This window comes from Hippopotamus amphibius, chromosome X (genome assembly GCF_030028045.1).
Source record: "Hippopotamus amphibius kiboko isolate mHipAmp2 chromosome X, mHipAmp2.hap2, whole genome shotgun sequence".
Lineage (NCBI taxonomy): Eukaryota > Metazoa > Chordata > Mammalia > Artiodactyla > Hippopotamidae > Hippopotamus > Hippopotamus amphibius.
The window spans coordinates 81,288,045-81,432,223 of record NC_080203.1 but is presented as its reverse complement, the minus strand read 5'-3'; the positions used below and the strand labels follow the sequence as shown (position 1 = coordinate 81,432,223).

Below are 144,179 nucleotides of genomic sequence, written 5' to 3'. Positions count from 1 at the left end.
AGACCTAAAAAAGTCATAAAACCCCTAGAAGAAAACATAGGAAAAAACCTCTTTGACATTGGTCTTGTCAATGATTTTTTTGGATATGATACCACAAGCACAATCAACAAAAACAAAAATAAACATGTTGGACTACATTACACTAAAAAGCTTATGTGCAACCAAAGAAAGACCAACAAAATGAAAAGGCAACCTACAGAATGGGAGAAAATGTTTGCAAACCATATATTTGATAAGGGGCTTATTTCCAAAATATGTAATAATGTCTACAATTCAATAACAAAAAAACATCATCATCATCATCATCATCATCATCATCATCATCATAATCACAGTAATCTGATTTTCAAATGGGCAATGGACTTGAATTTTTCCAAAGAAGACATCCAAATTGCCAACAGTTATGTGAAAAGGTGCTCACTAATTATGAGGAAAATGCATATCAAAACCACATTGTGATATCACCTCACATCTGTTACAATGGTCATTATCAAAAAGACAAGAGATAAATGCTGGCAAGAATGTGATGGGAAGAACACTCTTGAACACTGTTCTTGAGAATGTAAATTGATACAGCCACTATAGAAAACAGTATGGGAGTTTCTAAAATAATTAAAAATACAGCTACCATAGGATCCAGCAATTCCACTTCTGGGTGTATATCCAAAGGAAATGAAGTCACTATCTCATAGAAATACCTGCATCCCTATATACATTGTACACTATTTGAGATAGCTGACATGGAAACAACCTAAATATCTGTCAATGGATGAATGGATGAAGAAAATGTGGTATTTTAAAATATATAATGGGATATTATTCAGCCATAAAAATTAAAAAAAAATATTCTACCATTTGCAACAACATAGATGAACCTAGGCATCATTTTGCTGAGTGAAATGTCAGATAGACAAAGACAAATACTGTATGATCTCTGTTACATGTTGAATCTAAAGATGATAAGCTCATAGAAACAAAGAGTGGAATAATGGTTCTCAGAGGCTGCAGGGAAAGGGGGAAATGGGTTATAATGGTCAAAGGGTTTAAACAAACTTCCAGTTATCAGATGAATAAGTTCTGGTGACCTAATGTACAGCATGCTGACTACAATTAATGATACTGTATTGTACACCTGAGAGTTGCTAAGAGAATAGATCTTAAATATTATCAACACACACACACACATACACACACACACAATTGGTAACTATTTGTGCTGATGGATATGTTAATCAATAAATAGCATTTACAAACATAAACTCAAAAATGCTCAACAAATTTTTAGCAAGTCAAATCAATATATAATAGTAAGCAATGAAAAATAATTTATTTCATAAATGTAAAACTAGTTCAATATTCAAAAGCAATGTAAAATATCATATTAACAGTTAAAAAAAGAAAAAAAAACACATAATTGTATATAAGCATTTTATAAAATTCAATACCACTTAGTGCAGAAATTGTCACCAAAATTTAAATATAAAGGAATGTCCTCAATCTGATAAAGAGCATCTACAAAATACAAACAGTTAACATTATCCTTAATGGTGAAAAAGTCTATGCCTTCTTCCTAAGTTTGGGAAGAGGGCAATTTAGTGCACTCATCCACTGCTATTATATAATACATAATACTGAAAGTCCTAGCCAGTGCATTAAGGCAATAAAATATGTACAGATTGGGCAGGAAGAAATTAACTTGTCCCTATTATCATATGGCCTTGTTGTCTACATACAAAAACCCAAAGGAGCTACAGAGAGAGAGAGACAGAGAGACAGAGACAAGAAAGAAAGAGAGAGAGAGAGAGAGAGAGAGTGCAGAACCAATAAGGGAATTTAACAATGCCACCGTATAAAAGTTCAATGCTCAAAATTCAATTGTATCTCTATACATTACAAATGAACATTTCACATTTTCAAATACAATAACATTTATAATAGGTGCAAAATAAAATAAGATCTTTAAGTATAAATATAATTAAATATGTAGGAGCTATGTGCTGAAAACTACAAAATGCTGACTAAAGAACTAAAAAAAAAAACACACACACAAGTAAATGGAGACACATTTTTTCACGGATTGTGAAACTCAAGAAAGATAAGATTTCAATTCTCCCCAATCTGAACTATAGGTTTACTACAAGTTCTACAAAAATCTCAGCAGGATTCTTTTCTACATATTGACAAGCTTAATCTAAAATTGATAAGGTAAGTCAAAGGAAATAAAGTAGCTATAACAATTTTTAGAAGAGGAATAAAGTGAGAGAAACCACTCTACACATTTAAAATCTTATTGTATAGCTACATTAATCGACAGTGAATAGAAAAGAATAGTGTTCTAAAATAGACTCATACAAGTACAGCCAACTGCATTTTAACAAAACTTCAAAAAAATACGAGAAATGATAGCTTCAAACAGTGGTGATTAGCCATCCATAAGCAACAACGAAAAAACAAACACCACCCCACCCCCCAATCCTTGTTCTAAACTTCATACCTTATACAAAAGGTAACTCATTATATACCATATATCTAAGTATAAAATATTCAGAGGATGTGACTATGAAGACTACTATTAAGAAGTTATTTTGAACAACTCTGCCTCATGATTGTGGTGGTAGTTACATCAATCTATCTGTCTATCTATACATGTAATAGAAGTTGATAGAAATCCACACATGCACACACACACACACAGAGGCACAAGTCAGAACAGAGCAATGAAGCAGAGTTCCTGTTGCTCCACATCCTCACCAGCATTTGCTGTTGTCAGTGCTCTGGATATTTGATATTTTAATAGTATCTAATTGCATCTCATTGTTTTCTTAAATTTGAATTTCCCCAATGACATATGGTGTGGAGCATCTTCTCACAAGCTTATTTGCCATCTGTATATCTCTTTGGTGAGGTGTCTGTTAAGGTCTTCAGCCCATTTTTAATCAGTTTGTTTACTTATTATTTGGTTTTAAGAGTTCTTTATATATTCTGGACAAAAGTCCTTTATTAAACATGTCTTTTGCAAATATTTTCTCTCAGTCTGTGGCTTGCCTTTTCATTCTCTTGATGGTGTCTTCTGCAGAGCACAAATTTTTAGTTTTAAGGAGGTCCAGCTTATCAATTCACTTTTTCATGGATTGTGCCTTTGTTGTTCTGTCTAAGAACTCACCACCAAACCCAAAGTTGTCTAGATTTTTTTCCTATGTTACATTTAGGAATTTTATACTTTTGCATTTTAAATTTTGGCCTGTGATTCATTTGGGGTTTATTTTTGTAAAGAGTGTCAGTTCTGTGCCTAGATTTATTTTATTTTTTTGCATGTGGATGTCCAGTTGTTCCAGCACCGTTTGTTGAAAAGACTATCTTTGCTCCATTGTATTGCATTTGCTCCCTTGTCAAAGACCAGCTGACTATATTTATGTGGTTCTACATCTGGGCCCTCTTTTCCATTTATCTAAAATTTTCTGTTCTTTCACCAATACCACACTGTCTTGACTACTATAGCTTTATAGTAAGTGTTGAATTCAGGTAGTGTAATGGAGCAGGATCTTATGGGGCCTTCCCAGGACAAACCTCCCCCCTGCCCAAGTCCTCTGATTGCCTCTTGTCTATAGAAAAACTTTAGGCAAAAAATAAATTTAATTAGAGAAGCTTATAAAAAATGCAGAAGAAAAGAAAAACAGTCAAACAGGACAAAATAATAATAGTTGTCATTAAACAAAGTCAAGGACATTTAGTTCCTCCTCAAGGGCTATAGATAATATTCTGAGCCATAACCTCTGAGCTGTTTTACAGATACTGAAAACTCCTAGCAGGTAGAATAAGTTAACTACATGATAACTAGACTGTAGCCATTATATAAGCTGCTCCATCTTGCACAATTTTGAGAACTGGCCTCAAGGAAATGGGAACAAACAAACCCTGGAACTAAAGAATAACTGTACTTAAAACAATCAAGATGATGCTGATCAGGCCACTGCATGACCTATTAAAGATGATTGTTGGAGCTGACTGTGCTATTCTGCACCTAGCCCACTTCCTTCATCTACACACCCCTGAAACTCTCCTTTAAAAGCTTTCTCTCCATGATCAATACTGTGGAGTTGACTTCTGGACATGAACCTGCCTTCTCACCAGGTTGCTGGCCTCCTGAATAAAGCAATCTTTCCTTTCTTACCAACATTTTTCTCTTCAGTATTGGCTTTTGAGCAGCAAGCAGCCAAACCTGAGTTGTTTTTTTTTTTTTTAATTTATTTATTTATTATTTTTTGGGGGGTACACCAAGTTCAATCATCTGTTTTTATACATATATCCACATATCCCCTCCTTCCCTTGACTCCCCCATACCCTCCCTCGAGTCCCTCCCACCCTCCCCATTCCAGTCCTCTAAGGCATCTTCCATCCTTGAGTTGAACTCCCTTTGTCATACAACAACTTCCCACTGGCTATCTATTTTACAGTTGGTAGTATATATATGTCTGTGCTATGCTCTCACTTCGTCTCAGCTTCCCTTTCACCCCCCACCCCCTCCCAAACCTCCAGTTCTCCAGTCCATTCTCTGAAACTGCATCCTTGTTCTTGTCACTGAGTTCATCAGTACCATTTTTAGATTCCATATATGTGAGTTAGCATACAATATTTGTCTTTCTCTTTCTGACTTACTTCACTCTGTATGACAGACTCTAGGTCTATCCACCTCATGACATATAGCTCCATCTCATCCCTTTTTATAGCTGAGTAATATTCCATTGTATATATATATGCCACATCTTCTTTATCCATTTGTTTGTTAATGGGCATTTCGGTTGCTTCCATGTCCTGGTTATTGCAAATAGTGCTGCAATAAACAATATGGTACAAGTTTCTGTTGGGATTATGGTTTTCTTTGGGTATATGCCCAGGAGTGGGATTACTGGATCATATGGTAGTTCTATTTGTAGTTTTTTAAGGAACCTCCAAATTGTTTTCCATAGTGGCTGTACCAACTTACCTTCCCACCAACAGGGCAGGAGAGTTCCATTTTCTCCACACCCTCTAATACATTTGTTGTTTCCAGATTTTGTGATGATGGCCATTCTGACCGGTGTGAGGTGATACCTCATTGTGGCTTTGACTTACATTTCTCTGATGATGAGTGAGGTTGAGCATCTTTCCATGTGTTTGTTGGCCATCTGTATGTCTTCTTTGGAGAAATGTCTATTCAGGTCTTCTGCCCATTTGTGGATTGGGTTATTTGCTTTTCTGGTATTAAGCTTCAAGAGCTGCTTATATATTTTGGAGGTTAATCCTTTGTCCATTGTTTCGTAGGCAACTATTTTTTCCCATTCTGAGGGTTGCCTTCTAGTCTTGTTTATGGCTCCTTTCATTGTGCAAAAGCTTTTAAGTTTCTTGAGGTCTCATTTGTTTATTCTTGATTTTATTTCCATGATTCTAGGAGGTGGGTCCAAAAGGATCTTGCTTTGATGGATGTCATAGAGTGTTCTGCCTATGTTTTCCTCTAGGAGTTTTATAGTGTCTGGCCTTACATGTAGGTCTTTAATCCATTTGGAGTTTCTTTTTGTGCATGGTGTTAGGAAGTGATCTAATTTCATTCTTTTACATGTTGCTGTCCAATGTTTCCAGCACCACTTATTGAAGAGGCTGTCTTTTTTCCATTGTATATTCATGCCTCCGTTGTCAAAGATAAGGTGCCCATATGCATTTGGGCTTACTTCTGAGTTCTCTATTCTATTCCATTGATCTTCCTTTCTATTTTTGTGCCAGTATGATACTGTCTTGATCACTATGGCCTTGTAGTGTAGTTTGAAGTCAGGAAGCCTGATTCCACCAACTCCATTTTTCCTTCTCAAGATTGCTTTGGCTATTTATAGTCTTTTGCATTTCCATACAAATCATAAGATTTCTTGCTCTAGTTCTGTGAAAAATGCCATTGGTAATTTGATTGGGATTGCATTGAATCTGTAAATTGCTTTGGGTAGTACAGTCATTTACACGATGTTGATTCTTCCAATCCAGGAACATGGTATGTCCCTCCATCTGTTTGTGTTGTCTTTGGTTTCTTTCATCAGTGTCTTAAAGTTTTCTGCATACAGATCTTTTGCCTCCTTAAACAGGTATATTCCTAGGTATTTTATTCTTTTGGTTGCAATGGTGAATGGGAGAGTTTCCTTAATTTCTCTTTCTGCTCTTCTGTTGTTAGTGTATAGGAATGCAAGAGATTTCTGTGCATTAATTTTGTATCCTGCTACTTTACTACACTCATCAATTAGTGCTAGCAGTTTTCTGGTAGAGTCTTTAGGGTTTTCTATATATAATATCATGTCATCTGCAAAGAGTGACAATTTTACTTCTTCTTTTCCAGTTTGGATTCCTTTTATTTCTTTTTCTTCTGTGACTGCTGTGGCTAAAACTTCCAAAAGTATGTTGAATAATAATGGTGAGAGTGGACACCCTTGTCTTGTTCCTGTTCTCAGAGGGAATGCTTTCAGTTTTTCCCCATTGAGAACAATGTTGGCTTTTGGTTTCTCATATTTGGCTTTTTTATATTGAGGTAATTTCCTTCTCTGCCCATTTTCTGGAGAGCTTTTATCATAAATGGATGTTGAACTTCCTCAAAAGCTTTCTCTGCATCTATTGAGATGATCATATGGTTCTTATCCTTCAATTTGTTGGTATGGTGTATCATGTTGATTGATTTGCGTGTACTGAAGGATTCTTGCATCCCAGGGATAAACCCCACTTGATCATGGTGTATGATTTTTTTAATGTGCTGTTGGAGTCTGTTAGCTAGTATTTTGTTGAGGAATTTTGCATCTATATTCATCAGTGATATTGGTCTGTAATTTTCTTTTCTTGTGACATCTTTGCCTGGTTTTGGTATCAGGGAGATGGTGGCCTTGTTGAATGAGTTTGGGAGTGTGCCACCTTCTGTGATATTTTGGACGAGTTTGAGAAGGATAGGTGTTAGTTCTTCTCTAAATGTGTGATAGAATTCGCCTGTGAACCCATCTGGTACTGGGATTTTGTGTACTGGGAGATTTTTAATCGCTGCCTCAATTTCCATACTTGTGATTGGTCTGTTCATGGTTTCTATTTCTTCCTGGTTCAGTCTTGGAAGACTGTATTTTTCTAAGAATTTATCCATTTTTTCCAGGTTATCCATTTTATTGGCATATAGTTGCTTGTAGTAGTCTCTCATGATCTTTTGTATTTCTGAGGTGTCCATTGTTCCTTCTCCTTTTGCAATTCAAATTCTGTTGATTTGCATCTTCTCCCTTTTTTTCTTGATGAGTCTGGCTAATGCTTTATCAATTTTGTTAATCTTCTCAAAGAACCAGCTTTTAGTTTTATTAATTTTTGCTATTGCTTCCTTCCTTTCTTTTTCATTTATTTCTGCTCTGATCTTTATGATTTCGTTCCTTCTGCTCACTTTGGGGTTTCTTTGTTTTTTTTTTCTAATTGTTTTAGGTGTAAGGTTAGGTTGTTTATTCTACCATTTTCTTGTTTCTTAAGGTAGGACTCTATTGCTATAAACTTCTCTCTTAGAACTGCTTTTGCTGTGTCCCATAGGTTTTGGGTTGTTGTGTTTTCATTGCCATTTGTTTCTAGATAATTTTTGATTTCCTCTTTGATTTCTTTAATGATTTCTTGGTTGTTTAATAGTGAATTGTTTAGCCTCCATGTATTTGTATGTTTTGCAGTTTTTTTCCTGTAATTGATATCTAGTCTCATGGTGTTGTGGTCTGAGAAGATGCTTGATATGATTTCAATTTTTTTGAATTTGCCGAGGTTTGATTTGTGACCCAAGATGTGATCTATCCTGGAAAATGTTCTATGTGTGATTGAGAAGAAAGTGTATTCTGTCATTTTTGGATGGTATGTTCTGTAAATATCAAATAAGTCTAGATGTTCTAATGTGTCATTTAAAGCTTGTGTGATTTTATCTATTTTCTGTTTGGATAATCTGTCCATTGATGTAAGTGGGGTGTTCAAGTCTCCCACTATTATTGTGTTACTGTTGATGTCCCCTTTTATAGCTGTTAGCATTTGCCTTATGTATTGAGGTGCTCGTATGTTGGAGGCATAGATATTTACCATTGTGATATGTGCTTCTTGAATGGATCCATTGATCATTATGTAGTATCCTTCCTTGTCTCTTTTAATAGTCTTTACTTTAAACCTAATTTGTCTGATATGAGTATTGCTACTCCAACTTTCTTTTGACTTCCATTTGCATGGAATATCTTTTTCCATCCCTTTCCTTTCAGTCTATATGTATCCCTTGGTCTGAAGTGGGTTTCTTGTAGGCAGCATGTAGAAGGGTCTTGTTTTTGGATCCATTCAGCCAGTCTGTGTCTTTTGGTTGAAGCATTTAATCCATTTACATTTAAGGTGATTATTGACATGTGCATTCCAATTACCATTTTCTTAATTGTTTTGGGTTTGTATTTGTAGGTGTTTTCCTTTTCTTGTGTTTTCTACTTAGAGAAGTTCCTTTAGCACTTGTTGTAAGGCTGGTTTGGTGGTGCTGAATTCTCTTAACTTTTGCTTGTCTGGAAAGCTTTGGATTTCTCCCTGAAATCTGAATGAGATTCTTGCTGGGTAGAGTATTCTTGGCTGTAGGTTTCTCTCTTTCAGGACTTTCAGTATATCCTGCCATTCACTTCTGGCCTGCAGAGTTTCTGTAGAAAGATCAGCTGTTGTCCTTATGGGTTTTCCCTTATATGTTGTTTGTTGCTTTTCTCTTGCTGCTTTTGATATTTTTTCTTTGTGTTTAATTGTCGTTAGTTTGATTAATATGTGTCTTGGTGTATTTCTCCTTGGGTTTATTCTGTATGGGACTCTCTGTGCTTCTTGGACTTGGTGAATTATTTCCTTTCCCATGTTGGGGAAGTTTTCCCCTAGAACCTCTTCAAATATTTTCTCAGACCCTTTCTTTATTTCTTCTTCTTCTGGGATGCCTATAATTCGAATGTTGGTACACTTAGTGTTGTCACTGAGGTCTCTGAGACTGTCTTCTATTCTTTTTATTCTTTTTTCTTTTTCCTGCTCTGTGGCATTTATTTCCCCCATTCTATCTTCCAACTCACTTATTAATTCTTCTGCCTCAGTCATTCTGCTGGTTATAGCATCTAGAGTATTTTTAATTTCAGTTATTTTGTTATCCATTGCTGTTTGTTTTTCTGAGTTCTTATGAACTGTTTCTTGTACTTTCTATTTTTTTTTATTGAGTTTTTGTATCATTTTTACTATCATTCCTCTGAATTCTTTTTCAGGCACTTTTCCTATTTCCTCCTCATTTATTTGGTCTTGTGGGTTTTTTCCTGCTCCTTTGCCTGCATGATGTTTCTTTGTTTCCTCATGATTGTCCAGACTTTTGGGGTTGCTTGTCCTGGCGATAGAGGTGTTTATAGAAGACTGTCCAAGCCTCAGACTAATGTCCAATTATTAGATTAAACAAATACTAAGTCTAGGAAACACATACATGTATAAGACACAGAATTACTGAATCCATCTGGACATAAGGCTCTGGAAAGTCCTGACAGAACCCCAGTATGCTATCAGATATTCAAAGAGAAACCAAACAGAAACTGGCAACTGAAACAGAACAAATCAGAGACAAAAGCAAAAGCAAACAGACAAGTAACACCTTACACATACAAACTCTAATCCAGGGAGATTTTGTAAGCTAGGATCAAATATAGAAAAGAGCTAGAGTACCACCAGACAGAATGGAGATTCTCAGAATGAGATTAGACAGTTGTACTAAGAACTAAGATAAAGACAAAAACCTAATATTAAATACCAAGGTGGTGCGTCATCTGGAGATTTGAGCAAGGAGTCTGAGCAGATCGATATTGTTGCTTATAAATTTGTTAAGATAAAATAAACTTAAAATGGCTGGAAGAAAGGGGAACAAAAGAGCATAGTGTGGTTGGAAACATGGAAATAAAAAGAAAGGAATAGAAATGTATAAAAGATAGGGATGAAAGGAAAGTATGAGAGATATATTGTCTGTACTACCAAAAACTTAGCTAGATATAGAAGTATATAAAAAAGCAAAAAAATGAAAATAGAATAAAAAATATCATTAAAAATTGTTATAAAACTTGTAGATCCCTTAGGACTAAGATCGTAATTAATAAAGAAAAAAAAAGAGAGAGAGAAAAAAAAAATCCAGAACTGATCCCAGAATGGACCAGTTCAATAGGATTGATACTAATATTTCTGTTTCCTCAGAGTCTCAGCTGTAAGTGTGCCTCTACTTGCATGGTTTTTTTTGCATTATTCTGTGACCAGCAGAGGTTCCTTTATTGTTCATCTGTAAGTGTCGGTGTGTGGGGAGGGAGAGGGTATGATAGTGGCTCCTTCCCCTGGGAGTGAGTGAGCAGTGGCACACTGTTGATTCAGTCGGGCTTGAAGGTGACTGTTGCAGAGGGACACTGGTGGCTCAGATGTAAACAGAAAGTCTTAGAGTTGGGTCTCTCTCGGGTTTTTGTTTATTTGTCTGTTTTTTTCTTCTCAGCAGCCTCCCTGCTGCTGGAGTTCCAAGGGGTTTTAATCTATCCCCACCCAAGTGCCTGAGGGTGCTTGTTATCCCTGAGCGCCTTAGGTGGCCCACAGGGTGTCTCTCCACTGCCTGTTGCAGAGGCACCAAAAGAGAGAGAGAGGCTATGCGCACAGCTCCTCACCCCCATCCGTGAGCCTGCAGCTTCCAGCCACCTTCATGGCTGGGCAGCTCTCAGGGGCAGGCACTCCTTGCCATGGACCTTTTTCCTCCTGTCCTCTCGGTCTTTCATCTTACTGGCAACAATATTTCTCACCCTGAACCAGCTCTCCCATTCCCACGCTCCTGCTCCCAGACCCTCTGTTCAGCTGTGAATTGACATCTCAGTCTGGGAACACTGAGCTGCAGGGCGGACCCTCCATTTGTTTCTCACTGCCTCCCATCTGCCACAGCTCCGCTGCTTCACCCTCTTTGAGCCGTCATAGATGCCTCCCTACTGGTTATGTTGGGCTCCTTGCAGTACTTTCTGGTGTCCGAGGCCATCTACTGGCGTTCAGCTGGTTCTCTGTGGGAATTATTGTGTCCTTTGGTGCATTCCCAATGCATCTGTGGAGAGGGATGCATTCCACATTCCTCTACTTCGCCGCCATCTTTTTCTTTTTCGAAACCTGAGTTTAATAACAATAGTATCAGTCCTCCAAACTTGTTCTTCTTTTTCAATATTGTGTCCACTATTCTGGGTATTTTGCCTCTTATGTAAACTTTACAATCAGCTTGTCAATATCCACAACATAACTTGCTGGGATTTTGTTTGGGATTGCACTGAATCAATAAATCAAATTAGGAAGAACTGACATTTTGAGAATATTGTGTCTCCCTATCCATGAACATGGAATATCTCTCCATTTACTTAATTCTTATTTGATTTCTTCATTAGAGTTTTGTAGTTTTCCTCATAAAGATCTTGTACATATTGTGTTAGACATATATCTAAATATTTCCTTTGAGGGGGTGCTAGTGTAAATATTATTGTGTTTTTAAATTTTAAATTCCACTGTCATTGCCAGTATCTTGGTTCTTTTTCTTTCAGTTTATTTTTCTTTGTTGTTCTAATTGGATAATTAATATTGTTGTATTTTCATGTTCACTGATCTTTTCTGTCTTCATTGTGCTCCTGAGTCAATCCATTAAGTCATCAAAATTACTGCATCTTTCAATTTTAAAAGTTAGTTGGTCCTTCTATTTATTTGCTAAGACTTAAGCTGTTTTTTTTTTCCATTTGCTTCAAGCAAGTTCAGAATTGCTCAATGAAAAATTTTTATGATGGCTGCTTTAACATCTTTGTGAGATAATATCAACATCTATGTCATTTCATTGGCATCAGTTGTCTTTTCTCATTTGCAGGTATTTTGGTTCTTCTTATGAACATGATTTAGTTTTTATGGACATTTTATGTATTATATTCTAAGACCTTGGATATTTTCAATACACTCTGTTTAGTACGCCTCCTCTGACATCACACCAGTAGGAGAAGGAGAGTCATTCTTTCATTACTGACAAATGGGGAGTAGAAATTCAGGTCTCCCACTCAGCCTTCCTTGACACCCTAGAGTAAAGTGGTGATTCCTTACTGCTGGGAAAAGGTGGGAGTTTCAGTTCTTCACTGGGGCTCTGATGGTACCACCCTGGCTAGGAGGAGGAGTGGAACCATTTTATTGCTCCCCATGTGGCCTCCACTGACATCTCTGGGTGGGGAGATACTTTGTTACTTCTAGATGGTAGTTAATGTTTTGGATACCCAGTCATCCTTCACTGTCACTGGTGGGGAATGGGAAGAGTGCCTTGTTATTACTGGGGAGGGGTGGAATTCTTGCCTTTTACTAGGCTTCTACTGATACCATGTGGGGATGCTTGTTACCACAAGGCAGGAGTTAAAGGTCCCAGTCCTCATTTGGTCTTCTCTGATACCACCCTGGCAAGAAGGGAAGGGATACTTCATTAGAGCAGGGCAAGGGTAGAAGTCCTGGCTCCCCACACTGCTTTTATTGACAAGGATGGGGATGGGGCCACTGTTATTTCCACAATCAAGGGCAGTTATTAGCTAGAAGGTTTCTATCTTGCTAGCTTGCCTCTTTCTTTGCCTTTTAGCTGGAAAGAGTAGGGTTTCCTTGGGGGATTTATTGGCATTTATTGCTTATTTGCATTTCTATGTCACTGGCTTTTCTCCCACCCAGTCTGAGATATATGCAACAAAAAGGAAACCCAGGAAACTCACTTCTGTATCACTCATCAGGTTCCATAGCCCCTAAATGGTCTGACTTCTTCTCTCCACTTTTCAGGGCTTTTTCATATTTGTTTTAAATATAATGTCGAGGGATGTTAGCTGTACTTAGGATGGGGGGTTAAAGAAATGCATCTCTTCCTCTGTGGTATGGAACCTGAAACCCTTTTGTAAAGTTAAATTTAGATGTTGCTTGCTTTCACAGCCTGAAGACTCTGCCCAGGAACCTGACATCTTAGAAACCATCTGTATTTGAGCATAAGTTTTCACTTGATCCTGTAATTGGGATGGTTTTTAGGGGATTAGTTAATATAGATTAGGAAGAATACCAGTTGCAACCTCAAAGGGCAAAGAGTTAAGTTTAAGAGAAGGATGGGGAGGCAGGAAGCAAACAGTTGACAGAAATTTTAAAAGAGCCTTATAGCAGAGTAAATAGATTACCTGTGGCCATGATAAGGAAAGTTATAAGTAAGAGAGATATTTTTTTTAGATTATGTTCAGGCTGTACTCCAGAACAATTAATATCTCTAGGGATGAGATCTATGCTTCAGTATTTTTAGATCTTTCCAAGTGATTCCAGTATAAACCTCAGGTTAAGAACCACTGCTGTAGAGGTGTTGGACTAGAGTAGAAAAATTCAATTAGTGTTAAAAAGAAACACATCCCATACAAAACAGTGGGAAGACAGAATCAGGAAGAGATTAATCAGTGATTGTCAACAACTAAGGTTTCTTAGAGAAAGAGTCTCTAAGCAAACCCAGGTCTTTTAATCTTTATCCATGTGTGTTGTTTAATATATCATATTTTTCAATATTCCCACTGATTTACTACTTTAACAAGAGATTTAGTGTTACCTACAGCACATAAAGGAGAAGAAAAGTGCATCATGGTCTTTGTCGTTCTTACTTATGGAAAGCTTACTTTCTCCAATGCATCTGGAGGATCTGAAAATAATCCCTAGTGGCACATTTAATCAATATTCAGTTAAAATGTCAAGGGAATGATCAAGAGATGATTCCAAAATGGAATGGAAAGCATCAAGAAAGCCCATATTAAAAAAAAAATAATAAGCCTCTGTTATTTACTCAGTCATATTCTAGTCCTCATTTTTGGTTATCTTCTCTGTCCTTCCTCTCCTTTGAGATCTCCTGCTACCAAGAGTCTACAGCAAACGTAGATCTTGTATGTTTATCACACATCAGTGTTGGAAGGCTCTTAGAGATCACTGAGTCCAATCTCCTTTGTGAACCATAGGGAAACTGAGGCCAAGCAAAGTACCCTTTTCTTACTCCAGGAAGGGGATGATGAAGGTGAAATAAGAATTCATATCTCCAGCATGCTCTTTCAATGACAACATTGTGGCCAAGGAGACAGCATGATCAATGTGGTCCTTCTGATTATATAAGAATGATTAATATATCATGAGTTGATAATACTTTAACACTGTTATGTGGTACTTAGAAACTGCTAGGGAGATTCTCTGATGTACCCCCCCCCCAGCTGGGAACCATGAGAGATCCAGTGGGATAAGTTATATTCTCTTTCCTGAGGTCTATCTTAGGGAGGCAGCTGAGGCATAGGAAGTATTTGTGCTTCAGAGTCAGACAGACTTAGACTGGAATTCTAGCACATCATATACTACTGTATAACCATAGAAAAATCATTAAATATGTGATCTTGAGTCTCTTCTTTTGTAAAATGAAAGTTATAAAGAGTACATACCACCTAGGGACATCATGAGTGTTGAATGAAACAAAATACAAAAATGAGAAACACAAGAGAGCTAACCACTAAATATTGGTTGTATTTTACCCTTCTATTTCACTTTTGCACTATTCCTTAGGAAGGAGACATTAAGGAAGGGAATTTGCTGGCACTAGAAACCACAAGGAAAAAAAGGCTTTGGGAATAATAACCATGTGACTAGGCAGCTGCTCTCACTGGGGATCCATTTTGTTTAGGCAGGCAGCATTTGAACTACCCACCACCACCACCACCACCACCACCACCACACACATGCACACACACACACACAGCTTCTAAGGCCTTAAAGGACTAACTGCTTGGTATACAGAGACTGGCCAATCATAATGTGAACGTAAAGTGAAAGATCATCATACCGGCAGAAATATGCAAGTGTTCCTAATCCCTAATAAAAGGGTTATTAACAATCACCTAATAATCCCCTATTTGACAGTCTGATGACTTGTTTGCTGCTTTAATCCACTTGTTCACAGAACTCTGATTTCCCCATATCCTTCTTGGGTAAGGAGTAGGAGTTCACTGCTTTACACAAGCACACACTGACATCAACTCCAACAGATATGTGCTAACCCTTCCTGTGCCTTAATTGCCATCCATAAATTAGAGGGTTAAATCTCTCCCACTGTACCAACATTCAAAATTTTATTGTGTAAGAATGGGAGACCTGGTTGGCCAAAAATGTCTTTTCTGACACAAAGGCAGAACAGACTTACCACAAGCCCTGTCTTCTTACCTGCCAAGTAATTCCCAGTTACTCCTCCCCTATTCTGTGGTGGTTCCTTCAAAAAACTCTTCTATAGCCTGTGATGGTATCTCCCAATATCTCTTTTCTTATACCCACCCCTGAAAGTATAGTAGTTTCCTTTGTCCTTCCTCTTTTGGTTTTGAATGATACCTCCTGTAAGTTCCTTCTAGATGCATCCTTTCTCTTTCCTTCAGGCTATGTAGAAAGCTCAAAATGAAAAGAACTAAGTAGAACTCTAGTTCCGTCTTTTTCTCTTGTCCTAATTGAGTAATTGGGTCATGTGTGTGTGTGTGTGTGTGTGTGTGTGTGTGTGTGTGTCAGAGAGAAAGAGAGAGAGAGAGAGAGATTATTTCTGGCAATGCAGGTGTTTGGAAAGTAATCAAATTGTTAAAACAACACCAGTTTACTCAGATAAATGATCACAGAATATTTTTAAAAGTTTTATTGAGGTGTATTTTACATATGATAAAATTCATCCATTTCAAGTGTGCATTTCAACAAATTTTATTAACTTTACTGAGTGTTGCAGCAATCATCACAGCTCAAATTCAGAACATTTTCATCCCCAAATAAGATCCCTCATGCCTATTTACATTTACAGATTTTCCTTAACTTACAATCATGTTACATCCTGACACATTCATCATAATTTGAAAATATCCTAAGTGTAAAATGCATTTAATACTCTTAACCTACCAAACATCACAGCTTAGCCCAGCCTACCTTAAATGTGTGCAGAACACTTATGTTAGCCTACAGTTGGGAAAAATCATCAAACACAAAGCTTATTTTATAATAAAGTGTTGAATATCTCATGTAATTTATTGAATACTGCACTGAAAGTGAAAAACAGGATGGTTTTATGGGTAGATTATGGTTATAAGTGTATCCATTGTTTACCTCTGTGATTGCATGGCTGATTGGGAGCTGTGGCTCCCAGCATTACAAGAAAGTATTAGAGCACATATTGCTAGCCCAGGAAAAGATCGAAATTCAAAATGCGAAGTATGGTTCCTACTGAATGCTTATCACTTTCACACCATCATATAGTCAAAAAGTTGTAAGTTGAACCCTCATAAGTTGGGGACCATCTATAATCCCTTTTCTTACCCCAGCCTCAGGCAACCATTAATCTACCTTTTGTCTCCATTAGCTTGCCTATATGGACATTTTATAAAAATGGAATCACACAATATGTGGTCTCTTGTGTCTGGCTTTTTCACTTAGCTTTCTTTGAGGTTCATTTATGACATATTGTGTGTCAGTTCAATCCTTTTTATTACTGAATATTCCATTATATGTATACTTGACAATTTGTTTATCCATTCATCTATTGATAGACATATAGGTTGTTTCCACTTTTTTGATACTATAAATAATGTTTTATGAATATCTGTGTAAAAGTTTTGTGTGTGTATATATTTTTAATTATTTTTGGGTACATATATAGTGGAATTATTGGATCATATAGTAATTATAACCTTAATTTTTAGAGGAATTGCCAGGCTGTTTTCAAAAGTGGGTGTACCATTTTATAATCCAACCAGCAATGTATGAGAGTTCCTATTCTTCACATCCTTGCCAACATGTATTGTTGTCAGGATTATAGCATATTAAAGATGGGAGAAACTTGATTTCTCTATCACTTAAATAAGATTATAGTAAAGCACAGCATTCAAAGTTAAATATTGGGTTGGCCAAAAGGTTCGTTCATATTTTTCCATAAGATGGCTCTAGTAGCGCTTAGTTGTCTTTAACTTCTTTCAAAACAATTTTGTTAGTTTGTATGTGGCAGCTGTCATAGCGTGCTTGTAAAAAAAGACATCAAAATTCGTGAATTTTTGTGTAGCCATTTTAATATTGCAGATGGAAGATAAAAAAGAAACATTTTCAGCATATTATGTTTTATTATTTCAAGAAAGGTAAAAATGCAACTGAAAAGCAAAAAAAAAAAATTTGTTCAGTGTATGGAGAAGGTGCTGTGACTGAACATGTCAAAAGTGGTTTGCGAAGTTTTGTGCTAGATACTTCTCACTGGACACTGCTCCATGGTCAGGCACACCAGTTGAAGTTGATAGGGATCAAATTGAGATATTAATTGAGAACAGTCAGCTTTATACCACGCGGGAGATTGTGGACATATGCAAAATATCCAAATCAAGCGCTGAAAATCATTTGCACCAGTTTGGTTACGTTTATCACTTTGATGTTTGGGTTCCACATAAGTTAAGTGAAAAAAACCTTCTTGACCATATTTCTGCACAGGATTTGCTACTGAAACGTAATGAAAATGTTCTGTTTTTAAAACAAACTGTGATGGGCGATGAAAAGTGGGTACAGCACAATAATGTGGGATGGGAGAGATCATGGGGCAAGTGAAATAAACCACCACCCACCACACCAAAGGCTGGTCTTCATCCAGAGAAGGTGATGTTGTGTATATGGTGGGATTGGAAGGGAGTCCTCTATTATAAGCTCCTTCCAGAAAATGAAATAATTAATTCCAACAAGTACTGCTCCCAATTAGATCAACTGAAAGCAGCACTTGACAAAAAGCATCTAGAATTAGTCAAAAGAAAACACATAATATTCCATCAGGATAACACAAGACTGCATGTTTCTTTGATGACCGGGCAAAAACTTACAACTTGGCTAGGAAGTTCTGAGTCATCTGCTGTATTCACCAGACATCACATCTTCAGAGTTCCATTTATTTTTGTTATTATTTATCCTTGCTCAAAAAGATAAAAAGTTTTGGGAAGATGGAATTATTAAGTTGCCTGAAAAATGGCAGAATGTAATGGACCAAAAGGGTGAATACATTGTTCAATAAGGTCCTTGGTGAAAATGAAAAATGTGCCATTAATATTTACTGAAAAACCCAAGGGCACTTTTAGGCCAACCCAATAGTATCTCTTTGTGTGTTTTTTTTTAAATCCAATGAGATTGTAAACATAGATTATGAAATGACCAAGTAGTACTTTTAAGAGATAATATTACAGATGGTCTAAACAGAATATGCTTGCATTTAAAGAAATATTATGGTCAAAATGAAAATACACACAAACAGAAAGATTTTGCAGACCTCACAAGACATGTGCATGTCTTAGGGCATGGAACGCTGTCTTAAGAAATATTAGTTTAGAACACAAGAATTTCTAGTAGATCTGTAGCCCAGAAAAAAAGATAAACATCATAAGCAATTCAAAAACATAGAAGGAGAGCTTGGACTATAACCCAGATTTCTTGGGTGGCAAGTCAGTGGATCCTACTAACCCTGGTGCTGGATCCACTGATAAAAAACACATTTCCTTGCTGTACTCACTGAGCAAAGACACACCAGCCAAATGAGGCACCTTGTTATTTGAAAGTAGGGGAATAAACAAGGTATTTGGAAGTATTTTTCTTTATTGGCTAATATTAAATATTTCCCAGAAAATCAGAAATAAAACATAACTCTGCCAGTAGCCACACATGCATATGGCTCAAGATTTAACAAAATCTCTATAAATAACTGATTTAGGAGGGAAAAGTAATTAAAATTTACCTACATTCAATGTAAAACACTAGAGACCTTGGTAGTGAGGTGAGCAGGTGGTTAGGTGCATAAGAGATTATCTTCCCAGTATAGTAGGGTTTGTGTTGTGGAAAGGGTGCTACAGTATTGACATTCTTACCCAGCCTGGGTCTGAGAATCTTGGAGGAGAAAGTTGCTCTCCTAGGCTCCTCCCTGTCAAAATCCAAATTCAGGTATACAGAGAAGAAAATACTGCACCAAAAAACTAAACTCATCCCCAGCAAATACCACCCCCCCCAAACAAGAACAACTTTCTTTTGCTAGTTCAAATATAGACAAGTCAATTATTTTCTAGTCTTAGGGGCATGTTAAAAACATTTCTGTCATGTGTTCTTTGCGCTTCCACTGACCAATAACCCCCAAATAGAAAATATACATGAAAGCAAGACACTCAAAGATGCCCATACTTTAAATGCAATGAAGTCTTTAAAAACACTCCTCAGGAACAAATAATTGAATGTGACATTTGTCATGGCCAAGCAACAGTTATAAAGAAGAAAGGCATGCTTCACTTCACCTCTACCCAAGGTTTCTTAAAAAGCAAAATAGAACATTTCCATAGTCCAATTGCTAACTACAATTTTTTAACCTTAAGAATGAAAGTTAGAACTGAGGTGATGCTAGATATGACTTGGGATGGTCACACAACATTCACACCATGAGGACCTTGCTCCTGGTTGGCACATCTGTGCAATGGGGTAGCCCCAGCAACCAAGGCTGGTGTCTTAATTGCTACAGAAAAGTTATTGCTAAGAAGTTATTATAGGCTGGGTATTTTAGCCAGGAAGTTTCTTGTCTTGGGTGGGGCTCACAATGAGCTTTGCAGTAATTGTGTTTATGGATATACTATTGAGGAATTTTGCTATATGGCTGCTGGTTTTTTCTGCAGTGTTGCCCACAGTGCCACTATGGTAACTGTACCATCTTAAAGCAGTTGTTAAGGGAAAGTTGTTATGGGAAAGCAGTGGAGAAAGCCTTGGTCTGGGGATCAGAACTGGGTCATACTGATCTCTGGCCTCACAAGCTACATGTGTAATATGAGCTGTTTTTCTCTTCTTCAAAAGGGATATAAGAACACCGTATTCAGAGGTTTGTGAGGATGAAATGAGACCATAAATATAAAAGAGCTTTGTAAATTATAAAGTCTACAGTAGGCACAGTGAAGAGGGCTGTAACATTTTATTATAATATTATTGTCATTATAACTGTGACAAAATCACTACCTTTTCCATAGATGCAGCAGTGTTAGACTTGGGCTTGAACTACTGCCAGGCATATGGTGACCTTTGAACACCTAAGGCCTGCTCAAGCTGAACCATCTTCTGTTTGGATACTAGTTCTTGCCTTACCAGAAGCTGCAGACATAACTAATTAGATCCAGTGAAATAAGAATAAATTGTCCCAGAAAGAAAAGAACAGAGAACCTAAAGGTCAAGGCCTAAATCCTTGGCTCACACATATTTGTCAATACCTGTATTAGGCCAGGCTGCTTGGTACAGGCTTATAATTCAACTGCTTCTAATCCCCAGTCCAGTACAATGGGGCCTTTTCACTTTTTCCCGGGTGCTTTTAGCATCCTGACCAATGGGTTGCCTCGGGGGTCCTTAATCAGTGTTTGTAGATGAACTGTCCCCAAAGATTCATTTAATAAAATCCTGAAAGCAGAGGTCTTGTCATAGAAAGCATTCATTTGCCAGGGCTAGGACCTAATGAAGTGCACAAGCTGTTTAATGTACCTAACCACCAATTACTTGTGGGACAGGAACTAGCTGTACAGGCCTCAGAAAGATAACCAGATAATAAAGAAGAATACAGCCTCCAAGTTGTTTGTTCCTTCCTGGTCATGAAATCTATAGATGTCTTTTTGTAAAGCAAAAACACACTTCTGAAAGAATCAAATGGGAAAGGGTGGTGGGAAATCTGGAAGACAACTGACATGTCAATAGGATGAGGCTGTGGGGCTCCTTTCCTCTCCCCACTCAGCTACCCCTAAATATATTGGAGAGTATCTTTGGAGGACTGCTGGCAGGTAGTTTGGGGAAATCAGGCCCCGGAGAGAAAGTCACCTTGGCTCAGAAATTTTCTCTAAGGTTCCAAGAAGGCAAATTCCAGCCCTGCTCCCTGCTGGAGGTGGAGAGTTATAGCACTTCAAGTAAAGGGTGAGGCCCAGGAGATCCACAGGGAAATTATTTGCCCTGCCCTGTGCTGCAACACAGAACCATCACTCTTCAAACATGAATAAGACTTTCCAGCTGACCCAGGGAGTGTGGTGAGTCTAGAGGGACCTGGAAGAAGGGAGGGGAAACCCTTTAGGCTATAGGAGGTAAGAGCTATAGGGAGAGTAAAGCCAAAAAAAAAAAAAATCCTCTCCATCCTGGATGTGGATGAAGTCATGTACAATTTTTCAATGGAAGACTACACTGTTACCTCTGCAGCACTTAGACTATGGGGCCAGCTGCTTTTTCTGGTGGTGGAGATGAACTGCCTTAGTCAATCTCCTGTCTCTTCCCTATGTTCCTTAATAATCTTTTAAGGGTTATTTAGGCAGTCTAGTGAATAGAATCAACCAGTGACCTCCAACACTTCTGCCTGTCCTTCTGCCATAGGCAAGAGAAGTTTCTGCTCTATCTTCCCTTCCCTGGGCTCTATTTTCAGCCATGGAATCCACACTTCAGTCTAGGGTGGGAGTGCGGAGCAGGCTGCCTTTCCCAAATATGAATTGCTTTGGGTAAGTTACTACTCCTGTCTAGGATTCAGGTTCCTCATTTTTAAATTAAACATGTGTGAATGAAACTTTTTTAGACTGTAAAACAATAAAGTATTATAATTGACAGATTTGCTCAAATATCTGCAATCTACTTGGGAGAGGGTTTTAAAGATGGGATATTTGCCCCCCTCCCACCTTTAAATAAAGTTGAAGTCTCAAGTCATTGCCCAAACTAAGATCAGAGACTCTTAAACTGAACAGAAGAATGTAGGAGGGAGGACAAGTAGTATGGATGCTCCTACTGGCTCCACCCTTTATCCCTTCTCTCTTACCCCGCCAGGGACAAAAGGAGGTAAGACAGATAGATAGGAAGAGTCTTGTCTGACCTTGCAACTCTTCTCACTTTTTGATCTCCTGAGAGACAGTGCTGGCTGAATGGCAAGTCTCTTACCTTTCCACTGGGGTCAGATCTGGCAGAGAATATACATCCAGCTTGGCTACAGGGTAGGAGAAGGGGAGCTGATGGGAAGGGGAGAGAATAGGTTTGGCATGGTGGGCAAGGATGTTACCTCATTCACATTCAGGCATAAGGGCCTTATTTGTCCCTCCACCCCTTTTCCTTCCAAAAAGAGTTGTTTTCTGGAACAGATATGCCAGAAAACCTGCAACTTCAAAACATTGTCTTCCAGAAAATGAAGATTTCAAGATATTGGAGAGGCCCCTAGCCTTGATAATGACCCTATGCATCATTGAGTAACTTAAGGTCAGTCACTTCCCATTTCTGGTCCTCAGTTTCATCATCTGCAAACTGGGGACGGTAATCCTTGCCTTACCCCACTCAGGGTCTGTATAAAGACCCAATGAGATGATTGCTGTGAATGCACACTGCAAACTGTAAAGTGCAGCACATATATGTAGTCAATTCCAGCATTTCCACCCTAAGATAACTATCTCCAGTCTTGGTTTTTATAAGTTAAGTCACATCCAACATTCTGGGCTATATAGGTTGCTCCTAAACAAAGGAGATAGTTGCTATACTCATCTGGGCAATTTTTCTTTCAAAATCTGACCCACAGTGAGGGAGTGGGTATCAGTCCAAGTAGCCCATTATGGATGTAAGGGAGACTTAAAAACAATCCATGGTGCCCACATCTGAGCCTTGATGTTCTCATCTGCCCTGTGGCATCAGCCACGGGGAGAGAAGTTCTACTTTATTTAGAGAAGCATGTGAAACTGGTGGTGAGGGCTCAGCAATTAATTGGTTTTTCTCTAAACCAAGAAAACACCAATGGTCCCTGAGCAGCCCTAGGGCAGACATCAATGAAAACTTTAGATCCTAAATGTCGCCCCTAGATCTCAGGGATTTCATGGTCACCCCAAAGATGAAAGCTCTGAGTTCTGAGTTTGGCCCTAGGGATCTAGAGGCTCAGCCTTGGGCTTAAGAAGACCAGACACCAGGAAGGGACAAAAAAGGCAAGAAAAGAAGAGAAATAAGATCAAAGGAACTTTAGGAAGTACCATTTTAAAGGTCAAAAAGACACTGAGTTGGATCCTCACTAAAGAAGGTAAGAAACCTATAAGTGGAGACGAAGACCCTAGGGGGCAAAGGGGTTAGCTCCATGATTGTCACAGCCACATAAGTCTAAGAGATGTGTGGGGAATCAAGGTTTCAGGACTCTCCTAAGATTTGTGGTAGGGGTGTGTGTGTGTGTGTGTACATGTGCATGTGAGTATGTGTGTGTACTGAGGAGGGGGGCAGTGAGGAGGAGCTAAAGGGGAAGAGTTTGATTTTGTCCCTAAAGTGCTAGGTAGATGTATCAATAGGGTACTGAGAGGCTCCTCCTTCAGGTTCACCTGACCAAAGATGCAGGCAGTAAAACTACCCTATTCATTGTCATCTCATCCTCTCCTCTCTATAATCAAGCTGAGCTAGGAACATGTCTGGTAGTCTCATGACTGGGGAATCTGGCTCTCCAGGCTAGCTAGGATAGGAAAGCAAGAAATGATGCTGATCAGTCTTGGGAAATTGATGAAGAATCAATTCTCTGGGGGGATGGGATAGGATGTGCCCCATCTGTAGAGTACAGGCTATTGTGTATATCACATCCCATGCCCCTGCTGCTGTTATGGTGTAGGAACAAAGAAGGAGAGTCCAGGGAGAACCATTTGGCTGCCAGGAGCCCAAGAGACCTAGGGAAGGAGCAGAGCAAGTTAGAAACCTATGGGGCAATCTCACTAGCTCCTTCCTCTCTCCATCCCTCAAAAAATGGTTTAGGCCAGTGGTTAGGGTACAATAGCAGAAAAACATCACTGTCTGGGGTGATGACAGTTCTACCCTACTCTACATTGGTGAGACAATTCCTCATGAAACTAGGTTCAGTTTTAAGCCTCCCTCCCACATTTTAAAGGAATCCAAAGTGGTACTTTCCAGAGAGGAGATGCTATCTTTAGACTTCTTCAGGGCTATCACAAGACACAGGAAACAGGTGAGGTCTGTGTGGCCCAAGGAGCAGAGCAGGATCCAGGGATCATTACTATAGGGAGACAGAAAAATTTTCTTTACATTGAGCTCAAATCTACCAGTCATAGCTGCAATACACGTTGGGCAGTAGTGAGCTCTCTGACACTGTAGGTATGTGAGCAAGGATGACACAGACACTTTGTGCGGCTATTATAAAAGGGACTCAAGCATGGATTGGAGGAGTTGCAAGGGAGGTTGGACTAGATAACCTTGAAGGTATCTAGGCTGACTGGTTTAATAGGAGTCTTGGCTTTCACCTACATATTGTTTATATTTTCTTAGGTAAGATATAGGGAGGAGGAGTCATTGGGGCACCTGAACAGTATTATAGCTGGAGAAATACAGAATGGGTGGTGCAAGTAGTTGGTTAGTTGAAAAATAGGAATCTACCCTCATGCTTCATACTGCCCCTTGTTACTTATTTAAGCTTTTGAGAAAGTAACATTGGCTATGGAATAGTCACATTGATAGAGTTGGACAAGCTTTGTATTGGAGCTCTAAAGCCTGGGCTGAAGCCCAGTTCTGCCACTGAAATGCTCTGTGACTTTGAGCAAATCACTTTCCCTCTCTGTGTCTCAGTTCCTGCCTCTATAAAATGAGCTTAGCAAACCCTGACCTGCTTACCAAAAAGGGATGTTATGCAGAGAATGGACTTGAGGACATGGGGTGGGGGGGGGGCAAAGGGGAAGCTGGGATGAAGTGAGAGAGTAGCACTGATATATATACACTACCAAATGTAAAATAGATAGCTAGTGAGAAGCTGTTGCATAACACAGGGAGATCAACTCGATGATGGGTGATGACTTTAGAGGGCTGGGATAGGGAGGGTGGGAAGGAGTCGCAGGAGGGAGGGGATAGGGATATATGTATAAATACAGCTGATTCAATTTGTTGTACAGAAAAAACTTGCACAACAGTGTAAAGCAATTATATTCCAATAAAGAGCTTTTTAAAAAAGGGATGTTATGAAGACCAGACAAGTGTAGTGTATATGTACGGATGTTTTCGTTTGGCCAACTGGAAAAACCCAAATGAACTTTTTGGCCAACCCAATGTAAATTGTGACTGGGAACATGGGAGGGAAAGAAAAACTAACATGGTTTAAACACTCCTAATGCATTAGACACTGTAAAAGGCACTTGCACGTGCATTTCTCATTCAACACTCAGAATACAAAGTGAATAGTATTTCCTACTTTTCACAGATTAAGGACCTGAGACTCAAAGAGGTGAAGGAATTTACAAAGTTCACATAGCTAGTAAGAAATGGAGGTAGATTTGAAACATAGGGCTGCCAGACGCCAAGGTTTGTACATTTTCCCACTGTACTTTTGAGCTTGAATACATGAAGGGAGATAACTGAATATAACTATTAGAAGTGGGGCCTTGAGAGAGCTTGCAAAAGGCCAGGATAGAGAAACTGGTGTCATGTCAACCTGGCCAGTTCCTTGACAACTGTGGGCTCAGATATGTGATATATGACTGACTGGCTCAAAAGATTAGCATTACCACTGTTGTCCCTCCATGCACCAGGGTTCCTTGCTTTCTGTTCCTCTACCCCTAGCCCTGTACTGAACAACAGTACTCCAGGGGATCATTCCTTTGGGGGTGGTCCCCAGTTTTTGATCTTTCTGCCCTAGCTTTCCAGCTCACCTCAGTAGAGTTAAGTGCTGGGGACTTCAAAGGTCACAGTGAGCTCTGGTCTGTCTCCAGAGCTTTCAGCTGCATTCCTCACCAAGGTCTCAGCTATAGTATAGGAAGCAGAGCCAGAAAACTTTTGCAGGTCCAGCTCTGTGCATTCGATGGGAGTGTGGACCCAGTGGGAGTGGCTCTCTGAAGCGCAGGAAGCTAAGGTAAAAGACTCCTGTGTGGGGAAGCCACGAGTCGAGCTGCAGTCGTCATCCAGGATGGGGTTAAGTGGCTGTGTCTCAAAGATGCTTTCACTCAGTGGGGACTCAGGACTGGTCTCCTGGCCAGGTGGCATGGGGAAGAGAGATTCCTCCTCTACTGCCTCGTCAGCCTCATACTGCAGCGAACCTCCTGCAACTTGAAGCAGAAAGCCACTGGGTCACCCAAAGGTAGGGGCTCCTCTCAGCGGGGCACATGGTCCTGAGCATAAATCAGGAAAGATCTGGGAACTAGTGCTCCCCTTCCCATCCCTGGGGACCAGAGCACCTAGCACCAGGCTGAGGTGACACAGTTGAGAAACACATTTATATTGGGGTATCAGATTGAGGCTATCTGGTGGTGGATCAGGGAAAAAAGTCAGTTTCTCCATAGAAACAGAAATCCTTTGTGGGAAGCAGGATTTTAACAACCCCCACCTCAGATTCAGCCATGCTCTTTATTCCCTGGTGTTATGCCTGTGTATATGTTGTGTTATATGGCAAAAGGCACTTTGCAGGTGGAATTAAGATTATGGACCTTAAAATAGGTAGATTATCCTGGATTACCCAGGTGGGCCTAATGTAATCACATGTGTCCTTAAAAGGGGAAGAGGGAGGCAGAAGAGTCAGAGAGAGTATCAGAATTGTGAAATGAAAAGGACTTGACACCATTGCTAGTTTTGAAAATGGAAATGGGTCATAAGCCAAAGAGTGGGTGGTGTCTAGAAACAGGGAACGGTCCTCAGCTGACAGTCAGCAAGGAAATGGAACCTCAACCCTGTAACTGCAAGGAACTGAATTCTTCTGCCTTTCTGAATGATCATGGAAATTGATTCTCCTCTGGAGCTTCCAAAAAGGAATGCGGCCATGGTAACACCTTGATTTCAGCCTAGTGAGACTCTAAGTTGAGATCCAGCCAAGCTTACAAAGCTTCTGATCTAAGGAAATGGTGAGATAATAAATAGGTGTTGTTTTAAGCCATTAAACTTGTGGTAATTTGTTATGGTAGTGATAGGAAATTCATACACCTTTCATGCAGAAGTGTGATTCAACATCAGGTTACAAACTGAGAGCCTATGCGATGTGTATTTGTTTGACCCCTGCATTGTGGTTGTGGTAGTTTTTAATTAGAACTCATTGCCAGAACTTAAAACTATTTCATACAAAAATCCAGAGTTTTAGCTTCCCTTGAAAATTTAGAACTTGAAACACTGAATATTCCTACATGGTAACAAATAGCTGAAGCTCAGTAGTAGATTCACCTTCAGATGGGGGATGAACTATTCAGTTTGTCACAGTCCCTACTCCTCCTTATTGCACATTATGCTGGATCCAATTCACATATTAATCTCACCTATACAACCCCAGTATTCATGTAAGTCAGTGACTCCTGATAAACACCTTCCCCAAATGAGAAAATGTATAACCCTATTTCCCCTGTGAAGACCCTGAGGGAGCTGCCTGCCCTCGTATCCCCAGAGAAGGGTACTGCATTATGGTCTTGAGGACAGAGGAGGAGCAGAGAAGGGTTACCCATTTCTCCTCTCCTGAGGCAGAAGCAAGGAGACAGGCAGCCCTCAGATGTTGCCTCATCTTCTTTCTGGGCCCTGGTGCCCAAATGCTTCATTTCCCATGTTTCATGCCCATTCCCAGGGACTGGGCAACAGCTCTTATCTGAGAAACTGGCCTCCAAAGTCAGAGTCAGGATGGCCCACCCTGAGCCATAATGTTCCAGGAGACATCACAGAGTAGAGGAGAGAGAATTAGAATTTGAGAAGGGTCATAAAGGGATATCAGTGTTTCCCTTGTGCCCTGCATCCCCTGAAATTCTAGATTCACTTCTACTTAAGTGAGTGGTAGAGTCAAACATATCTGCTAGGCTCTTTGAAGTTTATCTGGCAGGCCCTAGATCCAAACTGACCAAGGCAGGCCTATATAAGCAGGATCTTTCCAAATAAACAGAGAGGTTGAAAAAAGTTGTGTTGCTTTGGGCCCAGTATCCAGTGGGCTGAGGAGGAGTCCTGAGCACCTGTGTATCTAGTAGAATGTATCCTCTTCCTTCCTTACTAAATCAACTCTGCTTACTAGCCTGGGTTCCTATTTTGGTGTTTCTGCCTAGCTCTCAGCTCCCTTGATGGCACTGAAGCTGTGCCGAAGCTGCACCGAGCCTTAGTACTCTTAACTAAAGATCTAGACCCTTATGTGGTCTTGGCCAGCCACCAACCTACCTCCCCCATATTTGCCCTCAGTGACCTGGGCTTTCTGTTCCACATTCTCGGCTAATGGCTGGACTTGTGCTAAAAAAAGATCATGATGTTACTCCTGACTTTAAATATGACCTTCCATCTAAAATTTCACATGACCATCTCCTATGGGCTGGGCCAGACCTCTTTGGTTATCATTATCTTCTGAGGAAAAATGTCTAAGTTTGCCAGTTCCTCTGAACACTGGGTTCTCAGTTACCCACATTTGATATATTAGTATACCGATAACTGTTGCCCGAGACCTCACCATTTTTATTACAGTCATGTCTCATTCCAGCCAGCCTTCCTCCTTTTCTGACGTGCTCCAGAATCTCTACCTATTAGTAGAAATGGCTAATTGGAAAAGAACTTAGAAATCAACTCCATCTCTCATTTTAAGGATTAAGGAGAAAAAGGCCTAAGAAGCTAAATAATTTGTCTAAAGTTACACACTGATTTAGAGATAGATATAGAACCTAGGTCTCCAGATGCCTTTCCCAAGGGTTTTCCCATGATATTTTCATCCTTCATGAACCCCCACACCTTAATGAACCAGGTTCCATAAACTCACAGTGTCAGCCTCAATCATCTCTTAAGTCCCGTGCATTCTATTGCCACCTTCAGATAATCTCCCCTTGGAGATTTTTGGCACCTAGGGAGGGTCCATTAACTCTCAACCCCAGAAAATTCCTCTCTTCTGCTATTCAGAACCTTGCTGCTGATTCATGTAATACGTGAAGCAGCTACCCTTACCACGCTGGCAATTTCTGTTGAAGAACTGCTTGCAGTAGAGGAAGAAGAGCCCCAGGAAGGCCAGGGTAAACACCATGAGCAGACTGCTCACCAGTGCAACAAGTGTGGCCTCCTGAGGGGATACTGTGGGTACATCTGCCTTCACTAAGCTCAACTGGAAGGCACCTGTGAGACAAGAAAGTGGGGGAGGTCAGTCACTGTAGGTAGTCAATAGTTGCCCTGACACTGGGCCTGGACTTCCTCAGGTCAGCACCCTCTCCCCAGGGTCTTCCTCAATTAGGGCTGCTAAATTGGTTCTACTTCTGTGTAGTGCAGGGAAAAGTATAAAGAACAAAGTAGGGGAACTTGCATATGCTGCTGGTATGGTATAAATTAGTAGTTATTTTAAGATGCACATATCCTATGGTCTTTCCATGTCACATTCAGTTATGTAATCTAGACAAATAGAAACAAACTAAAATGTTCATCAGTAGGGCACAGGATACATACATCATGATATAATTCTATGATGCAGTATTATTATATAGCATTTAAAATAAAAGACCTGTATGGATCAATATAAATAATCTAGAGGGGAAAAGCAAGTTAGAGAAAGACAGTATGTAGCTTGATAGCATTTATATAAAAAATTATAAAATATAAAAAATAGCATATATTGCCTATGAATATATAAAAATTATATCAAAAAAGAATATAAGTATCAAAACGTGGGTGGAGAGTATGGCAGAGTCATAGTGCTCACTAATTATCCACATGCTTCTCTGCATTTCCCATACATCTTTGTAGTAAGGCCATTAGAGTACTTCTGGCCAATGGACTGTGAGTGGAAGTAATGTGTGTCACTTGCAGACTGAAGTAGTTAAGAGCCAGTATGTCTCCTCTATCTCTTACCCTGTCCCATCAACCTGGAAGCCACATGGTTTGATGGTATAATTACAAGATGGAGAAAGACCTTTGCATAGTAAAAAATAAACTTTTATTGCATTAAATCACTGAGATTTGGGGGTTTGTTACTGTAGCATAGCCTACCGACAAGATATACACAACTTCATGATAGTGGTTGCCTCTGGGGAGGTAATGATAGAATGTAACTCAGAAAGGATCAAAAAATGAATTCCAGTAAACCTGTGGAATCTTCAATTTTTTAAAAAAAATCTGAAGCAAATATACAAAATCTGAAGATTCATTAATTATTGAGGCTGTGTAACTGAGCATTTTTATTTTTATATTTTTATGTATTTAAAATATTTCTACATATTTGAAATACTTCATGTTTTAAAAAGATATCATTCAATTAAAAAATAAGTGAGTAGACATATAGCTAGTAGATAGACAAAAATGATACACAGATAAATGGATAGTGATATGGGCATAGACTAGATCCTAGTACTTCATTCAGCCTTTTACTAGTCCAAACCATTAGGGACTCCTATAAACTTCAAATAAATAACCCATGTGTACAAATGTTATAATTTACAAAGTGCTTTCTAATCTATTATCTCATTAGAACTAGGCAGCATCCCACATGGTATTTAAGAACAATGATTTTCATGACTTACATTTTTTTTCAGAGGAAGGAAATTAGGTTCAATGAGTTTTCATGATTTGTAGAAGGTTACACAGATGATATATTGGGAAATTATTATTCAAATGTAATCAAATTCCCTTGCCCATCTACCCTATAGGAAGGAGTATGAGGGGGTAGGGGAAGTCTTTACTACCCTATCTTGCTGTCACCCAATGGATTGGGGAAGAAAAGGGAGAAGAAAACTAGATACACACACTGAACCTCAGAGGTGGGGGTCTGCTTTGTGCATGGGATACACTCTTGATCCTGCAGGCCTCCAATACGTGTCTTTTGGTAGAACCTGTGGTCAGAACAATAAGAAATGGCAAGGTGATCAAACAAGCAATGTACTTGGATTGGTCCTTCTTGAGCCATAGGCAGCTTCTAGGAGTCTTGCCTTACAGGAAGCCATCACTCACTCTGACTCCTCGTGAGTTCCCTGCCTCTATGTCTGATTCTGATTCAGAGTCCCAGACATTCCACCTCTTCCCCAATTCACCAAAACCTATAGCCAAAAGGTGAACTAGTTTCACAAGAGAAGGAAACACCGCTTTGATACCAACTGCTTCCTAATTTCTTTTAGGTCTACAGTGAGATTTACCTTTAAACTTGGGCCTGAGCTAAGCATGCCTGCAAGATAAAAAAAGCTGTTTAGTATTCATCTGTAACTGACTGTATGCTAGGCACTTTATAGGGGGATCTCAAGAAGATACTCCTTCTCCTTCATGGAAGCTTAAACTCTTCATGATATCAACAGTTAGAAAACTTCAATTAGGCTCTGAGAGGTAAGGATGAGAGAGGCCTCCAAGGGCTAGAGAATGCCCAGAAGAGCTTGGCCTCATATAGCAGGCTCACCTGGGCAGACAGTCCCCACAGATGGCATTAGAGGTAGCTGTACAGTTGGCCTTCTGGATACGATTGATGACAGCACAGGTGATGCAGGTCTGACATCTATGGTGGCCCCAGCTGCTTTTGTATCTGCGGGGAGGGCAGGCTGTACAATATGCATCTCCACCCTCTCCATAACCACAATCCTGCAGAGAAATGGGAGTCACTAACATCACTCTACATAAACTTGGAAAGAGGATTAACTATGGGACAAGTGAGCCTTGTATTGAGTAGCATTTTACAAAGTGCAAGTTGCAACCCATTACTGAGTTATGACATCAATTTACAAGGTTGCAACAAGCATTGAAAATTGAAATAGGACAAAATAAAATAATGATACCAAGTAGAGTGCAGAACATGTACTAAAGCTAGGTATTTATATCAGTCAGCATAGGCTAGGTTATGCTATGGTAAAAAAGCAAACTCCAAATCTCACTGTCTTAAAAGAACAAAAAATTATTTCTCACTCAGACTGTTTTGCCTACCAGAGATTTCCTGGGAGCTCTGCTTTACATTATCCTTACTGGGTTACACAGAGTAAGACAGAGGCTTCCTCTTTGTGCTACCACGATTGAAGCATCAGAGAAAAGAGAACATTTGTGATCTGTGCAGTGGCTCTTAAAGTCTTCCCCCAGAAATGACCCATTTCATTCTGCTCACATGTCCTTCACCACACATATTGCCTGATCATTAGTAACTACAAAAGTAAAAGAAAGTATAATTCTATAATGTGCCAGAGGTGGGGAACTGGAAATAGTTGACAATGAACTCTAATCACTACCTACCTCAGTATCGTTTTGTAGAACTTTTACAGATGAAATATGTGTTGGATTGTGATGAAAAACTTATTTCTTACATTTTACTGAAGTATAGTTGACTCACAGCCTTATATTAGTTTCAAGGGGTAGAAGAGAGCAATTCAATATCTTTATAGATTACACATCATACACAGTTATATTATTGACTATAATTTCTGGGATGTACATTACATCCCTGTGATGTATTCATTTTATGACTGATAGTTTGTACCTCTTAATTCCCCTCACATATTAATATTTTGCCCCTACCCTTACCCTCCTCACCTCTGGTAACCACTTGTTTATTCTCTGTATCTGTGAGTCTCTTTCGGTTTGGTTATATTTGTTTATTGGTTTTTTAGATTCCACATATAGGTGAAAAAATACAGTATTTGTTTTTCTCTGTCTGATTTCACCTATTACTCCCACCCCCCCCAACAACTACTAGTTTGTTCTCTACATCTGTGATTCTGTATCTGCTTTGTTACATTTATTTGTTTGTTTTGTATTTTAAGATTCCACATATAAGTGAAGACATATGGTGTTTATCTTTCTCTCTCTGACTCATTTCACTTAGCATAATACCATCTCGATTGATCATTGTTATTGTAAATGAAAATATTTCATTATTTTTATGGCATATATATGGCATATATATACATCTTCTTTATCCATTTATCTGTTGATGGACATTTAGGTTGCTTCCATATCTTGGCTATTATAAATAATGCTGCAATGAACACTGGGGTGCATATATCTTTTTGAATTAGTGTTTTCATTTTCTTTAGATAAATATCCAGGAGTGGAATTGCTGGATCAAGTGGTAGTTCTATTTTTAATTTTCTGAGGAAACTTTATACTGTTTTCCATAATGGTTGTACCAATTTATATTCTCACCAACAGTGCATGAAGCTTCCCTTTTCCCCATATCCACTCCAACATTTGTTATTTCTTTTTTTTTACTTTTTAAAATAATTATTTATTTATCTTTATTTTTTAAGCTCTTTATTGGAGTATAATTGCTTTACACTGTTGTGCCAGTTATTGAGGTACACCAGAGTGAATCAGCTGTATTTATACATATATCCCCATGTGCCCTCTCTACTGTGACTCCATCCCACCCTCCCCATCCCAGCCCTCTAAGTCATCACCTATCATGAGTTGATCTCCCTGTGTTATGCAGCAGCTTCCCACTATCTATCTATTTTACATTTGGTAGTGTATATATGTCAATTCTACTTCCTCACTTCATCCCAGTTTCCCCTTCCCCCACCCCCCACTCCATGTCCTCAAGTTCGTTCTCTACATCTCCATCTATATTCTTGCCCTGTCACTGGGTTCATCAGAACTTTTTTTTTTTTTTTTTTAGATTACATATATATGAGTTAGCATACAGTATTTGTTTTTCTTTTTCTGGCTTGCTTCGCTCTGTATGATGGTCTTTAGGTCCATCCACCTCACTACAAAAAACTCAATTTCATTCCTTTTTATGGCTGAGTAATATTCCATTGTATGTATGTGCCACATCTTCTTTATCCATTCATCTGTTGATGGGCATTTAGGTTGATTCCATGTCCTGGCTATTGTAAATAGTGCTACAATAAACATTGTGGTACATATTTCCTTTTGGATTAGGGTTTTCTCTGGGTATATAGCCAGTAGTGGGATTGCTGAGTCATATGGTAGTTCTATTTTTAGTTTTTAAGGAAACTCCATACTGTTTTCCATAGTGGCTGTACCAATTTACATTCCAACCAAAAGTGCAGGAGGGTTCCCTTTTCTTTGCACCCTCTCCAGCATTTATTGTTTGTAGATTTTTTACTGATGGCCATTCTGATCGGTGTGAGGTGATACCTCATTGTGACTTTGCCTTGCATTTCTCTAATGATTAGTGATGTTGAGCATCTTTTCATGTGTTTGTTGGCCATCTGCATGTCTTCTTTGGAGACATGACTATTTAGGTCTTCTGCCCATTTGTGGATTGGTTTATTTGCTTTTTTGGTATTAAGCTGCATGAGCTGCTTGTATATTTTGGAGATTAATCCTTTATCCATTGCTTCATTTGCAAATATTTTCTCCCATCATTTGTTATTTCTTGTCTTTTTGATGATAGCCATTCTGAAAGGTATGAGGTGATATCTCATTGTCATTTTGGTTTGCATTACCCTGATGGTTAGTGATGATGAACAGCTTTTCATGTGTCTGTTGGGTATCTATATGTCTCCTTTGGAAAAATGTCTATTCTGGTCCTCTGCTCATTTTTAACTTGGTTGTTTTTTTTATTTTGGATGTTGAGTGCTATGAGTTCTTTGTATATTTTGGATATTAACCTCTTATTGAATATTTCATTTGAAAATATATTCTCCTATTCAGTAGGCTGCCTTTTAGTTTTGTTGATGTACTTTGCTATTCAAGTTACAGACAGTGTTACAGACAATGTTACAGAAATACAATCATAAGAGAATACTATGAACAATTATATGTCAACAAATTGGACAACCTAGAGAAAATGGACAAATTTCTATAAACATAAAATCTTCTAAGACTGAATCTTACTCTTGGAAATGTCCAAGAATGTTTGAATGAAGATGATATAGAGGAGAGATGAGTGATCCAGCTGGATCTTGTCTCAGGTCTGCTATTGACTAAGTGTGACTCTGGCCAGCCTCTCTCCATTTCCAGGCATCAGAGTCCCAACACCTGAGGATATTGAAATAGATGGTCTCTAAATATTCTTCCAGCTCTGACATTCTAACATATGAACAAGGCTCCTTAACAAGGGGTAGTAGTTATTTGTTAGATGTGGAAGAAGCTGGCTGGTTGTTCACTAAACTCATTCTCCTTTCCTCCTGGGAATACCACTAGTCAACATTTCCTAACCCCACTGTATTTCTGTAGGGCCATGTGCCTAATTTCTAGCCAATGGAAAATGGATAAAATGATGTTTGCATCTCACAGGCCTGGCCCAACAACAACAACAAAAAAAAACTGCCTTTTTTCTTTATACTTATTTTATAATTAAAATCTCCTTAATTTCCTTTGTACTATGATTTTCTGGTGCATAGGGACACCCAGAGAGATGCTGGAATCAATGTATTAAAAACAACAGAGGACATGAGGGAAATGGAGGAGACAGTAGCTTTGAGCTTTCATTCCCTCACAGAAGTGTAGAAACACAAACAGAAACTGTCAGAATCAATGTTTTCAGAACTCTGGGAAACAGTCAAATGTTTACAGAAATGAAGCAAATGCTGAATCAAGTAAAAGGCATCTTGAAAATGATAGAAAAGCTTTGTGCTATTTTCACTTGCCCTTACTGCACCTCTCTCTCTAGCAACAGTCCTAAAGTGAAGGCAGTCTTAAAGTAGCAACAGCCTGTTCTCCTAGTGTGAAACTCTCACCCTTAGTTCCAGAGTGAGCCAAGAAAAACTTATCCAAAAATTATTGTATATGTCCATTTCAACCTGTTATCTGAAGGACAGATACAAGGTGCTCATCTCTGTATCACTGAATTCAGAATGTAGGCTGGAAAGTGGGTGGGCATTTGTTAAAAAAAAAATTTGCAAAGCAAACTAATCAAGCAGAGATGCCTGGGGCAAGAAATTATGGGTGGAGACCTATAATAGACTGCTTAAGTCTGGGAACAAAAGCTGGAGAAGAGTCTTTGGGAAATTCGGACATTCAAAAGCAACAATCTATATGGGGGGATATAGGAAAGCACATGCATGTCTGGGGTAAGACACATGATTAGAAAAAAAAATGCAGAACACCCAAAGCTTACACACCAGACTGACCCACAGTCCAAGTGCCAGTTTGGCTAAGTGTTGAGGGAGTGCTTCAGCACAGAGCCAATCTGCAAAAACTGAGACAGATATGTGGGGGTTTTTGTTGTTATTGTTGTTGTTTGTTTTTTAACTACTGGCATTCAAGGAAATACCTGTCAAAATATTAACGGAACAAGATCTAAATGAACACAGACTTCAGTGATCACATATGACAAGGAATACAGTCTTTGCACAAATAGTTTTGTTAAAACACCTGAACAAATGGACTATTCTAGCCATCATCAAATAAAGTAACAGCAACAGAAAACAGCTAAATATGACGAAGGGGAGAATCTGATTTCCAGAGTAATCACTTTATAATTAAAAGTCACTTTATAATTAAAAGTCATAAAAAGAAACAGGAATGTATGGCTCATTTAAAGTAACAGATAAAAGTGACAGGCACTGTTCTTGAGGAAGTCCAGACATCAGACTTACTAAATGACTAAAAAGTACTGTCTTAAATATGTTCAAAGAAAAACATGGGCAAAGAACTAAAGAAGATAAGGAAATAAATGTATGAAAAAAATGGGAATATCAATAAAGAAAATTTGTAAAAAAGAAACAAACAGAAATACTAGAATTGAAAAGTAAAATAACTGAAGTTAAAAAATTGACTAGAAGAGTTCAACAGCATATCTGAGTAGGTAGAAGGACAAAAGAGGAAACTTGAAACATGACAGTTGAAATTATCAAGTCTGGGGAGCAGAAATTTTAAAAGAATGAAGAAAGTAAACAACATCTAAGAGATGCCATCAAGTGAACCAATATACACATTATGGGAGTCCCAGAAGTAAGAGAGAGAGATAAAGAAGCAGGAAGAATATTTGAATAAATAATGGCTGAAATTTCTCAAAATTGACAAAAGACATGAATAACACATCCATGATGCTCAATAAATTTCAAGTTGGAAAAACTCAAAAAGACCAGTATCGATATATAAACAAGATGTGGATAGCCAAAGATAAAATAAAATCTTGAAGCAGAAGGAGAGAAACAATTTGTCAAGTACAAGGGATTCTCAATAAGATTCAAAGTTGATTTCTCTTCAGAACCTGTGGAAGCTGGAAGGCAATAAGATGATATATGTTAACAAAAAACAAAAAACAATAAAGCTATTAACCAAGAATTTTATATCCAGCAAAAAATCCTTCAAAAATGAGGAAGAGATTAAAATATTCCTAAAGAAAAGAAGCTAAAGGAGTTTAATACTACTAGACTTGTACTCAATAAATGCCAAAGTGAGTTCTTCAGGTTAAAATGAAAGGATGCTGGGTAGTAACTCAAAGTCATAAAAGAAATCAATATCTCTGGTAAAGGTAAATGCATGGGCAAATACAGAAGGCAGCATTATTGAATTTTTGCTTTGGAACTCTGTCTTTTATTTCCTATATACTTTAAAAGAAAAATTAATAATAATAACAACAACAACAATAATCTATGTTATTGGGCATAGAATGATTAAGATAAAAAAGTGACAAAAATAACATAAAGGAAGGTGATATCAAATTGCATAAGATTGAAGTTAAGTTGGTATCAAATCAAACTACGTTGTTAAAATTTAGTATATAATATATAAAATAGATAACTAATAAGGATCTACTGTATAGCACAGGGAACTCTACTCAATACTCTTTAATGGCCTATATGGGAAAATAATCTAAAAATGTGTGGATATATGTATATGTATAACTAATTCATTTTGCTGTACACCTGAAACTAATGGAACTTTGTAAATCAAATATACTTCAATAATTTTTTAAAAAATAAATAAAATTTAGTATATTAAAGGGAATCCACATGGTAACCACAAAGAAAATATGCAAAAAAAAAACAAACAAAAGAAATGATAAGAGAATTCAAACTTTTACTGCAAAAAATCAACTAGCACAAAAAAAGCAATAAGGAAGAAAATGATGAACAAAAAATGGTATAAGAAATATATAAAACAAATAATAAAATGCTGGAAGTACTCTCTTATCAGTATTCATCTTTATGTATATGAACTAAACTCTCCAAAAGTACAGATTGACAGATTGGTTAAAAAGAACATAATCCACCTGTATACTATATGAAGAGATTCATTTTAGATCCAAGGACACAAGTAGGTTGAAAGTAAAAGAATGGAACACATATTCAATGCAAATAATACTGAGAAGAGAACTGGGATGTCTATACTGATATCAGACAAAATAGACTTTAAGTTAAAACTTTTACAAGATAAAAGGAAGGCCATTATATATTAATAAATGGTCAATACATCAAGAAGACATTATATATTAATAAATGGTCAACACATCAAGAAGATATAACAACTCTGAACATACACCAAACAACAATTCCCCCCTCCCAAATCTATGCAGCATTGAGAAAATTTAAGTGAGTAATAGTGGTTCTACAAAAATAGTTGGAGACTTGAATACCACACTTCAGTAATGGATTGAATATCTAGAGAGAAGTTCAATAACAATGTAGAGGGCTTTAACAACAGTATAAAACAATTAGACATAACTGGCATATATAGAACACTACACCTAACAAAAGAAGAATAAACATTCTTCTCAATTGCACATGGAACATTCTGTGAGTTACACCTATATGTTAGGTTATGAAACAAGTTTCAATGAATTTTAAAAGACTGAAATCATACAAAGTGTCTTTTCTGACCAATAGACAATGATAATATAAATTAACAGTAGAAAAAATTAGAAAACACACAAACATGTAGAAATTAAATATCACATTCTTAAAAAACTAATGGGTAAAAGAAAAAAATCTTAAGTGAAACTCTAAATTACTTAAAGCTGGATGAAAATAAAAACACCACATACCAAAATTTATGGGACACAGTAAGGCAGTAGTAGTCTGAAGGAAATTTATACCTGTAAATACCTATATTAAAAAAGAAAAAAGAGAGGAGATGTCAAGATGGCAGAATAGGAGGATGTGGAATTTGTTGCTCCTCACAAGTTCACCAAAAACGCATCTACAAATTGAACGGTTCTCAAAGAACTCCTGCTGAATTGTAGCAGTAGATTTTAGACACCTAAAAGAATGAAAGAAAGAAGAAGGGGAAAAAAAAGAGGAACCAAAAAAGAGACCAGCAAACCTGGTGGAAAACTGAAGATGAGGAGAGATCCTCACCTTAAGAAAAACTAAAAATAGAACTACCATATGACACAGCAATCTCACTACTGGGTATATACCCTCAGAAAACCATAATTCAAAAAGATGCATGTACCACAATGTTCTTTGCAGCACTATTTACAATAGCCAGGTCATGGAAGTAACCTAAATGTCTATCAACAGATGAATGGATAAAGCATATGTGGCACATATATACAATGGAATATTACTTAGCCATAAAACAGGAGGAAATTGAGTTATTTGTAGTGAGGTGGATGGACCTAGAGTCTGTCATACAGAGTGAAGTAAGTCAGAAAAACAAATACCATATGCTAATGCATATATATGGTATCTAAAAAAAAAATAGTACTGATGAAAATAGTGGCAGGGCAAGAATAAAAATGCAGATGTAGAGGACTTCCTGGGTGGTGCAGTGGTTAAGAATCTGCCTGTCAATGCAGGGGATATGGGTTTGAGCCCTGCTTTGGGAAGATTCCACATTCCACAGAGCAACTAAGCCCATGTGCCACAATTATTGAAGCCCATGTGCCTAGAGCCTGTGCTCCACAACAAGAGAGACCACTACAATGAGGAGCCTGTGCATCACAATAAAGAGTAGCCCCCCTCACATTAATTAGAGAAAGCCCGTGTGCAGCAACAAAGACCCAATGCAGCCAATAAATAAAGTAAATAAATAAATAAAGTAAATAAATAAATAAATAAATAAATAAATAAATAAATAAAAGATGCAGATGTAGAGAATAGACTTGAGGACACTGGGTGGGGGGAGAAGCTGGGACAAAGTGAGAGAGAGCATTGACATATATGCACTACCAAATGTAAAATAGATAGCTAGTGGGAAGCTGCTACATAGCACAGGGAGATTAACTCAATGCTTAGTGATGACCTAGAGGGGCTGGATAAGGAGGGTGCGAGGAAGGCTCAAGTGGAAGGGGATATGGGGATATATGCATAAATATAGATGATTCACTTTGTTGTACAGTGGAGACTGGCACCACATTGTAAAGCAATCATACTCCAATAAAAATCTGAGGCAAAGAAAAAAAAAAAAAAAGACTCCCTCACAGAATGGAAATCAGCTGAGACAGGGAAGGAATTTCAGGGGATCAATGGAGAATGCAGCAGACTGTCTGTGGAAGGCCAGACAAAGTAAACACTGCACATATGATCTACACCACAGCTCTGTACATTCTAGCCTGAATCATGAGTTTTCTGTTGTGAAGGGGAGTTGGTGCTGGAAAGAGGGGCTTGGAGTGCAGACCCAGGGGGAGAACAGTGCTTGGCTGTGAAACGACAGCCTGAAGGGACAGGAGCAAGGAGCACCAGAACCATGAAAGTCTGTGAAAAAGCCTGAGACACCATAGCAAGGCATCATCATTGAGCAAGGGAAGTGCAGGTGTAGAGATGCCATTATAACCCTATTCCCCACCCACTGACTTCTTCGGCCTCTATGGGCATTGGGAGGGGCTCCCACCTGAGCAGGACCACCAACCCCTTGGGCCAGGGTTGCTTCCACCCCCAAACTTCCTTGGGAATCAGTTCTGGGCACCCTTGCCTGGAATGAGAGCCTGCCAAAGCTGAGAGGTTCAGAGGGCTAAAGCATGGAGTTGGAAGAATAGACCTGTGAAGCATGGGGTTGGAAGAATAGGCCCAGGGAGAAAATCACAGGTGGCTTCACAGAGACAATAGAAGGGAATGAAGTGAGGGGACACGCAGCCAGGAATGCTCCTAGAGGAAGCATGGTCTGCCTAGAAAGCAAGGCACCATTGTTGAGAGGTGCATGGGGGGCAGGGCTAACAACACTGCCATACATCAGCTCCTGCCACTGCAGGTACTGAGAGTGCCCAAGTGTGCACCAAGCAGCTGCTGCTTTTGCTCCTTCTCACCTGGACAAGGATCAGACATCACTGGGACAAGTGCAGAGGTAGGGTTAAAATCAAAACAGCCTGAGGGGTGGTATAACTAAGGAAGAGAAACACAAATCTTTTCATTCAGGAGCAGGAGCTGTGAATTAAATCCCTAAGGTCAGCTGGGCAAATCCTGCATTTCTGGAATATCTGAATAGACAATGAGTGTGTCAGAGTCTGAGACCACTCTAGTCTTTGTAGCACTGGACTCTGTGGACAAATGCACAAGGGAACCAAGACAAAACAGACTCTAGGCTGGCCCCACAGAGTCCACAGCAGGTCCAGACACCTATCTAGAGGTATTGGAAGGCCTCCTGGAGAGGCAGACCCAGGAAAATATATTTATTACTATTATTTGTTGGTTTGTTTTCTTTTGTTCAGTTGTGGGTGTTGTTGCTTTTATTATTTTTTATCTTTTATTTTTATTTTCTACTTTTTAATTTTTTTAATTTTTTATCTTATGTTATTTCCTTAATATATATAAAGTTTTTATTTTATATTTTTCCTTTACTTTTTTGTTGCTCTGTGGCTTTTGTCTTGTTTTTGTTCTTCATTTTATATATATATATATACACACACAAATACATACATACATATTATATATAAATACATACATATATAACTTTTTTCTCTTTTTTCAATTGTTTTTAGGTGTATAGTCTATATTTTGTTTGCTTTTTTTTGCTGCTGTTATTGTCGTTGTTGATGTTGTTTGCATGCCTGTTTCTGTTTTATTTTTCATTTCTTGTTTTCTTTAGTATAATTCTTATCAACTATTCTCATATTAGAATTCTCTTGCTTGGTTGTTTTTACTCTTGTTTTTTCTTTTTCTTTTCTCTCCGTGTGTGTGTGTGGGTGTGTGTGTGTGTGCTGTGTTGCTGTTGCTGCTGTTTGTTTGCTGCTGTTCTTGTTATTTGCAGTAAACTTTGTTTTTTGTTTTGTTTTGTTTTTCTTTTTTGTTTTCTCTATTTTTTATCAGGTCACACTGTGGGCTTGCAGGCTCTTGGTTCTCTGACCAGGGGTAAGGGCTGGCCCTCTGGGGTGGGAACATAGAGTCTAGGACACTGGAACACCAGAGAATTCCTGGACCCAGGGAATATTAATCAGCATGTGCATTCCTGAAGGTATCCATATCAACAAGACCAGGCCCCACACAACTGCCTGTAGGTCCCAGGCCCACCCATCAGTAGACAGGCTGCCTAAAGTCATAATAACCTCACAGACACACCAAAACACACCACCTGATGCAGCCCTGCCCATCAGAAGGAAAAGACTCAACACCACCCAACAGAGTGCAGGCACCAGGCCCTCCCACCAGGAAGCCTGCACAAGCCCCTGGACCAACCTCACTCAGCAGGTGACAGTCAACCAAAACAAGAGAACTATGACCCTGCAGCCTGTGGAAAGAAGACCATAAACACAGTAGGTTAGACAAAATGAAATGACAGAGAAATATGCTGCAGACAAAGTAGCAAGGTAAAATCCTGCAAGAACAAATAAATGAAGTGGAAATAGGCAAGCTATCTGAAAAAAAAAATTCAGAGTGATGATAATAAAATGATCCAAGATCTAAGAAATAGAATGGAGAAAATACAAGAAACATTTAACAAGTACATAGAAGATCTAAAGAGCAAACAATTAATGATGAACAACAAAATAACTGAAATGAAAAATACACAAGAAGGAATCAACAACAAAATAACTCAGGCATAAGAATGAATAAGTGAGCTGGAAGATAGAATGGTGGAAATAACTGCCAAGGAACAGAATAAAGAATGAAAAGAATTGAGGACACTTTCAGAAACCACTGGGGCAATATCAAACACACCATGACTTGAAATTACAGGTCCCAAGAAGAAGAGGAAGAAAAAGAGCAAGATAAAATATTTGAAGAGATTATAATTGAAAACATCCCTAACATGGGAAAAGAAATAGTCAATCAAGTCCAGGAAGTAAAGAGAGTTCCATAAGGAGAAACAAGGAGAAACACACTGAGACACATATTAATCAAACTAACAAAAATTAAACACACACAAAAAATATAAAAGCAGCAAGGGAAAAGCAAAAACTAACTTACAAGGGAATCTTCATAAGGTTAACAGCTGATTTTTCAGCAGAAACATTGCAGGCAAGAAGGGAGTGACAGGACGTATTTAAAGTGATGAAAGGGAAAAACCTACAACCAAGATTATTCTACCAAGCAAGGATCTCATTCAGACTTGACAGAGAAATCAAAAGCTTTACAGACAAGCAAAAGCTAAGGGAAATCAGCACCACAAAACCAGCCCTACAACAAATGCTAAAGGAACTTCTCTAGGTGGGAAACATAAGAAATGAAAAAGACCTATAAGAACAAACCCAAAACAATTAAGAAAATGGTAATAGGAACATACATATCTATAATTACTTTAAATGTAAATGGATTAAAAACACACACTAGCTAAATGGGTACAAAAACAAGACTCATATATATGCTGTCTACAAGAGACCCACTTCAGACCTAGGGACACATACAGACTGAAAGTGGGGGGATGGAAAAAGATAATTCATATAAATGGGAATCAAAAGGAAGCTGGAGTAGCAACACTCATATCAGACAAGATAGACGTTAAAATAAGGGCTATTTACAAGAGACAAGGATGGACACTAAAATAATCAAAGGATGAATGCAAGAAGAAGATATTAAAATTGTAAATATCTATACACCCAACATAGGAGCACCTCAATACAGAAGCAAATGCAAACAGCCATAAAATGAGAAATTGACAGTAACACAATAATAGTAGGGGAATTATTAACACCCCACCTACACCAATGGACAGATCATCCAAATAGAAAATAAGTAAGGAAACACAAGCTTTAAATGACACAATAGACCAAATAGACTTGATTGATATTTATAGGACATTCCACTTGAAAGTGGCTGAACACACTTCTCAAGTGTTCATGAAACATTCTCCAGGATAGATCATATCTTGGGTTATAAATCAAGCATTGGTAAATTTAAGCAAATTGAAATCATGTTAACCATCTTTTTGGACCACAGCGGTATGAGATTAGAAATCAATTACAGGAAAAAAAAAACTGTTACAAATACAAACACAAACACATGGAGGCTAACAAAATGCTACTAAATAACCAAGAGATCACTGAAGAAATTAAAGAGGAAATCAAAAAACACCCAGAAACAAATGACAACAAAATACAATGACCTAAAACCTATGGGATGCAGAAAAAAGAGTTCAAAGAGGGAAGTTTATAGAAATACAGCCCTACCTCAAGGAACAAGATAAATCTCAGATAAACAACCTAAGTTTATGACTAAAGCAACAAGAGAAGGAAGCACAAACAAACTCCAAAGTTAGTAGAAGGAAAGAAATCATAAGGATCAGAGCAGAAATAAATGAAATGGAAACAAAGAAAACAATAGCAAAGATCAATAAAACCAAAAGCTGATACTTTGAGAATATTAAAAAAATGATGAATCTTTAGGCAGACTCAGCAAGAAAAAAAGGGAGAGGACTCAAATCAGCAAAAGTAGAAGTGAAAAAGGAGAAGTTACAACTGAAAACATAGAAATACAAAGGATCATAAGAGAGTACTACAAGCAACTATATGCCAATAAAATGGACGACCTGGAAGAAATGAACAAATTCAGAGAAAAATACAACCTTCCAAGACTGAACCAAGAAGAAAGAGAAAATATGAATACTCCGATCATAAGTAATGAAATTGAAACTGTTACTAAAAATCTTCCAACAAACAAAAGACCAGGACCAGATGGCTTCACAGGTGAATTCTATCAAACATTTGGGGAAAAGCTAACATCTATCCTTCTCAAACTCTTCCAAAAATTGCAGAGGGTGGAACACTCCTAAACTTATTCTATGAGGCTACCATTATCCTGATATGAAAACCAGACAAAGATATCACACAAAAATAAAATCACAGGCCAATATCACTGATGAACATAAATGCAAAAATCCTCAACAAAATACTAGCAAATAGAATCCAACCACACATTAAAAGGATCATACACCACGATCAAGTGGGATTTATTCCAGGGATGCAAAGATTCTTCAATATATGCAAATCAATCAATGTGATACACCATATTAATAAATTAAAGAATAAAAACCATACAATCATCTCAGTAGATGCAGAAAAAGCTTTTGACAATGTTCAACATCAATTTATGGTAAAAACTCTCCAGAAAATGGACATAGAGGGAATCCACCTCAACATACTAAAGGCCATGTATGACAAATCCATAGCAAATATTATTCTCAATGGGAAAAACTGCAAGCATTTCCTCTAGGATCAGGAACAAGACAAGTGTGCCCACTCTCGCCACTATCATTTTATTGTCTTTTTTTTACTGCATTGGGTCTTTGTTGCTGCACATGGGCTTTCTCTAGTTGTGGCAAGCAGGGGCTACTCTTCATTGCAGTGCATGGGGTTTTCATTGCAGTGTCTTATCTTGTTGCAGAACACAGACTCTAGGTGCATGGGCTTCGATTGTTGTAGCACATGTGCTTCAGTAATTGTGGTGTGCAGGCTCATTAGTTGTAGTTTGTGGGCTTAGTTGCTCCACAGCATGTGGGATCTTCCTGGATCAGGAATTGAACCCATGTCCCATGAATTGACAGGCAGATTCTAATGACTTTGCCACCAGGGAAGTCCTCATCACTATAATTCAACATAGTTTTGGAAGTCTTAGCCATGGCAATCAGAGAAGGAAAAGAAATAAAAGGAATCCCAAATGGAAAAGTGATAAAACTGTTAATGTTTGCAGATGACATGATACTATACATAGAAAATCTTAAAATGCCACCAAAAAACTGCTAGAGCTCATCAATAAGTTTGGTAAGTTGCAGGATACAAAATTAATACACAGAAATCTCTTTCATTCCTATATACTAACAATGAAAGGACTGAAAGAGAAATTTAGGAAACAATCCCATTTACCATCTCATCGAAAAAAATAAAATACCTAGGAATAAACCAACCTAAGGTGGCAAAAGACTTGTGCTCAGAAAATGATAAAACACTTATGAAAGAAATCAAAGACGACACAAACAGATGGAGGGACATACCATGTTCCTGGATTGGAAGAATCAACATTATGAAAATGATTATACTACCCAAAGCAACCTACAGATTCAATGCAGTCCCTATCAAATTACCAATGGCATTTTTCAGAAAAGTAGAACAAAAAATTCTACAATTTGTTTGAATAGCCCATGCAATCTTGAGAAAGAAAACGAAGCTGTAGGAGTCAGGGTCCCTGACTTCAGCCTATACTACAAAGCTGTAGTAGTCAAGACAGTATGGTACTGGCACAAAATCAGAAATATAGATCAATGGAACAGAATAGAAAGCCCAGAGATAAACCCAAGCACCCATGGTCACCTAATCTATGACAAGGAGGCAAAAACATACAAAGGGAAAATACAGCCTCTTCAATAAGTAGTGCTGAGAAAACTGGACAACTACATGTAAAAAAAAATGAAATAACACTCCTGAACATCATACATAAAAATAAACTCAAAATGGGTTAAAGACCTAAATGTAAGACCAGAGACTATAAAACTCTTAGAGGAAAACATAGGAAGAACACTCTGACATAAATCACAGCAACATCTTTTCTGACCCAACTCCTAGAGTAATGAAAATGAAAACAAAAAAAATAAACAAATGGGACCTAATTAAACTTAAATGCTTTTGCACAGCAAAGGAAACCATAAATAAGATGAAAAGACAATCTTTAATGGGAGAAATATTTGAAAATGAAGCAACTGACAAAGGATTAATCTGAAAAATATACAAGCAGCCCATGAAGCTCAATAAAAAAACAAAAAACAAAAAACAATCCCATCAAAAAATGGGCAGAAGACCTAAATAGATAATTATCCAAAGAAGACATACTGATGGTCAACAAATACATGAAAAGATGCTCAACATCACTAATTATTAGAGAAATGCAAAGCTAAACTACAATTAGGTATCACCTCACACTGATCAGAATGACCATCATCAAAAAATCTACAAGTAATAAATGCTGGAGTGGGTGTGGAGAAAAGTAAGTCCTCATACACTGTTGGTGGGAAAGTAAATTGATACAGCCACTATGGAGAACAGTATGGATGTTCCTTAAAAATCTAAAAATAGAGCTACCATATAATCCAGCAATTCCACTACTGGGCATGTACCTAGCGAAAACCATAATTCAAAAAAGACACATGCACTCCAATGTTCATAGCAACACTATTTATAATAGCCAGGACATTGTGGTACACATATACAATGGAATATTAACCATAAAATAAAGGAAAGAAATTGCGTCATAAATAGAGATGTGACTGGACCTAGAGAGTGTCATACAGAGTGAAGTAAGTCAAAAAGAGAAAAACGCATATTGTATAAAAATGCCTGTATGTAGACTCTAGAAAAATGATATAGATACTCTTATTTGCAAAGTAGAAATAGAGACACAGACGTAGAGAAAAAATGTATGGAACCAAACGGAAAAGGGGTGGGGTGGGAGGAATTGGGAGACTGGGATTGATACATATACACTATTAATATTATGTATAAAATAGACAATTGATGTGAGCATACTGTATATCACAGCAAATTCTACCTAATACACTGTGGTAACATAAATGGGAAGGAAGTCCAAAAGGGAGGGGATATCTGTATGTGTATGGCAGATTAATTTTGTTGCGCAGTGGAGGCTAACACAACATTGTAAAGCAAATATACTGCAATAATAATAGAAGAATTAAAAAGATATTTGAAATCAATAATCTAAATTTACACCATGAAGAACTAGAAAAAATAGAGCAAAGTAAGGCCAAAGTTAGCAGAAGGAAGGAAATAATAAAGATTATAGTGGAGATAAATAAGTTAAAGTAGGATAACAATATTATCAATGAAATGAAAAGCAGATTCTTTGAAAAGATGAACAAAATTGGCAATCCTTCTGCTATACTGACAAAGAAAAAAGAGAGGAGACTAGAATCAGGAATGAAAGTGAGGGTTTCCTGACAAGATGGCAGAGTAGGAGGACCTGAGCTCCTCTCACAAAAACACCAAAATCACAACTACCTGTTGAATAACCATCAACAATAAAGGACTGGAACCTAGGAAAAAAGATATTTTACATCCAAAGACACAGCAGAAGCCACAGTGAGATGATGTGATTCTGTACCCACCAGGGTGGTCAACCAACAAACTGGAAAATAATTATATTGCAGATATTCTCCCACAAGAGTAAGAGTTCTGAGCCCTACATTAGTTTCCCTAGTCTGCTGGTCTGATATCAGAAGGAGGAGCTCCCTGAGCATTTTGCTTTGAAGGCCAGTGGGGCTTACTTTCAGGAGAGTCAGAGGGTTGTGGGAAATAGAGACTCCACTCTTAAAGGGTGCACACAAAATCTCACACATTCCAGGATCCAGGGCAGAAGCAGTAATTTGATAGAAGCCTGGGTCAGACCCACTTGCTGATCTTGGATAGCCTCCTGGAGAGGCCAGAGGCAACTGGAGCTCATCCAGGAACATAGACACCAGTTGCAGCAATTTTTATGAGCTGATTCTACAACAAACATGCTGGTGCTTGCTGGTAAGTGCCATTTTGGAATCCTTCTTCTAGCTTATTAGTGCAGGGACACAGCCCTGCCTGCCAGGTTGCCAGCACCAGTATTGGGACACCTACAGCCAAGCAAATAGCTACTAGACAGAGACACAGACCCAATGATGAGCAGGATGGCTGCCTTAAGATCCCTTGATCCAACATCCAACCTGGAGCCCAATTCAGTCTACAAGAGGGCCTGCATACCAGTGTATCAGCACTAGACCTGGCAACCCAAGGGCCTTGTAGCCAGAGATGCCTGAATCTGACTATGTTCACCACTGGACTGGTATTAGCTCTGAGATCAGCTTCACCCACCAGTTGACAGAAACCAGCCCCAGGTCACACTGAGTCCCAGGCCTGCCCACTGGGGATCCAAAACACCAACACTAGGATCCCCAGGGTCCTGCAGCCAGAGAACTTGGTGCCCAGCTCTGCCACCAATGAGATAGAACTAGCCCTGGGAACACCTGGGCCTCAGCCCTGCCCAACAATGGGCCAACACCAGCTCTGGGATGGCTGGGCCTTGTAGCCAGATGCCTCAGGGCATGATTCTCTCCACCAGTGGGCCAGCACTAGCCCAGGACAAGAGTTCACACACCAGTGGGTGGGCAACTGCCCAGAGATACCTTGGACTCCTAGCCAGGTGGCCCATGATGTAGACCCACTCACCAATGGGCCAGCACCAGCTTTGGGACACCCCAGACCCAACACCCAGTTATGTCAGGATCAGCCTCAGCCCAGCAGCAGAACAATAGATCTTGAAAATCAGTCCTGCAGTAACCCAACGCAGAAAATGTCTCCACCCACCAGGGGGCCAGCACTAGCCCTGGGAAAACAGGGGGCTCTGCAGCCAGCTACCTGGTGACGTGGCCCTACCCATCAGTGGCAGGCAGCCTCTTCACAAGGAAGGGCGTAGCAACCAACTGGACTGTGGGTGAGAAACACCCACTAGGCCACCCACAGTAGTCATCCTGCCACTACAGAAGGACCTACACAGCCCATATGGGGGACAACCAGATGTCTGATGATCAGAAAGGTGTGCAATGCTGGGGTACATAGGACATTTCCCACAAAAAAGTTTACTTCTCCAACTTAACCAACCTATCAAATACATAGAAGTTAAAAGAGAAAATTATGCAAAATGAATATGTTCCAAATGAAGGAACAAGACAAAACTACAGGAGAACTAAGTGAAATGGAGAGAGACAATCTATCCAATAAAGAGTTTATGGTAATGTTCATAAAGATGCTCAAAGAACTCAGAAGATTGTATAAAGAGAGTGAAAAGTTAAAAAGTTTTTAACAAAGAGTTAGAAAATATAAAGAACAACAAGCAAGATGAAAAATGCAATAATTGAAATGAAAAATACAATAAAAGGAATCAACAGTAGATTACATGGCACAGAGGACCAGGTCATTGACCTGGAAGTCAAAGTAGTGGAAATCACTGAAGCTGAATAGAAAAAAAAAAAAACAGAAAAAAAAAGAATTAAGAAAAATGGAGAAAGAAGATTGAGCTCAAGATGGTGAAGTACAAAGACATGAGCTCACCCCTTTTTACAGAAACACCAAAATCACAACTAACTGTTGAACAACCATAGAGAAAAAAACACTGGAACCTACCCAAAAATATACCCTACAGCCAAAGACAATGAAGAAGCCACAGTGAGACAGTAGGAGGGGCACAACTGTGGTAAGATGAAACCTCATACCTGCAGGGAGGGCAACCTACAGACTGGAGAGCAATTGTACAACAGAGGCCCTCCCACAGGAGTGAAAGTTCTAAACTCCACATCAGGCTTCCTAGCCAGGGGTCCAGCAATAGGAGGTGGAGCCTGCAGAGAATCTGGCTTTAAAGCCAGCAGTATTTGATTGCAGTAATTCCATGGGACTGGGGGAAACAGAGAATCCACTCTTGGAGGGTGCACACAAAGTCTCATGAGCACCAGAACTCGGGGAAAAAACAACAACAACAACAACAACAGTGACCTTATAAAAGACTGGGCCAGACCTACCTGCCAGTACTGGAGGGTCTCCTGCAGAGGCAGGGGATGGCTGTGGTTCACTTCAGGGACAAAGACAATGGTAGTGGCAGTTTTGGGGAGTACTCATTGGTGTAAGCCCTCCTGGAAGCTGCCATCAGCCCCAACCAACATCCTGTTGGCTCCACTGCTGGGACACCTCAGGCCAAACAAGCAACAAGGCAGGAAGATAGCTGCACCCATGAACATAAGCTGCCTAAGGTTTTCCTGAGCATGTTCCCCCAGAAGGACAAAACACAGCTCCACCCACCAGTGGAGTCCCTCCCATCACAAAGAATGCATAAGCCTCTTAGACAGCTTCATCCACTAGAGGGCAAACAGCAGAAGAAAGAAACTACAGTCCTGCAGGAGTGGAAAGGAAACAACAATCACAGAAACTTAGACAAAATGAGATGGCAGGGGATTACATTCCAGGTGAAGGAACTAGATATAACTCCAGAAAAACAACTAAATGAAGTGGAGATAGGCAACCTGCCAGAAAAATAATTCAGAATATTGGTAGTGAAGATGATCTAAGACCTCATAAAAAGAATGGTGGCAAGGATCGAGAAGATGCAAGATATGTTTGACAGACCTAGAAGATCTAAAGAACAAACAAACAGTGATGAACAACACAATAACTGAAATAAAAAAAATACATTAGAAGAAATCAATAGTAAATGAGGCATAAGAACGGATAAGGGACCTGGAAGACAGAATGGTGGAAATCAGTGCCATGGAAAATAATAAATAAAAAAAGAATGAAAAGTAATGAAGGAAAAAGATGGCGGTGAAGTAGAGGGAAGTGGAATGCATCCCTCTCCACAGATGCATTGGGAATGCACTGAAGGACGCAATAGTTCCCACAGAGAACCAGCTGAACACCAACAGACAGCCTTGGACACCAGAAAGGACTGCAAGGAGCCCGACATAACCACTAGGGAGGCATCTACGATGGCTCAAAGAGGGTGAAGCAGTGGAGCTGTGGCAGACGGGAGGGAGTGAGAAACATATGGAGGGTCCACACCACAGCTCAGCGTTCCCAGACTGAGATGTCAATCCATAGCTGAACAGAGGGTACGGGAGTGGGAGCGTGGGAACAGGAGAGCTGGTTCAGGGTGAGAAACATTGTTGCCAGTAAGGTGACGGACCGAGAGGACAGGAGGGAAGAGGTCCGCGGTGAGAAGTGCCTGTCCCTGAGAGCTGCCCAGCCATGATGGCATCTGGAAGCTGCAGGCTCAGGGGCGGAGGGGAGGAGCCCTGTGCTTAGCCTCTCTCTCTCTTTTGGGCGCCTCTGCAGTGGGCAGTGGAGAGACGCCCTGTGGGCCACCTAAGGTGCTCAGGGATACCAAGGACCCTCAGGCACTCAGGCGGGGCTAGATTAAAACCCCTTCGAACACCAGCAGAAGGGAGGCTGCTGAGAAGAAAAAAAGAAAAACCCCAAGAGAGGCCCAACTCTAAGACTTTCTGTTTACAACTGAGCCACCAGCATCCCTCTACAACAGGCACCTCCAAGCATTACTGAAACAACAGTGCGCCACTGCTCACTCACTCCCAGGGGAAGGAGCCATTATTGTACCCTCTCCCTCCCCACACATCAACGCTTACAGACGAACAATAAAGGAACCTCTGCTAGTCACAGAATAATGCAAAAAAACCCAAGGCGAGTAGAAGGACACTTACAGCTGAGACTCTAAGGAAACAGAAATACTAGTATTGATTCTATTAAACTGGTCCATTCTGGGGTCAGTCCTGGATTTTTTTTCCCTCTTTTTTTTTCTTTATTAATTACGATCTTAGTCCTAAGGGATCTACAAGTTTTATAACATAATTTTTTAATGATATTTTTTATTCTATTTTCATTTTTTTGCCTTTTTATATACTTATATTTCTAGCTAAGTTTTTGGTAGTATGGACAATATATCTCTCATACTTTCCTTTCATCCCTATCTTTTATACATTTCTATTCCTTTCTTTTTATTTGCATATTTCCAACCACACTATGCTCTTCTGTTCACCTTTCTTACAGCCATTTTATTTTATCTTAACATACTTATAAGCAACATAATCAATCTGCTCAGACTCCTTGCTCTAATCTCCAGATGATGCACCACCTTGGTATTTAATATTAGGTTTTTGTCTTTATCTTAGTTCTTCGTACAACTGTCTAATTTCATTCTGAGAATCCCCATTCTGTCTGGTGGTACTGTAGCTCTTTTGTATATTTGATCCTAGCTTACAAAATCTCCCTGGATTAGTGTTTGTATGTGAGTTGTTATTTGTTTGTTTGTTTGCTTTTGCTTTTGTCTCTGCTTTGTTCTGTTTCAGTTGTCAATTTCTATTGGGTTTCTCTTTGAATATCTGATAGCATACTGGGGTTCTGTCAGGTATTTCCAGAGCCTTATGTCCTAATGGATTCAGTAATTGTGTGTCTTATACATGTATGTATTTCCTAGACTTAGTATTTGTTTAATCCAATACATGGTCATTAGTCTGAGGCTTGGACAGTCTTCTATAAACACCTCTATCGCCAGGACAAGCAACCCCAAAAGTCTGAACAACCATGAGGAAACAAAGCAACACCATGCAGGCAAAGGAGCAGGAAAAAAACCACAAGACCAATTAAATGAGGAGGAAATAGGAAAAATGCCTGAAAAAGAATTCAGAGGAATGATAGTAAAAATGATACAAAAACTCAATAACAAAAAAAGAGAAAGTACAAGAAACAGTTCATAAGAACTCAGAAAAACAAACAGCAATGGATAACAAAATAACTGAAATTAAAAATACTCTAGATGCTATAACCAGCAGAATGACTGAGGCAGAAGGACGAATAAGTGAGTTGGAAGATAGAATGGGGGAAATAAATGCCACAGAGCAGGAAAAAGAAAAAAGAATAAAAAGAATAGAAGACAGTCTCAGAGACCTCAGTGATAACATTAAGCATAACAACATTCGAATTATAGGCATTCCAGAAGAACAAGAAACAAAGAAAGGGTCTGAGAAAATATTTGAAGCAGTTATAGTGGAAAAGTTCCCCAACATGGGAAAGGAAATAATTCACCAAGTCCAAGAAGCACAGAGAGTCCCATACAGAATAAACCCAAGGAGAAATACACCAAGGCACATATTAATCAAACTAATGACAATTAAACACAAAGAAAAATTATTAAAAGCAGCAAGAGAAAAGAAATGAAAACATATAGGGGAAAACTCATAAGGATAACAGCTGACCTTTCTAAAGAAACTCTGCAGGCCCAAAGGGAATGGCAGGATATACTGAAAGTCCTGAAAGAGAGAAACCTACAGCCAAGAATACTCTACCCAGCAAGAATCTCATTCAGATTTGAGGGAGAAATCCAAAGCTTTCCAGACAAGCAAAAGTTAAGAGAATTCAGCACCACCAAACCAGCCTTACAACAAGTGCTAAAGGAACTTCTCTAAGTAGGAAACACAAGAAAAGGAAAACACCTACAAAAACAATCCCAAAACAATTAAGAAAATGGAAATTGGAACACACATGTCAATAATCACTTTAAATGTAAATGGATAAAATGCTCCAACCAAAAGACACAGACTGGCTGAATGGATACAAAAACAAGACCCTTCTATATGCTGCCTACAAGAAACCCACTTCAAACCAAAGGATACATGTAGACTGAAAGGAAAGGGATAGAAAAAGATATTCCATGCAAATGGAAGTCAAAAGAAAGCTGGAGTAGCAATATACTCATACCAGACAAATTAGACTTAAAAGTAAAGACTATGAAAAGAGACAAGAAAGGACACTACATAATGATCAAGGGATCCATTCAAGAAGAACATATCACAATGTTAAATATCTATGTTCCCAACATATGAGCACCTCAATACAGAAGGGAAATGCTAACAGCCATAAAAGGGGAAATCGAAAGTAACACAATAATATGGGGAGACTGGAACACCCCACTTACATCAATGGACAGATCATCCAAACTGAAAATAAATAAAGACACACAAGCTTTAAATGGCACATTAGACTATCATGACTTAATTGATATTTATAGGACATTCCATCCAAAAACGACAGACTACACTTTGTTCTCAAATGCACATGGAACATTTTCCAGGATAGATCACATCTTGGGTAAAAAATCAAGCCTTGATAAATTCAAGAAGATTGAAATCATATCAAACATCTTCTCAGACCACAACGCCATGAGACTAGATATCAATTACAGGAAAAAAACTGCAAAAAATACAAACACATGGAGGCTAAACAATTCACTCCTAAACAACCAAGGAATCACTAAAGAAATCAAAGAGGAAATCAAAAAATATCTAGAAACATAAGACAATGAAAGCACAACAACCCAAAACCTATGGGATGCAGCAAAAGCAGTTCTAAGAGGGAAGTTTACAGCAATACAGTCCTACCTTAAGAAACAAGAAAATTATCGAATAAACAGCCTAACCTTACACCTAAAACAGTTAGATAAAGGAGGACAAAGAAACCCCAAAGTGAGCAGAAGGAAAGAAATCATAAAGATCAGAGCAGAAATAAATGAAAAAGAAAGGAAGGAAGCAATAACAAAAATAAATAAAACTAACAGCTGGTTCTCTGAGAAGATTAACAAAATTGATAAACCATTAGCCAGACTCATCAAGAAAAAAAGGGAGATGATGCAAATCAACAGAATTAGAAATGAAAAAGGAGAAGTAACAACAGGCACCTCAGAGATACAAAAGATCATGAGAGACTACTACAAGCAACTATATGCCAATCAATTGGATAACCTGGAAGAAATGGATACATTCTTAGAAAAATACAATCTTCCAAGACTGAACCAGGAAGAAATAGAAACCATGAGCAGACCAATCACAAGTATGGAAATTGAGGCAGTGATTAAAAATCTCCCAACACACAAAAGCCCAGGACAAGATGGGTTCATGGGCGAATGCTATCAAACATTTAGAGAAGAACTAACACCTATCCTTCTCAAACTCTTCCAAAATATTGCAGAAGGCAGAACACTCCCAAACTCATTCTACGAGGCCACCATCACCCTGATACCAAAACCAGGAAAGGATGTCACAAGGAAAGAAAATTACAGACCAATATCACTGATGAATATAGATGCAAAAATCCTCAACAAAATACTAGCTAACAGACTCCAACAGCACATTAAAAAAATCATACACCATGATCAAGTGGGGTTTATCCCTGGGATGCAAAGATTCTTCAATATATGTGAATAAATCAACGTGATACATCATATCAAAAAATTGAAGGAAAAAACCATATGATCATCTCAATAGATGCAGAAAAATCTTTTTACAAAGTTCAACATCCATTTATGATAAAAACTCCCCAGAAAGTGGGCAGAGAAGGAAATTACCTCAACATAATAAAAGCCACATATGCTAAATCAAAAGCCAATATCGTTCTCAATGGGGAAAAACTGGAAGAATTCCCTCTAGGGAACAGGAACAAGACAAGGGTGTCCACTCTCACCATTATTATTCAACATAGTTTTGGAAGTTTTAGCCACAGCAATCAGAGAAGAAAAAGAAATAATAGGAATCCAAATTGAAAAAGAAGTAAAATTGTCACTCTTTGCAGATGAGATGATATTATATATAGAAAACCCTAAAGACTCTACCAGAAAGCTGCTAGCACTCATTGATGAGTTTAGTAAAGTAGCAGGATACAAAATTAATGCACAGAAATCTCTTGCATTCCCATACACCAACAATGGAAGAGCAGAAAGAGAAATTAAGGAAACTCTCCCATTCACCATTGCAACAAAAAGAATAAAATACCTAGGAATAAACCTGCCTAAGGGGGTAAAAGATCTGCACACAGAAAACTTTAAGACATTGATGAAAGAAATCAAAGACGACACAAACAGATGGAGGGACATACCATGATCCTGGATTGGAAGAATCAACATCGTGAAAATGACTGTACTACCCAAAGCAATTTACAGACTCAATGCAATCCCGATCAAATTACCAATGGCATTCTTCACAGAACTAGAGCAAGAAATCTTACGATTTGTATGGAAACACAAAAGACCCCGAATAGCCAAAGCAATCTTGAGATGGAAAAATGGAGTTGGTGGAATCAGGCTTCCTGACTTCAAACTATACTACAAGGCCATAGTGATCAAGACAGTATGGTACTGGCACAAAAATAGAAAGGAAGATCAATGGAACACAATAGAGAACTCAGAAGTAAGCCCAAGCACATATGGGCACCTTATCTTTGACAAAACAGACATGAATATACAATGGAAAAAAGACAGCCTCTTCAATAAGTGGTGCTGGGAAAATTGGACAGCAACATGGAAAAGAATGAAATGAGAACAATTCCTAACACCATACACAAAAACAAACTCCAAATGGATTAAAGACCTACATGTAAGGCCAGACACTATCAAACTCCTAGAGGAAAACATAGGCAGAACACTCTATGACAGCCATCAAAGCAAGATCCTTTTTGACCCACCTCCTAGAATCATGGAAATAAAATCAAGAATAAACAAATGGGACCTCATGAAATTTAAAAGCTTTTGCACAGTGAAAGAAACCATAAACAAGACTAAAAGGCAAGCCTCAGAATGGGAAAAAATAGTTGCCTATGAAACAATGGCCAAAGATCAACCTCCAAAATATACAAGCAGCTCATGAAGCTTAATATCAAAAAAGTAAATAACCCCATCCACAAATGGGTGGAAGACCTAAATAGACACTTCTCCAAAGAAGACATATAGATGGCCAACACACACATGAAAAGATGCTCAACATCACTAATCATCAGAGAAATGCAAGTCAAAGCCACAATGAGGTATCACCTCACACCAATCAGAATGGCCATCATCACAAAATCTGGAAACAACAAATGTTGGAGAGGGTGTGCAGAAAAGGGAAGTCTCCTGCACTGTTGGTTGGACTGTAAGTTGGTACAGCCACTATGGAAAACAATTTGGAGTTTCCTTAAACAACTACAAATAGAACTACCATATGATCCAGTAATCCCACTCCTGGGCATATACCCAAAGAAAACCATAATCCCAAAAAAACATGTACCATAATGTTTATTGCAGCACTATTTACAATAGCCAGGACATGGAAGCAAGTGAAATGCCCATCAACAAACAAATGGATAAAGAAGATGTGGCATATATACACAATGGAATATTACTCAGCTATAAAAAGGGATGAGATGGAGCTATATGTCATGAGGTGGATAGACCTACAGTCTGTCATACAGGGTGAAGTAAGTGAGGAAGAGAAAGACAAATATTGTATGCTAACTCACATATACAGAATCTAAAAATGGTACTGATGAACTCCATGACAAGAACAAGGTTGCAGGTGCAGAGAATGGACAGGAAAACTCGAGGTTTGGGATGGGGTGGTGGGTGAATGGGAAACTGAGACTAAGTGAGAGCGTAGCACAAACATATATATACTACCAACTGTAAAATAGATAGCCAGTGGGAAGTTGTTGTATAACAAAAGGAGTCCAACTCGAGGATGGAATAAGCCTTAGAGGACTGGGACAGGAAAGGTGGGGGGACTCAAGGGAGGGAGGGAATACGGGGATATGTGTATAAAAACATATGATTGAACTTGGTGTACCGCCAAAAAATATTAAATAAATAAATAAAATTTAAAAAGAAGGAAAATTACAAAAAATAAAATAATGAAGACACTCTAAGAGACCTCTGGGACAACATTAAACACACCAACATTATTATTATATGAGTCCCAGAAGGGGAAGAGAAAGAGTGAAGGGACCTGAGAAAATATTTGAAGAGATAGTAGCTGAAAACCTCCCTAACATGGCAAGGGAAACAATCACCCAAGTCCAGGAAGTACAGAGAGTCTCAGGCAGGATAAACGCAAGGAGGAACATGCCAAGACACATAGTAATCAAATTGACAAAAATTAAAGGCTAAGGAAAAATATTAAAATCAAGAGATAAAAAATAAACAACACATGAGGGAACTCCCATAAAATTATCAACTGATTTCTCAGCAAAAACAATGTAGGCCAGAAGGGAGTGGCATGATACACTTAATGTGATGAAAAGGAAGAAACTACAACCAAGAATACTCTACCCAGCTCTCATTCAGATTTGATGGAGAAATCAAAAGCTTTGCAGACAAGCAAAAGCTAAGAGAATTCAGCACTACCAGTCTAGTTTGCAACAAAAGCTAAAGGAATTTCTATGGGTGGAAAAGAAACTTATGCTAGAAACAAGAAATTTTACGAATGGAAAAGCTTACCAGTAAAGGCAATTATACACTAAAGGTAGGAAATCATCTGCACAAAAATATAATAACAAAACCAGAAATTTTGAGAAGAGGAGAACACAAAGGCAAGATATCAGAAATGCATTCGCAATTAAACGGCTTACTGAATAAACAATTTAAAGTTACACCTAAAGAAACTACAGAAAGAAAAACAGGCATACCCCAAAAGTAGTAGAAGGAAAACAAATCATAAAGATCAGAGCAGAAATAAATAAAATAGAAACAAAGAAAACAATAGCAAAGTTCAATAAAACTAAAAGCTGGTTCTTTGAGAACATAAATTAAAAGGGTAAAACTTTAGCCAGACTCATCAAGAAAAAGAGAGAGTGGACTCAAATCAATAAAATTAGAAATGAAACAGGAGAACTTACAATGGACACTGCAGAAATATACAGCATCATAAGAGACTACTACAAGCAACTATATGCCAATAAATTGGACAACCTGGAAGAAATGGACAAATTCTTAGAAAGGATTAAATTTCAAAGACTGAATCAAGAAGAAATAGAAAATATGAACAGACCAATTACAAGTAATGGATTGAAGCTGTGATTAACAATATTCCAACAAAAAAAGTTCAGGATGAGATGGCTTCAGAGGTGAATTTTATCAAACATTTAGAGAAGAGCTAACATCCATGCTTCTCAAATGCCTCCAAAAAATTGCAGAGGAAGGAACAGTTCCACACTCATTCTAAGAGGCCACCATCACCCTGATAACAAAACCAGACAAAGATACTACAAAAAAAGAAAATTACAGACCAATATCACTGAAGAATTTAGATGCAAAAACCCTCAACAAAATACTAGCAAACAGAATCAAACAACACATTAAAAGCATCAAACCCCATGATCAAGTGGGAATTAACCCAGGGATGCAAGGATTCTTCAATATATGCAAATCAATCAATGTAATCCACAATATTAACAAATTGATGAATAAAACCATATGCTCACCTTGATAGATGCAGAGAAAGCTTTTGACAAAATTCAACATCCATTTATGATAAAAACTCCCCAGAAAGTGGGCATAGAGAGAACCTAACTCAACATAATAACAGCCATATATGACAAACCCACAGGAAATATCATTCTCAATGGTTAAAAACTGCAAGCATTCCCTCTAAGATCAGGAACAAGACAAGGATGTCCACCCTCACCACTACTATTCAACATAGTTTTGGAAGTCCTTGCCACAGCAATCAGAGAAGAAAAAGAAATAAAAGGAATCCAAATCAGAAAAGAAGAAGTAAAAATGTCACTCTTTGCAGATGACAATACTATGTATAGAAAATCCCCAAAATGCCACAAGAAAATGACTTGAGCTAATCAATGAATTTAGTAAAGTTGCAGGATACAAAATTAACACATAGAAATCTTCTGCATTCCTATACACCGACAATGAAAGATCAGAAAGAGAAATTAAGGAAACAATCCCACTCACCATTGTAACAAAAAGAATAAAATACCTGGAAATAAACCAGACTAAGGAGGTAAAAGACCTGTACTCGGAAAGCAATGAGACACTGATGAAAGAAATCAAAGATGACACAAACAGATGGAGAGATATACCATGTTCTTAGATTGGAAGAACCAACATTGTGAAAGTGACTATAGTACCCAAAGCAATCTATAGATTCAATTCAATTCCTATTAGATTACTAATGCCATTTTTTACATAACTAGAACAAAAAGTCCTAAAATTTGTATGGAGACAGAAAAGACCCCGAATATCCAAAGCAAACTTGAGGGGAAAAAAAAAAAACAAAAAAACAGTGCTGGAGCAATCAGACTCCTTGATGTCAGACTATACTACAAAACTACAGTAATCAAGACAATATGGTACTGGTGCAAAAACAGAAAAAAAAAAAAAAAAAGATCAATGGAACACAGTAGAGAGCCCAGAGATAAACTATGATCAGTGAATCTATGACAAAGGAGGCAGGGATACACAATGGAGAAAAGACAGCCTTTTCAATAAGTGGTGCTGGGAAAACTGGACAGCTACATGTAAAAGAATGAAATTAGAACACTCCCTAATACCATACACAAAAATAAATGCAAGATGGATTACAGACCTAAATGTAAGGCCAGACACTATAAAACCCTTAAAGGAAAACACAGGAAGAACATTCTTTGACATAAATCACAGCAAGATCTTTTTTTGACTCTGCTCCTAGAGTAATGGAAATAAAAACAAAAATAAATAAGTGGGACCTAATGAAACTTAAAAGCTTTTGCACAGCAAAGGAAACTATAATCAAGTGAAAAGAGAACCCTTAGAATGGGAGAAAATATTTGCCAATGAATCAGCAGACAAAGGATTAATTGCCAAAATATATAAATAGTTCATGCAGCTCAATATCAAAAACCAAACAACCCAATCAAAAAACAGGCAGAAGAGCTAAATAGGCATTTTTCCAAAGAAGACATACAGATGGCCAAGAGGCACATGAATAGATGCTTAACATCACTATTAGAGAAATGCAAATGAAAACTACAATGAGGTATCACTTCACACCAGTTAGAGTGTGCATCATCAGATAATCTACAAACAATCAATGCTAGAGAGGGTGTGGAGGAAAGGGAAAGCTCTTGCACTGTTTTGGGAATGTAAACTGATACAGCCACTATGGAGAACAGTATGAAGGTTCCTAAAAATGGAATTACCATATGACCCAGCAATCCCACTACTGGAAATATAGCCAGAGAAAACCATAATTCAAAAAGACACATGCACCCCAATGTTCATTGCAGCACTATTTACAATAGCCAGGTCATGGAAACCACCTAAATGCCCATCAACAGATGAATGGATAAAGAAGATGTGGTATATATATACAGTGGAATATTACTCAGCCATGAAAAGGAATGAAATTGGGACATTTGCAGAGACATGGGTGAACCTAGATTCTATCTTACAGATTGAAGTAAGTCAGAAAGAGAAAAAAAATCATACATTAATACATATATGTGGAATGTAGAAAAATGGTACAGCTCAACCAGCTTGCAAGGCCAAAATAGATTCAGAGATGTAGAGAACAAACATGGATACCAAGGGGGGAAAGCGGGGCAGGTTGGGTTGGGATGAATTGGGAGATTGGGATCAACATATATACATTACTAATAAGAAAAAAATCAAACTGTACACTTTGAGTATATACAGATTATTGTATGTGAATTACATCTCAATAAAAGTTCTTTTAAAAAAAGGAAAAAAAAAAGAAATTAAATGACCAGCAATTTAAAACAATCTTTTCTATCTATAGTCTGCTACATCAAAACCTCATGGTAACTGTAATCCAGAAATGTGTAATAGATGCACACACACACACACACACACACACACACACAGAAAGTAATCCAAATGCAACACTAAAGCTATTCATCAAATCAAAAGAGGAAGAATAAAAGAGGAAGGGAAGGAAAAATACCTAGAAAAATAAATTCACAACAATTAACAAAATGGCAATAAGAACATACATATCAACAATTACCTTACACTTAAATGGATTGAATGTTCCAACCAAAAGACATGGAGTGGTTGAATGGGTACCAAAACAATACCTGTATATATGCTGCTTACAAGAGACCCACTTCAGATCTAGGGACACAACTAGAGTGAAAATGAGGTGATGGAAATATATATTCCATGCAAATGGAAATCAAAAGAAAGCTGGAGCAGCAACAATTACATCAGACAAAAGAGACTTTAAAATAAAGACTGTTAGAGACAAAGAAGGGCAGTACATAAAGATCAAGGGAACAATCCAAGAAGAAAATATAACAATTGTAAATATACATGCACCCAACATATGAGGTCCTCAATATAAAAGGCAGATGAAAAGTAACACAATAATAGTGAAGGACTTTAATACCCCACTCCCACTTTCATCAATGGACAGATCATCCAGATAGAAAATCAACAAGGAAACAGAGGCCTTAAATGACACATTAGGTCAGATGGACTTAATTGATATTTATAGAGCATTCCATGTAAAAGCAGCAGAATACACATTCTTCTCATGTGCACATGGAACATTCACCAGGATTGATCACATGCTGGGCCACAAAGTGAGCCTTAGTAAATTTAAGATAACTGAAATCATCTCAAGCATCTTTTCTGACCACAATCCTATGAGATTAGAAATCAATTACAAGAAGAAAAAAAATTGGAAAAAACACAAGCACATGGAAGCTAAGCAATATGCTACTAAGCATCCAATGGGCAACTGAGGAAATCAAAGAGGAAATTTTAAAAAAATACCTAAAGACAAGTGAAAATGTAAGCACAACAATCCAAAACCTATGAGACACAGCAAAAGCAGTCCTAAGAGGGAAGTTAATAGCAATACAATCTTACCCAAGGAAGCAAAAAAAAATCACAAATAAACAACCTAACCTTACACCTAAAGCAACTACAGAAAAAGAACAAACAAAACCCAAGTTAGCAGAAGGGAAGATATCATAAATATCAGAGTAGAATTAAATGTCATTGAGACCAAGAAAACCATAGAAAAGATCAATGAAACAAAAAGGTGGTTCTTTGACAAGATAAATAAAATTGATAAACCTTTAGCCAGACTCATCAAGTAAAAGAGGGAGAGGGTCCATATCAATAAAATTAGAAATGAAAAAGAAGTTACAACTGACACCACAAAATACAAAGGAACATAAAAGCCTACTACATGATACTATATGCCAATAAAATAGACAACCTAGAAGAAATGGTCAAATTCTCAGAAAGGTAAAATCTACCAAGACTGAATCAGGAAGAAAAATAAATTATGAACAGACCAATCACAAGTACTGAAATTGAAACTGTGATTAAAATACTCCCAACAAACAAAAGTCCAGGACCAGTTGGCTTCTTATGTGAATTCTATCAAACATTTTGAGAAGAGTTAACACCTATCCTTCTGAAACTCTTCCAAAAATTGGCAGAGACAGGATCACCTCAGAATTCATTCTATGGGGCCACCATTACCTTGATAACAAACCCAGACAAAGATACTATAAAAAGAGAAAATTACAGGCAAATATCACTGATGGACACAGACACAGAAATCTTCAAAAAAATATTAGCAATCCAAATCCAACAATATATTAAAACTATCATGAACCATGATCAAGTGGAATTTATCCAGAGATGCAAGGAGTTTTGAATATCTGCCAATCAATCTGTATGATACTCCACATCAAAAAATTGAATAATAAAAAATATATGATCACCTTAATAGATGCAGAAACAGCTTTTGACAGAATTCAACACCCATTGATAAAACTTTTCTGAAGGTGGACATGGAGGGAAAATACCTCAGCATAATAAAGGCTGTATATGACAAACATACAGCTAACATCTTACTCAATGGTGAAAAACTGAAAGCATTTTCTCTAACATCAGGGACAAGACAAGGATGTCCACTCTCACCACTTTTATTTATTCTACATAGTGCTGGAAGTCCTAGCCATAGCAATGAGAGAAAAAACAAAAAAAAGAAATAAAAGTAATCCAAATGGAAAAGAAGTAAGTCTGTCATCATTTGCAGATGACAGGATACTATACGTAGAAAATCCTAAGATGCTACCAGAAAGCTACTAGAGTTCATCAATGAATTTGGTAGTTGCAGGATACAAAATTAATACATGGAAATCTGTTGCATTTCTGTACACTAACAACAAAAGATCAGAAAGAGAAATTAAAGAAACAATCCCATTTACCATCACATAAAAAAGAATAAAATACCTAGGAATAAATCTATCTAAGGAGACAAAAGGCCTGTGGTATGGCAACTATAAGACACTGATGAAAGAAATTGATGATAATACAAACAGATAGAAAGATAAACCATGTTCTTGTATTGGAAGGATCAATATTGCTAAGATGATTATGCTGCCCAAGATAATCTACAGATTCAATAAAATCCCTATCAAATTACCAAGGGCATTTTTCACAGAACTAGTTCAAAAGATCTTTAGATTTGTAGGAAGACACAAGTCATCCTGAACAGCTCAAGCAATCTTGAGGAAAAAAATAATAAACAGAGAAGGAGGAATCAGGCACTCTGACTTCAGACTATACAGCAAAGCTATAGTCATCAAAACATTATGGTACTGGCACAAAAACAGAAATATAGATCAATAGAACAGGATAGAATTTCCAGAGATAAACTCACACGGCTATAGTCAATTAATCTATAACAAAGGTGGCAAGACTACACAATGGAGGAAAGATAGTCTTTTCAATGAATGGTGTTGGGAGAACTGGACAACCACATGTCAAAAATGAAACTGAAACATTCTTTAACACCATACACAAAAATAAATTCAAAATGGATTAAAGACCTAAATGTAAGAATGCATACTATAAAACCCTTAAAGGAAAACATAGGCATTACACTTTGACATAAATTGCAGCAGTGTCTTCTTTGATCCATCTACAAGAGTAATGAAAATAAAAAAATAAATAAATAAACAAGTAGGACCCAATTAAACTCAAAAGCTTTTGCACAGCAAAGGAAAGCACAAACAAAATGAAAAGAGAACCCAAAGAATGGGAGAAAATATTTGCAAATGATGTGACTGACAAGGGATTAATCTCCAAAATTTACAAAGAGCTCATGATACTCAATATCCTAAAAAACAAATAACCCAATCAAAAAATGGGCAGAAGTCTTAAATAGACATCTCTCCAAAGACAAGCAAATGCCCCAGAGGCACAAGAAAAGATGCTCAATATCATTAATCATTAGAGAAATGCAAATAAAGACCACAATGTGGTTATCACCTCACACCAGTCAGAATGGCCATCATCAAAAATCTAGGAACAGTAAATTCTGGAGAGGGTGTGGAGAAAAGGGAACCCTCCTGCACTATTGGTGGAAATGTAAATTGATACAGCCACTATGGATAACAGTATGGAGGTTCCTTAAAAAGCTAAGAATAGAGCCACCAGATGATCCAGCAATCTCACTCCTTGGCATATATCCAGAGAAAAAACATTGTTTGAAAGGATATATTCATCCTAATGTTCATTGCAGCACTGTTTACAAAGCCAAGACAGGGAAGCAATCTAAATGTCTACCCACAGAAAAATGGATAAAGAAGATATGATACATATATACAATGGAATACTAGCCATAAAAAAGAACAAAATAATGCCATTTGTAGCAACATGGATGGACCTGGAGATTTTCATACTAATTGAAGTAAGTTAGACAGAGAAAGACAAATATCATATGATACAGCTTATATGAAGAATCTTAAAAAATGATACAAATGAACTTATTGACAAAACAGAAACAGACTCTCAGTGAATGAACTTGTGGTTACTAGTGGGTAAGGGTGGAGAAGATAGAGTGGGAGGTTGGGATTGAAATGTACAGACTGCTATATTAAAAATAGATAACCAACAAGGACCTATTGTAAAAAAAATAATTAATTATAAAAATAAAATCAGGATTAGTTTAAAAGACCTCTGGGATAACATAAAGTGCACTAACATTTGCATGATCAGGTTCCCAGCAGAAGAGAGAGAGAAAGAATCAAAAAACATATCTGAAGATATAACAGCAGAGAATTTCCATAACCTGAGAAAGGAAATTGACATCTAGGTCCAGGAAGCACAGAGAGTTCTAAAGAGGTTCAATCCAAAGAGGAACACAGCAAGACACATTGCAATTAAAGTGGCAAAAATTTAAGATACAGAGAAAATATTAAAAGCAGAGGGAAATCAAGTTGTGTACCAGGGGACTCCCATAAGGCTATCAGCTGCCTTTTAAGCAGAAACTGCAAGCCAGAAGGGAGTGGCACAATATTTTTAAAATGATGAAAGGGGGAAAAAAAACTACAACTAACAATATTATACCTGGTAAGAATTTGATTCAAATTTGATAGGATTACCAAAAGTTTTACAGACAAGCAAAAGCTAAAATTTCATCCACAGCAAATTAGCTTTACAAGAAATGTTAAAGGACATTCTCTAAGTAAAAAAAAAAAAAAAAAAAAAAAAAACGCCACAACTAGAAATATGAAAATCATGAACAGAAAAATCTCATTGTTTAAGGAAAATATACTGTGAAGGTAATAGTAAATCAACAACACATACAGCTAGTCTAAAGATTAAATGAGAAAAGTAGTAGAAGTAACTATATTAACAATAAGTAATTGAGACAAACAAAAATAAGATGTGAACTATGATGTGAAAAACAGTAGATGTGGGAGGAGGGTAGTAAAAATTATTTTGTTTAAAAACATTTGAAATTAAGAGACCAGTAGCTTAATGTAATCATGTATATACAGAAATTTCTATCTGTTAACCTCATGGTAACCACAAATCAACAATCTATAATAGAACACAGACAAAAAAGAAAAGAGGGGAAGGAATCCAAACATAACACTAAATATTGTCATCAAATCACAAGGGAAGAGAGCAAAAGAATAAAAGGGGGGGAAAAGAAATACAAAGGCAACATCAAATCAATTAACAAAATGAAAATAATTACACAGTTCTCAATAGTTACTTCGAATTTAAATGGACTAAATGCTCTAATCAAAAGACACAGAGTGGCTGAATGAATACAAAAAGACCCATACATATGCTGCTTTCAAAAGATTCACTTCAGAGCTAAAAACATACAGAGACTGAAAGTGAGAGGATGGAAAAAATTATCCCATTAAAAGGGAAATGAAAATAAAGCCAGGGTAGCAATACTTATATCACACAAAATAGCCTTTAAAACAAAGACTGTACCAAAAGTTGAAGAAGGACATTACAAAATGATTAAGGGATCAATCCAAGAAGATATAATGATTGTAAATACACATGTACCTAACATAGGAGCCCCTAAATACATAATGGAAATATTAACAGCAGTACAGATATAAATTGACAGTAACACAGTAAGAGTAGGGCACTTTAACACCCAACATACATATATAGACATGTCATCCAGAAAGAAAATCAATAAGGAAACACTGGCCCTAAACATCACATTGCACCAAATGACTGTAATAGATCTACACAGAACATTCCATCCAAAAGCAGCAGAATACACATTCTTTTCAAATGCCCATGGAACATTCTCCAGGGCTGAATACATGCTAGGCTACTAAACAAGCCTTGGTAAATTTAAGAAAATTAAAATCATATCAAGCATCTTTTCCAACCACAACACTATGAGACTAGAAAACAACTACAAAAAAAAAAAGCTGCAAAAATCACAAACACGTGGAGGCTAAACAATAATGCTACTATACAACCAATGGGTCACTGTAGAAATCAGAGGGAATCAAAAAATACCTGGAGACATATAAAAACATGATGATCCAAAATCTACAGGATGTAGCAAAATTAGTTCTCAGAAGGAAATTTATAGTGATAAAAGCTTAGCTCAGGAAACAAGAAAAGTCTCACGTAAACAATCTAACCTTACACCTAAAGGGACTAGAAAAAGAAGAACAAACAAAACCCAATGTTATTAGAAGGAAAGAAATCATAAGTATCAGAGCAAAAATAAACAAAATAGAGACTAAAAAATTAGACAAGGTCAATGAAACTAAGAGATGGTTGTTTGAAAAGATAAAATTGATAAATATTTAACCAGATCCATCAGGAATAAAAGAGAGAGTGACTAAATCAATAAAATCAAAACTAAAAAAGCAGAAGTTATAACCAACACTATAGAAATATAAAGAATCATAAGAGACTGCTATGAAAAACTATATCCCAATAAAATGGACAACCTGGTAGAAATGGACAACTTCTTAGAAATTTACAATCTCCCAAGATGAAACCAGGAATAAATAGAAAATATGAGCAGACCAATTACAAGTAATGAAATTTAATCAGTAATAAAATCTCAACAAACAAAAGTATAGAACCAGAAGTCTTCACAGGTGAATTCTAGCAAACATTTAGAATTAACACATATCGTTCTTAAACTATTTGAAAAAACTGCAGAGGAAGGAATGCTGCCAAACTCACCCTGATACAAAAATTTGACAAAGATATCACACAAAAAAAGAAAATTACAGGCCAATATCATTGATGATGAACATAGATGCAAAAATCATCAACAAAATATTAGCAAGCTGAATCCAATAATACATTCAAAGGATCATACACCATGATAAAGTGGGATTTATTCCAGGATGTGAGGATTTTTCCATATCTACAAATCAATCACTGTGATATGCACTGTAACAAATTGAAGAGTAAAAATCATATGATCATCTCAAAAGATGCAGAAGAATCTTTTAACAAATTAAACATCCCTTTATGAAAAAAAATCAATAAGATGGGTAGAGAGGGAACATACCTCAGAACAATTAAGATGATATATGATAAGCCCACAGCTAACATCATACACAATGGTGAAAACTGAAAACTTTTCCTTTAAGATCAGGAATAGTTGAGGATGCTCACTCTCACTACTTTTATTCAACATAGTATCGGAAGTCCTGTACACAGCAATCAAAAAAGAAAAAGAAATAAAACTGGAAAGAAGGAAGTAAAACTGTGACTGTATACAAATGATGTGATTATATATATATATATACACACACACTCACACACATGTATATACACATACATCAAAAATCTTACAAATGCCACCAAGAAACTACTAGAGCTCATCAGTAGATTCAGTAAAGTTGCAGGGTACAAAATTAATATACAGATATATTTGTTGAAAGCTTTGATTTTTCTTTTATAGGCTTTGGCCTTTCTGCTAGTAGTCGTTTGGCATGTTGGCCTGACTCTTTTAAATCATGCTATCCCTACTGAAATTGTGTTAGCCTTTGCTCTAATTCCTTTTGGAACCAGTCTGTTCCCATTGGAACTGTGCTGCTAAGCCTTTGGTCCAATTCCTTTGAAACTGGTCTGTTCCTATTAGAACTGTGCTGTTTAGGACTTTTTCCCCTTTGCTCTAGAGAAAAAACAAACAAACAAACAAACAAAACTCTAAGAAATGGGATCCCAGTCATATAAATGCTTTGAGTATATCCCTACTTCAGGGATTCTGGCCAGCTTAATATTTAAAAACTGCAGTCCCTCCTCATGTGCATTTCTTTTTTTTTCCCCAAGAACTTTTATTGAGATACAATTGATACATAATAAATTGCATATATTTAAAGTGTACAATATGATATATTTTTCTTATTAGTAATGTATATATGCCAATCCCAATCTCCCAATTGATCCCATCCAAACCTCTCCTGCTTTCCCCCCTTAGTGTCCATATGTTTGTTCTCTACATCTCTGTCTCTATTTCTCCCTTGCAAATCAGTTGATCTGCACCATTTTTCTAGATTCACATATATGCATTAATATATGATATTTGTTTTTCTCCTTCTGAGTTACTTCACTCTGTATGATAGTCTCTATGTTGATCCATGTCTCTACAAATGTTCCAATTTTGTTCCTTTTTATGGCTGAGTATTATTCCATTGTATATACATACCACATCTTCTTTATCCATTCATCTGTTGATGGACATTTAGGTTGCTTCCATGCTCTGGCTATTGTAAATAATGCTGCAATGAACATTGTGGAACATGTATCTTTTTGAATTATGGTTTTCTCTGGGAATATGCCCAGTAGTGGGATTGCTGGGTCACATGGTAGCTCTATTTTTAGTTTCTTAAGGAACATCCATACTGTTTTCCATTGTGGCTCTACCAATTTACATTCTCACCAACAGTGCAAGACAATTCCCTTTTCTCCACACCCTCTCTAGCATTTATTGCTTATAGATTTTCTGATGATGCCCCTTCTAACTGGTGTGAAGTGATACCTCATTGTAGTTTTGACTTGCATTTTCCTAATAATTAGTGATTTTGAGCAGCTTTTCATTTGTCTCTTCTTTGGCTCTTGTGCATTTCTAACTAAATGGGTCAACTTAATTCAGAACACCAATGGCCATTATGGGGAAATTTTGAACTACCCAAACATATTTTATTAAAACAGAATTGAAAGCCATGGCTCTAAAATTGTCAAAACTGAATAGCACACCTATTTTAATTGGTATTTTGAATCTTCCAAATGTGATCACAGGAGTCTAAAATTGCCTTGCTGCAAAATACGATTTTTAAAGTAACTGAGGTAAACAAACTATTGAAGAAAGACAAAATGGCTTTTGAGGCCTCTCTTTCCCCTTCTCCATCTTTCATCCCTGGATATGCAGCAGCTATCTTATGCTCAAGCCCCTCCTCTGGTGCCATCTTCCTCCTTCCCTTATGAACTGCCTCCACTTCTTCTATACCCTCAGATTCCTCTTTCTAATTCTCTCACTGAACTTCCCATTTTTCTTAAATCTCTCCCTGCTCCTTCTTCCTCTGAACCTACTAGAACCTGCCCCTTTAAAGTTAAGTCTTCTGAGGATCCAAACAAACCTCATTGCTTTCTTTCCCTGGACCAAAGCCAAGTTGTGAGCTGTAGTTGAAGAATTTTATAAAGTAACTGAGGGACCCCCCCCCCACCAGGTTTGCTGATGAATTTAACATAGTTATTCAAACTTACTAGTCTGGTTTTTCAAATATGTATCAGTCCACATGCTTGTTGGTGAGGGTCAAGCCAGACACTGGATAAACTTACCCAGTGGGAAAATCTTGAAAGGGATTTACAAAAGCAACCCCCTAACTTTTGTCAAGAAGTTAAAACAATTGCTGGAGAACTCCAGTGAGCAATAACAGTAGCTTTTCCTAGGCCTATTGATTGAAACAAAATTCAGGCTTGCAGACAAATATCTAGTGAACCTGCTCACGATTATTATAATGTACTTAACACTATTTTCAAAGGAAATTCTGGGCTTCCTTTGGATGTTAAATACAATTGGGTAGCCTTTAACTCTGTGTTTATTAATGGGCTGAAACAGGATCTTTCTCTTTTAGTTATAAGGACCAAGGAATGGGAAACTATGTCCACCCTAGATTTAGGTAATCTGGAAAATCAGCTTGCTTGCACCTTAGATGAGTCACCACAAAGAAAAACTGCTAAAATTCTTAATTTTCAACTCTGGCAAATGAAAGTCCCTAAACAAAACAAAAAACCTCTTAGTTTCAGCTATTACTGCAAAGAGCCAGGACACTGGTAAAAAGATTGTCACAAACTTAAGCACTTTAGGTGCCTTCAGCCCTCTAACCAGACTTTCCAATGCCCTCCCATTTCTCAAAAAATGGGGCATTAAGGATCTACAGGGGCTCCTTCCAATCCTTCCTCTTAATTGGCTCATATAAACAACTCTCCATACTGGGAATAAATCTCTTACTGTCCTTATTGACACTTGGAGTCACACTGTCAGTGTTCAACCCCACTGCTACTCCTGCCTCAGAATACTAAAATAGTTCAAATAATGGAGATTTCTAGTGAATCACAGATGGTTCCTGTCTCTGAAACTATTCTGTCTTGATTAGGCCCTTTGAGAGATACCCACACTTTTCTCCTTAGTCCCTCCACCCCTATCCATTTATTAGGCTGAGACTTAGAAAAGTATCATGCTGGAATTTACTTCTACCAGAAGGGGAAAATAATTTTAGAATTTGACAATATCAATGAAAATAGTCAACCAGATGAATTAAATGACCTTTTAACATCTCTCATTTTCTCTCTCTGATAGTACTTGAGCTGATTCTGAAGACACTGATCATTTGTCCCTATTGAGCCAACTCCCACCTTTCTTATGGGCAAAATCTCCAACCAATGTTGCCAAAATACACAGTGCACCTCCCACCAAGACTCTAATAGATCCCTCAAACCCCCCCCCAAATTAATTAATACCCTATAAGTAAAGAAGCTCTTCAAGGTATAAAGCCCATAATAGAAGATTGCAAGGCTCAGGGACCCATTATCCCTTGCAGTAATTTCTGTAATACTCCTATTTTACCTTTGAGAAAACCCAAGGAGGTATGTCCAGGACCTCTGAGCAATAAACAACATTGTTATCACTCAACACCCTGCTGTTCCTACCCCCATACATTACTAGCATCGATTCCTACAGAAAGCAAATTTTTCACCATAATTGATCTATGCAGTACATTTTTCAGTATTCCAGTTGATAAGGCTAGCCAATCTTTTTGCCTTCTCCTGGGAAAGACAACAATGCATCTGGATAGTAATGCCCCATGGTTTCCCAGAAAGTCTCTCTCTCTCTCTCTTTTTTTTTTTTTTTTTGGCCTCGCCACGTGCTCTGTGGGATCTTATTGCCCCAACCAGGAATTGAACCCATGCCCTCAACAGTGAAAGTATGGAGTCCTAACCAGTGGACCGCCAGGGAATTCCCAGAAAGTCCCTCTTAATTTTCACAAATCTTGAAAGCTGATTTGAACAATACAAAGTTTTCTGCACACTCAAAGTTATTACAATATATAGATGATTTGTTTCTATACTCTCCTGCTCAAACCTCTTCACATGAAGATAGCATCCATGTGTTAAAACTTTTGGCCTTAAAGGGACCATAAAGTCTCCAAAGAAAAATTGCAGTTTACTCAAACTCAGGTTGCATATTTAGGACACCTGATCTCTGAACAAGGACTCCATTTGGATCTATGTTGGTTTCATGGAATCCTGAGCTTCACCAAACCTAAAACTAAGTGTCAATTATGAGATTTTACTGGGTTAGCTGGCTACTGTCAAAATTGGATTTCAAATTTATTTCTTATTGCCCAGCCCTTATATGCTTTATTAAAAAACAGCAAACCTGACCACATTATTTGGGGAGATGAAGATGATATAGCTTTTGGAGCCTTAAAGAAAAGCTTTATAACACTACCTGCACTTGGACACCCTAATTGTCAGCTTCTGTTTTTCTTCTTTGTATGTAAGAAAGAAGGAGATGCCCTTGGAGTACTCATCCTAAAACATGGGGACTGTCATTAACCCATACAGTTTTCTAGTCAATAGCTGGACCCAGTGGCATGGGTCCCCCTTGCCTCAGAGCCATTCCTGTCATTGCCCTTCTGGTTAAAGCTACTGAGTAAATAATCATGGTACTCCATGCAGTAGATGCCCTCCTGAATTCCTATCACATTCAATACTTAACCTCACCTCTTATGAAATTGTTAACTGCAAAAGGATTTGCAAAATACTGAAAGTTAGGTCTTCACACAACTCTTTCACATTGTCATAACTCCAAATCTGCTATTTGTCTCTCTTTCTTCACTGACAAAACCCTTTAGGACCATTTAACACTGACATATCACCTTTTGACTCCTTGTAATAATTTACAGGAGACTCTTCTATCCAATGTAAATTTTTCATGGTCTACTGATGGTTCCTATTTAGAAGATGAAAAAGGTAAAGATCATGTTGGGTATGCTATTACAACTCCTCTTTAAGTCAATGAGGCAGTACCTTTACCTTTGGGAGCTACTTCAGTCCATCAGGCTGAATTATATATTCTCACTTGGGCTTGTAACTTTACTCAAGGGCAAAACTTCACTTATTTATACCACTAGCTGATATGTCATTGGGGTAGCCCATGACTTTGGGATGGTGTAGAAACACTGAGATTTTTTTTTTATTTCTAATGCATAAAATATTAAAAGTGGTTCTTATACACAAAATCTATTAGATGCCATACTCTTGCCAGCTGCCTTGGCTATTATAAAGATCCCTGGGCATTCCAAGCTTGACTCCTTAGAGGTTAAAAGAAACGACCTAACTGATATTTCCACCACAAACACTGCTATCAAAGGAACTAATGGCCAAAACTTTGTCATGATCCAAAGGCATGGTCCCCAAAATAACAATCTTGAAAAAATGACTAGAATTTCCCAACCATTGGCCCCCCCAAAAGGAAAAACAATATTGGGTATCTAGTAACTTTTGTTTCAATACAGGGAGAACTCTGGTTTCAGTCAAACAACAAATCAGACCTAGCAGAATTTCTAAGATTCCCACTCCTTACCACTGTATATGCATTAAACCATTGATACACTGACAAAATAATAGCATTCATGAACCAATACTGGTGGGGAAATATTAATCAGGCCACAAAAAGTACCTACCTTGCTTGACTGACCTGTTCAAAACACAATCCAGGAAAACCTGTTCACACTGTTCCTGGACATTTTGAATTGCTTAATGGGCCATTTGAGGTTTGGTATATGGATTTAACACGGCCACCCCCATCTCATGTACATAAGTATGTTTTAGTCATGGTCTGTATCTTTTCTCAGTGACTGAAGCTTTTCCTTGTAGGCAGGCCACTGCTTCTTCTGTGGCTAAAATTATGTTAGTCAAGATTATCCCTACCTGGGGAACACCTCTCAAACTTCATAGTGATTAAGGAACCCATCTTACTGGTCAGATGCTTCAACAAGTCTGTGTTATTTGGCCAGTTTTACAAAACTTTCACTCTGATTACCATGTTCAATTCTCAGGGTTAGTCAAATGCACTAATGGTGCTATTAAAACAAACATGGTTATCAAAGGGGAAGGAGAGTGGAAGGGATAAGTTAGGAGTTTGTGATTAAAATATACACACTGCTATATATATATAATATATATAACCAACAAGGACCTACTGTATAGCACAGGGAACTATATTCAATATCTTGTAATAACATATAATGGAAGAGAATGTTAAAAAAGAATATATATATATATATATAAAACTTTGCTGTGCATCTGAATCTAACACAACTTTGAAAATCAACTATATTTTAATAAAAATTAAATACAAAGATTCAATAGGCAAAATATGTAGAGGCCCTCCAAATATCTTGGCCAAAAGCATAAAGCATTGCCATTTCTCCCTCTAAATCTCAGATCTACCCCCTTTAGAACTCATAAACTCTCAGCCTTTGAGATAGTCACAGGACACTCAAAGCACCTGAACCCCATGTCTTTTGATTGGCAGCTGATAAAAGGAGATATACTTCAATAATGTAAAGGCCTAATTGCTTCTATTAAAAATAACCATCCTCTGGTACAGCAATCTTTTCACAATGTTCTCCTTAAGCATCACCTTGCAACCTGGGGATTTTATCTATTGGAAAAGACACCCTTCAAAAGAACTTTCTTCAACCTCATTGGAAGTCCCCTATCAGGTACTGCAAACTCCAGGGAATTCACATGCCACAACTAAAGAAAGCACCAAACCCTGATTGGACCTGCACACCATCTGGTGCCCTGAAAGTAAAAATTTCCTGGAATTGAAGCAGACATCATTTGATGAGATAGCTTTCCCAAGATGCCTGGACTAGGCCTATTAGAAGATTTAGAATTCACTCAAGTCTCTCTTTCATCTGGACTATTAACTGATTCTGGATTCTTATCCAAATTCATGACCTCTAAATTTGTAACCTACAGGCTGTATTATTGATAAAACATCTGGTTACAAATAGATATTTTGAGATAGCAATATTGTCTAAAAAAGTTCTGTGAAGTTTTGCCATTTTTGCCCAAGGTTCATCAGTTATTGCTTCATGTTTATTCCTGGACTATGTCTTCCCACAGTGTTGTTCAATTCTTTCAGCATTGAATGTGCTCTTGCTGTATTCACTATTCTAAGATACAGACTTTAGATTAAAAATGCCTGCAAAATCTCCCTTCTACCCCTCTTTGTTACTTGAATGTGACCTCAATAAGTTTCCAATCTGTGCACTTTCCCTCTGATATGGAACATGACACCCAGGAAAGGTCCTTCCTGGCATCAAGGGACAAAAGGTCACTGAATTCACCAAAAAACCTGACTCCTGATCAGTGATGCTTTCAGAGAAATTTCTTTTTTTAAATTTTATTTATTTATTTTTTATTTTAAATTTATTTTTAATTTATTGTCAGTATTGGGTCTTCGTTGCTGTGTGTGGGCTTTCTGTAGTTGTGGTGAGCAGGGGCTACTCTTCATTCCAGTGCATGGGCTTCTCAGTGCAGTGTCTTCTCTTGTTGTGGAGCACAGGCTCTAGGTGCACTGGCTTCAGTAGTTGTGGCATGTCATCTCAGTAGTTATGGCTCATGGGCTCTAGAGCGCAGGCTCAGTTGTTGTGGTGCACAGGCTTAGTTGTCCCATGGCATGTGGAATCTTCCCATACCAGGGCTCAAACCCGTATCTCCTGCATTGGCAGGTGGATTCTTAACCACTGTGCCACCAGGGGGGCACTCTTTTTTAAAAAAATTTATTGGAGTATACTTGATTTACAATGTTTTGTTAGTTTCAGGTGTACAGCAAAGTGATCAGTTATACATATACATATATTTGTTTTCAGATTCTTCACCCATATAGGTTACTACAGATTACTGAGTAGAGTTCCCTGTGCTATACAGTAGCTCTTTGTTGGTTATCTATTTTATATATAGTAGTGTATGTATGTTAATCCCAAGCTCCTAATTTATCTCCACCCCCACCTTTCCCATTTGGTAACCATAAAGTTTCTTTTTGAAATCTGTGAGTCTGTTTATGTTTTGTAAATAAGTTCATTTGTATCATTTTTTTAAATTAGATTCCACATGTGAGTGATATCATATATTTGTCTTTTTGTCTGACTTACTTCACTTAGTATGAAAATCTCCAGGTTCATCCATGTTGCTGCAAACAGCATTATTTCATTCTTTTTTATGGGTGAGTAATATTCCATTATATATATATGTACCACATCTTCTTTATCCATTCCTCTATTGATGGACAGAGGTTGCTTATGTCTTGACTATTGTAAATAGTGCTGCAATGAACATTGGGGGTGCATGTATCTTTTTCAATTATGTTTTTTCTCTGGATATATGCCCAGGAGTGGGATTGCTGGATCATGTGGTAGTTCTATTTTTAGTTTTTTAAGGAACCTCTCTCTGTTCTCCATAGTGGTTGTATCAATTTACATTGCCACCAACAGTGTAGGAGGGTTCCCTTTCCTCCACACCCTCTCCAGCATTTATTGTTTTTAGACTTTTTGATGATGGCTATTCTGATTGATGTGAAGTGTTACCTCATTGTAGTTTTGATTTGCATTTTTCTGATAATTAGTGATGTTGAGCATCTTTTGAAATTTCTTAATTAAAAGAAGAAAATGAAAATTAATAAGCAGAAACCATTTAAAATAGAGTTGTGAGGCCAGAAAGGATAGCTCTTACACCATACCATTCAATGTCAATTGCAGACCCAAAAGGAAGAGATGTATATTTACATCTCAAACAGGAAGCAGGGTAATACTTTACTACCCAGAAGGAGGAAGGAAGAATTTCTCTTTGTTGGCAACAGCCCAGCCAATGAGAGACTGTCACAACTCAGCCAATGGAAAGTCACTACATTTTGAACTTCCAGTTTCCTCCAGTGGACATTTTGTTTATAATAGCCCCTCCCAACTGCCTCTTCTCCTCTATGAAAGAACATTACTTTCTTTTGTTCTCCAGAGTTGCTGGTGGCTAACCCACCATAGCTTGCATGTCTCAATTGGATTTTCTTTTTCTGTTCCTGAATAAACCAACTTTGCTTGTAAAATAATTGGCTGTTTTATTGTTTTAGGTTGGCAGACCTTAGCTAATACCTTACAGCCTAACTTGCAAAAATCCCTTCCACCCAAATCCAGCTCTCTGTTGAATACTAGGGATCTGACAGGCCCCATGGAGGGAGTATCTGACCTTAATGCTGGCCATTTTATTTACAATCTGGGTTATGATGAAGGCAATGGCTTCTTAGAGCTTCTGCTACCTTACATTAAGCACTGGAATAGTGATGGATGCCATATCTGTTTTACAGGGTGAACTGAGGATCAAAGTAATACAAAATACTGTGTAATGATATAATGCCCTGTTTCCAGGAGGAGACCTAGCTTTAACCCCCATCTCTAACAGTGACCAAACCATATAACCTCAAGCAATTCACTGGGCCTGAATGTTCTCATCAATTAAATCAGAGATAATACTACCTAACTCATGGTTTATTAAGATTAAATGAGTTGAGCAAATGAACAAAGAAAGCAGCTCAAATTATTGGGGAAAATTTGGCCTTTTTAATATGTTATGTCAAATAACTGGATAGCCATGTGATAAACAGTAAAATTTGATCCATATTTCACACTATATACCAGAATAAATTCCAAATGGATCAAATATTTTAAATATAAAAATGAAAACCTGCAAGTGCTAAAAGAAAATATAGATGAATTCCTCTTTAATGTAAGAATAGAGTAATATTTCTTTTTTTTAAATTTTATTTATTTATTTATTATTTTTTGGGGGGTACACCAAGTTCAATCAACTGTTTTTATACACATATCTCCGTACTCCCTCCCTTCCTTGACTCCCCCCCCTCGAGTCCCCCCCACCCTCCCTGCCCCAGTCCTCTAAGGCATCTTCCATCCTCGAGTTGGACTCCTTTTGTTATACAACAACTTCCCACTGACTATCTATTTTACACTTGGTAGTATATATATGTCTCTGCTACTCTCTCGCTGCGTCTCAGCTTCCCCTTCACCCCCCGCCCCCTCCCAAACCTCGAGTTCTCCAGTCCATTCTCTGCATCTGCATCCTTGTTCTTGTCACTGAGTTCATCAGTACCATTTTTAGATTCCGTATATGTGAGTTAGCATACAATATTTGTCTTTCTCTTTCTGACTTACTTCACTCTATATGACAGACTGTAGTTCTATCCACCTCGTTACATATAGCTCCATCTCATCCCTTTTTATAGCTGAGTAATATTCCATTGTATATATATGCCACATCTTCTTTATCCATTCATTTGTTGATGGGCATTCAGGTTGCTTCCATGTCCTGGCTATTGCAAATAGTGCTGCAATAAACATTATAGTACAAGTTTCTTTTGGGATTATGGTTTTCTTTGGGTATATGCCCAGGAGTGGGATTACTGGATCATATGGTAGTTCTATTTGTAGTTTTCTAAGGAACCTCCAAATTGTTTTCCATAGTGGCTGTACCAACTTACATTCCCACCAGCAGTGCAAGAGAGTTCCCTTTTCTTGACACCCTCTCCAACATTTGTTGTTTCCAGATTTTGTGATGATGGCCATTCTGATCGGTGTGAGGTGATACCTCATTGTGGCTTTGATTTGCATTTCTCTGATGATGAGTGATGTTGAGCATCTTTTCATGTGTTTGTTGGCCATCTGTATGTCTTCTTTGGAGAAATGTCTATTTAGGTCTTCCGCACATTTGTGGATGGGGTTATTTGCTTTTTTGGTATTAAGCTGCATGAGCTCCTTGTATATTTTGGAGATTAATCCTTTGTCCATTGTTTCATAGGCAATTATTTTTTCCCATTCTGAGGGTTGCCTTTTAGTCTTGTTTATGGTTTCTTTCGCTGTGCAAAAGCTTTTAAGTTTCATGAAGTCCCATTTGTTTATTCTTGATTTTATTTCCATGATTCTAGGAGGTGGGTCCAAAAGGATCTTGCTTTGATGGATGTCATAGAGTGTTCTGCCTATGTTTTCCTCGAGGAGTTTTATAGTGTCTGGCCTTACATGTAGGTCTTTAATCCATTTGGAGTTTCTTTTTGTGTATGGTGTTAGGAAGTGTTCTAATTTCATTCTTTTACATGTTGCTGTCCAATTTTCCCAGCACCACTTATTGAAGTGGCTGTCTTTTTTCCATTTTATATTCGTGCCTCCTTTGTCAAAGATAAGGTGCCCATATGTGTTTGGGCTTACTTCTGAGTTCTCTATTCTATTCCATTGGTCTTCCTTTCTGTTTTTGTGTCAGTACCATACTGTCTTGATCACTATGGCCTTGTAGTATAGTTTGAAGTCAGGAAGCCTGATTCCACCAACTCCATTTTTCCTTCTCAAGATTGCTTTGGCTATTCGGGGTCTTTTGTGTTTCCATACAAATCATAAGATTTCTTGCTCTACTTCTGTGAAAAATGCCATTGGTAATTTGATCAGGATTGCATTGAGTCTGTAAATTGCTTTGGGTAGTACAGTCATTTTCACGATGTTGATTCTTCCAATCCAGGAACATGGTATGTCCCTCCATCTGTTTGTGTCGTCTTTGATTTCTTTCATCAATATCTTAAAGTTTGCTGCATACAGATCTTTTACCTCCTTAGGCAGGTTTAGGAATAGAGTAATATTTCTTAACTGTAACTCAAAGTCCAGAAGCAATAATGGAAAAATAGATGAATTTAATTTACTTACATATTTTTTTCAGTGTAAAAGATTCATAAGCAAAATCAAAAGACAAATGAAAAACTAGGAAAAATATATACATCTTATATAACAGAGCAAAGATCAATACTCTTAATATATAGAACTGGTAAAAATAACAAAACAGCAACAGCCCTATAGAAAAGTAAACATACATTTCACAGAAAAAAAAAAAGAAATATAAATGGTTCTTATCCAGATTAAAGATGTTCCACCTAACTCATAATAATAAAGGAAATTAAATATAAATTTTTATTGAAGTACCATTTTTTAACCTATTGGATTGAAAAAAATCCAAAAGTTTGGCAACATGGCCTGTTGGTAAAGCTTGGGGAAACAGGCTTATTATTGGTCATGATATAAAATGGCACAGCCTCTATGGAGGGGAATTTGGCAATATCTAAAAAAAATGCATAAGCATTTACTCTTTACCCTAGCAATCACACATGTAGTAATCTATTTTCCAGATACAATGGCATTTGTAAAAAAATACAAAAAGATTCATGCATGAGGCTACTCATTATAGGATCGTTTGTAATAGCAAAATTGTTCATCAAGAGGAGACTGGTTGAATAAACTATGGAAGATATACAATGGAGTATTTTGCAGATATAAACTATATACAGTGCAATGGAATGATCTCCTAGACATACTGTCGAGTGAAAAAAAAAAACAAGGTAGAGAAAAGCAATGCTATCATTTATCTAAATTAGAAAGTGTAAGCTTGGTCCAAGTACACATCCACACATTTCTGCTTATATTATGAAAAGAAACAATAGAAGGATAAACCATAAAACAAAAATTAAAACAAATAAGCAAACACCAAGAGGTGATATTTTCCTCTATCAAATAGAAAAAAGTAAAACTAAATTACCATAAAGTCCTGATATGTTAGAAATTTAATGTTACAAAGGAAGACATAAAATTAATAGATAGAAACATACATTATTTATGTGTGGTTAGGTTTCTAGGAAATTAGTAAAAAAAAAAGTGTCATCTGCTAATATATTACAGGAATCTTAAAACTGTGTGCATTATTTAGCTTGATAATTATACTTCTAAAAATATATGTCCTGAGGAAAAGTGTTGATTTTCTCTAAAGATTTATTTACAGTGATGTTTACAGTTCATATGAGTGAACTTTAAAACTAAATGAAAGAAATTATAAAAACAAGACTGTGAGTCATTGATGACAAAGAAGTCATTTTCTTCCTTATTAACAGAACACATTTCATTTTGGGTAGCAAAATGACTAGCCTTAAAAACTGATTCTTGATTGGTCTTAGTTCATTATGACAATCCCCTTTTGGTTTGCCAGGTACTCATGTCCTAGCATCCCTTACAGTTCTGAGATACTTATAATGCTCAATTCTGGCCCATAAGATACAAAGGGACATCTGTTGGGGAGCTTCTAGGAGAATACTTCTTCCCTTAACAACATTAGGCTAGATGGGACATCTTTCTACAAAGCTCTCATCTGAAAAAGAGTTCCTCATTATGATGAGGTTCTGCCAACCCTTCTAATCTTCTAGAATCTCATAGAATTGTGGAACTGAAGAGCCAGTGTGGATCTTGGATACCACATTTTCCAAGCCTTATATATCCCAGGAGAAAAAGATGGTGGCGAAGTAGAGGGACGTGGAATGCATCCCTCTCCACAGATGCATTAGGAATGCACCAAAAGACACAATAATTCCCACAGAGAACCAACTGAACACCAGCAGATGACCTCGGACACTAGAAAGGACCACAAGGATCCTGACATAACCTGTAGGGAGACATCTACAATGGCTCAAAGAGGGTGAAGCAGCTGAGCTGTGGCAGATGGGAGGGAGTGAGAAACACACGGAGGGTCCACAACGCAGTTCAGCGTTCCCGGACTGAGACATCAATTCACAGCTGAACAGAGGGTCCGGGAGCAGGACCATGGGAACCAGAGAGCTGGTTCAGGGTGAGAAAAATTGTTGCCAGTAAGGTGACAGACTGAGAGGACAGGAGGGAAGAGGTCTGCGGTGAGGAGTGCCTGCCCCTGAGAGCTGCCCGGCTGTGATGGCAGCTGGATGCTGCAGGCTCATGGGTGGGGGGGAGGAGCCATGGGCATAGCCTCTCTCTCTCTTTCAGCACCTGAAACAGGCAGTGGAGAGATGCCCTGTGGGCCACCTAAGGCACTCAGGGATAACAAGTACCCTCAGGCCCTTGGGTGGGCTAGATTAAAACCCCTTGTAACTCTGGCAGCAGGGAGGCTGCCGAGAAAAAAAAAACCAAGAGAGGCCCAACTCTGAGACTTTCTGTTTACACCTGAGCCACCAGCGTCCCTCTGCAACAGGCACCTCCAAGCCTGACTGAAACAGCAGTGTGCCACTGCTCACTCACTCCCAGGAGAAGGAGCCACTATTGTACCTTCCCCCCAAACACACACCAATACTTACAGACCAACAATAAAGGAAGCTCTGCTGGTCACAGAATAGTACAAAAAAACCCAAGGCGAGTAGAAGGACACTTAGAGCTGAGACTCTAAGGAAACAGAAATATTAATATCAATCCTACTGAACTGGTCCATTCTGGGATCAGTTATGGATTTTTTTTTCCTTTATTAATTACAATCTTAGTCCTAAGGGATCTACAAGTTTTATAACCTAATATTTTAATTCTATTTCCTATTCTATTTTTATTTTTTTGCCTTTTTATATACTTCTATTTCTAGCTAAGTTTTTGGTAGTATGGACAATACATCTCTCATACCTTCCTTTCATCCCTATCTTTTATACATTTCTATTCCTTTTTTTTATTTGCATATTTCCAATCACACTACATTCTTCTGTTCCCCTTTCTTCCATCCATTTTTAGTTTATGTTATCTTAACATACTTATAAGCAACACTATCGATCTGCTCAGACTCCTTGCTCTATTCGCCAGATGAGGCACCACCTTGGTATTTAATACTAGGCTTTTGTCTTTATCTTAGTTCTTAGTATAACTGTCTAATTTCATTCTGAGAATCTCCATTCTGTATGGTGGTACTCTAGCTCTTTTCTATATTTGATCCTAGCTTACAAAATCTCACTGGATTAGTGTTTGTATGTGTAAGGTGTTATTTGTTTGTTTGTTTGTTTTTGCTTTTGTTTCTGATTTGTTCTGCTTCAGTTGTCAATTTCTGTTGGGTTTCTCTTTGAACATCTGATAGCATACTGGGGTTCTTCTGTCAGGTCTTTCCACAGCCTTATGTCCTAATGGATTCAGTAATTGTGTGTCTTATACATGTATGTGTTTCCTAGATTTAATATTTGTTTAACGCAACATTCGGACATTAGTCTGAGGCTTGCACACCTCTATCACCAGGACAAGCAAACCCAGAAGTTTGGACAACCATGAGGAAACAAAGAAACACCATGCAGGCAAAGGAACAGGAAAAAAAAAAAAAACAAGACCAAATAAATGAAGAGGAAATAGGAAAAATGCCTGAAAAAGAATTCAGAGTAATGATAGGAAAAATGATACAAAATCTCAATACCAAAATAAAGTACAAGAAACAGTTCATAAGAACTCAGAAAAACAAACAGCAATGGATAACAAAATAACTGAAATTAAAAATACTCTAGATGCTATAACCAGCAGAATGACTGAGGCAGAAGAACGAATAAGTGAGTTGGAAGATCAAATGGGGGAAATAACTGCCACAGAGAAGGAAAAAGAAAAAAGAATAAAAAGAATAGAAGACAGTCTCAGAGACCTCAGTGATAACATTAAGTGTACCAACATTCGAATTATAGGCAACCCAGAAGAAGAAGAAAAAAAGAAAGGATCTGAGAAAATATTTGAAGAGGTTCTAGTGGAAAACTTCCCCAACATGGGAAAGGAAATAATTCACCAAGTCCAAGAAGCACAGAGAGTCCCATACAGAATAAACCCAAGGAGAAATACACCAAGACACATATTAATCAAACTAATGACAATTAAACACAAAGAAAAAATATTAAAAACAGCAAGAGAAAAGCAACAAATAACACATAAGGGAAAACCCATAAGGATAACAGCTGACCTTTCTACAGAAACTCTGCAGGCCAGAGGGAATATACTGAAAGGATATACTGAAAGTCCTGAAAGAGAGAAACCTACAGCCAAGAATACTCTACCCAGCAAGAATCTCATGCAGATTTGATGGGGAATTCAAAAGCTTTACAGACAAGCAAAAGTTAAGAGAATTCAGCACCACCAAACCAGCCTTACAACAAGTGCTAAAGGAACTTCTCTAAGTAGGAAACACAAGAAAAGGAAAACACCTACAAATACAAACCCAAAACAATTAAGAAAATGGTAATAGGAACACACATGTCAATAATCACCTTGAATGTAAATGGATTAAATGCTCCAAGCAAAAGACACAGACTAGCTGAATGGATACAAAAACAAGACACTTCTATATGCTGCCTACAAGAAACCCACTTCAGACCAAGGGATACATATAGACTGAAAGGAAAGGGATGGAAAAAGATATTCCATGCAAATGGAAGTCAAAAGAAAGCTGGAGTAACAAAACTCATATCAGACAAATTAGACGTTAAAGTAAAGATTATTAAAAGAGAAAAGGAAGGACACTACCTAATGACCAACGGATCCATCCAAGTAGAACATATCAAAATGGTAAATATCTATGTCCCCAACATTGGAGCTCCACAATACAGAAGGGAAATGCTAACAGCCATAAAAGGGGAAATCGAAAGTAACACAATAATATGGGGAGACCTGAACACCCCACTTACATCAATGGACAGATCATCCAAACTGAAAATAAATAAAGACACACAAGCTTTAAATGACATGCTAGGCCATCTCAACTTGATATTTATAGGACATTCCATCCAAAAACGACAGAATACACTTTGTTCTCAAGTACACATGGAACAATTTCCAGGATAGATCACAGCTTGGGTCACAAATCAAGCCTCGATAAATTCAAGAAAATTGAAATCATATCAAGCATCTTCTTTGAATGCAACACCATGAGACTAGATATCAATTACAGGAAAAAAACTGCAAAAAATACAAACACATGGAGGCTAAACAATTCACTATTAAACAACCAAGAAATCATTAAAGAAATCAAAGAGGAAATCAAAAAATATCTAGAAACAATTGACAATGAAAACACCACAACCTAAAACCTATGGGATGCAGCAAAAGCAGTTCTAAGAGGGAAGTTTATAGCAATACAGTCCTACCTTAAAAAACAAGAAAATTATTGAATTGACAACCTAACCTTACACCTAAAACAATTGGAAAAAGAAGAACAAAGAAACCCCAAAGTGAGCAGAAGGAAAGAAATCATAAAGATCAGAGCAGAAATAAATGAAAAAGAAATGAAGGAAGCCATAGCAAACATTAATAAAACTGAAAGCTGGTTCTTTGAGATGATTAACAAAATTGATAAACCATTAGCCAGACTCATCAAGAAAAAAGGAGAAGATGCAAATCAACAGAATTAGAAATGAAAAAGGAGAAGTAACAACGGACACCTCAGAAATACAAAAGATTATGAGAGACTACTACAAGCAACTATATGCCAATCAATTGGATAACCTGGAAGAAATGGATAAATTCTTAGAAAAATACAATCTTCCAAGACTGAACGAGGAAGAAATAGAAACTATGAACAGACCAATCACAAGTACAGAAATTGAGGCAGTGATTCAAAATCTCCCAACAAACAAAAGCCCAGGGCCAGATGGATTCACTGGCGAATTATAGCAAACATTTAGAGAGGAGCTAACACCTATCCTTCTCAAACTCTTCCAAAATATAGCAGAGGAAGGAACACAGCCACACTCACTCTATGAGGCCACCATCACCCTGCTACCAAAACCAGGAAAAGATGTCACAAGAAAAAGAAAATTGCAGACCAATATCACTGATGAATATAGATGCAAAATTCCTCAACAAAATACTAGCTAACAGAAACCAACAGCACATTAAAAGAATCATACACCATGATCAAGTGGGGTTTATCCCTGGGATGCAAGGTTTCTTCAATATAAACAAATCAATCAATGTGATATATCATATCAAGAAATTGAAGGATAAAAACCATATGATCATCTCAATAGATGCAGAAAAAGCTTTTGACAAAGTTCAACATCCATTTATGATAAAAGCTCTTCAGAAAATGGGCATAGAAGGAAATTACCTCAACATAACAAAAGCCACATATGCTAAACCAAAAGCCAACACTGTTCTAAATGGAGAAAAACTAAAAGAATGCCCTCTAAGAACAGGAACAAGACAAGGGGGCCCACTCTCACCATTATTATTCAACATAATTTTGGAAGTTTTAGCCACAGCAGTCACAGAAGAAAAAGAAATAAAAGGAATACTAATTGGAAAAGAAGTAAAATTGTCACTCTTTGCAGATGAGACGATATTATATATAGAAAACCCTAAAGACTCTATCAGAAAATTGCTAGCACTAATTGATGAGTGTAGTAAAGTAGCAGGTTACAAAATTAATGCACAGAAATCTCTTGCATTCCTATACACTAACAACGGAAGAGCAGAAAGAGAAATTAAGGAAACTCTCCCATTCACCATTGCAACAAAAAGAATAAAAGTCCTAGGAATAAACCTGCCTAAGGAGGCAAAAGATCTGTATGCAGAAAACTTTAAGACACTGATGAAAGAAATCAAAGACAACACAAACAGATGGAGGGACATACCATGTTCCTGGATTGGAAGAATCAACATCGTGAAAATGACTGTACTACCCAAAGCAATTTACAGATACAATGCAATCCCGATCAAATTACCAATGGCATTTTTCACAGAAGTAGAGCAAGAAATCTTATGATTTGTATGGAAATGCCAAAGTCCCTGAATTGCCAAACCAATCTTGAGAAGGAAAAATGGAGTTGGTGGAATCAGGCTTCCTGACTTCAAACTACACTACAAGGCCATAGTGATCAAGACAGTATCATACTGGCACAAAAATAGAAAGGAAGACCAATGGAATAGAATAGAGAACTCAAATGTAAGCCCAAACACATATGGGCACCTTATCTTTGACAAAGGAGGCACAAATATACAATGGAAGAAAGACAGCCTCTTCAATAAGTGGTACTGGGAAAACTGGACAGCTACATGTAAAAGAATGAAATTAGAACACTTCCTAACACCATACACAAAAAGAAACTCCAAATGGGTTAAAGACCTACATGTAAGGCCATACACTATAAAACTTCTAGAGAAAAACATAGGCAGAACACTCTATGACATCCATCAAAGCAAGATCCTTTTGGACCCACCTCCTAGAATCATGGAAATAAAATCAAGAATAAACAAATGGGACCTCATGAAACTTAAAAGCTTTTGCACAGCAAAAGAAACCATAAACAAGACTAGAAGGCAACCCTCAGAATGGGAAAAAATAGTTGCCAATGAAACAACGGACAAAGGGTTAACCTCCAAAATATACAAGGAGCTCATGCAGCTTAATACCAAAAAAGCAAATAACCCCATCCACAAATGGGCGGAAGACCTAAACAGACATTTTTCCAAAGAAGACATACAGGTGGCCAACAAACACATGAAAAGATGCTCAACATCACTAATCATCAGAGAAATGCAAGTCAAAGCCACAATGAGGTATCACCTCACACCGATCAGAATGGCCATCATCACAAAATCTGGAAACAACAAATGTATTAGAGGGTGTGGAGAAAATGGAACTCTCTTGCACTGTTGGTGGGAATGTAAGTTGGTACAGCCACTATGGAAAACAGTTTGGAGGTTCCTTAAAAAAGTACAAATAGAACTACCATATGATCCAGTAATCCCACTCCTGGGCATATACCCAAAGAAAACCATAATCCGATAAGAAACATGTACCATAATATTTATTGCAGCACTATTTACAATAGCCAGGACATGGAAGCAAGCTAAATGCCCATCAACAAATGAATGGATAAAGAAGATGTGGCATATATATACAATGGAATATTACTCAGCTATAAAAATGGATGAGATGGAGCTATATGTAATGAGGTGGATAGACCTAGAGTCTGTCATACAGAGTGAAGTAAGTCAGAAAGAGAAAGACAAATATTGTATGCTAACTCACATATACGGAATCTAAAAATGGTACTGATGAACTCAGTGACAAGACAAGAACAAGTACACAGATGCAGAGAATGGACTGGAGAACTTGAGGTTTGGGGTGGTGGGGGGTGAAGGGGAAGCTGAGACGAAGTGAGAGAGTAGCATAGACATATATATCCTACCAAGTGTAAAATAGATAGCCAGTGGGAAGTTGCTGTATAACAAAGGGAGTTCAGCTCGAGGATGGATGATGCCTTAGAGGACTGGGATGGGGAGGGTGGGGCGGAGTTGAGGGAGAGAGTGGATATGGGGATATGTGTATAAAAACAAATGATTGAACTTGGTGTACCCCAAGAAAATAATAAATAAATAAATTAAAGTGCAAAAACAAAAACAAAATCAAAACAAAACAGCATTAGGCTACTTTGTCTCTACCCCTTCTACCTGACTTTAAATATGATGTGAAGATGTGTAATGCTTTGTTATGGTATCTAAGAGGCCACAAGCATGAGGAAAAAATAGCAGGGTACCTAGGATGTAGAATAAAAAGAGCCTGGGTCCTTGGCAATATTGTTGATCTGCCCAACCAACCACAAGGATCCCTGCTTCCAAATTTCATGACATAAATGTGTTTATGGTTCAAGTCACTGGTAAGTTTTATGTAACCTTTTTTAAACTATAGTCACCATGTTTAATATTTGTTATTCCTACCTTATTCATATTACAACTGAAAGTTTGTACACACTTACCAACTTCCCCTTAGTTTCTCCACTGCCCAGCCCCTGTCAACCACTTTTCTCTAGTCTGTTTCTATGAGTTTGACCTTTTTTTTTTTTTTTTTTTTTTTTTTTTTTTAAGTTTCGACATGTAAGTGAAACCACACGGTATTTGTCTCTCTCTGTCTGACATTTCGCTTGGCATAATATCTCAAGGTCCCTCCATACTGTTGAAAATGACAGAATTTCCTTCTTTCTCATGGCTTCAACATTCTGTTGTGTATATAAACCACATCTTCACTAACTCACCTGCTGGCAGTCACTTAGGTTGTTTCCATATCTTGACTATTGTAAATGATACTGAAGTAAATACATGGGTGCTGATATCTTTTCAATATCTTGTTTTTACTTTCTTTGGATATATACCCAGAAGTGGAACTTAGTACATCCTAATTGAATCAATGATTAACTAATTTGCCCACAGCAAAGCTGGGACGCAAAATCATGTGTATCCGGCTCATGTTTATTTTTACTGAACCATTGTGACTTTGAACAAGTCACATATCCTCTTTGAGTCTTAGTTTCATCATCTAAAATGGTGCTCATAATACCTTCTTGGTGGGACTGAGAGCCAAATGAGACAATGTACATGAAAGCTCTTTACAAAGTACGGACTGCTATACAAGCACAAGCTGTTTATATATAAAGCTATTGCAGGAACACAATATTGCAGTTCACTCATTTTTTCTGCGCTTTCTGTTGGTGCTGAAATAAATGACAATCAAAGAGGTGCTTAGACAAATGCATATTTCATCACAGGCCACTTTTTGAGAGTTTTGTAACAGAAGATTGACAGAAGTTCAGGTGTGTAAATATGGATGGTTTTAAGGGTAATGGCCACGTACATGATAGGAACATTTCTAAAAGCTTATTCTTATAAGAGTTCCAAGACTTTTGATCATGATGATCAATGTGATATTTAAAACAGATTTTGTCAAGCCAAGTAGCTTATTCCATTGGGTCCATCCTAATGTCCAGCATGACCTAACTTCTGATGACCTTTCCTTGGTCTTGGGATTCCTTATTAACCATGTGGGCACCTCGCTGTGGTACAGAATGCTATATGTAAAGAGTTAAAATTAGAATTAGTGCTTGTCTGTTAATATACCTGGGCCTTGGTCTTTTCACTTGTGAAATAGGGAGGTAGGAAGGAGGTGGGCTAAATAATTGCTACATTTTGTTTCAGTTAGAGGACCCTGTCACTTTCCTAGCTAAAGCCATCCAAAGGGTTCCTGGTGCACTTTTAAAAAAAATAAAATTCCTCATCATAAACTTAAAGATTACCCCTGGTTTGGCCGATACCTCCCCTCTGTGACCTCATTATGTACTACTCTACCTCTCACTCACCAGTCATCAGCTTCACTTACCTTCTTCCCCTTCCTTGAACATACCTAGTTCATTCCCACCTTGGAGCTCTGCACTAGCTGTATCCTCTCCCCAGAAGGCGCTTCCTTAGAGAGGCCTTCCCCTGCTACCTGATCTAAGTAGCCACCCAGTCACTCTGTATCAGATCACTGCAATTTAATTCTTGTCATACTTCCATATCTATGTATGTATGTATCTTGTTCATTGTTTGTTTCACTAAAAGGTAAGGTCTATGAAGGCAAAGAATTTTGTCTGTTTTGCCATATCCATAGAGTCTACAACCATGCCTGCCAGTTTGTTGGTGTTCAATAAGTGATTGCTGGATTAATGAACAACTGCATAAAATGTGTGAGTGTGAAAAAAAAAAAATCTGCTGGCTGTCTGCTTCCAGCCTTTGTGTCCCCAACTGAAGCCTAAATTTAACACCACCCCCAGGTTCTGGGACCAACAGGGACCTGAAGCAGGAACAGTTAAGCAGCCCCAGCTCTGCAAACCAGGGCTAAGTATAAAATCCCTGCCTTGTGAGTTGTTTTCTGCTGACCCTTACTACTAATTGGGATGCTAGACACTCGCTAGTTCCCCATCAATGAATCCTCTCTTGCAGTTTCCTCAATGGCCCAGTCCCTCTAGATAGAGGCCACATTTCAGCCTACTCTTTTCTTCTCTCTTTCCCATTCCCAAGACCTGTTATCTTTCTCCTGAACCCCAAATGAGTGGGCCCTGTTTTTTTTAAATAATTAATTAATTAATTTAATTTTGGCTGCATTGGGTCTTTCTTGCTGCACTTGCTACATGTGGGCTTCCTCTAGTTGCTGCAGGTGAGGTCTACTCCTCGTTGCAGTGCTTGGGCTTCTCATTGCTGTGGCTTCTCTTGTTGTGAAGCATGGACTCTAGGTGTGTGGGCTTCAGTAGTTGTGGCTCATGGGCTTAGTTGCTCTGCGGCATGTGGGATCTTCTCGGACCAGGGATTGAACCCGTGTCCCCTGCATTGGTAGGCGGATTCATAACTGTGCCACCAGGGAAGTCCTGTGGGCCCTGCTTTAATTGATACATGTCCCTAATGCTAAACAGCCTTCCTAGGTCTTTGCATTACACACCTCCTCTTGAGATACCCCACTATCTCATGGAATCCTCCTCTGCCCTTGATGCTGTCAGCTTGACTTCTTAATGGAGCTGTGACTGCTACTGTCATAATCTTTGGATTCCATGTTTTATCTGCTAAACTGATTAGCCACAGATGGGGCTGACTCACCTAATCTTGGACTTGCTTGTTTGCCAGTCTCATTCCTAAGATGTGACACAAATAAGTGTCCTGACCAGGGGGACTTACCTTGGAGAGCTCTTGTCCAGGCCCACATAGTTGGCAAGTGACACACTGTCCCCATTGGTCCCAGTACTCATTTTCTTGGCAATCCATGGTGGGAAGGCTATGGGTACAGAACACAACAATTAGGGAATTAATGGAAAGGGATTTCAAGGTAAGTGGTGGCTTCCATGTCAGTTGGTTTATGGCCTCTTAATCTAGTCTCTGGTCCTGGGTTATAAGCATTGAGGAAGCCAACCCAAAACAGCTAATGCATATATAGCACTGACTGAGTGCCAAGAACTCTTAAGTGGTTTACATATAATAATTCAATCTTTAAAACAACAATACAAAGAATTATTAGCCTAATTTTGCATATGAGAAAAATGAAGCACAGAGGCCAAGGGATTCGCCAAAGTTCACACAGTTAGTAGCTATAACACTTGCTGAACTGGAAAGAGAATAAAACAAGGAGCTGGCTTCTGCCTAGGGAACAAAGAATAACCACAATCTCTCGCACGTTACCAGCTATTAATAGTTTAGAAAGCACTTTCATACCTATTATATTTGAGATAGCAATATAGAGATTATCATCCTTCTTTTGTGGTTGAGAAAGCTGAAACATGGTTCCCTGTTGCCAGAACTATCTTAAGTAACTTTGAGGACAACCAGCTGTCATTTCTTCTGTCCTTGACAGGGTGGGAGGGGAGAATGACCAAGCATGAAGAAATGTCCTGGTACACTAAGGTGAAGAGAAAAGGAAACACCAGTCGGATAACAGTTCTCATAATACAAATGGCATAGAGCGGTGGCACCAGCATTGGCCAGAGAGTTGAAAGATATGGGTTCTATCCTGGATACAGGGTGACCAATCATCCAGATTTGCTTAGGACTAAGACTTTCAGGACATGGGACTTTCAGTGTCAAAATTGGGACAATCTCAGGTAAATTGGGATGGTCAGTCAACTTACTTGACTCTTCTTTCAACCTATGATTCTGGATGAAATACTTTATTTTTTCTGGCCTCAGTTACTTAATCTGAAGAAAGAGTGAAATATTTTCCTCACCTACCTTATATAGCTCTTGGAATGATTAAATGAGCTAAGGTCCATTAAAGCATTCTGAAGGGTTTGAAAAGCTATACAAAATAAGACAGAATTAAGTATGTAGAGAGATAGTTTTCTACAAAGATGAAATTTAAGGTAAGTAACTAATACACGGGGCTTGCATTGTTCAAAGAGGAAGGTGGGGTGAGATTCTTTTGTTCACTCCTTAATCTCATACCAAGGTGAACTTCAGGTGGCTTCTCAAAGTACTGAAAGTCCTCAGTGCTTACTTCCAGTCAGAAGAGAAGAGAGTGTATATGTGTACCTTGAGAGACCAGCACTTCTCCCTTCAAAAGTTTCCAAGAGTGTCCGGCATTGTTGCTTGAATGCACCATTTCTCACCATCAACTGGGTCATTCATTCCCATTCCTTCATTCAGAAGAAAGTTGGCTACAAAATCCATTTTTGCACAAGCTGAAGATGCCCCCGCCTATGTTGTTTTGATTACTGGCCCATTAGTGTCAGCCTCAGTAAGCACGCTCCCCTCCCTACCCTGTCTTCTCATTAAGAACAAAAACCATCAGTGGTCTCACAGCCCTCCTGGCAAGGGGATTAATTGTCATGGGCACGGGGTGAGCATACTGGTCTGGACAACTCCCCTGTATCCTTCTCTTGCCACAAAAACAGAAAAAGAAATTGGCAGGAGCCAAAGAGCAGTCCTGCCCTTGAGATAAGCTCCTGATATAGGCATCTGAAATCTCCATAACAGCTGTTTCCGGCCTTTGGGTGTCTGAGACATCCTATTTTGTTTGGTATCCAGAGCCCCTTCCATCTAATACACATCATGTGACATGAATTTTAACATGTCCCTCTAACCTTGGCTTTGAGACCTGTGTCTAGGTGAATTAGGCATATTGCCAAATCCCCATATCAGGCCCCAGGGGGTGAATGTAGGACTTTCCTCCTTCTCTGTTGTCAGACTGTTTATCCAACACATACAAATTAAACTGTTTCACTATAAGTTTAACAAACTGCATGTTTTAAAGAGAAGAAAGCCACAGATAGACTCTGATCTGTTCTGAAGAAGTCACAGCATATGAGTAAAATTGTCTAATAATGGTTAAATTATTACCCAGGGACAAACTCAAGACTTCATGTCAAATTTTTCCCTGTGGTCAGCAGTGTCTTGTGGTACATGTATTGCCTTTTTATTTTATTTTATTATATTTATTTTTTTCTTTTTGCATTTCTTTTTTTTTTCCAGCTCTTTTTTTTTTTTTTTAAGCTCTTTATTGGAGTATAATTGCTTTACACTGTTGTGCCAGTTTCTGCTGTACAACAAAATGAATCAGCTATATTTATACATATATCCCCATAGCCCCTCCCTCTCATGGCTCCTTCCCACCCACTCTATCCTATGCCTCTAAATCATCACTAATCATAGAGCTGACCCGTGTTATGTAGCAGCTTCCCACTAGCTATCTATTTTACATTTGGTAGTGTATGTATGTCAATGCTACTCTCTCACTTCATCCCAGCTTCCGATTTGCCCCCCACCCTGTATCCTCAACTGTGTTCTCTACATCTACATCTTTATTCTTGCCTTTTCACTGGGTTCATCAGTACCATTTTTTTTTTTTTGATTCCATATATATGAGTTAGTATATGGTATTTGTTTTTCTCTTTCTGGCTTACTTTGCTCCATATGACAGAATCTAGGTCCATCCACCTCAGTACAAATTACTTTATTTTGTTCCTTTTTATGGCTGAGTAATATTCCATGGTATATATGTGCCACATCTTCTTTATCCATTCATTTGTTGATGGGCATGTAGGTTGCTTCCATGTCTTGGCTATTGTAAATAGTGATGCAGTGAATATTATGGTACATGTTTCTTTTTGGATTATGGTTTTCTCTGGGAATGTGCCCAGTAGTAGGATTGCTGGGTCATATGGTAGTTCTATTTTGAGTTTTTTAAGGAACTTCCATACTGTTCTCCATAGTGGCTGTACCAACTTACGTTCCCACCAACAGTGCAGGAGGGTTCCCTTTTCTCCCCACCCTCTCCAGCATTTATTGTTTCTAGATTTTTTGATGATAGCCATTCTGACCAGTGTGAGGTGATACCTCACTCTAGTTTTGACTTGCATTTCTCTAATGACTAGTGATGTTAAGCATCTTTTCATGTGTTTGTTAGCCATCTGCATGTCTTCTTTGGAGAAATGTTTATTTAGGTCTTCAGCCCATTTGTGGATTGGGTTATTTGGTTTTTGGGTATTGAGCTGCATGAGCTGCTTGTATATTTTGGAGATTAATCCTTTGTCCATTGCTTCATTGGCAAATATTTTCTCCCATTCTGAGGGGTGTCTTTTTGTCTTGTTTATGGTTTCTTTTGCTGTGCAAAAGCTTGTAAGGTTCTTTAGTTCCCATTTATTTTTCTTATATTTTAATTTTTTAAATATGAAAATAAACCACAATTCACACAATTTGAAAAATTTGATGATTACCAAAAATATCCCAAATCCAGAAAAATGATATTTTAATTGACTAACAACCTGACATACCAGTATAATACATTTTCCTAGATTCTTTGGCATTTGTTTATTTTTGATTTTATTTCCATTATTCTAGGAGGTGGGTCAAAAAGATCTTGCTTTGATTTATGTCATAGAGTGTTCTGCCCATGTTTTCCTCTAGGAGGTTTATAGTGTCTGGCCTTACATGTAGGTCTTTAATCCATTTGGAGTTTATTTTTGTGTATTGTGTTAGGAAGTGTTCTAATTTCTTTCTTTTACATGTAGCTGTCCAATTTTCCCAGCACCGCTTACTGAAGAGGCTTTTTTCCATTGTATATTCTTGCATCCTTTGTCAAAGATAAGGTGCCTATATATGTGTGGGTTTATCTCTGGGTTCTCTATTCTGTTCCATTGACCTATATTTCTGTGTTTGTGCCAGTACCATACTGTCTTGATCACTGTAGCCTTGTAGTATAGTTTGAAGTCATGGAGCCTGATTCCTCCACCTATGTCTTTCCTTCTCAAGATTGCTTTGGCTATTCAGGGTCTTTTGCATTTCCAAACAAATTGTAATATTTCTTGTTCTACTTCTGTAAAAAATGCCAGTGGTAATTTGATAAGGATTGTGTTGAATCTGTAAATTGCTTTGGGTAGTAAAGATATTTTCACAATGTTGATTCTTTGAATCCGAGAACACGGGATGTCCCTCCTTCTGGTTGTATAGCTTTTGATTTCTTCCATAAGTGTCTTATAGTTTCCTGCATACAGGTCTTTTGCCTCCTTAGGCAGGTTTATTCTTAGGTATTTTATTCTTTTTGTTGCAATGGTAAATGGGATTGTTTCCTTAACTCCTCTTTCTGCTCTTTTGTTGTTAGTGTATAGGAATGCATAAATTTCTGTGCATTAATTTTGTAGCCTGCTGCTCTACTAAATTCATTGATTAGTGCTAATAGTTTTCTGGTAGCATTTTTAGGGTTTTCTATATATAATATCATGTCATCTACAAAGAATGACAATTTTACTTCTTTTCCAAATTGGATTCCTTTTATTTCATTTTCTTCTCTGATTGCTGTGGCTAAAACTTCAAAAGCTGTGTTGAAAAATAGTGGTGAGAGTGGGCATCCTTGTCTTGTTTCTTGTTCCTGTTCTTAGAGAGACTGCTTTGAGCTTTTCACCATTGAGAATGATGTTGGCTGTTGTGTTGTCATATATGGCTTTTATTATGTTGAGGTAATTTCCTTCTATGCCCACTTTCTGGAGAGTTTTTATCATAAATGGATGTTGAATTTTGTCAAAAGCTTTTTCTGCATCTACTGAGATTATCCTATGGTTTTTTTTTTTTTTTTTTTTAATAGTGATATCTTTTTTTTTTTTTTTTTTTTTTTTTTATTTTATTTTTTTGGGGGGTACACCAGGTTCAATCAACTGTTTTTATACACATATCCCCATATTCCCTCCCTTCCTTGACGCCCCCCCCCCCGATTCCCCCCCACCCTCCCTGCCCCAGTCCTCTAAGGCATCTTCCATCCTCGAGTTGGACTCCCTTTGTTATACAACAACTTCCCACTGACTATTTTACAGTTGGTAGTATATATATGTCTGTACTACTCTCCTGCTTCTTCTCAGTTTCCCCTTCATCCCCCGCCCCCTCCCATACCTCGAGTTCTCCAGTCCATTCCCTGTATCTGCTTCCCTGTTCTTGTCACTGAGTTCATCAGTACCATTTTTAGATTCCGTATATTATCCTATGGTTTTTATCCTTCAGTTTGTTAATATGATGTATCACATTGATTGATTTGCATATATTGAAGAATCCTTGCATTCCAGGGATAAACCCCATTTGATCATGGTGTATGTTCTTTTTAATGTGCTGTTGGATTCTGTTTGCTAGTATTTTGTTGAGGATTTTTGCATCTATATTCATCAGTGATATTGGCCTGTAATTTCTTTTTTTGTGACATCTTTGTCTGCTTTTGGTATCAGGGTGATGGTGTCCTCATAGAATGAGTTTGGGAGCAGCTCTTTCTTGGAGTACAATTGCTTTACACTGTTGTGCCTGTTTCTGCTGTACAACAAAGTGAATCATCTGTACCTATACATATATCCCTATTTACCCTCTCTCTTGAGCCTCCTACTCACCCTCCCTATCCCACCCTGCTAGGTTATCATTGATCATCTTCTTGGAGCAATGTAATAAAAAAATAAGAAAATAAAAAGACAGCCCACATAATGGAAGAAAAAATCTTGTAAATTATAGAGAACTGATATGATATATACATAGAGAATAATAGATCTTACAACTCAACAATAAAAAGACAAACAACCTAACTAAATATGTGCAAATTATTTGAATATACATTGCTCCAAGATGATATAAACATGGCCAACAAGGACATAAAAAGATGCTCAACATCTTTAGCAATTAGGGGAATGCAAATCAAAATCACCATGAAATCCCACTTCACACCCACTAAGGTGGCTATAGTAAAAAAAGGGGATGAATAAGTGTTGGCAAGGACATGGATAAATTGCAACACTTATATATTGCTTGTGAGAATCTAAAGTGGTGCAGTCACTTTGGAAAATGATTTTGCAGTTCCTCAAAATATTAAATATAATGTTATCATGTGACCCAGCAATTCCAATCTTTGGTATATACCCAAAAGAATTGAAAATATATATCCACAAAAAAATTTGTACATGGATGTTCCTAGCAGCATTATATATAATAGCCCAAGAAAGGAGAAACAACTCAAATGTAAATCAACTGATAAGTGGTTAAACAAAATGTGGTCTATCAATACAATTAAATATTATTCAGCCAGAAAAAGGAATGAAGTACTCAATGAGGACTACAACATTGATGAACCTTAAAAATATTATGCTAAAGTGAAAGAAGCCACACAAAAGGAAAAATATATGATTCCATTTATATGAAATGTCCAGAATAAGCAATCCACAGAGACAGAAAGTAGGCTAGTAGTTGCCAGGGGCTGGGGAAAGGAGAGAATGGGGAATAACTGCTTAATGGGTATGAGTTTCATTTTGGGGTGACGAAATGGTCTGGAACTAGATAGTAGTGATGATTGTACAACTTGGTAAATATGTTAAAAAACAGTGAATTGTGTACTTTAAAAATGTGAATTTTATGGTATGTGAATTATATCTCATTTTCTAAAAAAACCTGGTACTTCAGCTTTTTCTTTATACTGTGAACTACCTTGCATCATTCTAATAGACATTGCTTAAGTTTTTCCCAAAATTAAAATTTTAAAAAGCTACTATGAATTTTTTTTTAATCCAGATTTATCTAGTAAGTGCTGTTTGGGTATATTGATTGAGTTTAACCAGATGGGCAGACAAGTGACAAGATGACTAGAATATTTCCTTATTTTGTCTGCCTTGGTAATGTGACAGCTCACCCTGTCCACCCCCCATCCTGACCTCCTTCCCCCAGAAAAAATAACCTAGAAAAATAAAAATGCAAGTTGACAGGGAAAAGGAGAAGTAATGAAGCTGACATTAATAATAATTCCCACATGAGCTCATTGTGCCCTGAAGAATTGATGTTGTCCAAGTTTCTGCTGGATGTTAGATATTCAGGCTATTGCCAGTGCAGCTGCCTCTGGCTACTGCTTGCAACTGCTGCTATTCTCAACTTGCACATGCCTGTGGGATGAAACATGCTCTCTCCATCTGGGACAGGTGGGCAGAACAGGATGACAGGTCTAAATTAAGAACTCAAGACTTCATGGAAGATATATGCTCTGCCTAGGCAGTGCAGGAGGTGTGGGATTAAAGAGGATGAGGAAGACAGCAGCTGGTCCATGCCTTGCCAATTTCTCTTTTTGTGAGACTACCCAATAGCCCACATGCAGAGGACTGGCAAAAATAAAAGTAATTACTCAGTCTGACCTTGAGAACAGTACTTTCTTAGAAAATCAAGCTTCTAATCTGTGCAGTGCCCTCATCATTTCCAGATGTTTGGTCTATAATTCAGATGTTGCTTTATCATTTGGTGCTGGCACTCAGCCTTCTCTTTCCTGGCCTGGTCCAGGGCCACTTCTATTCCAACTTTCTCTTGCCCATAATCTGCTTCCAAACTATCAAATATCTTATCTTCCTTCTGCCAAAGTATTTGTGAATTCTGCATTCCTCTGAATGGTGAGTGGTCCCAGGTCCAGCTCTGCCATCAGAATCATGTTCCTCCCCACTGCCAGACTGAACGTCCCCAATCATACCATGAGGGTTTGGCCAATCTCTTTGACTAGTGGTTCTCAGTATACGCTGCACCTTGGGAACTTCAAAAAAAACACTTATACTTGGGTCACATTCCTGAGATTCTGATATGTTTGGAATTTTTAAAATTCACCAGGTGATTCTCATGTGCAACCAACTTTGAAAATAACTGTTTTAAGGGCTTTTTTTTGGCTTTTGTATGTTTCACCTGAATATAAGGTGCATTCAGAAAAAGGTCTTTCTCTTCCCCCACATTCAGAGGGAAGTTGGTGAGGGAGTTACCTGAGCCTACTCATTTTTTTCTGGAAAGAATGGTTGATAGAGTTTAAGGGGCTGAGGGTAGAATGGTTCTTTTAAAACATGTTAGATCACATCATTTCCAACCTCAAAATCTAATGATGGCTATTCACCTCACTCAATAAAACTAAAGTCCTTATAATGGCCAATGATGCTTTAGATGATCTGACTACCTCCCCATCACCTCTTTGACCCCATGATCTACAATTCTTCCTATTATTCTCTTAACTCCAGCCATGCCAACCTCCTTGCGCTTCCTCAAACTAACCAGGAAATGCTCCCACATTGAGGCCTTCATACTCGCTGTTTCCTTAGTCAGGCATGTTTTCCCCAAGATATCCACATGGCTACCTTCCTCATCTTCTTCAGTTCTTTGATCTTAAACTATCTTCTTAAGTGAGGCTTCTTGACCACTCTTTTAAAACTGCAACTTCCCTCCATATTCCCTATCTCCTTCTCCTGCTTCATTCTTCTCAATAGCACTTACGACCATCTGACACACTTAATATCTTATTTACTTCTTTATTGCCTGTTTCTACCCCAACTAGAATGTAAGCATGAGATTACCTGCTGTGTTCACTACTTCATCCCCCATGCTTAGAACAGTGCCTGACATACAAGAGACACTAAATAAACATTTGTTGGATGAGTGAATGGTAAAAATTTACAAAATAATGGTAACAATCTTCTGTCTGAGTGAAAGTTTTCACAGTTTGAAAGGGTTTCATATGAATTAGCTCAAGTTCCTTCCAATAACCCTGAGAATAAGACATGGATTATTATCACCAGTTAATAGATTTTAAAAACCGAGGCTTAAAGAGAAAAAAAAAATGCCTCTAAATTTATTTAACTAGTATTAAATAAAGCCAGAACTCACAGATAATTTAAGGCTTATGAGTTTGGCATGCTTTCCAAGGCAGTATTGCATTCTAAAATAGGGAATGTAGGTCCTCCTAGGCTGTTACTTAAATTTACTATTTCATCAAAAATCTTTTAGGTTGGGACAAAGGTATTTTCTGAACATTAATCTGTGCTTTAAAGAATGGCTAGACAGGGTTTCTGCTCAAACCCTAGGAGATAAGGGCTAGGACAAAGATGGTAGCAATAGGAAGAGAAAGGAAGTGATGGTGGGAGATACAGATCTTACAAAGTAAATCCATAGGACCTTACAATTACATAGATATAAGAGCTAAGAGCAAGACATAAGTCAGAGAAGATTCTGAGGGTTTCTGCCTGGCAAACCAGGAGAACCTCAGGGCCACAAAAAGTGTGAAAGGGGAGTTGCTTGTCAGAAAAAAAAAGACAATGCACTCAGTTTTTCAAATTGTTTTAAGTATGGAATGTTGGAGGGAACAAAGGAACATGTCAGTGGTGGTGCCCAGCAGGCAATTAAAATATGTAGAACATAGGATGGAGCTAGAGATAATTCAAATGCATTAAAATACCAGCTCGTGGATGCACATCAGAATCATCTGGGGTACTTTAAAACATACCTTTACCCTAGACTAATTAAATAAAAACTTCTGGATAGTTGAGCACCATTGGCCTAAGTAAATCATAGAGGCTTAGATGAGCAAAGAAAACCACCAAGAACAAAACACTAAGGGACATACATATTTGAAGCTGGAAGAGGAAGAAGAGCCAACAGCAATCAGGAAGGGGAATCTAGGGAAGAAAGAATAGAACCTGGATGCGATAGTACAGGACAAAGTTTTAAGAAGTAAAAGATGAGCAATAGCGTCAGCTATTGGTACAGGGAGGTGAAGGAGCATCAGAACTGGAAATGCATTATTTTGTTGGTATGTGACAAAAGTAAATTGTCTTTTAACATTCAAGTATATCACAATATGTGCATGGAATCGAAATAATTCAGAGACCACAAATGGTTGTTACAGTTTTTAACAAGCTTCTCTTTCCATTTCCAAAGTGGCTGAAGAATTTCAACTATTAGTGATAGCAACATATGAGTCAGGATTAGTATATTAACAGAGAAGAATGAAGGGAGCTTTACAAAATTAAAGAAGTCACACCTATTTACCTTGTTCTTTATTCCGGTGCACAGAGCAATTAAGATGCTGGGGTAGAAAAATAAAAGAAAATTTTATTAAAAATAATTGTGATGGGTGATGGCTTAGAGGGCTGGGATGGGGAGGGTAGGAAGGAGTCGTGGGAGGGAGGGGATATGGAGATATATGTATAAATACAGCTGATTCACTTTCTTGTACAGCAAAAACGGGCACAACAGTGTAAAGCAATTATGTTCCAGTAAAGAACTGAAAAAAATTATTGTCACTGTACATACAGAATTAATATCCAGTTGGACCATTTTAATTCAGCCAGAAGTAAATGTTAACCATGTGAATTAAAATCTTTCTCCTTCAAAACATGTGGAAGCACACATATCCATAACAAAAAAACACAAATCTAAAAAAGATAAATATAACAAAAAACTGTAAACTGAGGGGCAAGTAAATGCTAAAAAATATATAAATATTTGGTTAGTGTCTGGTAACTGTTGAAAAAAACATGTTAAATGGAGGAGAGAAAAGAACTGTACAGCCAAGAATATTGTGATATAATTAAGACCAGCAATCTTCAGGCTGATTATGAGAGGAAAATATCACTTTAATGATTGCTGAAAGTCTTCCCAAGTGGGAGCAAAGGTACAGAAACTACCCTGGATGATATTCAAGGGAAAAATGAGATAATGTATGTGAGAGTGCTCTGGAAACTCCAAATTGTGCTACACATGTGAGGGGTTGCTATGACTGTTGTTCCTATTCCACCCAGAGTTTGGGAGCAAAGGGCATTGGAGAGAGGCCACAGGCCAAACAACCAATACCCCAAACCCCTGCTTTTGTTTTGCAGTGTCCCTAGCCAAAGTGAGTCACATTCATGTACCGACCACCACAAGATACAATGAAATTATGGTATCAGCAAAAATTAGTTATCTCACCAGCAGTACTAGGTGACTTCTCAAGTTCTCTAGGTGACTGAGTTCTCCCAGCTGAAAATTGGATTCATGGTATGATTTCTTTACAGGTCTAGAAACTGGATAAAACAGTCAAGTGCTCTAATTTCTGATTTTTTAAATGTTCTTTGGTGGTGCCCTGCATTCTCTCTACCCTGTCCAATTTACCAAACTATCTGGAATAGCTGTATCTCTCTGAAGATGTCAATAAGAACAGTGCCTTTTTTCCTATAGCAATGTAAATTCTATCACGTACATTATTCCTTCCTCTAAGCCAGAAATATTCTAAAGAGGCAGACATACAAACTGACAAGCATTTTTAAGCATAGCTAGGGGCTACTTATCCTTCCAATATGAATGGGAGATTCAGTCCATAGAATGAAGCCTGTCTGTACAGGATGAAATATTGATGCCAAAATATTTCTTGCCTTTTATTTTTTAGGCCGCCTAAGAAAAAGAAAGTTGGCAAGGTAGTGGGGAAACGGTGAAACTGATACAACAAGAAGGCTATGATCACATATGTAAATGCACATTCTATAAAACAATTTTCAGAATTGTATAATCTTAAAGTTAGATGGGAGTTTAAAACTCATCTTAGTCCCAGCTGCCTATTACCCAGTAAAGAAATACCACCCTTATCTACTTGAACTCCTTTAGTAACAGGTACCTCAGTACTCATAAGACAGCACATTTCATTATGTTTTTTTTTTTTCTCCTCTTTGGTAACTGCCTAAAACTTCAAACCATCAGATAATTGAAAACATATTGTCATGGAATCCTAAAATGATTCTTCAAGACAACCTAACCTCATTCCCTTGATGATCCATATGTGAAGACTGAGACCCCTCTAGGAGGGATAGAACTTCCCTCAATTCCCAGTTGGTCAGTGGCAGAGCCAAGACTAGAATCCAAAGTCTCCAAATTCAGGGCCCAGTGCCAAAATTAAAAACAAACCAACAACAACAACAAAACCCCACTGACCTTGGAGTAAGAAAAACCTGGTTTCCAGTTTTGGCTCAGACACTTACTAACTAAATGATCTCTAGCAAGTTTCATTTTCTTTGGGCCTATTTGGCCACATGTACAATTAAGACAAGAAGACCTGGATCTTCCTTAGTTGGGGTGAGGGGTCACTGGGATTATGGATTTGAAAGTACCTGGCACATAGTGGGAACTTAAGAAATAATAAATTACAAAGGAACTTGTCACATTCACCTATCCTGTACCTTTTATAGTGTTTTCCATCACTTTGAAGTTACCACCATCCCCTCAACTTATATAGCTCAAAACCTCAGAGTCTTATTTGACTTGACAGCATGCTATAAGAGAAATGATGTAAGAGCTGGGATGTTTGACCTGGGAATGAAAGATGAATGGGGATGTGGTCTTTGGTTTTCAGGTCTCTGAGGAACTATCAAGGAAGAGAATGAGCAGACTCCTCTGAGTGGCCCCAGGGAGAATGACGAGAACCTCTGGAAGCCACAGGGAGACTGAGTTCAGCTTAACAAAAGGAAGAACTTTTGCAGAGTCAAGGCATTCTATGAAGGTAATAGACTCTCTCAGAGATCAGTAAGTATATTCCCTCAGAAAGTATTTAGGCAGAGACTAGCAAAGATGTTATATGGTGAAGTTAATTCGGTTGAAAGAAAATTATGATTCATGAAAACCTACTATGCATCAGATATTGTGCTAGATACTTCACAGGGATTATTTATTTTAATCCTTCCAACAAAACTATGACATGGATACTATTCTCTCCCCAGACTGAGTTTTGGATAAGTTCAATATTTCTCACTGGTCTTACTACTGGTATTATAAGTGGGTAGGAAGAACAATGCTTTGTTGTATCAAACTGGTTGGAACTTCGTTCTTTGTGTAAAAAATCACACTCCCAACACATATTTCTAAATGTCCTATGATACCCTATGATATCATATTGATTCTGGCTGGGAATGATGGGTAAATAATATGCTTAGGATCAAAAACAGCATGTGAGTAACAGACCCAGGACTTGAGTAAACTGTGTCTAATTCAGAAAGTGGATATCCTTTCTATTTGTACCATCCACAGAAATAGATGGAATTGGGATTGGAATACACAACCTTCTAAAGTATAAATGAATCCCAAGAGATACTGATTCTCTTATTCCTTTTTTTTCAGTCTCATACAATTTATCAACTTCTAAGTTCTGTCTGCAGATCCAACTTCTGTGATATCTTGTTAAATTCATTGCCTCCTTTCTATTCCCATAGTCACCACCTCAGTTCAGGGTTTCATTCTCTCTGCATCTGGTTTATCCACCTCTCATGTTTTCCTATGCCAATTCAGTTAACTCATGTTTACCAGATTATTCTTTCTGAAACACAGATTTGTCTTTTTTTCTTTAGCTCAGAAACTCGCAATGATTTTCCAGTGTGATGAATCAAACAGAAAATCTAGCATCCAAAAGTCTTCCACAGTTTGTCATCAATCTACCATGGTAATTTTAACTTTCAGTTTCCACCTAATTGTACTCTAAAATCCAGTTCAGCTGGAGTTCTTTTCACACACACTGAGCTTCCCTGCCTCCAAACAGTTGTTTCTGTTTTTTCTCTGTTTGGACTGCCTTCTCTCCCGTCTCCACCTGTTGAAATCCTATCTGTGTTTTATGGCCCATCTTACATAATAATAATAGTTAACATTTATCGAGTGCTTATTTTGGTCCAGCCACTGTGCTAAGTGTGTGCAAGTATTTCACATGGATTATCTAACTTAATCCTCACAAAAACTTAATAAAGTGAGCTCTATTATTATCTCCATTTTAGACTAGATTAAAACAGAATTCAGAGACGGGGAAGTAATTATGCTTGTCCAGTGTCACACAAGTTAATAAATGGTAGGGTTGGGATTTGAACTCAAGTAGTCTGGCTCTGGAGTCTTGAAAGGTATTACAATGTCAAAAAACAAACAATCAAAAAACACTTTCTGATTTTCTCTGGCTCAACTAGATGTGATCCTTACCTGACAACATCAAAGCATTTTGACTGGACCTTTAAAGCTATCTTGTATTATATTTATTTGTTCTTATACCCATGATGAGGTCCCAGTGGGCACTTACTATGTCTTAGGCATATCTGTCTCACACAGTGGTAGGTGCTCAGTGAGTCTGTTATGTTGAGTTGAAGGTATGCTGGGGTGAAAGAGGGGACAGGAGAGTTGTGTAGGGGAAAATGCACTATATTCTCCTGCCTTAGCCTCCCTGCATGGTGTGATACTAGTTAACACTGCCAATACCTGTCCAAACCAGACCTTGTAGTCTCTGCTTCCCCAGCCTAGTTTCTGGTGGGTATCTTCTTGTCGCCCAGTTCTCACAGCTGCCTTGGCTTTGGCCAATGTTTGAAGTAAGGCAGGATCAAAATATCACTGCCCCGGGCTCAGTTTCCAGGAGTGAGGGATCATATGAAACCCAGCCGGCTGGGTGAGAGTGCAAACTGAAAGCCCCCAAATAGAGCCTGCAAGCTCTTTACACAAGCCCTGACTTGCCCAGGGGCCACGTGGGTAGGCCAGCAGCTCAACTTCCCAAAGGATGCCTCACAAATCTGATCCAACTCCTCCCTCCCTTCCCTAAGCTCCTAGCCTCCTTCTTTTCCTTATCTCCCAACCACAGATACTCAGGGTGGTTGGATGGATCCAGACATGTTCCCAGAGGCCATAGGGATCCAGTAAATGCCTACCCCAGGGGAACTGGCTCACCAAGGCCATCAAGGTATTATCTCAGGTTCCTGGCACCTTGCACAGTACTCTCTAGATACAGATGGATAGGCAGACAGACAGCCACAGGACCTTTCCAGCCATTCTGACTTTGTAGCACCTTAGCAGGGTCATCCTAACCTGATCCTGAACTCCCATCCCTATGCCCCACAGGTCCCAGCCACCTTGCCATGCTAGAGGGTGTTCCCACACTCACCCTGTAAATGAATGGATGGATGGATCTTGCTCCAGTAACGGAATTCCCGGACAAACGTACCTCAGCGCAGGCCAGACATCCCTCCAGTTCTCAGCCCCCAGCCTCCATACCACACTCACAGTGGATGAAATCCGTTACAATCAAAGCTCTCCTCTGACTCATTTCACATCCACGTGTAGCAACAACAGCCAGAACCTATTCTCTGTTCCTTTCATGCTGCGCCTACTTCTCCTCCCCCGTGAAGCAGCTATTGGACCACTCGAGTGTCTAGGCGTGGCTACACAAAGAAGTTCCACCCCGACAGGGAAAGTGGGGGAGGAGTTGGGGAAGGGTGGGTGAATAGTGACTAAGCCACGCCTTTGGCAGGAACTGAAAAGTTCCAGAGACTAAAGCAGGGAGAGAGGGAATGGAAGCAGGAGAGATTGTGGAGCTGAAGTTAAGATATGTGGTGTCAGGGAAGGATTTGGGTCTTCGTGGCAAAGTGTCACTTCACCATATAAGCCTCACTCATCCAAGTCTTCCCCTGTCCACTCCACTCTGTTTATTTCCTTACTGGCACTGAATGGTAATCTGTAAAAAAATAATTGATTAATTTGCTTGATTGTTTACTGTCTATCCTTTCCCTTCCACTAATTGGTAAGCATCATGAGCTAATACTTAATAACTCTTATGGAACACTTTCTGTCTGCCAGGCACTCTTCTCAATATTTTACACGTATTAACTTGTTTAATCCTTCTAACTACCTTAGTTTTATTCACAATTTAGAGATAAGAAAACTGAGGCATAGATTGATTGCCCAGTGTCAAACAGCTAGTAAGTGAGAGGGCCAGGAAGGAGTCTGGTACACAGCAGAAAGAATAAATAAATTAACTAGAGAACCAGGTGTAAACAAAATGGGAGAGGTCAGAAAGACTTTGAATATGTTGAGCTTAGCCAAAGAGCCCCACAGATGAAGAAATGTGAGCTGGGAGCAAGAGGGCCCTTTAGTCTGGGGGTACACTCCCAACTGACACAACCCTGCTGCCTTTTATTTTTTTAAACACAAGTCCTTTCCAGCTAAGGTGGGAACATTCTTCAAGGTCAGGATTAGGGGCTTTTTAACAACCTTAGCCACAAGAGCTCAAGATATCCCTCTCTCCTGCTCCCTATGAACCATGCTTCTTTTTTAATTTAATTTTATATTTTTAAAATTTTTATTGGATTATAGTTGATTTAGAATGCTGTGTTAGTTTCAGGAGTATAGCAAAAAGAATCAGTTATACTCTTTTTTGGATTATTTTCTGAAATAGGTCATTATAGAGTATTGAGTAGAGTTCCCTGTGCTATACAGTAGGTCCTTATTAGTTATCTATGTTATACATAGTAGTGTGTATATGTCAATCTCAATCTCCCAATTTATCCCTTCCCCCCTTACCCCCTGGTAACCATAAATTTGTTTTCTACATCTGTAACTCTGTTTCCATTTTGTAGATAAGTTCATTTGTATGCTTTTCTTAGATTCCACATATAAGCAGTATCATATGATGTTTGTCTTTCTCTTTCTGAATTACTTCATTCAGTAGAACCATGCCTCATTTTAAAACTCCTCTGTCACTGGTATCTTTATTATTTGCCTTGTGTCCAACCCTTCTACCCACAAACATATTTGAATTCTCCCCACTGCAAAATAAAATAAAATCTTCTCCCACACTGCCTCCTCCTCAAATAACAGCCTCATCTCTCTTCCTTTCTCAGCCAATTTTCTGGCCAGAGTAGTTTCCACTCACTGTTTCCATGTCTTTACTTTCCATTAGCTTTGGCTTCTAGCTCAATGCTCTTTCCTTGAGGTCACAAGTGACCTTTTTACTGACACGTTTAGGGAACATTTTCACTCATTTTCTTATTTATTTGCAGCTTTTTCCAGTGCTAGCCACTCTTTTCTTTGGAAAACATTCTTGTGTTGGAAAACACCACTCATCTCTCCTGGTTTCTCTCTATTTCTCTAACCCCTCTTTCTCAGATTGTATCACTGGATATTCCCCAGTATCTCACTCCACAATGTTGGTGATGCTGGGGCCCTCACAACACTTTATACATACAATCTCATTTATCCCACAGAACAACTCTTTGAATTATTATTTTCCTTATTTTATACATGTGGCAACTCTGGACCAGACAAATTAACTGAATTGCCTGAGGGCACACAGCAAGTACAAGCTTAACAGAACTATAACCAGAACCTGACTCTAAGCATGCTGCATCATGCTGTCTTGCTCCAGTGAGTAAAGACATGGCACAACAACAGAGTGGCTTTGTAGTCTGAATTGGGATCCCAGATCTGTCACTTAAAATTTGCATGCTGTGTGATCTTAGACAAGTACTTTAACCTTTCAGAGATTCAGTTTCCCTATGTATAAAATGTGGAAAGAAACAAGATTGCTGGGAAGATCTGAGAGGAATATTTGTAGACTTTCTAACCCAGTTCCAGACACAGGAACTCAATAACTGAGATCTGTTAGAATGATAGTGATAATGATGACTATAATTATTAATCTTTTCCCCCCTAATTTTCCTACTCTTTATTATTAGTCTAACTTTATTAGTCTACTTTCTTATCACTAGTTCCTAATTTTATTTGTTTTTGCCTGACTCAATCCTTCTCTGAGAGAATGTAATTTTGGCTGAGGCAATTAGCCGAACCCCTGTGTTTTCTCTGCACACTACCTTCTCAGGCCTGGATTGGAAGCTCAGCACACACTGACCAGAAGGCTGTGTAACTCTGACTCTTCTACACATGTATTTGCTAATAATATTACTTTAAAACAATAGGTAGCATAGTCCTATAGATTTCCTTACACATGTATCTCATTCAATCCTTATAACCACGGGAAGGTGCCATTACTATTATTATACCAATTTACTAATTGGAAAGGGCAGAAATGTCATCCCTTGGATGTGTACTATATGCAGGCACTGAGAGAGGCATTTTACATGTTATCTCACTAACCCTTCAAGAGCACTTCCATGATCTGGTGATTATTAGGTCCATTTTAAAAATGAAAAAAAAATTAAATTGGGTATATAAAATATTAAGTGACATCCAAATGAGCACAGGATTGCTAAGCAGAGGTGTTGAGATTTGAACTCAAATTTTCTAAGGCCGTCCCTGAAGCTCTTTTAATTATACCATGCTACTTCTCACCTATAGACAGCCTTGTGGGGACAGAAAACTATCCACTGGAAATGCAAAAACAGATTTAGGTACCTCATTCTAAAACTCTACTTACAGAATGAGGGCCATAGGGCTTTGAAGCAGCATTTCTGCAAAATATTAGGATTGTTTAGCTCAGTTCAATTTCAAAAGGAATCCACAGCATGATATGCCTGGCACAAAATAAACAAATAATAAATTAATTAATAAGTACATAAATGGGAAAAGAATAAGTTATTGTGGTGAATGGCAACATTAAAGGATACACAATCACATAAAATATTCATAATCACATAAGAGATTTATCTAGTGTCCAGAGGGCAGGTTCTAAAATTCTTATTCTCCTTAGCATCAGTGAGACATCCAGACACTCATTGTATTGCCACCCTCAACCACTATATTTGGTTGTAGAAGACTCAAGAGGATTTGGTCACTTTCTGCCAATATCTGAAGGGCTGCCACAGGGTAGAAGGAACAGATGAGATTTGTATCTTAAGGGGGCAAGGTGAAGACATATGGGTAGAATACACAGGCAGATTTATACTCAGTGTAAGGAATGGTTTTCTTTTTCTTTTTTTTTTAATTTTAGTTATTTATTTATTATTTTTTGGGGGTACACCAAGTTCAATCATCTGTTTTTATACACATATCCCCATATTCCCTCCCTTCCTTGACTCCCCCCCACCTGCCCCAGGAATGGTTTTCTAATAATCATAGTAAAGGGTCAGGTCAGTCTCTAGGGCTCCAGATAACAGTCTCTCCCATTTATCTTCACTAATATAATATTACCAGCCTAGAGTCAGGCAGCTAGGGTCATTTTCTTCAGTGTCTGCCTCCAGCTTGTCAGGATTCAGAGTGAATCCAGCCATCTCTCAAGATGTCTCCCTAGCAGGGCTTTGTGAGCTTTGGCTGTGCTTCCACTCAGTGAGGTGCAAGCTGGCCTCTTATGGGAAAGCTCAAAGCTAACCAGGCAGGCTGGAGGAGGAATTGGATGCAGGCTTAGGTGTATAATCTACAGTCAGTGTTACTACTGAGCCTCAGAGAGTAGGTCTCTCCAGAGGTATCCTTAGAAACCAGTCAGCACCTAGAAATGGTGAAGTCAATTTTAGGGCCTGGACTTAGAGATAGGGGTATGGCAAAGAGAAGAAGTTGCCAGAAAAAATAACTGCCCAGTCTTCTTGGATTTCCAACTATTCTTGAGTCCTCTATATTGCTCCCAAGCTACTATCAGGCCCTGCTCTAAGTGTTTTATGCATCTTAACTAATTTAATTTTCATAAGAGCCTTATGAGATAGGTACTATGATTATCATCCTTATCTTTCAGATGAGAAACCAAGATACAGAGAGGCCAAGGAGCTTGTCATGGTAATACAGCCAGAAAGAAGCAATGGATTCAAGAACTCTCACTCAGGTCCCTGGCAGCAGAATCATTACTACCTGGAAACTTGATTTTTTCAATGTAAATTCTCTAGTCCCAACCCAAATCTAATGAATCAGAAATTTCCAGGGTTAGGCCCAGAAATCTGTGTTTTAACAAGCCCTGTAGGGTGATTCTGATGCCCACTCAAGTTTGAATACAACTGTTCTAAAGCACTAAGTGAAATAATTTCTCTCCTTCCCAATTAGAGGTTCTTCCCATCTTCCCTGCACAGCTATTCTAAACTTCTACATTTCCCCTGAAGTCCCTACTTTGGCACCTACTTATCAATCCAAAAAAAGGACACCTATCCTTATCATGAAGAAAACAGATGCTATTCGGTATTAAGTCCTTCTACCACTTTCCCTTATGCCAGTAAGTCTCTCTTTCCATCCATCCTGGCCTTTCCTATTGGTGGAGAAAAGGAGAGCATGAGCCTCTTCCCGCTCTTCTGTCCCCTATGGACCATGCTTTTATTTTTAAACCCTCTCTCACAGGTACTTTTATTATTCACCTTTCCTCTGTTTCCAGCCACTCTACCCACAAACATATTTGAATTCCTCCCGGTGATGGAGGGGAGACCCTTCTCTCTTGACTACTTCAAGAATTACTATGCCTCTGGGTTTATTTCAAGAGATTTCAAGATTCTCCAGCAATAACTCCACGCATACCTCGACCCAACCACTTCCCTCTAAAAACCTCATCACCCACATCCCAGCCCTCCACCTATGGAAAACTAGCCTCACTAAGCTCAGAGGTCTTCCCACTGGATCCACCTAAAAACCAATCTTCAACACCAGAACACCATTTGTTGTCATGTCACCCTTGCTGGGGAGCCTCTACACTTAGGAATGGAGAAGAAGCATTCACTCACTTCCTTTATCGCTTCTCTTCCCAAGAAACTGCATGACAGTTTCCCACTGCATATGGCATAAACTTTGAATCCAATATTCTGATAATAACAGTAATAGCTATAATTCTGAGCATCAAGTGCCTAGAAATATGTTAAGAACTTTACCTGAATTATTTAAGCCTCAAGGGAATCTTTTTGTTAAGGACTGTTAGTGAGATATGATTGACACACAATAAACTGCATATATTTAAAGGGTACAATTTGATATGTTTTTCTTATTAGTAATGTATATATGGCAATTCCAATCTCCCAATTCATCTCACCCCAAACCCTCCCCGCTTTCCCCCCTTGGTGTCTATATGTTTGTTCTATACATCTGTGTCTCTATTTCTGCCTTGCAAACCGGTTGATCTGTAACATTTTTCTAGATTCTGCATATATGTGTTAACATATGATATTTGTTTGGCTCTTTCTGACTTATTTCACTCTGCATGACAGTCTCTAGATCCATCCATGTCTCTATAAATGTCCCAATTTCATTTCTTTTTATGGCTGAGTAATATTCCATTGTATATATGTACCACATCTTCTTTATTCATTCATCAGTTGATGGACATTTAGGCTGCTTCCATGACCTGGCTACTGTAAATAGTGCTGCAATGAACATTGGGGTGCATGTGCCTTTTTGAATTATGGTTATCTCTGGGTATATGCCCAGTAGTGGGATTGCTGGGTCATATGGTAATTCTATTTTTAGTTTTCCAAGGAAACTCCATACTATTCTCCATAGGGGCTCTATCAATTTACATTCTCACCAAGAGTGCAAGAGAGTTCCCTTTTCTGCACATCCTCTCCAGCATTGATTGTACATTTTCTAATGATGCCCATTCTGACCAGTGTGATGTGGTACCTTATTGTAGTTTTGATTTGCATTTCTCTAATAATTAGTGATGTTGAGCAACTTTTCATGTGCCTCTTGGCCATCTGTATGTCTTCTTTGGAGAAATGCCTATTTAGGTCTTCTGCACATTTTCTGATTGGGTTCTTTATTTTTTTTGATATTGAGCTGTGTGAACTGTCTATATATTTTGGAGATTAATCTTTTGTCTGTTGATTTGTTTGCAAATATTTTCTCCCATTCTGAGGGTTGTCATTTCATCTTGCTTATGCTTTTCTTTGCTGTGCAAAAGCTTTTAAATTTCATTAGGTCCCACTTGTTTATTTTTTTAAGCTCTTTATTGGATTATAATTGCTTTACACTGTTATGCCAGTTTTTGAGGTACACCAAAGTGAATCAGCTGTATTTATACATATATCCCCATATCCCCTCCCTCCTGTGACTCCCTCCCACCCTCCCTACCCTAGCCAAGCCATCACCCATCATGGAGTTTATCTCCCTATGTTATGCAGCAACTTCCCACTACCTATTTTACATTTGGTAGTGTATATATGTCAATGCTACTCTCTCACTTTATCCCAGCTTCCCCTTCTCTCCCCCCACTCTGTGTCCTCAAGTCCATTCTCTACATCTGCACCTTTATTTTTGCCATGTCACTGGGTTCATCAGTACCATTATTTTAGATTCCATATATATGAGTTAGCATACGGTATTTGTTTTTATGTTTCAGGCTTATTTCGTTCTGTATGACAGACTCTAGGACCATCCACCTCACTACAAATAACTCAATTTCATTCCTTTTTATGGCTGAGTAATATTCCATGGTATATATGTGCCACATCTTGTTTATCCACTCATCTGTTGATGAGCATTTAGGTTGCTTCCATATCCTGGCTATTGTAAATAGTGCTGCAATAAACATTGTGGTACATGTTTCTTTTTGGATTATGGTTTTCTTGGGGTACATGCCCAGTAGTGGGATTGCTGGGTCATATGGTAGTTCTATTTTCAGGTTTTTAAGGAACTTCCAAACTGTTTTCCATGGTGTATGTACCAACTTACATTCCTACCAACAGTGCAGGAGGGTTCCCTTTTCTCCTCACCCTCTCCAGCATTTATTGTTTCTAGATTTTTTGATGATGCCCATTCTGACTGGTGGAAGATACTTCATTGTGGCCTTGCTTTGCATTTCTCTAGTGATTAGTGATGTTGAGTATCTGTTGATGTGTTTGTTAGCCATCTGCATGTCTTCTTTGGAGAAATGTCTATTTAGGTCTTCTGCCCATTTGTGGATTGGGTTATTTGCTTTTTTGGTATTGAGCTGCATGAGCTGCTTGCATTTTTTGGAGATTAATCCTTTGTCTGTTGCTTCATTGGCAAATAGTTTCTCCAATTCTGAGGGTTGCCTTCTTGTCTTGTTTATGGTTTCCTTTGCTTTGCAAAAGCTTTTAAATTTCATTAGGTTCCACATGTTTATTCTTGATTTTATTTCCATTATTCCAGGAGGTGGGTCAAAAAGGATCTTCCTTTGTTGTATGTCACAGAGTGTTCTGCTGATGTTTTCCTCTAAGAGTTTTAAAGTGTTTGGCCTTACATGGAGCTATTCAATCCATTTTGAGTTTATTTTTGAGTATGGTATTAGGAAGTGTTTCCTTTTCACTCTTTTACATGTAGCTATCCAATTTTCCCAGCACCACTTATTGAAGAGGCTTTTTTTCCATTGTATATTGTTGCCTCCTTTGTCAAAGATAAGGTGCCCATATGTGTGTGGGTTTACCTCTGGGTTCTCTATTCTGTTCCATTGATCTATACTTCTGTTTTTATGCCAGTACCATAGTCTTAATCACTGTAGCCTTCTAGTATAGTTTGCAGTCAGGAAGCCTGATTCTACCAACTCTGTCTTTCATTCTCAAGATTGCTTTGGCTATTCAGGGTCTTTTGCATTTCCATACAAATTGTAAGATTTCTTGTACTAGTTTTGTGAAAAATGCCATTGGTATTTTGATCAGGATTGCATTGAATCTGTAAATTGCTTTAGGTAGTATAGTTATTTTCACAATGTTGATTCTTCCAATCCAAGAACATGGTGTGTCCCTCCATCTGTTTGTATCATCTTTGATTTCTTTCATCAGGGTCTTATAGTTTTCTGCATACAGGTCTTTTGCATCCTTTGGCAGGTTTATTCCTAGGTATTTTATTATTTTTGTTGCAGTGGTAAATGGGAGTGTTTCCTTCATTTCTCTTTCTGATCATTCATTCTTAGCGTATAGGAATGCAAGAGATTTCCGTGCATTAATTTTGTATCCTGCTACTTTACTAAGTTCATCGATTAGTGCTAGCAGTTTTCTGGTAGCATCTTTAGGGTTTTCTATGTATAATATCATGTCATCTGCAAAGAGTGACAATTTTACTTCTTCTTTTCCAATTTGGACACCTTTTATTTCTTTTTCTTCTCTGATTGCTGTGGCTAAAATTTCCAAAACTATGTTGAATAATAATGGTGAGAGTGGGCACCCTTGTCTTGTTCCTGTTCTTAGAGGGAGTGCCTGCATTTTAATCACTGCTATAAATTAATTATTCTCAGTGTATGGGCTCATCCAAGGTATACATGTAGACTGAGACAAGAGAAAGGCCAATGAGTGAAATCTCTATGCACAAGGACTTTTTCGGTGTATGGAAAAGAAAAGCCTACAGAGGGGACTGAGATGGAGTGATCAGAAAGTTAGGAGGAGAAGCAGGCACAAGAAGTATGGCAGAAGCCAAAAGAGTATAGAATTTCATGAAGAAGAAAGTGGACAACAGAGTCAAAAGCAAGATTATTGCAAATAGACCTTTGTATTCAACTTATTCAGCTATAAGGAGGTTGTTGATGATCACTTCCAGAGCACTCCTAGAGGAGTGGTGAGAGTACGAGCTGGCATGCAGTGAGCTATAGAGTGAGGAAATGCAGAGATTGAGATGAGACTCCTTTGTTGGGGTACTTAGCTATAAAGGGAAGGGGAGAGACAGTGTAACAGAATGAAAGAGATTCAGGCTACAGAGATTTTTTTTCTTCCAACTGGAGTGGGATAAATAGTTTGAGGAGTGGGTGAAAATTATTGAATACCTGATGTGGGGAATGGGAAAGGGGGCTGAGCTGGGACACATTAAAATGATTGTCAAGTGTAGCAATGAAAGCCTAGCTAATGATGAAGTGCATAGATTTTTGTGGGGCCCTTATATGCCTTGCTGCATGGTATCTATAGCTTCACAGATACACTGTGAGAAGGGAGCACACAGCAAGGGTTCTAAAGCTTTTCCCACTCAAACACTCCTAAAGAGTGTGACAGGAACAATAATTAACAATTTCCGAACACTTACTATCCTCCAGGCACTGTTATAAATGGTTTACATATGCTCATTCATTTAATCCTTACAACAACTCTAGGGTTTAAGAGTCTGTTCTATTCTCATTTTACAGATAAAGAAACTAAAATGCAGAGGTTATCTACACTGCTAACAAACTGAGGAATCAGGATTCAAACACAGGTGGTCTGAATCTGAGTCCACACTTGTAACTACAACACTATAATGGTGGCTTATTACAGGGCAGTGAATATCAACCCAGGCTGGAGTGGGTATGGAACAGAATCTCTGGGAAGGAGTTATATGGATTTTAAATATTCTTTCCTCACTTCACCCTTCCCCTCCAGATCCACCATCCTGGATATTCTGAGATAACCCCTGGCTGAGAATCATTTATAAGCATGAGTGTATGTAAATACAAAGGGATTACATCATTAAAGTAATGGTTAATATGATATGTTGTGGGGTCTAGGCTCCACAGGGAAAGAGGTAGAGCCATACAGGATTAATTGACTAGGAAGAAGTACCAGGGCAATCAGACTGCTGTTGGAGGAAGAAAATACATTGAGTAGGAGCCAAGAAAAAAGCTAGAAGGATATAAGATTGTGGTCCAAGTAAGAAAATGTTATTTAATATTCTGTAAGTGGATCAATCCAGATGATGACAAGATCCAAGGGGTACCCTGAAATCAAGATGATATTTGTTTTTCTTTTTTAATAGCCATATCACACTGCTTATCCTTACAGAATTTTCTGATAACAAAGACTTCTAAGGTAAACATTTTACACACATACTGGGCTATACCATACCTCTTTCAACCTGAACTTAGATAATTGTGCTTTTGGATTCAGATGAAGAATTTTACTTTACAATCATTACTATATTTGTCTTAATTAGATCAGTTTGTGGACATATTTTTTGACCCTCCTTTGTCATCAAGCTTATTTGCTCTCCCTTCCAGCTTTGTTACGTGCCCATATTGGACATACATACCTTCCAGACATGCCTCCAAGTAGGAATTAAATGAATATTAATTGAGCAAGTTGATTAAAGAAAAATCTGTCAGTACCCTCTATGTGCAAACCACTATATTAGATGCTACTGAAGGGTACAAAATAAATACTCAATCCATTAATTAACAAATGTCATGATAAGCTTCACTCTGGGAGAAATGTCAAGAGATGAGGCACTGACATTTTCTAAGTGCCTACGATGTGCTAGCCAGTAAATTAGGCAAATTACTTATTACAGCTCATTTAATTGTCACGGTAACTATATGTGATGTATATGGAAACTAAGGCTCACAAGGGAATAACATTTTAAAGTCACAAAGAAACCTAAGGCAGCACAGGGACTTGAAACTAGTTTTTCTGGCCCTAATGTACACCTTTTTTCCATTACAGCACAGGAGGGAAGGTAAAATATCTGCATTTGGGCAGCTCACAGCCTAACGGTAAAAATAATTGTTCTCTAATTACTTCATTTGAAAGTTTTAAGGGATAAATTGTCTCTGCCCTAAAGGAAGTGACCACCCATTTTTGCCAAACTAAGAGTCAAGTGTAGTAATTAAAACACTGATAATGGAGTCAGACAGCACTGAATTCATCTATTAGTTATAAGTTAAGTGCTTACTATGCATTGTGGACAATACATAGAAATAAACAAACATATGAAACCCCTGGTTTTATAGAACTTATAGTCTGGTAGGGGATGGAAGCAATAAATAAGCCAACAAATTAAGATATCTTCAGAATGATATCAAGTACAGGAATGAAAGAATGAAAGAAAGGAGGGAGGTGGGAGAGAGAGGGAGTGAGAGAAGAAGAAGAAGGAGGAGGAGGAGCAGGAGGAAGGAAGGTAGGTAAGGAAGGCAAGGAAGGCAGGAAGAAAGGAAGAAGGAAAGAAGAAAAAGAAAGGAGAAAGAAAGCAGGGTCAGGGAAAAAAAAGAGTGATTGGGTATGTGTATATGTATGCCATTTTAGAGGCAAAGAAAGCTTCAAAGTTACATCTGAATTGAGATTCAAATATGTGAAGGAGTCAGCCATGAGAATAAATCTGGGAAAATAGAGTTTCTTACAGAGGGAATAGCAAGTGTAAAGACTGTGAGGTGGGAACATATTTGAACTATCTGAGGAACAGTAAGAAATATTATATTGAGCAAGTTAATTAAACCCTGTTCTCATCATCATGTGTTTGTTAAATTCATGGCTCTCTTCTCTGACTCTAGTGTACTGGCTCAGCAAGAAAGACAGTGGACTGGGGCAGGATGAAGTGAGGGGAGGAGTTGTACAGAGATATTCATAATGCAAGCAAGAATCTATTTTTCCTCTTTTGTAAAGTGGGGATAATAATAGTACTTACAAGGGTTAGAGTAAGCAATAAATAAGATAATGCATGTTAAAAGTTTGATCCAAATCTGGCAAGTGGCAAGTGCTCAAAAAATGATACATGCCATCATTGTTATTATTATCAGGCTGACCATGCCTAGTTTTGCCACACAAGTGGCAAGGTTTGAATTAGAGACATGACTCAGGGTAGGAGGCTCTCTTGTGAAGCAGGCCAAGACCAGAGCATTAGCAGAGATGAGGCAGCCAGAAGTAGGAAGTAAGATCTGCATCCTTCACTGGCACAAACAGACTGGAGTGATATCATATAGAATGACCCATATTTGGGATGGGGAAGAAAGACTGGAACATTGGCAACAGGGTTGAAGACCAATACATCATGATGGTTCTTAGGAGGAAGTACACTTGCCTGAGAGTTAAGGAGGCTTTATCTTCTCATCTGTAAAATAGGAATAATAACTACTGCACTGAATTGCTAAGATTAATGAAAGCACCTTGTGCACACCTGACATGTAAGAGGGGCAGAAAACATATATATATATATATATATATATATATATATATATATATATATAGTTTTCTTCCTGCTTCTTCCCATCCTCAGGATAGAAAACAAAGGCCAATTTTCTACTGTCAAGAACTGCTGTGCATGAAGGAGCATCTTGGGGCAAGAGAACTCTGTTTATACCATATATGCCCCACAGATGCAAATCATAATTGCTAGATGACATTTAGCGCAACTGCTTCATACTTCCTCTGTTCTCATCCTCATTTCTGTTATTAAATTTATGGCTCTCAACTCTGACTCCAGCCCATGACTCTGACTCTACCAGAATTTATTCTTCCACTCTTTTCTGCATTTGGGCCCCTGACTTACACACACTTTGATTTTCCATGCCTCTCTGGTCCTCAGTACCCCCTGATTGTTTAGGGGGAGGATGATAATTTCCTGGCCCAAAGAATCCACCTTCACTCTTCCCTCCATACTGGGGCAAGAAACAAAGAGAATGGAATTTGTGCATCTGTCTGTACACAGTCCCCACCATCAGAACAGGGCCACACTGTCATTGCCTGAATGTTCATTGTCCCTGAATCCATCTAACAAGGAAGGTAACTCAATACTAAGCCTTCCCACCTCACAGCCCCCAAACACACAAATAGATTTTTTTATTTACTTACTCACTTACTTACCTATACTTAGGTAGGTAGGGAGGTGTACGGGAAAAGACTTCTTTGGTACTTCTTGCCAGAAGCCAAAATTAGTCTGCAGTACAGTGAAGAGATGAGCTTTAATGTGGAAAGATTAGTAGGGTCAGTTTCCACCAAAGTCAAGAGAGCAGAGCCAGGAAGAATGGTGAAAGGAGATATACATCATTTTAGCTACTTTCTGCAACTATGTAAGGTATAAACAATAAGTAATTAAAAAGTACTTTGAATCAAGGCATTTAGTTTGTGTCTAACAACTGGCTGAACCTTTTCCCTACCCTCCAGACCACAGGTAATTGACCCTGGGTTGAAATCTATGGAAAAAAGAAATTAACCAGCCAGATCACTGGTGCCTGGGAATGTATGTTGACACAAACCAGAATATTAAAGGAAAAACACATTAACCACGTTATTCTGGGTTGACTGCAGCTTGTGGTTTGATAGCTTTATGCAAATAGTAACCAGTAGACTCTGGGCTCCAACAAACAGATCCCCAGTCCATCAAACAATATTGAGGAAATTATAGCATTTTGAATCTGAATAAGGAAAAGATTTTCTATAAATGCATTTGTTTTCCTGTATCCCCTTAGGCTTTTTATGTACAGTGTTGATGTGTGCTTGCTAAGATTGTTGAAGGTGTTTATAAGCAATGTTCACTTTGATATGGAGCTCATATCAGTACGATGACAAAGGATCTGCTATATATCATCTTGTGAAAAGATGTAGGAACAGAAGTTCAGGAAAAGATGAAATGCACTAGGTCTTAGAAAAGAGGTAAAATGGGATGTAAATCACCAATTTTAAATTCCAGTAAGAAGTTAGAACTGGCTGAAGATCAGGATATATTGGAAATTAACCAACAGGTTTTGGGGGATTACATATAACCTAAGTTGTCTGTCAACTTCAAAGAACAACCTTTCTGGTATAACCCTGTTAGCTGATGCTCAGGGCAGTGTAAAATGTCCCCTTGTCCTTGCATGCTTCTTGCCAGAACAGATCCAGGGCCCTTTGAAGAGAAGATAGTCACTTTCTCAGATCTGAGAAGAGACTGCATTTCAGGTATCTCACTGTTGTTACAAGTCAATAGTGCTGGTATCCATTTTTGGGAAGGCAATTTTGCAATATGTAGTAAAAAATGTTAGAAACATTCATGGGCTTTGATCTAATAATCCCCCTTCTGAGAATACATTCTAAGGAACCATAACAAACGAACAGACATACATTTATACATAAAGATGTCCATTACAGTGGTGAGGTTTATAACAGTAACATGCTGCAAACAATCTCAATGTCCAAAAAAACCTATTCAAGTTTAAGTGAATCCTAGCATGATGGGGTATTATGCAGCTATTAAAATTATGTTTACATGGAGCTTCAAAAGCAAGATTATACTATATTTCTCATATAAAGTTGTATAGAAAATAGATTAGAAGGAAACACATCTAAATATTAACAATGATTATCACTGTTTAGTAGGACAATGAATGATTTTTATTTCTTTCTTTAATTTTTGTATTTTTCAAATTGTCTGTGGTAAGCATATATTGATCTTACAATCAGGGAAAAAAGGCTGTATATATATATATATATATATATATATATATATATCAGTTTTAAGGAAAACAATGGTTCCTTGAAAGTTTTCTTTTTTAAATTGGAGTGCATTGGCATGGAAAAAGGAATTCCTAGGAAAGGCAAGAGTCTGAAGTAGAACTAGTTAGCGGTTCTGCAGTCTCGCCCTAGGAACAGATAACTGAATCTTCTACCAGAAGATACAGTGACCTGAAAACATTGGCACAGGTTGTATATATACCACTTCAGCTTCTTCCAAGTTCCTTGTGAAATAGGAAGACATCATTTAACTTGTTGGTCATCTAATATAGCTAATCATGAATATGTATTAGAGGATTCCTGTGTCATTCAAACAAAACTCAGGTGTCTCGTCTAGGATTAAATGACTTGGGGGTCTTGAGCAGTATGATACTGAGTTTCCTCACATGTCCAAGACCAGAACCTAGTATCTGTAGCCTAAAGAGACCAAATTCTATGGTCCACTATCTGAGTGAACTAGAAAAATGCTTTATCCTGGTCAAGTATTACAGTTGGTGAAAGTGTCAATTGTCCCTGTGTTATAATTAGGTTGACTATGTCCCTAGATCCTTCTTGCCAATCAGCCCATGGTTGGGTGAAACCATGTGGGGAAAATCTTAGCCTGCTCAACTTAGTGACCCTGTAGCCCATTGTTTTCTGGTCTTGAACCTTGTGGTTAATGCTCAAAAATCAAGGTGAAAGATTACCACTGACTATGTAAGCCTCTGTAGATTCTTGGCTGTAAGAGAACTTTATTGACCAGAACCTGATCATCTGGGAGTATCTTGCCACCTGTTATAAAATGGATACAGTAACAACAAATAATAATAATGATTAGATGAGCATCACCTGACAGCTGGATCTATTAATAAAAGATCCTATTCCCTTAAGATCTGAATGTGCAAACATATGAAGATGTTCATTTTGAAATCACACAGAATGAGAAGAGAAGAGAAAGCTCTTAAAAAAAAAAAGATACCACTAACAAATACAGAAGAGATAATAGGATTAGAAATCAGAAGAAACAAATTTAAAAGCTAACTAGAAAGTAAAAATAGGGAGGGAGATCAAGATGGTGGAGCACAGGACATTGAGCTCACATTCCCCCACAAACACGTAAAAGTATATCTATAGATGGAGCAGGTGTCTCTGAAAACAAACTTAAGTCTGGCAGAAAGGCTCTTCTACAGTCATGGCTATAGAGAAAAATCCACACAGTCAGGAAGTAAGGGAGGAGATGCAATCAGGTAGGGATCTACACCCCTAGCAGTGGACACAGAAGAGGAGGGGGATATCGTGGGCTCAGGGATCTTCCTTGGGGAAAGAGGAGTTAGAGCCACATTGGGCATCTCAGCCCTGGAGTCCAAAAATGGGAAGATGAGTCCCCATAGCTGGTTTGAAAACCACGGAGACTTACAGAAGGGCCATAAGAAACCAAGACTCCACTTGTGGAGAGCACATGTACACACTGTCTTACTTCCAGGAACAAGGCAGAGGAAGCAGACTGAAAATATCTGGGGCTCTAGCCACTTTCCCATGACTGCCCCAGAAAACAGCTCAGCTCAGCCCCTCCTGCTACCTCACAGCTCTCCATAAATGTGAAGGCTACCGTTGTTAAGGAGAGTGTGTACACTCAGAGAAAACATAGCCAGCTTGGACCTCACCCTGCCTCTAAACAGGGTGAAGGCAGCCATTATCAGTACACATGCAGAGGCGGCAGATTGAAAACTGGCTGGGGCTCTGACTGACTAGCCAGGATCAACCCACACAGGCACTGGCCCATGCCAGCTGCTGCTTCCAGCTCCTGGCTCTGGTGCCACTCTCCACAGAGGTGAAGTTGCCATTGCTGGGGAGAGTGTGCTCTGATCTGGCCTTGCCTCTGAACAGGGCCAGAGTGGCCATTTCCAGAGTGCATGTAGAGGCAACAGACTGAGAGTTGCCTGGTGCGTCAAGTAGCTTGCTAAGACTGTCCCAGAGCATGCTCCACTTGCATCAGGTACCCACTCTGGCCCTTCTTGCTCCAGCACTGCTCCCCACTGATGTGGAAATGCCATTGTGGGATGGGAGGAGTGCATGCCCTTGGAGGAAGTGGAGCCAGCTTAGACCTGACCCTGCCTATAAATGGGGAGAAGGTGGCCCTTGCTGGCATGTGGCAACAGTAGGCTGGAAACTGCCTGGGGCTTTGAATGGTTTCTCTTAACTGTCCCAGCACATAACCTAGTCCACACTGGGCACCCACCCCAGTCCCTCTTACTCTGGTGCTGCTCTACAATAGGACAGAGGTGCCTTTGCAGGAGGGAGGGGAGGCAACCTACACTTAGAGGGAATGGAAGCAGCTTGGACCTGATCTTTAGGGTTTCTGCTCCAGCACCTAGGGCTACAAGTCCACCCCATATAGGGCAGTGGCTGTCACTGAACACAGGAAAAGCCCTAGCACATACCTGGCTCTGGATCTAGTCCCTCCATCTCCATCCCTCCCTCCCACCAAGGTGGCAGCTGTCAGCACATGCTGGGGAACAACCTGACTTGTGCTCACTCAGATCCAGCTCTCCCACTAAAGCTACTGGGCAATGCAGACTGCACAGGAACACTCTCACACAAGGACAGCCCTTCAAACTCACAATAGGTAACTGTTTCATCTACTTTCATAGAGCTAAAGTTAAACAAAATGAGAAGACAGAGAAGTGCATTTCAGACAAACAAACAAACAAAAAAGAAAAAAAGAAAAAAATTGTGAAAATCATACTAAAACAAGAGAATTTACCAGATAAAGATTAAAGCATCAGTTATAAAAATGCTAACTGAACTTGGGAAAAGAATAAACACAATGAGATTTTTTTAACTCTTTATTGGAATATAATTGCTTTACACATTTGTACCAGGTTTTGAGGTACACCAAAGTGAATCAGCTGTATTTATGCATATATTCCCATATCCCCTCCCTCCTGTGACTCCCTCCCACCCTCCCTGTCCTGGATCTCAAAGGCATCACCCATCATTGAGTTGATCTCCCTTTGTTATACAGCAACTTCCCACTAGCTATCTATTTTACAGTTGGTAGTGTATGTATGTCTATGCTACTCTCTCACTTTGTTCCAGCTTCCCCTTTGACCCCAAACCCCCAACCCTGTGTCCTCCAGTCCATTCTCTGCATCTGCGTCCTTATTCTTGCCCTGTCACTGGGTTCATCAGTATCATTTTTTTTTTTTTTAGATTCCATATATGTGAGTTAGAATGCAGTATTTGTTTTTCTCTTTCTGGCTTACTTCACTCTGTAGGACAGACTCTAGGTCTACCCACCTCATTACATATAGCTCTATTTCATTCCTTTTTATGGCTGAGTAATATTCCATTGCATATATGTGCCACATCTTCTTTACCCCACAATGAGAATTTTAACAAGGAAATAGAAAATATAAAAAAGAACCAATCAGAGCTGAAGAACACAAAAACTGAAATGAAGAATACACTAGAAGGAATTAACAGTAGACTAAGGGATACAGAAGATCATTTAAGCAATCTGGAACATAAAATAATAGAAATCACCCAATTAGAACAGAAAGAAGAAAACTTTTTAAAAATGAGGACAGTTGAAGGAGCCTCTGAGACAACACCATGCATACTAACATTCACATTATAGGGGTCACAGAGGAGAAAAGAGAGAAAAAGATGGAAAATGTATTCAATAAAATTATGCCTAAAATCTTCATGAACCTGAAGAAGCAAATAGATATCCAGGAATAGGAAGCATAGAGTGTCCCAAACAAGAATGAACCCAACAAGACTCACACTGATACAAATCATAATTAAAGTAGAAAGTTAAAGATAAAGAGAGAATTCCAAAGCCAACAAGAGAAAAACAGAGTCACACACAAGGGAACTCCATAAGGCTATCAGCTTATTTTTCTGCAGAAACTTTGCAGGCCAGAAAGGAGTGGCATTATATATTTAAAATGCTGAAAGAGAAAAACCTATAGTCTAGGATACTCTACCCTGCAAGGTTACCATTCAGAATTGGAGAGATTGAAGAACTTCTCAACAAGCAAAAACTAAAAGAATTCATCAATACTGAACTGACCTTACAATAAGGGCCTTCTTTAAGTTGAAAAGAAAAGTCTACAACAAAAAGAATTTGTAGGAAATGAAAAATCCCATTAGTAAAAGCAAATATATAGTAAAGGCTGTAGATTAACCACTTAAACAAATTGGACTAAAGGACAAAAACTGTAAAAGCAGCTATTATTATAATAAACAGTTAAGAGAGAGACATGAAGATGTAAAAGAAAGCATCAAAAACACAAAACATGGGGGAAGGGAGTAAAAAATGTAGAACTTTTAGAATGTGTTTGAGCTTAAATGATTATTAGTTTAAGACAAGTAGATACAGTTATAGTTCAATATATACAAATACCATGGTAACCAAAAATCAAAATTCTACAATATACATACAAAAGCTGGAGAGAAATTAACACAAGCATACCACTAGAGAAAATAATCAAACCACAAGGGATGAAACTAAAAAAAAGAAGAAAAGAACAGAGAAGAACTACTAAAACAACCAGAAAAGAAGTAACTAAATGATGATAAGTACATACCTATCAATAATTATTTTAAATGTAGAAGGATTAAATGCCCCAATCAACAGACACAGAATGGCTGAATGGATAAAAATACAAGACCCATATATGTCTTATGGGAGACTCATTTCAGAGATGAAGACACACACAGACTGAAAGTGAGAGGAAGGAGAATGATATTCCATGCAAATGGAAATGACAAGAAACCTGGGGTAGCAATACTCATATCAGACAAAGTAGATTTTTCATAAAAAGTCTATAACAGAAAACTTTAATGCCCCTTCGGACTCCCAATCCTGTGACTGGGGTTTGTGGGCTTGTCACTCTACTGAAGGTCTCAAGATCCTCACAGAATTCGACCTCTGCCTGGAGCCCTGTCCCCAGATCAGGGCTTCATGACCAAAAAATGCTGAATCCATTTGGTCAAGTTTGTCAGATGGGTGACTAGCATTGGGTGAAGACCAAAGTTCTGCATGAATGACTGCATTTTTAATGAATTGACCAACTACATGGCATCCCATGAACAGAATTTAATGCTGTGTACTGCAAACTGCTGTGAAGGATAATGGAGACAGCTTTTCCAAGGCCTATTTTCAAGTGTTAGAAGAGAAAGGAGGCTCCATTTTGAAGTTTGGTGAGGATTGGTTTTTATAGACCTACAGGCCAAGAGGAGAGCATCCTTGTCCACTGTGGTCTAAGGCAGGACTATTCCCTCAGGTTGCAGAGATTCAAAAGATGGTGGTGAAGTAGAAGGACATGGAGTGCATCTCTCCCCACAGATGCATTAGGAATACACCAAAAGATGCAATAATTCTGACAGAGAACCAGCTGAACACCAGCAAATGACCTTGGACACCAGAAAGGACTGCAAAGATCCCGACATAACCAGTAGGGAGGCATTTATGACTATCAAAAAGGGTGAAGCGGCTGAGCTGTGGCAGACGGGAGGAATGAGAAACACACGGAGGGTCCGCACCACAGCTCAGAGTGCCCGGACTGACATGTCGGCTCACAGCTGAACAGGGGGTCTGGGAGCAGGAGCATGGGAACTGGAGAGCTGGTTCAGGGTGAGAAATATTGTTGGCGGTGGGGAGATGGACCGAGGGGACAGGAGGGAAGAGGTTTGCAGTGAGGAGTGCCTACCGCAGAGAGCTGGGAGACCATAGTGGTGGCTGGATACTGCTGATTCACAAGCAGGGGGTAGGAGACATGGGCACAGCCTCTCTCTTGGCACCTGCAACAGGCAGAGGAAGGGACCCTGTGGGCCAAGCAAAGGCACTCAGGGATAACAAAGGCCCCTGGGCGGGGCTGGCTTAGAGTGCCTGCAGCCAAGAGCCAAAAGCCCCACAGAGAGGCCCAAATCTAAGACATTCTGTTTACACCTGAGCTGCTGGTGTTCCTCTACAACAGGCACCACCACACCCGATGGAACAGCCGAGTCCCAGACAGGGCACCACTGCTCACTCACTTCCAGGGGAAGGAACCACTACTGTACCTTCTCTCTCCCCACACACCAGTGCTTACAGATGAACAATAAAGGAAGTTCTGCTGGTCACAGAATAATACAAAAAACCTAAGGTGGGTAGAAGGACACTTACAGCTGAGATCCCAAGGAAACAAAAATATTAGTATTAATTCTATTGAACTGGTCCATTCTGGGGTCAGTTCTAGTTTTTTTTTTTTTTTTTTTTTTTTTAATTATGAGCTTAGTCCAAAGGGATCTACAAGTTTTTATAACATATTTTTTATTTCATTTTTTATTCTATTTTTATTTTTAGCCTTTTTATATATTTCTATTTCCAGCTAAGTTTTTTGTAGTGCTGACTGTATCTCTCCTACCTTCTTTTCATCTCTATCTTTTATACATTTCTATTTCTTTCTTCTTATTTTCATATTTCCAGTCACACTATGCTCTTCTGTTGCCCTGTCTCCTATTCTTCTTTAGTTTATTTTATCTTAATATACTTATAAGCAATATCATCAGTCTGCTCTGTATCCTTCCTTTATTCTCCAGATGACACACTGCTTTGGTATTTATTACTAGGCTTTTGTCTTTATCTTAGTTCAAGTATAATTGTCTGATTCCACTCTGAGAATCTTCAGTCTGTATGGTGGTACTCTAGCTCTTTATTATATTTGATCTTAGCTTTCAATATCTCCTTGGATTTGTGTTTGTGTATGTGTGGTGTTATTTGTTTGTTAGTTTGTTTTTGCTTTTGTTTCTGTTTTGTTCTTTTTGGTTTTGAATTTCTGTTGGTTTTCTCTTTGAATGTCTGATAGCATACTGGGGTTTTTCTGTCAGGTCTTTCTAGAACCTTATGTTCTATTGGATTCAGTATTTCTGTGCCTTATACATGTATGTGTTTCCATGATATAGTATTTGTTTGAATCAACACTCTGCCATTAGTCTGGGGCTTGGAAAGTCTTCTTTAAACCCCTTTATAGCTGGGACAAGCAACCTCTGAAGTTTGGACTACCATGAGAAAACAAAGAAACACCATGCAGGCAAAGGAGCAGGAAAAAACCCCCACAAGACCAAATAAATGAGGAGGAAATAGGAAATATGCTTGAAAAAGAATTCAGAGTAATGATAGTAAAAAAGATACAAAATCTCAACAACAAAATAAGAAAATACAAGACAGTTAATAAGGACTCAGAAGAACTAAAGAACAAACAAACAGCAATGGATAACAAAATAACTGAAATTAAAAAATACCCTAGAGGGTATAAACAGCACAAAAACTGAGGCAGAAGAATGAAGAAGTGAGTTGGAAGATAGAATGGGTGAAATAACTGCCACAGAGCAGGAAAAGAAAAAAGAATAAAAAGAATGGAAGACAGTCTCAGAGACATTGGTGATAATATTAAGCACATCAATATTTGAATCATAGGCAGTCCAGAAGAAGAAGAAAAAAAGAAAGGGTCTGAGAAAATATTTAAAGAGGTTATAGTGGAAAACTTCCCCAACATGGGAAAGGAAATAATTAGCCAAGTCCAAGAAGCACAGAGAGTCCCATACAGAATAAACCAAAGGAGAAATACACCAAGGCACATATTAATCAAACTAACAACAATTAAACACAAAGAAAAAATATTAAAGCAGCAAGAGAAAAGTAACAAATAACACATAAGGAAAAACCCATAAGGATAACAGATGACCTTTCTACAGAAACTCTGCAGGCCAGAAGGGAATGGCAGGATATACTGAAAGTCCTGAAAGAGAAAAACCTACAGTCAAGAATACTCTACCCAGCAAGAATCTCATTCAGATTCGACGGCAAAATCAAAAGCTTTCCAGACAAGCAAAAGATAAGAGAATTCAGCAGCACCAAACCACTCTTACAACAATTGCTTAAAGAATTTTTCTAAGTAGGAAACACAAGAGAAGCAAAACACCTAAAAAAACAATCCCAAAACAATTAAGAAAATGGTAATAGGAACACACATGTCAATAATCACCTTAAATGCAAATGGATTAAATGCTCCAAGCAAAAGACACAGACTGGCTATATGGATAAAAAAAACAAGACCCTTCTATATGCTGCCTACAAGAAACCCACTTCAGACCAAGGGATACATATAGACTGAAAGTGAAGAGATGGAAAAAGATATTCCATGCAAATGGAAGTCAAAAGAAAGCTGGAGTAGCAATACTCATATCAGACAAATTAGACTTGAAAGTAAAGACTATTTCAAGAGACAAGGAAGGACACTACATAATGATCAAGGGATCAATCCAAGAAGAACATATAAAAATTATAAATATCTATGCCCCCAATATAGGAGCACCTCAATACATAAGGCAAATGCTAACAGTCATAAAAGGAGACATCAACAGTAACACAATAATAGTAGGAGACTTGAATGCCCCACTTACATCAGTGGACAGATCATCCAAACAGAAAATAAATAAGGACACACAAGCTTTAAATGACACATTAGACCATCTCCACTTAATTGATATTTATAGGGCATTCCATCCAAAAAAGACAGAATACAATTTCTTCTCAAGTGCACATGGAACATTTTCCAGGATAGATCATATCTTGGGTCAGAAATAAAGCCTTGGCAAATTCAAGAAACTTGAAATCATATCAAGCATCTTCACTGACCACAATGCCATGAGACTAGATATTAATTACAGGAAAAAAAACTGCAAAAATACAATCACATGGAGGCTAAACAATACACTATTAAACAACCAAAAATCAGTAAAGAAATCAAAGAGGAAATCAAAAAGTATCTAGAAACAAATGACAATGAAAACACAACAACCCAAAACCTATGGGACACAGCAAAAGCAGTTCTAAGAGGGAAGTTTATAGCAATACAGTCCTACCTTAAGAAACAAGAAAATTGTAGAATAAACAACCTAACCTTACACCTAAAACAATTAGAAAAAGAAAAACAAAGAAACCCCAAAGTGAGCAGAAGGAAAGAAATCATAAAGATCAGAGCAGAAATAAATGAAAAAGAAAGGAAGGAAGCAATAGCAAAAATTAATAAAACTAAAAGCTGGTTCTTTGAGAAGATTAACAAAATTGATAAAGCATTAGCCAGACTCATCAAGAAAAAAAGGGAGAAGATGCAAATCAACAGAATTTGAATTGCAAAAGGAGAAGGAACAACGGACACCTCAGAAATACAAAAGATCATGAGAGACTACTACAAGCAACTATATGCCAATAAAATGGATAACCTGGAAGAAATGGATAAATTCTTAGAAAAATACAGTCTTCCAAGACTGAACCAGGAAGAAATAGAAACCATGAACCGACCAATCACAAGTATGGAAATTGAGGCAGCGATTAAAAATCTCCCAATACACAAAATCCCAGTACCAGATGGGTTCACAGGCGAATTCTATCACACATTTAGAGAAGAACTAACACCTACCCTTCTCAAACTCTTCCAAAATATCACAGAAGGTGGCACACTCCCAAACTCATTCTACAAGGCCACCATCTCCCTGATACCAAAACCAGGCAAAGATGTCACAAGAAAAGAAAATTACAGACCAATATCACTGATGAATATAGATGCAAAATTCCTCAACAAAATACTAGCTAACAGAATGCACTATTACATTAAAAAATTATAAACCATCATCAAGTGGAGTTTATCCCTGGGATGCACAGATTCTCCAATATATGCAAATCAATTGATGTGTTACATCATATCAACAAATTGAAGGATAAAAACCATATGATCATCTCAATAGATGCAGAAAAAGCTTTTGACAAAATCCAACATCCATTTATGATAAAAACTCTCCAGAAAATGGGCATAGAAGGAAATAACCTCAACATACTAAGAGCCATATATGAGAAACCAAAAGCCACCATCATTCTAAACGGTGAAAAGCTGAAAGAATTCCTCTAAGAACAGGAAAAAAAGAAGTGTGTCCACTCTCACCATTATTATTCAACATAGTTTTGAAAATTTTAGCCACAGCAATTAGAAGAAAAAAAGAAATAAAAGGATTCCAAATTAGAAAAGAAGTAAAATTGTCGCTCTTTGCAGATGACATGATATTATATATAGATAACCCAAAAGATTCTACCAGAAAACTGCCAGCACTAATTGATGAATTTAGTAAAGTAGCAAGGTAAAAAATTAATGTGCAGAGACCTCTTGCATTCCTATACACTGACAATGAAAGAGCAGAAAGAGAAATTAAGGAAACTCTCCCATTTACAATTGCAGCAAAAATAATAGAATACCTAGGAATAAACCTGCCTAAGGAGGCAGAAGACCTTTAGGCAGAAAACTTTAAGACACTGATGAAAGAAATCAAAGATGACACAAACATATTGAGGGACATACCATGTTCTTGGATTGGAAGAATTGATATTGTGAAAATGACTATACTATCCAAAGCAATTTACAGATACAAAGCAATCCCTATCAAATTACCAATGGCATTTTTCACAGAAGTGGAACAAGAAATCTTATAATTTGTATGGAAACACAAAAGATGCTAAATAGCCAAAGCAATCTTGAGAAGGAAAAGTGGAGCTGGTGGAATTAGGCTTCCTAACTTCAAACTATACTACAAGGCTACAGTGATCAAGACAGTCTGGTACTGGCACGAAAAGAGAAATATAGATAGATGGAACAGAATAGAGAACTCAGAGGTAAGCCCAAGCAGATATGGGCACCTTATCTTTGACAAAGGAGGCAAGTATATACAATGGAAAAAGAGAGCCTCTTCAATAAGTGGTGCTGGGAAAATTGGACAGCTACATGTAAAAGAATGAAATTAGAACACTTCCTAACACCATACACAAAAATAAACTCAAAATGGATTAAAGAGCTAAATGTAACGCCAGACACTATAAAACTCCTAGAAGAAAACATAGGCAGAACACTCTATGACATACTTCAAAGCAAGATCCTTTTTGACTCACCTCCTAGAATAATGAAAAAAAATAAAAAATAAACAAATGGGACCTAATGAACCTTATAAGCTTTTGCACAGCAAAGGAAACCATAAACAAGACAAGAAGACAACCCTCAGAATGGGAGAAAATACTAGCCAATGAAGCAACGGACAAAGGATTAATCTCCAAAATGTACAAGCAGCTCATGCAGCTTAATACCAAAAAAGCAAATAACCCAATCCACAAATGGGCAGAAGACCTAAATAGAAATTTCTCCAAAGAAGACATACAGATGGCCAACAAACACATGAAAAGATGCTCAACATCACTCATCATAAGAGAAATGCAAGTCAAGGCCACAATGAGGTATCACCTCACACCAGTCAGAATGGCCAACATCAAGAAATCTAGAAACAACAAATGTTGAAGAGGGTGTGGAGAAAAGGGAACTCTCTTGCACTGTTTGTGGGAAAGTAAGCTGGTACAGCCACTATTGAAAACAGTTTGGAGGTTCCTTAAGAAACTACAAATAGAACTACCATATGATCCAGTAATCCCACTCCTGGGTGTATACCCAGAGAAAACCATAATCCAAAAAGAAACATGTACCATGATGTTTATTGCAGCACTATTTTTAATAGCCAGTACATGGAAGCAACCTACATGCCCATCAACAGATGAATGGATAAAGAAGATGTGGCACATATATGCAATGGAATATTACTCAGCTATAAAAAGAAGTGAGATGCAGCTATATTTAATGATGTGGATAGACCTAGAGTTTGTCATACAGAGTGAAGTAAGTCAGAAAGAGAAAAGCAAATATTGTATGGTAACTCATATATATGGAATCTAAAAAAAAAAAAAAAAAAAGGAACTGATGAACCCAGTGACAAGATAAGAATAAAGATGCAGATGCAGAGAATGGACTGGAGCACATGATTTTGGGGCAGGCAGACAGCAAAGGGGAATCTGGGACAAAGTGGGAGAGTAGCATAGACATATGTATACTGCCAACTGTAAAACCAATAGCCAGTCAGAATTTGCTGTATAACAAAGGGAGATCAACTCGATGATGGGTGATGCCTTAGAGGGCCGGGATGGGGAGGGTGGGGGATTTTGCGGAGGGAGGGAATATTGGGATATGTGTATAGATACAGCTGATTAACTTTGGTGTAGTTCAAAAACTGGTACAAGAGTTTAAAGCAATTATATTGCAATAAATTGCCAAAAAATTGTCTATAACAAAAGACACAGAAGGACATTTGATAATGATGAAGGGATCACTATAAAAAGAGGCTACAGCATTTATTAACATATATGTATCTAATATAGGAGAACCTAAATATATAAAGCAAATATTAGTAGATATAAAGGGAGAAACTGATGATAATACAATAATAGTGGGGTCTATGACACCACACTGATATCAATCAATAGATCATCCAGACAGAAAATCATGAAGGAAACAGAGGCCTTAAATGACACGTTTTAGCAATTGGACTTATTATATATCTACAGGACATTCCACCCAAAACCAGAAGAATACACATTCTCTTCAAATGCACATGGAACATTCTCCAGGAGAAATCACATGCTAGGCCATAAAACAAGTCTCAACAAATTTAAGAGACTAGAAATAATACCAAACAACTTTTCCGAACAAAACATTATGAAAGTACTCAATTATGAGAAGAAAAATGGGAAAAACACAAAAATGTGGAAACTAAACAGTCAACTAAAAAACCAACAGGTCAATGAAGAAATCAAAGAGGAAATAACAAAACACCTCAAGACAAATGAAAGTAAAAATGCAACTTTCCAAGATCTATGGGACACAGTAAAAACATTTCTAAGAGAAAAATTTGTAGCAATACAGGCAAACCTCAAGAAATGAGAAAAATCTCAAGGAAACAACCTGGCCTACCATCTAAAGGAATTAGAAAAAGAAGGACAAACAAAGCCGAATGTCAGCAGAAAGAAAAATAATAATAAATATCAGAGAGGAAATAAGAGACGAAAAAGAAAAGGCAATACAAAACGTCAATGAAACCAAGAGCTGTGTTTTTTAAAGATAAACAAAATAGATAAACCTTCATCCAGGCTCATTAAGAAAAGAGAGGACCCAAAAAACAAAATAAGAAATCAAAGAGGAGAAATAATAACAATTATCAGAGAAATATATTCATAAGATAATATTATGAAGAAGTATATTCCAACCATTTGGGCAACCTAGAAGAAATGGATAAATTCCTAGAAACATACTTTCAAAACTGAATCAGGAGGAGATACATAACTGAACAAACTGATCACTGGCAGTGAAATTGAATCAGTAATCAAAAAAACTCAGAACAAATAGAAGTCTAGGACCAGACAGCTTAACAGAGAAATGCTACTTATCCTTTTCAAACTATTCCGAAAAGTGAAAGAGGAGGAAAAACTCACAGACTCATTCTATGAGGTCACTGTTACCCTGATCCAAAAACAAAGACACTATAAAAATAAAAAAAAAAAATATGTGCCAAGATCCCTGGTGAATATGCATGCATAAACCCTCAAGAAAATATTAGCAAACTGAATTCAGCAATATATACAAAGGGTCATATACCATGATTAAGTGGGTTTTATTCCAGAGATGCAAGTATGGTTCATTATCCACAAATCAATTTGTCGTATCACATTAACAAAAAGGATACAAATGACATGATCACCCCAATAGATGGAGTAAAAGCATTTGACAAAATTCAACATCCATTCATGATAAAAACTTTGAATGAATGTGTTTTTTTTTTTCTTAAGAGCTTTTATTGAGATACAGTTAACACAATAAACTGCATATCTTTAGAGTGTACAATTTGGTATTTTTTTCTTATCAGTAATGTATATATGGCAATTCCATTCTCCCAATTCATTCCTCCCCAACCCTCCCTGCTTGCCCCACTTGGTGTCCATATGCTTGTTTTCTACATCTGGGTCTCTATTTCTGTCTTGCAAACTGGTTGATTTGTACCATTTTTCTATAGTCCACATATATGTGTTAATATATGATATTTGTTTTTCACTTTCTGACTCACTTCACTCTGTATGACAGTCTCTAAGTCCATCCATGTCTCTACAAATGTCCCAGTTTCATTCCTTTTTACAACTGAGTAATATTCCATTGTATATATGTATCATATCTTTTTTATCCATTCTTCTGTTGATGGACATTTAGGTTGCTTCCATGTCCTGGCTATTGTAAATAGTGCTGCAATGAACATTGGAGTGCATGTGTCTTTTTGAATTATGGTATCTTCTGGGTATATGCCCAGTAGTGGGATTGCTGGGTCATATGGTAGTTCTATTATTAGTTTTGCAAGGAACCTCCATTCTGTTCTCCATAGTGGCTGTATCAATTTACATTCCCACCAACAGTGCAAGAGTGTTCCCTTTTCTCCACACCCTCTCCAGCATTTACTATTTGTAGATTTTCTGATGATGCCCATTCAAACAGGTGTGAGGTGATGCCTCATTGTAGTTTTGACTTGCATTTCTCTAATAATTAGTGATGTTGAGCAGATTTTCATGTGCCTCTTGGCCATCTGTATATCTTCCTTGGAGAAATGCCTATTTAGGTCTTCTGCCCATTTTTTGATTGGGTTGTTTGTTGTTTTGATATTGAGCTGAGTGAACTGTTTATATATTTTGGAGATTAATCCTTTGTCTGTTGTTTCATTTGCAAATATTTTCTCCCATTCTGAGGGTTGTCTTTTATTCTTGCTTATAGTTTCCTTTGCTGTGCAGAAGCTTTGAGGTTTCATTCAGTCCCATTTATTTATTTTTGTTTTTATTTCCATTACTCTAGGGGGTGGATCAAAAAATATCTTGCTGTGATTTATGTCAAAGAGTGTTCTTCCTATGTTTTCCTCTAGGAGTTTTATAGTGTCTGGCCTTACATTTAGGTCTTTAATCCATTTTGAGTTTATTTTTGTGTATGGTGTTAGGGAGTGTTCTAGTTTTATTCTTTTTCATGTAGTTGTCCAGTTTTCCCAGCACCACTTATTGAAGAGGCTGCCTTTTCTCCACTGTATATCCTTGCCTCCTTTGCCATATATTAGTTGACCATAGTTTATCTCTGTGCTTTCTATCCTGTTACATTGATCTATATTTCTGTTTTTGAGACAGTACCATAGTGTCTTGATCACTGTAGCCTTGTAGTATAGTTTGAAGTCAGGAAGCCTGATTCCACCAACTCTGTCTTTCCTTCTCAAGATTGCTTTTATTATTCGGGGTCTTTTGTTTTTCCATACAAATTGTAAAATTATTCTAGTTCTGTGAAAAATGCCATTGGTAATTTGATCGGGATTGCACTGAATCTGTTAATTGCTTTGGGTAGTATAGTCATTTTCACAGTGTTGATTCTTCCAATCCAAGAATATGGTATATCTCTACATCTGTTTGTGTCATCTTTGATTTCTTTCATTAATGTCTTAGAGTTTTCTTAGTACAGGTCTTTTAGCTTAGATTTATTCCTAAATATTTTTGAATGAATGTGTTTTGAAGGGAACACAACCCAGCATAATAAAGGGCATTTATAACAAACACACAGCTAACATCATACCAAGTATTGAAAATCTGAAAGCTTTTCCTCTAAAATCAAGAACAAGACAAAGATGCACACTCTCAACACTTCTATTTAACAAAATACTGGGCACTCTAGCCACAGCAATCAGAGAAGAATAAGAAATAAATGGGATCCAAAGTAGAAGAAGTGAAAAAGTAAAGAAGTAAAACTGTCATTGTTTGTAGATGACATGATACTACATATGGAAAACCTTGAAGTCTCTATCAAAATACTATTGAAAGTAATATATGAATTCAGTAAAGATGTAGGATATAAGATTAACACTTAGAAATACATTGCTTGTCTATACACTAACATGAACTATCAGAAAGAGAAAACAAGAAAAAACATCTCATTTAAATTGTATTGAAAATAATATTCTAGGAATACAAGAAGACCCACATTCTTAAAACTGTAAAACTATGAAGATATCCCATGTTCACGGATTGCAGGGACTAATAATGTTAAAATAGCCATACTACTCAAATTAATAAAATCTCTATTAAAATATCCATGACATTTTTCACAGAACTACCACAAATAATCCTAAAATTTATATGGAACCACAAAAGACCCCAAAGAACCAAATCAATCTTGAGAAAAAAGAGTAAAGTTGGAGGTATCATGCTTCCTGATTTCAGATCACACTACAAAGCTACAGTAATCAAAACAGTATGGTACTGGCACAAAAACAGACACATAGATCAATGGAAAAGAATAGAGAGTGCAGAAATAAAGCCATGCACTTATGGACAGTTAGTCTACAACAAAGGAGGCAAAAACATAAAATGGGGAAAAGACAGTCTTTTCAATAAGTGATGCTGGGAAAACTGGACAGTTACATAAAAAAGAATGAAATTAGAACATTTTCTCACACTACATACAAATGCAAACTCAAAATGGACTAAAGACATAAATGTATGACTGAAAACATAAAACTAGAAGGAAATATAGGTAAGAACACTCTTTGACATAAGACACAGCAATATTTTTTTGGATCTGTCTCCTCAGGCAAAGATAAAGATGAGCAAAACTAAACAAATGGGACATAATTAAAAGCCTTTGCTCAGCAAAGGAAACCATCAACAAAATGAAAACCTACTGAATGGGAAAAACATTTGCAAATGACATGTCCAATAAGGGGTTAATATATAAAATATATAAATAACTCATATAACTTAATAACAAAAAACAATCTGATTTGAAAATGGGAATAAGACCTAAATAGACATATTTCCAAAGAAGACATATGGATGGTCAATACACACATGGAAAGATTCTCAAAGTCACTAATAATCAGGGAACTGAAAATTAAAACCACAATGGGATATCATCTCACATCTGTCATCAAAAAGGCCACAAATAACAAATTTGGATGGGGATGTGGAGAAAAGGGAACCCTAGTACACTGTTAGTGGGAATGTAAACTGGTGCAGCCACTGTGGAAAACAATATGGAGGTTCCTCAAAAAACTAAAAATAGAACTACCATATGATCCATTAATTCCACGTTTGGGTACATAGCCAAAGAAAACAAAAACACTAATTTGAAAAGATACATGCACACCAAAGTTCATTAGCAGCATTATTTACATTAGCCAATATATGGAAGCAATCAAAGTGTCCATCAACAGATAAATGGATAAAGAAGATGTGTGGGGGGTGTGTGTGTGTGTATATATATAATGTGTATATGTATACATATACACACACACATAATACATACATACATAAAACAATAATGCTTCTTGCCATGGATGATATATACATACACACACACAGTGGAATATTACTCAGCTATAAAAGAGAATGAAGTCTTGCCATTTGTAACAACATGGATGGATATGGAGGGTATTATGCTTAATGAAATAGGGTAGGCAAAGACAAAAACTATATGTTATCACTTATATGTGGGGTCTAAAAAATAAAGTGAATAAATAAACAAAGCAGAAACAGGCTCAGATATAGAGAACAAACTAGTGGTTACCTACGGGGAGAGAGAAGCAGAGAGGGGCAAGATCGGGGTACAAAATTAAGAGGTACAAATTACTATGTATAAAATAAGATACAAGGATATGTTGTACAGCATGAGGAATATAGCCAATATTTTATAATAACTTTAAATGAGTGTAATCTATAAAAATACTGAATCACTATGTTGCACACCTAAGATTAATATAACATTGTAAATCAACTATGCTCTAATGTAATTAGTTAATTAATTAATTTTTAAAATAGAAAGTAAAACTGAGATTTCACACCCCCCTCCAGATGCTGACCCATTTTTCTTTTATTCATAGCTAAATTCTTAAAAGAGCTGTCAGCAGTAGATGGTAACACTCTGCACCTTTCATGTACTTCCCAATCTTTTGTAACCTGGCTTCTGCCTCCACAGCACCACCCAACTTCAGTTCTTACAAGGTGCCAATGATCTCCATGTCAATAAAGCCAATAGACCTGTTTCAGTTCTCATCTTTTTTTTAATTAATTAATTAATTAATTAATTAAGTTTTTTGGCTATGTTGGGTCTTTTTTGCTGTGAGCGGGCTTTCTTCTAGTTGTGGTGAGTGGGGGCTACTCTTCGTTGTGGTGCGCAGGCTCCTCATTGCCATGGCTTCTCTTGTTGTGGAGCACAGGCTCTAGGGGCATGGGCTTCAGTAGTTGCAGCACATAGGCTCAATAGTTGTGTCTCACGGGCTCTAAAGCACAGGTTCAATAGTTGTGGCACACGGGCTTAGTTGCTCTGCAGCATGTGGGATCTTCCTGGGGCAGGGATCAAACCCGTGTCCCCTGCACTGGCAGGAAGATTCTTAACCACTGTGCCACCTAGGAAGCCCAGTTCTCATTTTTCTTACCCCTCTTTCTTTTCAATATACTCTATTTTCTTGGCTTCTGGGACACTAGACATTTCTAGATTTCCTCCTATCTCTTTGCCTGTTCTTTCTCTGTCTTTTTGCCAGTTCATATCCCTCTCCTGGATATTTAAATATTAGAATTCATCAAGTCTCAGGCCTCTGCTCCCTCTTCTTCTGAGTCTATATTCTCTGACTGAGTGATCTTAACCATGTTACTGGTTTCATCAAGAAAATTTAACTAAAATAAATGTCATCCATTGCAAGAAGCATTATTATTTTATGTATCACTGAGAAAGCAAAAAGTTTCCAACTAAATTATATCTAAAATCATCTATTTGCACCCAAAATTTATTTATCATTGTAGTATTCCAAACTCAGAAAATAATACCACCATTCACTTAGTTGTTCAAGATAGAAAATAGGAATCTTAGACTTCTATTCTCACTTCCTCACCACCACCTACCCTCATATCTAATCAGTCTCTATGTCCAATTATTTTTACTTCCTAATTAATCCCTTAATATGGTACTCTCTCTGACCTTCATTCTCACAAACCCAATAGAAGCCACCACCTATTTTGCCTGATTAACCCCAAAAGCATCCTAAGTTGTCTCCCCAATCTTCTGCTATGATATTCAGCAAGCAGAGTGATCTTTTCAAACCCCAAATTTGACCATGTCACTTCCCTGATGAAAACTCTTCAATAGCTTCTCATTAATCTCAAGAAAAAGCTCAAATTCTTTCTGTGGCCTATAAAGCTTCTGCCTACCTCTCCACCCTTGTCTCATGTCACCCTGTCTTGTGTCTCTCTACCAACTACACACTGGTTTTCTTTTTGATTCTCAAATACATCACTCTCCTTACTGCCTCAGGACTTTGTATACATGTTCTTTCCTCTGCCCACACTCTCTTCCTTCTCTTTATCTAATTAATTCCTATTCATTCCTCTATCTGATTAATTCCTACCCATTCCTCAGCCCTCAACTCAAACATCACCTCCTTAGAGAAGTCTTACATGATTGCAGATTATGTGCTCTTATAGCACATTATTTTTCCCATTTTCAGGATTTAAAATTTTGATTAATTGAGTATGTGAATCACAGCTTAAGACTGAGCTTAGTACTTGAATTTACATGAAGGCAGGGGCTTTCCTAGGGATTGAGATAAGTGCTGCATCCTCATCACATAGCATAATGCTGGGAACAGAGGACATGTTCAGTTAGTACGTGTTAAATGAATGGATAAATTGGTGATATATAACTGTTAAGGTAGAAAGAGGAATCAAAAATTATAGCCAGGTTTCTGGCTTTGGTGACTAAGTTGGATGGTAGCACTTCAGATATGAGGCAAGGGTAAAATGATTTATTAGCTTTTGGAAAAAAGAGTTGGAGTTGCTTGTGAAATATATGGCAGGCAGTCTGATATATGAGTGTGGAGTTTGGAAAAGGAGCCTGGGCTGTGGACATAAATTTAATAGCCATTAGCTCCAGGTGTGTGAAACTGAGTGAGGGGATGAGAGGATCCAGGGAATGAGTGTAACATAAGGAGAGAAGGCCAAGGACATATCTTTGTAGATAAGTATTAGAGCAAAATAAACTGCAGAAGAAAATGCATATGAAAGGACAAAGAAGCTAAAGAAAAATGAGAACAGCATGGTACCTTATAGTTCAACAGGGTTAAAAGTAGCACAAGGCTCAAAAGAGTGCCTACTAGCTTTGCCAATGAGGACACTGATAGAATGCTTAGGGAAGCAAGTTGATAGGTGAAGCAGAAAGTGAAGGCTTTGAAACCCTGAATAAATAGCCCTCTTCTTGAAGCCTGATGAAGAGAAGGAAAAAAGGTGATATCTGGAGAGAGACCAATGTCAAGGAAAGCTTTTATTTTTCCTTTAACAGGTGAGAAACCTGCACAAGTCTGAATGTTAATAGGCCACATTACAATGAAGTTACCTTTCTATAAATGCGATTGGGTTGCCAAATATGCAATTTGTTCCATGGCACATGTATTCAAGCCCAGGCTGGATACAGAACTACCTGAGGATTTCTTTTCTCAACTCTAAAATGAGAGTCAGGGTTAGAAGGTTTAACCCACATTTCCACAAGGTCCTTTGCACAAGTCCATCATGGCATAATGAAAAGGGCACTAGGCCAAGAATGTGGCAGACCTTGTTCTAGAATCCCAAGTCAGTCAATGACCAGGAAAACCTTATATATGTAACTTAGCCTGTCTCTGTCTCAATTTTCTTTATGTGTAAACCAACCTCACAAAATCATATGAGGATCAAAGGAAAGAATGTTGAGAGTGTAACAACATGATACATATATATATTATATATATCATATATATGTACTATAATGCTACCAAGGGTTACTAAACTCTTGGGGAAGCCATCAAATTATTTTTAGTTAATATATGCTTATTTTAACAAATTTTAGTTAAACCCATTTTATAACAACACTCAGAGGTGGGCACTGGTATGTTCCCCATTTTTCAGATAAGGAACTGAACTAGACAGGTTAAAATGCTTGCTTAAGGTCACCCAGCTAGGGATCTTGGTAAAGATGTGAAACCAGAGAGTCTGGCTATAAAGTTTTGTATAATCATTATGGTATGGTATCCTTGGCCTAGAACCTAAGCCTTTAAAGGAAGGATTCACCAACTCTTTTGGGAAAAGTCTGATGAAAGCTTTGGACCCTATCTCCCCAAAATACACAGAAATTCACACATACGTGTTTTTACATACTATTTCAAGGAGTTCACTCACTGATCTTTACCACTGTCATAAATCCCTGCTCACGTAGGTATCTCAAATTAAAACGCCTTCCTTTAAAGTCTAAATTCCACCAATCTTTAACTTAGCCTCAACTCTTGTCATAACATTCCAGTTCTAGAAACAAATTCAAGAGCTGAGGCTCTCATGCTACACTCTACCGCTGCCTACTGGACTGTCTGCTGTAATGACAACAATATCACCATGCCTGTAGCTTAGAGACCTCCTTAAATTTTCCAAAGCGCTTTCACAAGAAGGTGATGTCACAGCTCGGGCTTCCAAAACCCCAAACTCAGCGGCCAGCGTCCGGAGTCCATCCTCCCATCATTGCTCCCGAATCCTTCCTGTCATCCTCCGCAGTACGACTCGAAAGGGCATCGCCGCCATTTTGACTTCTCAGACTGTCTGCGTCAGCAAGAGCTAGGGAGACCAGCTTTTATAA

General features: G+C 38.0%; 1 protein-coding gene across 1 annotated transcript; it reads right to left on the bottom strand.

The window, feature by feature from the left end:
- Positions 1-25,758: 25,758 nt before the first annotated feature.
- EDA2R (ectodysplasin A2 receptor) lies at positions 25,759-107,830 on the bottom strand. Its single transcript, XM_057717641.1, has 7 exons — positions 107,706-107,830; positions 92,717-92,813; positions 31,400-31,578; positions 30,760-30,845; positions 28,978-29,142; positions 27,515-27,697; positions 25,759-26,141 (listed from the first exon to the last, which is right to left on the bottom strand). Exons 2-7 carry the CDS (start codon positions 92,801-92,803, stop codon positions 25,759-25,761), a joined length of 1,083 nt encoding a protein of 360 aa, XP_057573624.1. The 5' UTR covers positions 92,804-92,813; positions 107,706-107,830.
- Between the last annotated feature and the right edge of the window lie 36,349 nt (positions 107,831-144,179).

What these genes read in the sequence shown, in the direction of transcription:
- EDA2R (XM_057717641.1), bottom strand. Translation starts at nt 92,803, where the DNA reads ATGGATTGCCAAGAAAATGAGTACTGGGACCAATGGGGACAGTGTGTC. An exon ending in TGTGGGGACTGTCTGCCCAG is followed by an intron (nt 30,846 to 31,399) that starts GTGAGCCTGCTA and finishes TTCTGACCACAG; the next exon opens with GTTCTACCAAAAGACACGTA. An exon ending in CCTCAGGAGAGGAGAAATGG is followed by an intron (nt 26,142 to 27,514) that starts GTAACCCTTCTC and finishes TTCTGCTTCAAG; the next exon opens with TTGCAGGAGGTTCGCTGCAG.